The sequence below is a fragment of the Syzygium oleosum genome, unplaced genomic scaffold (genome assembly GCF_021117445.2).
Source record: "Syzygium oleosum isolate NSW1041296 unplaced genomic scaffold, Sole_v2.1 Sole_v2.10, whole genome shotgun sequence".
Lineage (NCBI taxonomy): Eukaryota > Viridiplantae > Streptophyta > Magnoliopsida > Myrtales > Myrtaceae > Syzygium > Syzygium oleosum.
Window position 1 is genome coordinate 11,041,902 of NW_026607494.1, and position 123,372 is coordinate 11,165,273.

At 41.7% G+C, this 123,372-nt stretch overlaps 10 protein-coding genes, 1 long non-coding RNA gene, 2 other non-coding genes and 1 pseudogene across 17 annotated transcripts; 8 read left to right on the plus strand and 6 right to left on the minus strand.

The window, feature by feature from the left end:
* Window positions 1-14,974: 14,974 nt before the first annotated feature.
* On the plus strand, window positions 14,975-47,415 carry LOC130134556 (probable terpene synthase 12). 2 transcript variants are annotated; one of them, XM_056315218.1, is made up of 7 exons: window positions 14,975-15,254; window positions 22,339-22,606; window positions 24,103-24,475; window positions 24,622-24,840; window positions 24,928-25,066; window positions 25,154-25,402; window positions 25,566-26,119. In XM_056315218.1, exons 1-7 carry the CDS (start codon window positions 15,054-15,056, stop codon window positions 25,857-25,859), a joined length of 1,743 nt encoding a protein of 580 aa, XP_056171193.1. In that variant the 5' UTR covers window positions 14,975-15,053; the 3' UTR covers window positions 25,860-26,119. The 2 variants fall into 2 exon arrangements, with proteins under 2 accessions (XP_056171193.1, XP_056171192.1); XM_056315217.1 differs by lacking the exon at window positions 25,566-26,119 and adding an exon at window positions 47,028-47,415 and having other exon boundaries at window positions 14,976-15,254.
* LOC115679907 (probable terpene synthase 12) lies at window positions 44,026-46,999 on the plus strand. Its single transcript, XM_030603631.2, has 6 exons — window positions 44,026-44,275; window positions 44,883-45,156; window positions 45,237-45,615; window positions 45,743-45,964; window positions 46,075-46,213; window positions 46,304-46,999. The coding sequence occupies exons 1-6, from the start codon at window positions 44,093-44,095 to the stop codon at window positions 46,673-46,675; spliced, it is 1,569 nt and encodes a 522-aa protein (XP_030459491.2). The 5' UTR covers window positions 44,026-44,092; the 3' UTR covers window positions 46,676-46,999.
* Window positions 47,416-50,635: 3,220 nt separating the features above from the next.
* Window positions 50,636-54,235, minus strand: LOC115679884 (BTB/POZ domain-containing protein At3g22104). 3 transcript variants are annotated; one of them, XM_056315044.1, is made up of 4 exons: window positions 54,217-54,235; window positions 53,734-54,112; window positions 51,576-52,685; window positions 50,636-51,350 (listed from the first exon to the last, which is right to left on the minus strand). In XM_056315044.1, the coding sequence occupies exons 2-4, from the start codon at window positions 53,794-53,796 to the stop codon at window positions 50,904-50,906; spliced, it is 1,620 nt and encodes a 539-aa protein (XP_056171019.1). In that variant the 5' UTR covers window positions 53,797-54,112; window positions 54,217-54,235; the 3' UTR covers window positions 50,636-50,903. The 3 variants fall into 3 exon arrangements, with proteins under 3 accessions (XP_056171019.1, XP_030459468.1, XP_030459469.1); XM_030603608.2 differs by lacking the exon at window positions 54,217-54,235 and having other exon boundaries at window positions 53,734-54,210; XM_030603609.2 differs by lacking the exons at window positions 53,734-54,112; window positions 54,217-54,235 and adding an exon at window positions 52,783-53,436.
* A 4,574-nt stretch (window positions 54,236-58,809) lies between these two features.
* Window positions 58,810-60,862, plus strand: LOC130139151 (uncharacterized). Of its 2 annotated transcripts, XR_008817373.1 has the most exons (3): window positions 58,811-59,153; window positions 59,570-59,755; window positions 60,400-60,862. It is a non-coding gene; the product is annotated as an uncharacterized LOC130139151 (long non-coding RNA). The 2 variants fall into 2 exon arrangements; XR_008817372.1 differs by lacking the exon at window positions 60,400-60,862 and having other exon boundaries at window positions 58,810-59,153; window positions 59,570-59,775.
* A 458-nt stretch (window positions 60,863-61,320) lies between these two features.
* Window positions 61,321-63,498, minus strand: LOC115679870 (scarecrow-like protein 32). Its single transcript, XM_030603584.2, has one exon. The coding sequence runs from the start codon at window positions 63,186-63,188 to the stop codon at window positions 61,863-61,865; it is 1,326 nt and encodes a 441-aa protein (XP_030459444.1). The 5' UTR covers window positions 63,189-63,498; the 3' UTR covers window positions 61,321-61,862.
* An 11,258-nt stretch (window positions 63,499-74,756) lies between these two features.
* On the plus strand, window positions 74,757-76,049 carry LOC115679906 (uncharacterized). The gene is made up of 2 exons (XM_056315426.1): window positions 74,757-75,227; window positions 75,746-76,049. The coding sequence occupies exons 1-2, from the start codon at window positions 74,841-74,843 to the stop codon at window positions 75,806-75,808; spliced, it is 450 nt and encodes a 149-aa protein (XP_056171401.1). The 5' UTR covers window positions 74,757-74,840; the 3' UTR covers window positions 75,809-76,049.
* Window positions 76,050-77,903: 1,854 nt separating this feature from the next.
* Window positions 77,904-80,294, minus strand: LOC115679905 (agamous-like MADS-box protein AGL66). The gene is made up of 10 exons (XM_030603629.2): window positions 79,879-80,294; window positions 79,720-79,773; window positions 79,622-79,640; window positions 79,430-79,491; window positions 79,262-79,268; window positions 79,106-79,167; window positions 78,897-78,996; window positions 78,766-78,819; window positions 78,367-78,434; window positions 77,904-78,145 (listed from the first exon to the last, which is right to left on the minus strand). The coding sequence occupies exons 1-10, from the start codon at window positions 80,193-80,195 to the stop codon at window positions 77,983-77,985; spliced, it is 906 nt and encodes a 301-aa protein (XP_030459489.2). The 5' UTR covers window positions 80,196-80,294; the 3' UTR covers window positions 77,904-77,982.
* Window positions 80,295-80,764: 470 nt separating this feature from the next.
* TRNAA-AGC (transfer RNA alanine (anticodon AGC)) lies at window positions 80,765-80,837 on the plus strand. The gene has a single exon. It is a non-coding gene; the product is annotated as a tRNA-Ala (tRNA).
* A 2,153-nt stretch (window positions 80,838-82,990) lies between these two features.
* On the plus strand, window positions 82,991-85,284 carry LOC115680044 (transcription factor ILR3-like). The gene is made up of 5 exons (XM_030603792.2): window positions 82,991-83,199; window positions 84,045-84,110; window positions 84,331-84,408; window positions 84,487-84,649; window positions 84,795-85,284. Exons 1-5 carry the CDS (start codon window positions 83,063-83,065, stop codon window positions 85,059-85,061), a joined length of 711 nt encoding a protein of 236 aa, XP_030459652.1. The 5' UTR covers window positions 82,991-83,062; the 3' UTR covers window positions 85,062-85,284.
* A 427-nt stretch (window positions 85,285-85,711) lies between these two features.
* On the minus strand, window positions 85,712-91,681 carry LOC115679904 (cysteine-rich receptor-like protein kinase 10). Its single transcript, XM_030603628.2, has 9 exons — window positions 90,883-91,681; window positions 90,661-90,795; window positions 90,349-90,485; window positions 90,058-90,268; window positions 89,583-89,820; window positions 89,254-89,395; window positions 88,843-89,157; window positions 86,323-86,494; window positions 85,712-86,211 (listed from the first exon to the last, which is right to left on the minus strand). The coding sequence occupies exons 1-9, from the start codon at window positions 91,679-91,681 to the stop codon at window positions 85,712-85,714; spliced, it is 2,649 nt and encodes an 882-aa protein (XP_030459488.2).
* A 2,327-nt stretch (window positions 91,682-94,008) lies between these two features.
* Window positions 94,009-97,342, minus strand: LOC115679903 (cysteine-rich receptor-like protein kinase 10; annotated as a pseudogene).
* A 939-nt stretch (window positions 97,343-98,281) lies between these two features.
* On the minus strand, window positions 98,282-101,326 carry LOC115679869 (uncharacterized). The gene is made up of 3 exons (XM_030603583.2): window positions 100,450-101,326; window positions 98,865-99,398; window positions 98,282-98,507 (listed from the first exon to the last, which is right to left on the minus strand). Exons 1-3 carry the CDS (start codon window positions 101,272-101,274, stop codon window positions 98,394-98,396), a joined length of 1,473 nt encoding a protein of 490 aa, XP_030459443.1. The 5' UTR covers window positions 101,275-101,326; the 3' UTR covers window positions 98,282-98,393.
* A 4,343-nt stretch (window positions 101,327-105,669) lies between these two features.
* LOC115680082 (small nucleolar RNA R11/Z151) lies at window positions 105,670-105,760 on the plus strand. Its single transcript, XR_004005595.1, has one exon. It is a non-coding gene; the product is annotated as a small nucleolar RNA R11/Z151 (small nucleolar RNA).
* Window positions 105,761-118,381: 12,621 nt separating this feature from the next.
* LOC115679871 (B-box domain protein 30-like) lies at window positions 118,382-119,271 on the plus strand. The gene has a single exon (XM_030603585.2). The coding sequence runs from the start codon at window positions 118,500-118,502 to the stop codon at window positions 118,881-118,883; it is 384 nt and encodes a 127-aa protein (XP_030459445.1). The 5' UTR covers window positions 118,382-118,499; the 3' UTR covers window positions 118,884-119,271.
* The last annotated feature ends 4,101 nt before the right edge of the window (window positions 119,272-123,372 follow it).

The following is a 123,372-nucleotide window of genomic DNA, read 5'->3' on the forward strand; positions in this document are numbered from 1 at the left end:
GTCAGTGCTCCAGATCATGTCACTTGAATTAGAGTGACTTTTTCCTTGCCCTAGTGTGGGGGATGATCACCGACTAGGTTCGTACGAAACAAAATCGCCGGCTCAATTGGGCTAGCAAGGGATATAAGTGTATGGGATAGATGAATAACTGCTCTTCATCATCCTAGGGCACTTAAATCATCGTGAGAGTTCATCTGCAATAATAACGCTAAAAGATTGATGCAAGTGAGAGCAAGAAAATTTCTATCCATTTTCCTCACCTTGTGCTGCTGACTTACCTCTAGTTGCCCAAGTGTGGGGTGATTCTTGACAAGAGTAACTTGAAAGGAAACTCCAAGTGTATGTGCTCAAAATGATTAAGTAAAGGATCACCGATAATATATGGGGCAGAGAAATGAACTGCCTCTCGTCATTTTGGCTATCGTACCTTATGCGAGAAATCCCTTTACTTTGCAAACATGGAGTCTTTTCACTCGTCTCGCCAGGGATCAGTACATGGGGATGTGTATGGACTAAAGATTGCTTCTCGTCATCCCGACACATCTCATTCAGCATACTCGAGCAGTTCAACACCATTCGTCAAATTGTCAAAATTTTCACATGGAGTTGATGAATTAAACATGTAAAATTACCGTGCAAAATTCCTTTCCAAAAGACATGCGATGCATTTGGGGGGAGGATTAAGCATCTAATCGCTATAAATGGTTTCCTCTTCCTTTGATTTTTTTCAACTCTTATGAAAAGAGTTTTAGAGAAAGAAAAACTTACCTGTGTTGCAGCGGCGGTAAGGCAAACCTGCAAGACAATAAGAGAGACCATATTAATGAATGGCTCTTTGAGGGACAGAAATTGAGAACGATATAACATTACTCTTCGTGTCTCCCTTCATTTAAGTTGACAACTCTTTGTACTTTCTCGGATGTCGACAGTTTCCTTCCTTCATTTTGTCTTCAAAGCTAGCAGAGTCTTTTCTTTTGCAACTCCTTCATGTTAATCTTGAAGCTCGAATGAAATTTTTTGTAGGCAAGGGTGCTCCCAATTAGGCTGTCCTATTCTCGATGCATGTTGTGTCAATGTGGCTCCGGCACATTGAGGAGTTTCTCGGGAGTCCTCTAATTCCTGCAAGGCATGTGCAATTGCTTGCATGGAGATCTTCACAGCAAAATTAATCTTGACTTCAAATGTCTTCGACTAATATGGGCGTCGTAATCCTTTTCGATAACTACCGTCGAGACTTCTATGATTTAGTATCGGCGTCATTTTGTCACATGTAAAGTCCTTTACAGCTGCTTGTGTTGGACCTTTACTCAAATCTGTCCTATATAAAGGGAAATGATGTCATTTCTACGCTAAAGTGGATGAACTTTAGGAACGAAATACACTTTTTTGATGGATTGGGGGGATTCCATGCCCCCTAGTCTATTTTCCCAATCAAGTGCTTCTTGCATTTTAAGGAAAAAACACATTAGTTGTTTGTACGGACTTGGGCTAGAACAAGGAACGAGATGCATCCTTTTAGTATTTTGCCGTGTTTCGTTCGAGAGGTCCCAACATTTGTGCTCTATCTGGCTTGTTAGTATATTAGAGTCTAGCATGATCCTTAGTTCGTCACCTGTAAAAGCAAAAAGGTGGAATGCCATTTCCAAAATTTGTTAAGGAATAAGACAGATCTTTTTCTTTCAAAAGGGGTGATCTCTTCTTGATTTGCCCCCGACTTTTTGTATAAAATGATGCTCCGCTCATCATAAAGTCAAGGAATATTCAGCACTCCCTCTGACTCTCTGGGGCGGGTGAGTTCAAAAAGATATTTCTTCCGGTAGAAATGACCGTAAAAAATAAATTACAAGGATGACCCCTTTTTTAGGGATTCATGTGAAAGGGTGAGAGGAGTTCTACTCAAGCGAGCTTGCACCCATTCTTTCACTGGTCCTTCGTCTATAACGCTGATGAAGAAATTTTCGAAAGTATCGTTCCAGTAGTCCAGCTCATCGCCTCTTCTTTTTACTGATGTCAGCATATCCATGCCATTCCATCCATCAGGGATGCTATTTTTGTCAGATAGTCCAAGGGCAGAGGCATGAATGCTAGGCATGGCTAGGAGGTCGTTCATGCCATAACACAGCCATGGGGCGCGAAAGATGAATGCCCCAACATTTAGTAGGTCTTGGACTTTGTTTTTTAAGGTGTTGCAATCATCTAGCGAGTGCCCGACTTCTCGCGAGTGATAATCACAAGACCTAGAGGGATCATAGTTGATGAAGTACTCGGGGATAGCATGTCTTGCCTCTCTCGTGATCATTTTCTTCCTTAGAAGGATAGGAAATATCATGTCCATGACTTGGGGGTTAGCGAGTATTGTCGTACATCGCCTTGCTACTGTAGTAATTGATCATCCTGCCATAAGCCTATTTCACTTCCCCCGACGCTCAGTGTTGTGAATTCCTCCTCCTAATCGACGATGGCCTGGGAGATGGTGGCCACTATATCGGTATAGTCAGCATACACAATCAGACCTGCTTTCGCCATCTTGGCAACTTTCTCCTTCATTAGGGCGAAGGGTGGTACCTCGTCTCTAGGATAGTATCTTACTCTCACCAATCAGTTATAAACGTCAGTGGTGTATACCTTCACATTCTTAATTCGACCAGCGTCGAAACCGAATATGGCATTGACTTCGCTCTTATGCTTTGGCAATGGGTTATTTTGGACATTTGACTTAGACATATGAAACGAGAATGCTTTAGTGTCCAGCAAATTCTGAACTCGGTGCTTGAGGGCATAGCAGTCATCCGTTAAATGTCTTATCTTGCCCATGTGATAATCGCATTTCTTGGACGGGTTGTAGTTCGAAAAGTTCTCCGGGTTGGGTCGCTTTGGCTCTACGGAGAGCAAATTCTTCTTGTGGAGTATGGTCAACACATGAGAAAGGGATCTTGGGAATGGAGTGAATTGCTTTTTATTAGATCGCCTTTGGGGGTGGCGGGCGGCTTGAGGCCGACTGCTGTCCACTGCTTATCTGAATTGGTGGGGAAGGACGAACTGCCAACATCCACATCTATCGGGGGTTCTTTCTCCTTCTTCGTGCCAAGTCTCTTGCTTGTGGAGGCGGGGTCCATGAACCACTCGTCGTGCCATCCTGTCTCAATTTGTTCACCTACTGGGACAAGTCGGTTAAGTGACTCAGCAGTGGCACCAATCAATCGATGTCTGTATTCATACGGAAGAGACTTAATAAATAGCTTCATTTGTTCATGGTCAGGAAGTTCTGGGGTGATCTAGGCGGCCAAATTCCTCTACCTAGTGGCATATTCTTTGAACGATTCACTCTTTTTTTTCTCAGTGCATTCGAGGTCGTCACGAAAAAATGTGACGTCTAGGTTGAATTGGCACTGCTTGGCAAATGCATTAGCGACATCATCCCAAGATTTGAAGGCATCTACATCTTTTGACATATACCATGTCAAAACTGGTCCTGTTAAGCTTGCTTGAAAGGTCTGAATCATGAGGGGTTCATTATTGACATACTGGATCATTTTCATATGATACATGTGCAAGTGGTGCCTAGGACATGATGTGCCATTATATTTTTCGAATTTTGGCATCTTAAACTTTTTTGGCACCTTGATCCTTTTGTACATAGACAAGTCAAGTGAAATAGAATGCTGTGGGCCCTGTAACCGTTTCAATATCTCCTCGACCCTCGTAAGGCATTTATCGTGTTCTGTCATCGGTGCACTTATAAGTTCAGCCTTTTTGATAACAAGTGAGAGTGGATCCTCTTCTAGCATGGGCATCTTATTGTTACTGGCCGTGGCTTGATCATTGCTAGTGGACGAATGCGATAGCACCACCTCGATTTGATGCAGGTACAAGAGTGAGTTTGCCTTTAATGGACTCCACCTGCTTTGTGAGATTTTGGATTACATTGAGGACCATCTTCATTTCGCTTTTCGTGTTAGTGAGACAGTTGAGCGTGCTTTTCTCGGCCATTTTTACCTACTACCTGTCAAGAAGTGGCAGTAAATGAGTATAAGACCTCATAAGGGATTAGTCTATGACTTAGTCTAACCCTGTATTTTCATACCCTATTACTTTCCCTTTCTTGCAAAAATAAAAGATGCAAATTTTTTTTCTTTTACATTATTTTTTTTACAACGGCGACCTTGGGGTTCGAACCTCGGTTGCTCCGGACCGTTCATTCCCCGGGAACCACCAGTCCGAGGCGTTGGTAGTGTTAATGGGGTGCGTCCTTTTTTTATTTATACACAAATTTTCTCCCTTTTTTGAAAACGACAAGAAATCTCATGGGAAAATAATGATTATAACGTGCTTATAAAAACAAGAGTATGAATTGGAAGTAAATATTCTGAAAATATTTTAGTGACTATTTCTTCCAACATGACCATGGTATTAAATCTACAACTAACCTAAACTAATCATGGATCGATTGGGACATACGAAAATAAATAAATTGCAAAATGCAGGAATAGAAAGCTTAGGGTCTGTTTAGTAACGTTTCTGTTTTTTTGTTTTTCTGTTGTTTTGTTCCCCGGAACAGAAAAAGAACAGAAATCCATTTAGTAAAAAAAATCTACATTTTTTTTTCTGGAACAAAAATGTAATCTTGGAATAGATTTGGAACAGAAACAAGAAGGAAAAAAAATCTACTTCTTTGTTTCTGGAACAAAAATAAGAAATAATTTTTTCTGGAATCCTCCAAAAACAAGAAACAATCCATCGGCTGTAACCCGCCCATCGCCGCCTCTCACCGTCCTTCGCCACCACCTACTACCCACCTTCCGCGGTCGCCCGCCGGCCGCCTCCCGCCTGCCGATGGCCTCTTGTTATTGACCACTGTCCTCCGCCGCTCGACGCTTGTCGCCACCGGCCATCAGCCGCCGTCCTCCAACGCTGGCCGCCGTGCTCCATCGCCCGACGCCGGCCGCCACCCGGTGTTAGCTGCCTCCCCTCGCCAACCACCCGACGCCGGCGGTCACCCATCACCGGTCGTTGTCCTCCGCCGCCGGCGGTCACCCACCACCGGCCGCCATCCTCCGCCGCCGGCCATTGTGCTCCACCGCCCGATGCCGGCCACCACCCGGCGCTGGTTGCCCTCGGCCGCCGGCTACCTCCCGCCCCTGGCCACTCGATGCTGCGCGATCACCCACCATCGGTCGCCATCCTACGCCACCGGCCGCCGTGCTCCATCAACCGACGCTGGCCACCCTCCGCCGCCAGCCACCTCCCGCCGCCGCCGCCCGCTGTCGTCGCCGCCGCCGGACGCCACCGTGCTCCGCCGCTGACCACCGTGCTCCACTGCCTCCCGCCATTCTCTGCCGCCGCCGACCACCTCCTTCGCCCCCCATCGCCACCCGCCGTCCTCCGCCGGTAGCCCAGAAGGGAGAAACTCATTCATGGAATAGAAATGGATCATTCGCACCCTAAACACGTTTTTATTCTTTTTCTATTCCTGGAATAGAAATTTTGTGCAGTTACTAAACGCTATTTTTTGCTTTAAAACTGTTCCAAGAAATAGAAATAGAAAAAACTATTTCTAATAAAAAATTATTTATGGGAACAGAAACGTTGCTATGTAGACCCTTACTTTACCGGAAACCATGGCAATCACAGAGATATGCGCATGAGAAGTGAGGTTCGATTTCTATCTAGACGGCTTTAACAAAGTGAAGCTAAAAGGATGTCTGACCGTCGTAGTCTCACGTTGGTGTCAGGTCTTTCTAACCTTGGCTCAGTCGAAAGGAATATCTTATAGTCACGCAGATAGCGACTAAAGATAGACACTTTACAATAGTCAGAAAGAAATTTCGGGGAAAAGAAAGGCAGCCTCTACGTTGCAGTCTTGCATTCGAGGTCGTATCTTTCTTAACACCATCCTAAAATGCTCTATCACGGCCCAAGTCCGATGGTATAGTTGTGTGTGCAACAGTGTAGTACTAAATCATTAAAGTATGCACAACAATTCATAAACAAACACCGCTTCAAACGTTCAAGAAATAAACATTCATTCCCAAACTCCGGACTTGCAAAACCAAGAGTTAACAAAAACTATGCTCCTTATAACTCCCAATTGCAAGAACATTTAATACCTTAATGTCGGGGTCATACATGGAATCCTTGCTGCCAAAACATGTTTTTGAATAGGGTAAAATTTCTGGCCTAAGTCCACTTAATAAAAAGCATGATAATTGTACTGGTCCCAGCGGAGTCACCAGCCTGTCGCGACCGACCTTTGATTTTTAACATAAAAGGGGGTTTCGCCTGGTACGCGCTAAGTTTGGGTCTAGACTTAACTTAGGCTATATCAAACCCATACCATATCACAACTTAGGGTTTAGGTTTTTAGCCTGTAAGTGGTTTTTATCAAGAAGTCGCCACTAATCAGTTTGAGGTGTGTCAATTAGACACTCAAGTAAAGTGATGGGAGAATCACCCTATTCTTACGAACTATAGATTAAATGAGTTTGGGGACTTGGTTACACTAGTTGGGTAACTAATGTCCTTTCGGTACCTTTTTACCCTGTTCATTTCAAAAAATATTTATCAGGCAATTTGGATTGATTTTAAGACCTTTCTCCTAGTATGCGAAGTGTTCAAGTGAGTGTACAATCATAAATAATTAGCAGTCAAACTAGATATGTAGCCTAGGGTTTTACCCCTAACTAAGGCGATAAATGACAGTTTATGCAATTATATTCTAATTAAAAACAACATGCATAATAATATTATAACAGTGGAAAAATAACATGCAAAATACTACTGCATAGCCCTATAGGATTATCCGATTTAAGCATAATCATTAATCAAATAATTCACGTAATTTAGAAAAATATTCAAAAATACTAATTTCTAAACTATTTTCTAATTTTAAAAGAAATAAAAAAGGATTTTTAAAAAAAATAATAATAATAATACTAATGATAAAAAATAAATAAATATATTAATATTATTTTTTTAAAAAAATATAATATTAAAAATAATATTTGGTCGGGTCGGGTCAGCGGACCCCTGGGTTAGGTCAAATCCGACCCAGATCAATGGATTCGACCTAAAGTGTTGACCCGGGTCAGATCTTTGGATCCGAAACGGGTCAGCGTTGACTTGGGTTGTGAATCGTGTAAAAGCACGAGGAGACGCTGGCTGAGCGAGATTTGACCTCTCGCCGGCCGACCCAGACCGGCTCCGACCTATAACCATCTCTAGGGACCACCACCAAGCCTTTTTAGCTGTCTAACTCGCCGACAGGCGACCAAAAACAACTCGACCTCACTGAGGCATTTCATCGAACACCTAGTGTGGACGGCGAAAACCGAGGGTTTTTTACCTACTCCGGGGCTCCGGCGTACTCCGGCGAGTTGTGCTTACCTTCGGCGACGACGTCTTGATTACGGGGAATGACGGTATGGGCCGGGATTTGCGCAAAACGGCCGGCGCGAGTCTCAGCCAAACCTTGCTAAAAACAGGGGAAAACAGGGCTTTGGTGAGATCAGGAAGACTCACCGGTCGGCACTGCTTCCGGGGTGGATCTCCGGTTGTCCGACTGGCAACGGCGGGGCTGCTGGTGTCCCTTAGTGACCTGCAAACTCTCTCGGCTCGCTCTTTTTTCTCTTGGTTACTCTCACAGATCTCTCTCTTTATACTCTGTTTTTGCTCCAAAAAGTCGACCCCTTTCTCTCTCTTCTCCGCCACTCATATAGCAGTCGCCGACCACTGCTCCGCCCCAAAAGTCATTGTCTTAATGGCCTTGCACCGGCCTAGCTTGCGACACGACTTTGGTGACCATGGTTGCGCAGTGGAGCGAAAAATCCGCACTTCCCAGGTGGCCGGTCGGGGTAGGGGAGAATAGAGGATAAGGAGGAGAGAGGGAGAGAGGCCGGGCTGGCGGAGGGGAAAGAAAGCGGGCTGGGCCGAGCCCAGCTTGCACGGAAGGAAAAGAAGAAAATGGAGTGGGTTGGGCCCACGGGGAGAAAAAAAGAGAGGGCCGGGTCGACCCGGCCCCGACCCGGCCCATTTCAAATTTTTTAATTTTTTTTTGTTAAAAGAGGAAAAATATATTCTAATATTGCAAAATGCACCTATGTCTATATGTAATGCAATTGAAACTGAATAATTTTTTGGGTTTAGAAATTAAGGACATTAACTCATAAATTTTGTGTAATTAATTTTGGGAAATTAAAAATAGGTGTTAACAATTATGTCTAAAGCGAAAGTAGAAATTGAGAAATTTGATAGGAGGAATTACTTTGGGTTATGGGACGTCAAGATGGAGGCGTTATTAATAACTCAAGATTTGGCTGAAGCATTGGAGGGCAATGATGAGTTGCCCGAAATAATGAAAGATGCCGAAATGGATGTGCTAATGAGAAAAGCAAGGAGTATAATCCTATTGAACTAGTCATATGAGGTGTTAATAGAAGTAGTCGAGGAGAAGGATGCCGCAACATTGTGATACCGCAATGTTGTGGGCAAAACTTCAAGTACTTTATGTAATGAAGGGCTTGAACAATCAATTGTACATGTTGAAGAGGATGTTTCACTTTAGATATATTGAAGGTACATCTATCAGATCCCACCTAAATGAGTTTAATAAACTCATGATGAATTTAAAGAACGTCAGTAAGATTTTAGATGATGAAGAACATGGCATGATATTGTTAGCTTCTTTACTAGAGTTATGGGAGCACTTTATTGATTCATTGTTACAGAGATGCACTACGATTACCTCAGAAGCGATAAAGTCTGCCTTGTTCTCTAAGGAGTGGCAGAGAAAGTTGCGAGATGACAGTCTAGCGTATAATGTAGCGCGGGGACTAGTGATTTAAGCTAGAGACCAGAATCGACGGTCCAGTAGCAATAGAGGTAAAAGCAAGTCACGCCATAGAAAGTCCAAGGGACGTGTGAAGTGCTTTCAGTGTCAAGAGGATGGGCACGGTAGAAGAGACTGTCCTAAGCTGAGAAACAAAGGTGATAGGAAGAATGTCATAAAAAGTGTGGCGAACGTTATCGAGGAGAGCACTAGTAATGCAGAGGTTGTCTCGTGTGTGACTACTAGTCGTTAGGAGATGAATGTGTGCTAGATTCGAGGTGTTCTTATTATACGACGCCTCATAAGAACTTGTTTACTACTTACCAAACTGTAGATGGTGGTAAAGTTCTGATAGGGAATAATGTAGCCTGCAAGGTTGTGGGGATGAGGGCAATTTGGTTTCAAATGCACGATGGGGTGGTGCGCACACAAACATATGTAAGGCATGTACCAAAGCTCAAGAAGAACCTTATTTATCTGGGGATACTCGATGACATCGGATGTAAGTACGCCGTTGATGGTGGAGTATTAAAAATCTCTTGAGGTGCTATGATAGTGATGAAAGGGGAGAAAGTGAATACTTTCTATCATAATCTCTTGAGGTGTCATGATAGTGATGAAAGGGGAGAAAGTGAATACTTTCTATCATCTACCGGTAGAGACCATGACCGAAGCTGTTGCAGTTTCATTAGGCGAGTCAGATTCTGACTTGACTCAATTATGGCATATGCGGTTATAGTGAGACGGTATGACGATGCTGAGTGAGAGGGGATTGTTAAAGGGTTAGAAGACATGGAAGCTTGACTTAAGTGAGCACCAGTACCAGATTAAATTTACTACAGCTATTTATTTAACCAGGCAATCGATTGAGTAAATTCATTTAGACGTTTGGGGCTTGTTTCCGATTCTTTCAAAAGGAGGTGCTCGATTTATACTGACATTTATTGACAACTATTCGAGAAATATATGTGTATACTTTCTAAAGCACAAATCTGATGTGTTCGATCATTTCAAGAAATTTAAGGCATTGATTGCGAAGTAGTTAAATAAACAAATCAAGTGCTTGAGAACCGATAATGGCATGGAGTTCTGTGGTAAAGATTTTACTGAGTTTTGCGAGAGAGAATGGATTGTGAGACAATGCATAGTATCGGTGACACCACAGCAAAATGGTGTAGCAGAACGGAAGAACAAAACTTTACTTGAGCGAGCTCGGTGCATGTTTTTACATGCAGAACTAGATAAGGAATTTTGGGCCCAAGCAATGAACATGGCATGTTACTTGATTAATCGATCTCTATCATCTGCTATTGAGTGGATGACTGTTGAGGAAGTATGGTTGGTGCAACCTATTAATCACTCCAGATTAAGAGTATTCGAATGTCGTGCTTATGCTCATGCGAGTGATGGTAAGCCTGAGCAGAGGGAGAAGAGTGCATAATTATGGGTTATGCACATGGGTGAAAGGCTACCAGTTGTGGTGAATTGATTCCAGATCACCCGATTTTCTAATAAGTAGAGATGTGATCTTTGACGAGACCATAATGCTTTAACAGAGGAGTTTTGAGACATTGCTAGCAGGGCAGACAGATTATGATGTTAGTAGTGAGGTGGAGTTTCAGGTGGAGACATCTGGGGTAACACAGATTGAGATTGTAGAAGAGACAACGATTCTTGAAGGAGATAACATAGCTTCAGACATGGGAGTTGGTGAAGGTACCAAAGAGCCAAAAGATTGTTGAAAGCAAATGTGTCTACAAACGGAAGGAAGGCATTCTCGGTGTCAAGGCAGGGAGATATAAAGCGAGACTTATTGCAAAATGTACGCACAACAGAAGGGCATTAACTATAATGAAGTGTTCTCTCTTGTGATAAGATATACTTCTATTCATGTATTAGTTATTACTTGCTTTAGTTGCTGCACAGGATCTCGAGCTAGAGTAGTTGGATGTGAAAACGACATTTCTTTACAGTGAGTTAGAGGAGCGGATTTACATGAGGCAGCTAGAGGGATTTGTTATTCCGAGTAAGGAAAATCATGTTTACTTGTTAAAGAAATCTTTGTATGGGTTGAAACAGTCTCATAGGTAGTGGTATAAGTGTTTTGATGCTTTCATGGCTATTCAGGACTATTCAAAAAGTCCTATGGATAGTTGTGTTTACTTTAGGAGATTGGAGAATGAGTGTTTCATTTATTTGTTATTATATGTTGATAATATGTTAATAGCAATTAAGAATATGTCTGATATTGATGTGATGAAAAACCAGTTGAGTGCTAAGTTTGAGATGAAAGATTTAGGTGATGGAACGAAAATATTGGGTATGGACATTTTACGTGATATGACAGCTCGAGTTTTACGTTTGTTTCAAAAGAAATATATTGAGAATATTCTAGCACGTTTTACTATGCAGTCAGCGAAATCTTTGGGTACACCTTTAGCGAAGCACTTGGACTTTCTGATAAGTTATCACCGCAGATTGAGAATGAGGAGGAGCATATGCCCCGTGTTTCTTATTTTAGTATAGTGGGTAGTATTATGTATGCTATGGTATGCACTAGATGTGACAATATGGGTCCGAAATCCATTTATTAACTCATTTTTAGTGGGCCTAGGTTGAATATGGTCACTTGAAATTTTGAAAACAGGTCACAATGGATTTGCAATATTAAAGCTTAAGTTTATATAGGCCGAATATGGGTTTGCAACAAACCCATATTTGACCCATATTTCGACCCATATAAGTTATTAACTTGTAGGATAAATAGCTTAAGTGAATCATCATAACATGTCATTTTAAAAAAAAATATTTTTTATTTTAAAAAAACATAGAATTTTTAATTATTTTTTCCTTTTTCCTTCTCCTTAGGCCGTCGCCGGCCACGGTGACGGCTGTAGGCGAGATCAAGCTTGTCCAGATCGACGAGCTTGAGCTTGTCTAGATCGGTGAGCTTTGAGCTCGCCAGAGGTCCATGAGCTTGAGCTCGTCCATATCGCAAGCTCGAGCTCGTTCAACGAGGCTCGAGCTCGTCGGAATCTGGTGAGCTCGAGCCTCGTCGAACGAGCTCGAGCTCGAAGTTGAAGCTCGCTTGTGGCTGGTTGTTGACCGTCGTCGTGTTCGGCGACTGGCCAAAGAAGAGTGAAAAAGAAAAAGAAAAAAAAGAAAAGAAAAGAAATTAAAATTTCTATTTTTAAAAATAACATAAAAATAAAAAATAAAAATAAAATAAAAGATATATAAAAATATAAAAAAACTAATTTTTTTAGATTATAAAAATTATCCACTAATTTTGGATGGCGTTGAAGTATTTTAGTAATATATATTTTAAAAAATTTATAAGAAAGAAGTTTTTTCTAAATTGGATTTAATTCTAAACTCTTTTATCAATATGAGTTGGGTCGAGTATAAGTTGGGTATGGGTTGGGTCAGGTTGGGTATGGGTCGCTAGATTTGCATTACATGAATATAGGTCAAAACGGGTTAAATGGTTGATATGAGTCAGACCATTTTCGATTTGACCCAAACTCAACTTGACCCACCCGTTTGACACCCCTAGTATGCATTAGGCTTGATATTTTGCAAGCTGTGAGCATAGTTAGCCGTTACATGAAGCGGCTTAGTTAAACTCATTAGGAAGCTGTGAAGTGGATCCTCATATATTTGAAGGGGACAACATGCGTTGGTATAGTGTACCAGTGGAACAGAAATGGCAGTGAGACCATTGGTTATGGATTCAGATCATGCTGGTGACTTGGATGAGTACAAGTCTTTAGCTGGGTATGTGTTTACGCTAGTAGATGGTGCAGTGAGTTAGAAGGCGTACTTACAGGACCGCGTTGCCTTGTCTTCAACTGAGGCAAAATACATGGCACTAACCTTTACAGAAAAGGAGGCGATATGGCTAAGGGGTATGCTCTCAGACTTTGGGCTAGATAAAAAAAGTGTTGATATACACTGTGATAACCAATGTGCAATATATCTGGCATATAATAAAGTTTATTACGAGTGAACAAAGCATATCGACATTAGGTACCATTTCATTCGAGATGTCTTAGCGAATGGTAAGGTGGTTGTAAAAAAGATCGCTATAGTGGAGAACCCAGCATACATGATGATTAAGCATGTTCTTTTGGCAAAGCTCAATGCTTGGGCACAATTGATGTCTATGGAGAGTAAGCGCTCGTCGGGGCACTGGGAGAGCAACATGGATGATGAGTACTATGACTTGGCTTTAAATGTTGAGCCAAGGTAGAAAATTGTTAAATTATGTATCGAGTTTGAGTTCGTGTACGAGACCCGACCTGATTAAAGGATTGAGCGGGTTCTTTTTCTTCTTAAGTTGTGACCGCACAAGAGAAAGAAATCAAATGGATAATGACACAAATGGTCTATGAACTTTGACTCAATGTGCAATGAGATACCCAAATTTTTTAATTTATTCAATGTGGTTCTCGAACTTTAACCTAAGGTATAAGGTGGCCCCTAAAATTTTAATTTATTCGATGTGATTCCTAGACTTTTGGTACATGTTCAGCTTAATCCTTGAACTATATAAAAATATTCAATGTAACATGTATCAAAAGTTCAGGGATCACATTGAACAAATTGAAAATTCAAGAATCATATTATATATTGAGCTAAAGTTCATGAATTATTTGTATTATTTTTCCAAACTAAAAGAATGAAGGGAAGGTCCTCTGCCACTACAAGATAAAGATGGGTGCCCACGTTTTCTATAATATTCGGGGGCTTAGCTAGGGTTTTAAGAAAGGATTAATACCACGAAAAACCCTAAACTGGTACACTTGTGACATATTTATCCAAAACTATTTTTTTGACCATAAAAAACCCCCAAACTGGTACACCTGTGACAATTTTACCCCAAACATACCACAAAAAATCCTAAACTGGTACACATGTGACAATTTTACCCCGAACTAATTTTTAATATTATTATTTTTATTTTTTTGAATTTTTTTGAATTTTTTATTTTTTCTTTTCTTTTCTTTTCTTTTTTTTTCTTCACCTTCAACCTCTGGCCGGTCGCCGGTCCGGCGACCGGCCAGAGGTTGAAGATGAAAAAAAAAGAAAAGAAAAGAATAAAAAATAAATAAAAATTCGAAAAAAATAAAAAATAATATTAAAATTTTAAGTCAGGGTAAAATTGTCACATATGTACCAGTTTGGGATTTTTTGTGGTAAGTTCAAGGTAAAATTGTCACAGGTGTACCAGTTTAGGATTTTTGGTGATCAAAAAAATAGTTCAGAGTAAAATTGTCACAGGTGTACCAGTTTGAGATTTTTTATGGTAAAAAAAATAATTTGGGGGTAAATGTGTTACAAATATACCAATTTAGGATTTTTCGTGATATTAACCCTTTAAGAAAAGATAACAAAGTACAATAGATATAGGTTTTCTTTTTGGCTCTAGCCTTAGGTTGTTCTTTTCCTTGAAGTGTGGCCGCCATGGGTTGTTGAAGGCAGCCGCCCAAGGACTCTAAGAAAGTAGCCGCACAGTAGGTTCTTTAGTCGTGGGATTCCATGAAGCAAGAGCAGCTACACGAAGAAAAAAAGAGAAAGAACGTCTAGACGTTCTTGTTTTTAAGCCGTACGTAGAGCTTTACTTTGGGCCTTAACACCTGGTGATTTGTGCCGTCAGTTTTATATGTTATTGAGTTGTTTTATTTGTAAACACTTTGAATTAGGATATAATTTAGGCGTAGAAAATACTCAAGTGTGTGATCGATTGTAATTCTAATTATCCGATTATAGTAAATCATTTGCTACTGGCTCTCCCCGTGAATGTAGATACCGATATTCAAACTGAATCACGTAAATCTTTGGTATTCTTTATTATTCATCATTTTATTTCTCTAGTGATTTCACATTGATTTAAATTGTAAGATCATGGTTAGCTTTTGGGTTATATTACAACACATGAGATCCGGCAAAAACACAAAGACACCACCGAGTGGACGAGAGACGAGCCCATCAACGTGTGATTGACCAAACATAGTAATGAAAAAACCAATAGGACGAGAGGATGTGGTCCGCCGTGATGACAACGACATCACTTGAAGTCGAGAATCCATCAGCATATTCCAACGTTGTGTCCTAGGAAATCCAAAAATTTGTATAAATATTGGACTGTTCTTCTTAACGAGGGCATGCACTGATCGCTAAGTTATTCACTTGATATATTATTGGCTCAGTTCAGTTCGAGCGATCAATGGCACTTCGTCTTTTGTTGGCACCTTATCTTACGAAGCTTTCCTCTCCGACGGCTAATGGTCGAGTCCATAGTTCAATGAGCAGGCAGGTCTTTGATAATCAAGGAGGACGGAGATCGGCCAATTATCAGCCAACTGTCTGGACTTACAATTACCTTCAGTCTCTTGTGGCCGATGAAGGTGGTCAATCTCGTCCAGCGGTAAATGACTGCACTCTAGCTATTTGTTCTCCATACATGACATTTATGCTAAAGTTCAAAGAAATAAAGACAATTTCTGCAATATGATTAATTTGATCTTAATTCTAATGTTTAGCTGGTTGGTTAAATGCTTGGTCCGAATACGGAGCATTCGGTATTCGAACTGCAATGTCTTCTGCCTAAAGTAACCTGGGATCCCACATCGGCCACCGGTGGGTGGAGCATTACCATATGTACGTGGATAGGGCATTTTAGTGCACCGGAAGGAATTAGTCTAATTGAAAATTCGACTATCATCATGTTCTCAATAAAACATAGATGAAATTTTGGAATTTGAGAGGACAATTATACTAGGACAAACTATCGATCAAACTCGGTTGTGTCCTACTTTTATGTTAGGAGGCACCACTGTAATAACTTGATGACCATGAAATTCGATTTAATGATCTCTACATCGTCATAGTTATTAATTCATGTCCCCTCATCGTCAAGATTTAACACTTTTATTAATGAGTTATATTTTCCTTAATCCATGGTTTCCTCTGATGTAGCTAGCAAGGATCACCTAGAGGGGGGTGAATAGGTGATCTAAAACAAGTTTCAATAATTTATGCGGAAACAAAATAAATCGCAGAAGAGTCTGAATAAAATTCAGATTCAAGATAGATTATATAGACTGTGCTCTTGATGTGCAGAATGTAAAGTAAGAGATAAGGGATAGAGAATCTGCACACAAGTTTATAGTGATTCGGCTTATAGCAAGCCTACGTCCACTCTCCCACGCTTACAGCCTACTGGCTGGATTCCACTAATCAAATCAATGAGAAGTTACAGCAAGTTGTGCTGCTTAAACCCAAGCACTTCTCCCCGAAGCTGGTGCTGCTTATACCAAGCCGATAGATCACACTATCTCACACCTAAGCACACACTTATAACACTGTCTACACCTCTCAAATGATTACACGTTTAAGCTCACGAAAGACAAGAGATTGAATCGGAGTATGCTCAAACTTTGGACTTGTTGATTCTTGATTTCGTTCTCTACCTTCTGCTCCTCGTTGATCTCCTTTTATACTCCTCCACTTCCAAACTAGCCGTTGGACAGTCTTCAGAGGATCATCTTCCAATATTCACCTTTGGACAGATTTGTATAAAATGGATTGAGTAGCCGTTGGTTGATAAAATCTGAATCCCGCTGATTCTGGTCGCCCATACAATCGAATCTTGGTTTCCATAAGTAGAGCTTTATCCGTTGTAATGTATACTTGTCGTAATGTTTGATTGTCAATCAATTATAGCCTTAGATTGAGACAATCAAAACTTTCCTTCGTGAAATCCATACCGATCACTAGCTGTTATGTTTCGTTCGAATTCAACGTCGAATAATTTTAGCGTCTGCGTCGAATAATTTCAGCGCCCGCGCCGAAGAATTTCTGCGTCCGAACTTTCTCGTTCGAGTCTGAACTTCTCGTTCTGAGTCTGAATCTCTTTTGCTTGAAGTTCTTTCACAATCTGAACACGAACTAGATCAAGATTGACATATGCTTTTCTTCCAAAAACAACTTCCTGAATCAAAATACTTCAAAGCATTTATCAGACTTACAAAACACTCATGGACAGTTTTGTCAACTTCAAAATCTATTGGGAATTTTCCTTAACAATCTCCCCCTTTTTGATGGTGACAAAACTTCCATGCAGATATATAGATTTTGAGATAATTTTGAAAAAAATGATCAAGCATATAATGTAGCAGATATTCAAGATATCATATATGATCAGAGTAATTTGATATGAGATTTTTTTATACTCAGTTTTTGAATAAGACAAGGAGTATGACAAAATATGAACCGTAAAAAAAAATCTAAATCACAGTCTGTCTCCTTTTCTTTGAATCCAATAATCTGCATATCAAACCAAATCATATCTGCATATTTCTCCCCCTTTTTGTCAGCATCACAAAAAGATATATGCATAAAATTCCTTAATGATTATGACAATATATGGAAGTATAATCACAACTCAATATTATGCATCAATTAAGTAGAATTAACCACTAAGCACATATGCATATTTACATTCTCTCCCCCTTTTTGTCATAAACAAAAAGTGATAGTAATGGAAAGGGTATCACGTAGAGAATATAAATTTAACTCATCTTCACATACTATCTTCAAAATATATTTGGCATGAAACACAACCTTCAAAAATATCATCTTTCGCGAACATAACATATATTAAATATAGCTCATGTTCTGAAGAATCAAATATCATATATATCAACGAACGCGTATGCACATAATAAATTTCACAATCTTTTTGTCATGAAAAAACGATAATATAAATAAGAGATTCGTTAATGACAAAAAGTAAGAGATACTAACCCGGATTGTGTAGAACTTAGCAAGTTCTAACATACATTACCTTTTCTTTCATAGTAATCAAGAGTGGGCAGAAATTAAATTGACTTTCATACTTGATTTACGCTCCCCCTCAATTTGATACCATTTTGAGATGATTCTCCCCCTTTCTTTTGCATTTTTCCACTTTTTGTTTTTCTCCCCCTGTCATCAAGACAGCTTTTGCAAATAACTTTCATTGCAGCTTGTGCACTTTGAACAAATTGTTGTTCCTCTATTTTCTTTGTAGCAGCAACATCCACCACATTTGTTTGTATTTTGAAATTCGAGAAAGAAATTTGTTTTCTTCCATCAAGCTCGTCTCGGATTCAAACTGCATAAACTCAACAAACTGAAGCAACTTATCCTTTCGTACGACGCAGTAAGCGTTTGCTCATCGTGTTTTGACATGCCTCCAATAATTTGTCAGAATTTTGCATAAAGGAGAAATTTTCGATCCTTCAGAAATGTTGCAGAATCTCCCCAATTGTGGGATCAAGCTTTCCAAACTTCACAAGGAAAGATTCTTTTACATCCTGCAAATACTTGTAAGAGAGATAATAATCTTTGCAAAATATAGAGAATGTCACGTACATACCTTTCTCCGATTTGCGGATCAAACATGCCAATTATAATAGTGCTTCCAAGAATATACCAAGTGTATCCAAAATATGCAATAATATCTTTCAAGATTGTATGAATTTTCGTTAAGCATGAATCTTAGATGCATAAAGATAATATGACATTAACGAATTTCGCAAAAGGAATGTAGATATTTTGATGTATTAAATTTATGCAATATCTGACACACATGGCAATAGAAATTACTGATTCATATCCCAATATGCATGTGCAGAATATACCTTTCCTTTTTAGAAAAGAATTCATCACTTGAGATCCTTCGTTGATTGCATCATGACTTGCGTAGGCTTGCATTCATGCTTCCTTTGTATAATTGTCTGCAATAAACTCATTTCCTTTCTAGTATCCTTGTATTTGGATCCTTTCTTTTTGTTAGACGCAAAATAGGAAACTTTCATAGAAGCCCAAGGATACTTTCCCAACTCATCTCAGTAGAGTATTTAAGGGAAATATGCATAATAAAACAATATCTCGCAAAAATAAATTCTTTCTTTGTAAGGCATGACAATATCGGAGAACACATAATGAGTCCATAAAAAAAATTTCATTTCTAATAAGATATCAAACAATCTCTTTTATAAAATTTCATCTAAAAAATCCATCAAAATAAACTTGACTTTTATTAGGACATTTCTAACACAACCAACGATGTAAAACACGCCATTTCAAGTCAAAATAAAGCAGAGCATGAAGATAAAATGTTAAGTCCAAAGAGAATTCATAGATATTTAAAGTACGTATCCAAAGCAAATTTAGAATTTGAAAAATATACCTTTACTTACCAAATTCTCTTTCCTTATTCCCTGCAAGAAAAGTAATATCATCTTTTCTTTGGTACCCAAATCTGCTTGGGTCCTTTTTGGTTAGAAGAAGCATCAAATCTCCAATTGATTGTCTTGGATTTCTTCCAATCAGTTGGACATTGTTGCTTATAGTGATCACTCGAGTTCGAGCAATTATAATATTGAAATCCAATAGGCTTGACAAATTGCTTACCAAAATGATTTCTATAATGCTGGATTGAAGGCCTGCGCTTTAATCTCTCCTTGACCTTTGGAAAGTCATTCTTGATCTTACTTTCATTTTCGAAACCGAGGCCGGATTTGTTGTAATAGGGGACTTGAATGGATAGAACATGCTCTAATGTCTTTGAGCCAAGAGAAATTTTTTTGCAAATCTTCGGAATTTCTTCCTTATAGGGATCAACTTCTTTTTGCAAAATATCCTTTTCTTCCTTGACAGAGGAATTCTCCTTTTCAAGCTCAATGATCCTTTTCTCATTCGTAATATTTTGTTGCTTCAATTTAGAGACTTCCTTTTTCAACTTGGAGATCTTCTTCAACGCATTCTCATGTTCCGTGCTTAACTCTTCAAAAAGATCATCATCATTGAGAATAGGATCTGAACAAATCACCTCATCTTCTTCGGATTCAATGTCCGCCATTAAGCATAGATTTCCCTGCTCAAGGATTTCATCATCGCTGGATTCAGACTCTTCATTGTCGTCTCTGTTCTTAAGATATTTTCTTTCTCCGGATTTCTTTGTTGGCTTCTTCTCTTTGGGGTTTCTTCTCTTTCTCAGAAGGTGTTGAAATCTTTTGATCAGCAACTTCATCTCCTCATCGTCGTCTTCTTCATCTCTTTCAAAATCTGTTTCATCAGAATCAATGTTAGATTTTAAGGCAATTAACTTCTTACCTTCTGGATCTTCTTCATGTATACGTTCTACTTCATATGACTGAAGAGTTCCAATCAGTTCATTCATTGATAGTGGCATGATCCTTTGAGTCTCTCGAAGTGAGGTTTTGATGTTGTCCCACTGCTTTGACAGTTCTCTCAAAAGTTTGTTGACTTTCATCGCATCTGAGACTGGTTGTCCTTGATATGCAAGACCGTTTACTATGTCAAGCAAATCGTCATACATATCGACAAGAATCGATTCTCCTGTCTTCATTCGAACGATTCATATTGTCCAAGCAATGATTGATCCGTGTTTCCTTCGCTCTATCTGTTCCTTCATATGTGGTGTAGAGGGTGTCCCAGATGTCCTTTGCTGATTCACAAGAAGCAATTTTCTTATACTCAACAGGTGATAAAGCACAATAAAATGAATAAATTGCTTTTGAATCTAAAGCTTCTCTTTTTGTTATCTCAGTTTGAGATAATGAAGGATCTGCTGATTTGCTTTCTTCTTGCTTCTCGTTTGAAGTAGATACGGAATGTTTTGGATTGATTCCTCTGATGACAACATCCCATTGCATGTGATCAATTGATTTGATGAATGCCTTCATCTTGTTTTTCCAGATGCTATATTCTTTGCCATCGAAATATGGTGGCCTGGAATTGCTTTGTCCTTCAATAAGACCTGGAGCACTCATGCTAGCCATATAGATCGTTAGCTCAGAAGTAAAACACTTCAATAAACGAGCAACCTGCTCTGATACCAATTGATGTAGCTAGCAAGGATCACCTAGAGGGGGGTGAATAGGTGATCTAAAACAAGTTTCAATAATTTATGCGGAAACAAAATAAATCGCAGAAGAGTCTGAATAAAATTCAGATTTAAGATAGATTATATAGACTGTGCTCTTGATGTGCAGAATGTAAAGTAAGAGATAAGGGATTAGAGAATCGCACACAAGTTTATAGTGGTTCGGCTTATAGCAAGCCTACGTCCACTCTCCCACGCTTACTGCCCTACCGGCTGGATTCCACTAATCAAATCAATGAGAAGTTACTGACAAGTTGTGCTTGCTTAAACCCAAGCACTTCTCCCCGAAGCTGGTGCTGCTTATACCAAGCCGATAGATCACACTATCTCACACCTAAGCACACACTTATAACACTGTCTACACCTCTCAAATGATTACACGTTTAAGCTCACGAAAGACAAGAGATTGAATCGGAGTATGCTCAGACTTTGGACTTGTTGATTCTTGATTTCGTTCTCTACCTTCTGCTCCTCGTTGATCTCCTTTTATACTCCTCCACTTCCAAACTAGCCGTTGGACAGTCTTCAGAGGATCATCTTCCAATATTCACCTTTGGACAGATTTGTATAAAATGGATTGAGTAGCCGTTGGTTGATAAAATCTGAATCCCGCTGATTCTGGTCGCCCATACAATCAGAATCTTGGTTTCCATAAGTAGAGCTTTATCCGTTGTAATGTATACTTGTCGTAATGTTTGATTGTCAATCAATTATAGCCTTAGATTGAGACAATCAAAACTTTCCTTCTGTGAAATCCATACCAGATCACTAGCTGTTATGTTTCGTTCTGAATTCTGCGTCTGAATAATTTTAGCGTCTGCGTCTGAATAATTTCAGCGCCTGCGTCTGAAGAATTTCTGCGTCTGAACTTTCTCGTTCTGAGTCTGAACTTCTCGTTCTGAGTCTGAATCTCTTTTGCTTGAAGTTCTTTCACAATCTGAACACGAACTAGATCAAGATTGACATATGCTTTTCTTCCAAAAACAACTTCCTGAATCAAAATACTTCAAAGCATTTATCAGACTTACAAAACACTCATGGACAGTTTTGTCAACTTCAAAATCTATTGGGAATTTTCCTTAACATCCTCTAATCATGTTTTTGATGGATGAATTGGAAGTTGTGGTCATCACCTGAACATGAATTTAACTAAACATAAATATGGTGATGTCCATGTTTGTATCCACAAATCTGAATACTGATTGGAGGATCCAAATAAAAAGGATGGAATAAGTTTTCTCCAAATAAGAACAGAGAAAGACACGCCCTATTAATTGTGATTTAGCAATATAAACCAAACAAAATCATCAGCATGCCATGAAAAGATGAAATCCACTATTTTCATGTCTCTTAATCTCTGTTGCACAAGTTCGGCACTATGTTTATCCTAGGCATGTGACACAAATGGGATCTTAAGATAGAAGACTTCCTCCTCTTTCTTTGAAGTATCAAAACTTTTATATGTGTGTGTGTGTTTTTGAAAAATTATGTTTCCTTCTTTGCTTTTTATTAGGGTTCAAATACTAAGTTTTGGATTTTACTGTTTTTAATGTAGGAGAAGCTACAGAGAGAAAAGGCACAAATGGTGGAAGAAGAAGTCAGGGGTGCTCTCCATGACGAAAATGCTGAGCCCATTACCATATTTGCTCTGGTTGATGACATTCGACGCTTAGGATTGGGACAACACTTTGAGGAAGACATTTTGCGAGCACTTCACAGATGTCTATCTCCGGATGTGGTCAATAAGAGCCTACAAAAGTCTCTGCATGGCACAGCACTCAGCTTTAGGATTCTTAGACAGCATGGCTTTCATGTTTCTCAAGGTAATTCATCCTAAATCTGATGATATAAAACGATTAGAAGATAATTCTCTAAAGTGGGATCAAGATGCTTTTTGCAACTTTTGTTGTATTTACTTTTGTATGTAAAGGTTCAAAATGATTATAAGAAATAGGGGAAAAGTATCAAAAAAGTTCTAAACCTATTATATTGATACCAATTTAGTCATAAACATTTCATTTGGACCAATTTAGGCTGTGTTCGTTTGCGGAAAAATATTTTTCCGGAAAATATTTTCCGCGTTTTCCGGTGTTCGGGGGCGGAAAATGTTTTCCGTGGGAAAACATTTTCCTTCCCCACCCCCAAATCCTTCATTGTTTTGAGGAAAATGATTTCCTCTTTTCACAAAGAGGAAATCATTTTCCCCCAAATTAAAGACAAAATTGCCCATAGGAGGGAAAATATTTTCCGTGGGAGAGGAAGTTGATCACCGGTCACCACCGTTGGCCGCCGGTCGCTGGCCGCCGCCAGTCGCCAGCCGCCGCCGGCCGCCCGTCGCAGCCGCCGCCGGCCGCCGCGGTCGCTCGCCGCAGCCGCGCCGCCGGTTGCCGGTGAAAAATATTTTCCGAAACTTTTTCATATTGGTCACCGAACACCGGAAAATTATGTTCCGGAAAAACATTTTCCAGGAAAATGACTTCCGGGAAAATATTTTCCAAAAGGAGAATATTTTCCGCCAAACGAACGGAGCCTTAGTCTTAAATCTTTTTACTTGCCAATTGAGTCCATCAGATCAATTTATGCAAGAAATCATTAATGTGGATGGTGCCAGTCCTACATGGCATGGCCGGCACTGACGTAGACTTTTTTTTATATAGTTTTTAAATTATTTTTTGAATTTTTTCCTTTTTTTTTTCCTGCTAGTGGCCAGTTGCAGGCCATCGGTAAGGGCTGGCCTTGCCTGGGCGAGGGTGAGCGCCGATGACGGCTCCCCTCACTAGATATGGCGAGGTTGACCCTCGCCTAGGCTAGGGCAAGGGGGCCTTTGCCTGAGCAAGGGTCGACCTTGTTGAGCCCTCGCCGGCGACTGGTAAAAGGAAAAAAGAAAGAAAACAAGAAAGGAAAAAATTATTGAATTTATAAAAAAATTTCGCGTCAGCACTAGCTATATCACGTTCGACGATCTAGGTCCACGTCAGCAATTTCCAGTCTAAATTGGCCGGATAGATTTAATTGGCAAAATGTGAAATGTTTGAGACTAAATTAGTCTAATTTATAACTGAATTGACACCAATACAATAGTTTTAAGGTTTTTTTGGTACTTTTTCCTAAGAAACAGATAATTATTTTGTAATCACTATGACACATTGAAGTATTATATGCCAAACACTTGCTGTAGTGACATTTAGAGCAACTCACAGCATAGGACCTCACCATATATTCACATGAATATATATTAGGGGAGAGATAACTCACTAAGGAACAACTCGATAGTATTTTTCTCTAATCAAACGTACTAATCTTGGTGACGATAAAACAGATGTGTTTAAGATTTTCATGGACGAAAGCGGCAATATTCTGAAGACCCTAGGGAATGATGTCCAAGGTATGCTGAGCTTACACGAAGCCTGCAATTTGGCCATCGAAGAAGAAGACATCTTGCACGAGGCTAAGACATTCGCCATTGGGCATCTCAAAAACCTTGATCACGACATCAACAAAGATCTTCAAGGCGAAGTGAACCATGAATTGGAATTGTCTCTGCACCGTAGAACGTCGTTGTTAGAAGCTCGACGGTTCATCGAAGCTTATAGCAGACGTAGATACACGAGTCATCGAATCCTCACATTTTCCGCGATGAACTTCAACACATTGCAATCAATCCTCCAAGGAGATCTCCAGGAAATGTCAAGGTTAGTATGCAAAATAACAAGGATAGATCCTATAATTGATGGTGGAATTGTTGGACTATAAGGTAATTAGACTTAAGAAAGCTTGACATGTATTCGAGAAAATAGCAATGCATACTCTTAACATTTTACTCTTGGAATTACTGCAGATGGTGGAATAATGTTGGCCTCGCAAACAAGTTGAACTTCGCGAGGGATAGACTAACGGAGTGCTTCTTTTTAGCGGTCGCAGTGGCAGACGAGCCTCCACTCAGTAATTGTCGGAAAGGGCTGACCAAAGTGAACACGCTAATCGTCATCCTCGACGATGTGTACGATATTTATGGCACATTGGACGAACTGGAGCTATTCACAGACGCTGTTCGCAGGTCCATCTCTCATCGATGTACTTGGAGATAATAATATTCACGCGTTTCATAAGTTTTAAGTTTCCATCTTATCATTTGTGGCTTCAGATGGGACATTAAAGCTGTGGAAGATCTTCCTGACTATATGAAGTTGTGCTTCTTAGCTCTCTACAACAACGTGAACGAAATGGCTTACGACACTCTCAAGGAGACTGGGAAAAATGCCATCCCGTATCTGACAAAAGCGGTACACGACTCGACATTGATTTCATCGACCATGTACGCATCTGTGTTCTACCTAATATGGAAATTTGGTGTTTCTATTGTTTCGTAGTGGTATGATTTGTGCAAAGCCTTCTTGCAAGAAGCAAAATGGAGTAACAACAAGATCACCCCAAGAGTTGAAGAGTACTTGAACAATGGGTGGATATCATCATCAGGGCACGTCATATTGACTCATGCCTACTTTTTATCAAGCCCAAGCATGAGAAAGGAGGAACTTGAATCACTAGAACATCACCATGACCTCTTGCGGTTGCCGTCCACGATTTTACGTCTTACCAATGATCTTGCTACCTCATCGGTACGCATTTCTTCAGCTCTCTCTAATCCAATTTTTTTTTGGCGACATTAACCTTATCCAAGCACATTTTTCTGTAGCAAAACAAGTGAAATTACCATCCACATATTCATAATGTTTTGAATAGCTTCTTTTAAAACAATTGGCAAAACTATGATCCTAACAGGCTGAGCTCGAGAGAGGAGAGATGACGAATTCAATCCGGTGTTACATGCAAGAGATGGGGGTCTCCAAGTCAGAGGCTCGCAAATACGTTATAAAACTGATTGACACAGTGTGGATGAAAATGAACAAATATCTACTCGATGACTCGCCCTTCAATCAATCTTTTGTGCGGATGGCCTTCAACCTTGCGCGGATGGCGCACTGTGTGTACCACGATGGAGATGCAATTGGGTCTCCTGACAATCAATCGAGGAGCCGTGTGCACTCATTGATAATCGATCCAATTTCTCTCTAGCCATATTTGGATGGCGGGATTTTGGCGTAAATTATTTTGCATAAAATCATTTCCTCCCTTCAGTGAAGGAAATGACACGTATGTACACTATAGCATATGAAAAAATAACTGGGTGGGACTGGATGTATCTGCTTTCGTTCATTTGAACCGTCGAGTCCGGTGAATCCATAAAATATAGTAGGTGGATCCCACGAGACTAAATGATCCGGAGGCACTATATGTAAGGATTACTCTATTGTCAGTTATGAATTTTATTTAATCCATCTAATTATGGTTGAACTTTTTTCGACAAACCTCAAAAGTTGATCTCTGTACCAAATGACGTTGTGTCTGTTGTACAAATGTTGGCATCAGTTGTCATACGCACTAGAAGATTGCTTATATATTTCAGGAAAGAAGATTCCAATGAAGAGAAGATCAGTTCTTTTTATAAATAATAAAAAATAAAAAATAAAATTCCCAGTTGTTGAGTGGTTAGTGGTGGTCGTAATTAATCGTAATAAAATGTCTATCTGCTAGTGAGAAGCTATATTTGGAGAACAATAATCATCTAAATAAAGGTAGAGTGAAGTCATTTTATGCCAGTTGAAATCTAACCAGCAATTTCCACAAAAAAAATAAATTAACCAGCAATATTTGTTAGTCTTTCTTCGAGTGGAATAGAGACTCGAGCCTGTCTCTTTTAATTTACATCTGCCATTTTCTGTCTTAAATCTGACAACCAAAAACAGGGCATGAAAATATGTGAAATTAAAATAGAAGCTTGTAATTTTTTTTTACACCAACTCTCCCCTAAAGTTTAAAGTTTTGAGAAAAGGGCACCGGCAGAAACTTATTCAATTTGGTTTCTTGAACTTCTTTTTTTTCTTTAAGGGTTGGGTGTCCCAAGGGTCCTACCTTGGACCATGGTGCCCCAACCCGTACCCTGAGCCAAGGACCAAACCTTAAGGTGCTTGGTCTAGCCTCCGTGATTCCAGTTTCAAGGACTGGAATCGCGAGTCTATGTCCATCCCGTGAGGTCAGTTTGGGAATTGATGTCCCTAGGCTGAGGCCGAGGCCGAGGCCGAAGTCTATGTTCGAGTGACAAGAGGCCTACGTCTCGGGTTCCAAACATTGAGGTCCCAAGTCCGACTTGGGGTTCTAGGTAAAGGGTCAAGGTTCCATGTCAAGACTTCGAGGCACCAAGTACAGATGTCAAGGTCTCAGATACCAAGTTACAAATAGTAGTGAGAATAATGTGATTGCTTAACCTTGATGCTTCAACCTGTGACTTATTTATAGGTCCCAAAAACATCTGGAAAAGATCCTATTAAATATACCATACAACTAATCTAGACACAAATTTTACCAAGTATAGATCCCACAATATGCTACAGTTTTTTTTTTTCTAATACTATACATAAAATATAATTTAAACATTCTACATAACAACATTTAAATGAAAAATGGCGTATTTCCAAAAAAACGACTAAACAAATGATTCATATGCTCCAGATAAAATTCCATTCTACGGTTGATAAATGATTGCTCGCTTCGTCAAATTACACTATACATCTTCAAAACAAATATTTAATAAATCAACTTCAGGTCTGTACAACACATGAAGCTCCAACTAGTTTGATAATAATGATTTACTGTCTCGCCATTATAAATTAGATTATTATTGCTATATGGATTTAGCACATTCATATTTGTTTATCTTGATCATTAAGTTACCATCAGGAGGAAGTCTAATAGAAGGGAGTGGTGGGGGATAGTTGGGCTTTGGAGAGGCTTGATAATTTAGGATTAATACCACCGAAAATTCCAAATTATTTCCATTGTGGCACAAATATCTCAAACTTTTTTTTGTCACTAAGAACCCTAAACTTGCCAATTGTGACATAAATACTCTGAACTTTTTTTTGTGTCATAAAAAACCCTGAACTTATATCAATGTAACAAATATATCTTGGTTGGAACTGTAATAAAGGGTATATATATGTCACATATGTATAAGTTTACGTTTTTTCGTGACACAAAAAAATGTGGGGTATTTGTATCACAGTGGCCAAGTTAGGGTTTTTGGTGACGCAAAAAAAAGTTAGGGGTGTTTGTGTCACAATGAGCACAATTTGAAGTTTTTGATGGTATTTGGCCAATAATTTAATAACAATAACTCATAATAAATTTTTCTAAAGGCACCTCATTATTTAAGTCGTGTGAACAAACGCATAAACATTTCTATAAGATCACAACCTAGTGATAATAAATAAATTTGACAAAAAAAGGACTTCTTAGCTGATTTTTTTAATGCATTATTTTACTTAATTATATATGTTTCCAAATACCACCAACTACAGTTGCACAAATAAGCAACAGTACCTTTTGATACTCTCCAACACTACACAGTCAGTTTCTCTTATCACAATAAAACTTTTCAAGCTATATATTGAGTCTTAATAAGAATTGCTTGACATATAATATCACTAAAGATTCTTAAACGTACGCGAAAATGGTCGAAATCTTTGAAGACTTAATAGAGGAAGAAGGGAGGTTCAAAGCTGAAGTTGCCGAGGCAGAGCATGGTGAAACACCGAGAGGTTCAAGCTAACTCGACAACTCTGTACAGCTAGAGACGTCATGGCACTACGGGGAAACTTGAGACAAAGCCATGGCTCGAACAAGATAGGGAAGAAGCTCTAGAGGACCCTGAAGACCCAACAAGCCAATGGCACCGCATTCCGGACTTTCGTTGCTCTCGGGCCCGTGCAAGTGACCATCATGGCGAAGCACTTGGACACGATATAAGTCTCTGGTTGGCAGGGCTCGTCGACCCACATGTTCACCAAAGAACTGGGGCCACACCTCTCTATCCCAATGACACCTTCCCGAGCAAGGTCGAACACCTTTTCTTTGCTCAACAGCACCATGACCGTAAGCAGGGAAAAAGTGCCAAAAAAGTCTTAAACCTTTTGCATTTGTGCCAATTTAGTCCTAAACCTTTTTTTTTGTGTCAATTCAGTCCTAAACCTTTTGCATTGGTGCCAATTTAGTCATAAACCTTTTTTTGGTGCCAATTCAGTCCTAAACCTTTTTGTCTTTGTGTCAATTCAGTCCTTCCGGCTAATTTTGGCTGGATTTTGCTGACGTGGACATTGGCCGATTATTGGCGCTGACGTGGACGACTTTTAATAATATTTTTTGAATATATTTTCTTTTTTTTTTCTCTCCCTCTTCCTCCAGCCGGTTGCCGGACCGGCCAAAGGCCAGAGGCCGGCGAGGTCCAAACCGGCGCCAGCTCGCCAGCCACTAGTGCGACCTCACCGGCCACTGGCGAGGCTCGCCCTCGCTAGTGACGGTGAAGGCGAGCCTTGCCATGGCTGGGTGAGGTAGACCTCGACAGCCCCTGGCGAGGCTGCACCTCGCCAGCGACGGCGAAGGCGAGCCTCGCCAGCGACGGCGAAGGCGAGCCTCGCCATGGCTGGGCGAGGTCGACCTCGCTAGCCCTTGGCAAGGCTGCACCTTGCCAGCGACGGCGAAGGCGAGCCTCGCCATGCCTGGGCGAGGTTGCACCTCGCCAGCGACGGTGAAGGCGAGCCTCGCCATGGTTGGGCGATGCTGCACCTCGTCGGATTTGGCGAGGTTCGCCTTCGCCGTCGCTGGCGAGGGCGAGCCTCGCCAGTGGTTGGCGAGGCACGACCTTGCCAGATCTAGCAAGGTCCAACCTCGCCCAGCCATAGCGAGGCTTGCCTTCGTGTCGCTGGCGAGGGTGAGCCTCGCCAGTGGCCGGTGAGGTCCTCTGGTCGGTCGCCGGTCCGGCGACCGGCTGGAGGAAGGAGGGAGGAAAAAAAAAGAAAAAGAAAAGAATAAAAGAATAAATAAAAATTCAAAAAATATTAAACTATTATTAAAAGTTGTCCACGTCAGCGCCGGTGACCGTCCGGCGTCCATGTTAGCAAAATTCGGCCAAAATTGGCCGGAAGGACTGAATTGGCACAAAGACAAAAAGGTTCATGATTGAATTGGCACCAATACAAAAGGTTTAGGACTGAATTGACACCAAAAAAAGGTTTATGACTAAATTGGCATAAATGCAAAAGGTTTAGGACTGAATTGGCATAAAAAAATGTTTAAGACTAAATTGGTACTAATGCAAAAGGTTTAGGATTTTTTTTACACTTTTCCCGCCCGTAAGCAGAGAGGCGCAGATGAGCATGAGTGAAAGAGGAGAGGGCAGCGCCCCATACGTCGACTATCTCAAGCTGTCCAAGCTTCTTATCCGAGTGCGGTGCAGCTGGTGTCCACCTTGAAGACCAATTATTGGCGATTATTGGCGCTGACGTGGACAACTTTTAATAATATTTTTTGAATATATTTTCTTTTTTTTTTTCTCTCCCTCTTCCTCCAGCCGGTTGCCGGACCGGCCAAAGGCCAGAGGGCGGCGAGGTCCAAACCGGCGCCAGCTCGCCAGCCACTAGTGCGACCTCGCCGGCCACTGGCGAGGCTCGCCCTCGCTAGTGACGGTGAAGGCGAGCCTCGCCATGGCTGGGTGAGGTAGACCTCGACAGCCCCTGGCGAGGCTGCACCTCGCCAGCGACGGCGAAGGCGAGCCTCGCCATGGCTGGGCGAGGTCGACCTCGCTAGCCCTTGGCAAGGCTGCACCTTGCCAGCGACGGCGAAGGCGAGCCTCGCCATGCCTGGGCGAGGTTGCACCTCGCCAGCGACGGTGAAGGCGAGCCTCGCCATGGTTGGGCGAGGCTGCACCTTGTCGGATTTGGCGAGGTTCGCCTTCGCCGTCGCTGGCGAGGGCGAGCCTCGCCAGTGGTCGGCGAGGGCGAGCCTCGCCAGTGGTTGGCGAGGCACGTCCTCGCCAGATCTAGCGAGGTCCAACCTCGCCCAGCCATAGCGAGGCTTGCCTTCGTGTCGCTGGCGAGGGCGAGCCTCGCCAGTGGCCGGTGAGGTCCTCTGGTCGGTCGCCGGTCCGGCGACCGGCTGGAGGAAGGAGGGAGGAAAAAAAAAGAATAAGAAAAGAATAAATAAAAATTCAAAAAATATTAAACTATTATTAAAAGTTGTCCACGTCAGCGCCGGTGACCGGCCGGCGTCCATGTCAGCAAAATTCGGTCAAAATTGGCCGGAAGGACTGAATTGGCACAAAGACAAAAAGGTTCAGGATTGAATTGGCACAAATGCAAAAGGTTTAGGACTGAATTAGTACCAAAAAAAGGTTTATGACTAAATTGGCATCAATGCAAAAGGTTTAGGACTGAATTGCATAAAAAAATGTTTAAGACTAAATTGGTACTAATGCAAAAGGTTTAGGATTTTTTTTACACTTTTCCCACCCGTAAGCAGAGAGGCGCAGATGAGCATGAGTGAAAGAGGAGAGGGCAGCGCCCCATACGTCGACTATCTCAAGCTGTCCAAGCTTCTTATCCGAGTGCGGTGTAGCTGGTGTCCACCTTGAAGACCAATCCTCGGTGACCAAGAAACGTGGTGACATGGCCTGTAAAGTGCTTGCTATGGTGAACGAACACCATAATCGGCTGGTACCTGCGAGGTTGCAGTTCGATGTTATGGGAGTGGAGATTGTCGTGGTCGCAAGAACTGATGTGATTGTAGCAAACTTGATCCAGACCAATGTGGACACAGATCAACGATCCATATTGAGTGCCACCAACCCGAGCCTCCCCGGGAAGACCTCGGACTCACTTTTGGCAAAGTCATTGCTCGAGTACTTGGCCCAAGTCTAGATTATTTGGACCTGGTGGCATGTGGAACCAGACAAACACCGATGTGTGCCTAATCAATACTGTAAGAGGAATATTACTCTTGATTTCGTTTATCTCTCAAGATTGTGCATTATCTTACTTGATTGATCCTGATTGATCGTAATTAATATTGGAATATTATGTTACTTTAAATAGCTATTCTGTAAAGCCAATAAATAAGCTAATGTACTCTTTATCATGGAACCCACAGGAATATAGAGAAATTCCACAATTCTCTTTTTCGCTTTATTCTAATTTCAATAGGGTGGCGCTATTTCCACTACCATATTAGCTAAGACACTCCTTTTTTCTAATAAACTTACAGAAATACCCTCCTCTCTCCCTCTCTCTTCAATTTATTGTTCTTCTTTTATCAGGCCAACCCATTTCTTTTTCTATCAAGCTAACCAACAAAACTGCCTTTTATTTCTATCATCTCTCTTATTTTATCAGTTTAACAATATAAATGTTAAATTCCACCCAACAAGATATTATCTTATCCTACATCCTATTATCATTTTGCCTAGAGAATGTTGTTACTTTTACTTTATGATTTCATATTTTTAATCACAAAAGTTACCTAGAATGTCAGAAATTTCTAGCTTTGATGGCTTATGAGCACACAATTAATTGCCTATTTTTTATCAAATGGTTTGAGGGAACTTTACTTCAAAGTTGGAAATTAAAATTCCATATAATCATCTAGCCGATTTTGACATTGTGGGTGCTTTTCCGAAATAAGTTCCTAGGGTTTTAAAGTTAAACATCGCTGGTTTGTGCTTTCTTATGAGATTTTTACGATTTATAAGAATTGCAAGATGAGTGTTGACAATTTATTTACACCTTCTTCACTTTCAAAGTCACATCAGATTTTTCATAACAGAGTTTTAAGCATATTTAAAACTTTTAATCCATTTGATATGAGATTGAGTTTATAATCGATATTAATTACTTTCTTCATTGTACGATTAGAAGAGCAAGAAGTTTCATTTTTTTTTTCCCTTTATGTGCCTATTTTTTGTTAATATTTAGTATGATCTACATATAAATATTTTTGACATTTGATCATGCTTCTAACAAATTAAACTTTTTCATATTTTGATCAAATTTTCTATTCCATTTTTGATAAAGATCGGCTAAATAGTTAAATTGAATTTTAATTTTCAACTTTGAAATATAGTTTCGCTCATACTATTTGATAAAAAAAAATGGGCAATTAATTGTGTGTTCATACGCTATCATAAATAGAAACATTTTGTGATTGAAGATATGAGACTATATATTAAAATTGACAATATTATCTAGGCAAAGTGATAACAAGATGCATGGTAAAACGATATTTTGTTGGGTGTAATGGAGTATTTGTATTGCGAAACTGACATGTGAGATGAGAGAAATAAATGTAGTTTTGTGGATTAGCCTAATAAAAGAAGAAACAATAAATTAAGGAGAGAGGGAGACAGGAGGCTATTTCTGTAAGTTTATTGGAAAAAAGGAGTGTATTAGCCAAAATAGGGTTGGAAATAGCGCCACCCTTTCAATATCACAATTATTCTAATTTACAAAGTGGCGGTCGTAGCTTGCTCACCGCTCTTGAGTGCTGTTTCGACACTTTCTATTGCTTGTTTCGAAAAATCAACTTAATCATTAAACTCACCAACCTCAGAAGTGCCAGATCCTGAAATTTCGCAGCGATCATCTGCCCATGCGCCCCCACGTGCCTCCCCCGAGCCGACGCCCTTAAGTGCTATTCCGATGCTTTTGGAGGCTTGTATTGGAAAATCAACACAACCATCAGCCCCTTCCTTTGACGAGTCGGATCTCGGAAACCACGCTGCCAATCGCCGCCACACATGCCTAAGATCTACTCGCCGCCATGCACTCCCACACGTTAGAAGCCTCAGCCACGTCAATGACACCATCCGTCGCATGCCAGCCTGAGTCATTGACGTTAGCGCCACATCATCAATCCATGTCAGCGGTTGACCATCCATTAAACCTTGACCGGTTTAGTTAGACCGGTCAAACCATTGACCGATCGGTCGACGGTTTCCCGCTTGATTCTTAATGTTTTCTGACCGATTCCGAAGGTTTTTCGATGTGTTGAGTCTATTTTTGACCTTATTTTTTGTTTATATTTATCCTGTAAATGCTGGTTTCTTCACATCTCTTCAAAATGATTTTCACTCGAAGCATGTAATGGATAAATTGGAAATCTCCCTACCCATTTAAACCATTTTGAACGGATCAAACTATATTTTATGGGCTTAAGAAATATCTAGTTTTTTAGAGGATGCAAACTTTGCCATTACGTCTCTAGTGATATTCATGCACCTGCTAAGATTACTAATGAAACTGAGAAGAAATTTGTTGAACTCTTGGAGGAGTGGGATAACAAGAATTATATTCCATCTATCAGAAATAGATATTCAGTTTGATTGCCTCAATATAGAAAAGGAAGCTTGAGATTTGCTTTGCTTGCCAACCTATATTGCACCTTAGATATTGCCCATTAGTATCAGTTGTTAGAGAATCTGCATCACATGTATCAGGAGACAGGCTAGGCTATTAATGAAATAGATTTGGAATAGAATAGTCTATTAATGAAATAAATTTGGAATAGAAATGAAAAGTAATTTTTTTTTACTTTTCTATTTCTAGAACACAAACAAAAATAACAAGTCTCTAATCGCCCGCTCTCACCACCCGTCGCCACCCCACCACCGCCGGCAGCTGGGAACAGAAATTTTGCATAATTATCAAATTCTACTTTTTGCTCACAAACTCGATTAGAAAAATTTTATCCAAAAATGGGACTGGAAAAGGGAATGGTTTTTATTCGCGCCAGACGAATTCACAATGTCTCAGATGCTAGCTCAAAGTGTTCAGAGGAAAACCGCGAACTCCAATCCACTTGGGATGAAACAATATGCAAAACGTGTCGGGTTTTCTCGATCCTTGGTAATGAAATCAATTTGCGCACAGCATCTCTCGATCCTTGGTGATGATCTTTCAATTATGACGAGAATGCTCTAGAGACTGCGTCTCTGTGTATCATGTGCTGCAGAATCTCCCATGAGTGCATGAAATTTGCAGCCACGGCTGTGCTTTCCTTCTCTTTGTTTTTTTTTACTTTCTCTGGGCGAATTTAATGCGGATTTGTGCCGACATTAGTCATCGTACGAGACACCGACCGGCGAAAGTAGTGATTTGCTACCCTATATTGCACCTTAGATATTGAACCTGTGTGACTTTCCCACATTGAGATTCGTTGCCGTGTCTTGAGGTTGTTATTTGCTCGACATATAATATCACTCAAGATGCTTTAAAGTATACGAAAATGGTCGAAATCTTTGAATATATTATGGAGGAAGAAGGTATTAATATATAATAAATATATATTACCCTAACTGTAATTAATCAATCCCTTTCCCAGAAGGTGGGGCGTTGCTTCTCCCGAAGAACAACGGATCATCAATAATATGTTCCGTGCAGATTCCCTCACTGTAGCTTGTAGGACAATAATGATGGTATAGAGACAACGTCTCCAAATAAAATCTTCGATCCTATGAACGACACAACTCCAGGCGTGCCAATTGCTTCCGACCACGTGTTCCGGTGAAAACATACCGACGAGTGGACGAGAGATGATCCCCAGCAACGTGTGATCGAGCAAACATAGACAAAAAGATTTGACGGGAGATGAGAATCCAGCAACGTGTGATCGAGCATACATAGAAAAACGATAGGACGAGAGGGTGTAATCCGACGTGATGACAGCGACAGTCGCTTGAAGTCGAGAATCTGTCAGCGTATTCCAACGTTGTGTCCTAGGAAATCAAAAAATTTATAGAAATATTGGACTGTCAACGTTAATGAGGGCATGCACTGTTCGCGCCTCATTTTCCAAAGCTTTCCTCTCCGACGGTAATGGTTGAGTCCATTGTTCAGTGAGTACGCAGGTCTCTGATACTTAAGGAGGACAGAGATTGGCCAATTATCAGCCAACTGTATGGACTTACAATTTACCTTCAGTCTCTTGTGGCCGACAAAGATAGTCAATCTCATCGCGCAGTAAAAACCCACACTCTAGCTATTTGTTCTCCGTATGAGACACTTATGCTAAAGTTAAAAGAAATAAAAACGATTTTCGCAATTTGGTTCGAACTTAACTCTAATGTTTAGATGAGTGGTTAAATGCTTGCTTCGAATACGAGGCATCCTGTATTCAAATTATAACGTCTTCCGCTCAAAGTAACCTTGGATCCTCCATCTGCCACTTGTGGGTGGAGCATTACCATAGGCACGTGGACAGAGCAGTTCAATGCATCAATGGGGAATTAGTCTAGTTGAATATTCGATTATCCTCACGTTCTCAATAAAACACATGGAATTTTGGAATTAGGGAGGACAACTATCCTAGGACAAACTATCGATCAAGCTCGGTTGTGCTATACCTTTATGTTAGGCATCACTCTAATAACTTGATGACTATGAAATTTGATTTAATGATCTTTCCATCGTCACAATTATTAATTCATGTGGTCTCATAATCAAGATTTACCACGTTTATTAATGGGTTATATTCTCCTCCATACCTACTTTCCTCTAATCATGTTTTTGATGGATGAATTGAAAGTTGTGGCCCTCACCAGAATATAGATTTATCTAAACATAAAAATAGTGACGTTCATGTTTGTATTAACCGACCTGTATACTGATTGGAGGAGGTTTTCTCCCCACAAGGATGGAGGAAGTTTTGTCCAAACAAGAATAGAGAAAGGCACGGTCATTCATTATTTGTGATTAGTTAGCAGTTTAAACCAAACTTAATCTACAACATGCCAAGAAAAGATGATCCTAGTCTCGCGTTACACAACACTGTTTCAATCTAAAAAGTCATAGATATCATAATCCCAAGCATGTGATATAAATGGGACCCTAAGATAGAAAATTTCCGTCTCTTCTCTTGAAGTATCCTTCTTTGCTTTTTCCTAGGGTTCAAAAACTAAGCTACGGACCTTACCCAAAAAAAAAAAACTAAGCTACGGATTTTACTTTTTCCTAATGTAGGTTGAGCTACAGAGAGAAAAGGCACAAATGTTGGAAGAAGAAGTCAGAGGTGCTCTTAATGATGAAAACTGCTGAACTCATAACCATATTTGCTCCGGGTTCATCTGATCTAGAGGACATTACCAAACACCGCATAGGATATCGGACTACCAAATGCAGAATAAGGATAGATGATGGAACCGATGTACTATAAGGTGATTAGACCTTAGAAAGCTTGACAAGTATGTGCGAAATTGTAATGCAACTCTAAAGTTTTACTCTTGAATTATTGTAGATGGTGGAAAAACGTTAGCCTCGAAAAATTTTGCGAGGGATAGACTAATGGACTGCTACTTTGGGGCAGCCGCAGTGGCAGACGAGCCTCCCGCCAGCAATTGTCGGAAAGGACTAACCAAAGTGAACACGCTGATCACTATCCTCGACGATGTGTGTCATGTTTATGGCACATTGGACGAACTGAAGCTATTCACAGACCCCATTTGCAGGTCCATCTCACATCGATTTACTTGGAAAAGTAATATCCATGCATTTTATACGTTGATGTTTAACGTTCTGATTTGTGTGGTTTCAGACGAGACATCAATGCTGTGGAAGATATTCCTGGCTGTTTGAAGTTGTGCTTCTTTGTTCTCTACAACAGCGGAATGAAATGTCTTCCGACACTCTGATGGAGACTGGGAAAATTGTCATCCCTTATCTAGCAAAGCGGTAAGCGAAAATTTGGTACTCAACATTGTATTAATTGACCACGTATAGGAATTTCCTACCTAATAAGGAAATTTGGTGTTTCTATTGTTTCGTAGTGGTATAATTCGTGCAAAGCCTTCTTGCAAGAAGCAATATGGAGTCACAACAAGATCACTTCAAGAGCTGAAGAGTAATTGAACAATGGGTGGATGTCAATATCAGGGCATGTCAGGTTGTTTCATGCCTACTTTTTATCAAGTCCAAGCATGAGAAAGGACACCAGATGATTCCGATAATCTCTTGTGGTTGCCGTTCGAGCTTCTTTTTGTCTTGCCAGTGATCTTGCTACATCGTCTGTACGCATTTTTTCGGCTCTCTTTAGTCCAATTTTTCTTGTTTCACAATTAACCTTACACAAGCGCTTCTTTTTGTAGCAAAACAAGTGAACTTAATGTTCACATATTCATAATCTTTTAAATAGCTTCTTATGAAACAATAGGCAAAACTATGATCCTAACAGGCTGAGCTAGAGAGGAGAGAGACAACGAATGTAATCCTATGTTACATGCAAGAAATGGGGTTCTCCGGGTCGACGGCTGGCGAGTACATAATAAAACTTATCGGCATGACGTGGAAGAGGTTGAACAAATATAAGGCGATGGCTTGACCTTCGATTGATCTATTGTGCGGATGGCTTGCAATCTTGCCCGAACGGCACATTGCGTGTATTGGGATGGAGATGCGCATGGTGTTCCTGACAATTGTTCCAGGAACTGTGCACACTCTTTGATAATCGATGGAAAAGTGTTAGAAAAGTCTTAAACCTATTGCATTGGTGTCAATTTAATCATAAACATTTTTTTTTGGCCAATTCGATCATAAACCTTTTATCTTTGTGCCAATTCAGTCTTTCTGGCTAATTTTGGCCGGATATTGCCGACATGGATGGCGGCCGGCCTACGTGGCACCGTCGGCGATGACGTTGACAACTTTTAATAATATTTTTATATTTTGCGATTTTTTTTTAAAAAAATTTCTTTTTATTTTTCTGCTTTTTTATTTCCCTATCTTCTTTCTCCAGCTAGTCGTCGGCTGGGGTCGCCGGACCGGCAAGCCTCGTCGGCCACTGGCCTCGCTGGCGACGGTGAAGGCGAGCCTCACCCAGCTATTGGCGAGGCTCGAGCCCTCGCCAGAGGCCGTGAGGTCACGGCTTTCGACCTCGCCAGATGGCCGTGAGGGCGGCCTCGCGCTGGGCTGGCAAGGCTCGCCCTCGCCAGCAATGGGTGAGACCTGACCTCGCCAGATCCCGCAAGCCTCGCCTTCGTCGTCGAGACCAGCTGGAGGAAGAAGAAAGGGAAAGAAAAAAAGAAAATTATTTTAAAAATAAATTGCAAAAATTGAAAATTTTTATTAAAAGTTGTCAACGTCATCGTCGGCAATGCCACATAGGCCGTTCGGCATCCACGTCAGCAATATCCGGCCAAAGTTAGCTATAAGGACTGAATTGGCACAAAAAACAAAAAGTTTATGACTGAATTGGCAAAAAAAAAAAGGTTTAGAGCTAAATTGACACCAATGCAATATGTTTATGATTTTTCTAACACTTTTCCTCGATAATCGAGCCCATTTCTCTTGAGCCATGTTTGGATAGAGGGATTTTGAACTAATTTAGTTGCAGAAAATAATTTCCTCTCTTCGGTGAAGGAAAATTTTACATACATGACAACATGGGAAAAAATTATTGGATGGACTGGATGTATGCATCCTAGTTCGTTTGAACTGTCGAGTATGGTGGATCCATATATAAAGTAGGTGGATCCCACAATACTAACTGATCTAGGGGCACTCAATGTACAGGTTACTCTAATGTCAGTATGCACTTTATTTAATCCATTTAATTATAGTTGAACATTTTTCGATAAATCTTAATTAAGGTTGATCTTTATACTAAATGACGCCGTGTCTGTTGCACAAATATTGGCATCAGTTGAGATGCGGACTAGAAGACTATTTTCGGGAGAGAAGATTCTAGGGAAAAGTACCAAAAAAGTCCTCAATTTATTACATTAGTACTAATTCAGTCCTAAATCTTTCAATTGGATCAACTTAGTCTAAAACATTTTCACATTAGTACCAATTCAGTTCACCTGGCCAATTCAGGCCAGAAATCACTGACATAGATGCCAATCGTCCTATGTAGCACGGCCGGCGCTGAAATGGATATTTATAATATTTATTTTTTAAAATAATTTTCCAATTTTTTTTTCCGATCTAGGCTAGGGTCGGCCGCAGGTGAGGGCGAGGGCTTGCTGGCCTTCGCCTAGTGGTCAGCGACCCTTTCCGGCCAAAATGAAGGAAAAGAAAGTAGGAAAGAAAGAAAAAATAATAAAAACAAAAAAAAAACAAAAAATTGTGAAAAAAATTCAAAAAAATATTAGAATATTATTAAAAATGTCCACGTCAGCGCCGACCGTGCTACATAGGACGACCGACATTCATGTCAACAATTTCCATACTAAATTGGCTGGATGGACTGAATTGGTACAAATGTGAAAATGTTTTGGATTCAATTTGTCAAATTGAAGAGTTTTGAACTGAATTGGTATCAATGCAATAGATTTAAGGCTTCTTTAGCAATAAGAAAGTCAATCCTTTTTTTTTTTAAAAAAAGAAGAAGAAACTTTGGTGGTCGCAATTAATGGCCGTAATTACTCATCAGTTAATGAGAAGCTATATATGAAATATAGTAATCGTCTAAATTTATGCTAGTCGAATTTCTTTTTGGTCGAAAATGCTAGTCCAAATTTAACGAGCAATACATGTTGTTAGTCTTTCTTTGAGTGCTGTAGAGGCACAAGCCTGTCTCTTCTGATTTATATCTGTCGGTCTTTACCTTAAATCTGACAACCTGAACAGAGGACAAAAACTGTGTGAAATTAAAACAGAAGTTTGTAATCTGGTAAGTCCTTAGTATAATTCATGCACATACTCGTGGCTTTCCATGAAATCTACATACTCGTGGCTTTCCATGAAATAAAAGATTTTTCTCCTGAAGTTCCAAAAGACCATCTATAGCTCTGAGATCGTCGTTCGCATGTTTCTCCCCAGGTGCATCAATCAAACACATCCGCTTAAAACGTGAATTTATCTCGCCAGAGGGCTTCTTCTGGCTTGCTTTCAACATCTTCAAAGTGATTTTCGTACTGCATGCTGCAGATGCGACGCTCTACCAAACCATACCAGATCGAAAATAAGAGAAAAGAGACCACAAACCAGCCTCGACAGTTCCTTTCTCTCTCTGCTTTCCCCATTATTGACGATAGATAGAGCACAAAGAGGCCAAGTCGAGGAGGGTCGGATGCTGAGGTCAGGAGTACAGGAACTATCAGAAAATGCTAAATACGTCCTGTTGCGGAAGTGTCGCGACCGACCTCCGGGTTTTAAAGATAGAGGAGTTTCGTCTGGTACGCGCTAAGTCTAGTTCTGGGACTTAATTCGGGCTCTCCTAAGCTCATACCATATCGTGACTTAGGTTTAGGTTTTTAACATGCAAGTAATTTTTATCTAGGAATCGCCATTAATCGGTTTAAGGTGAGTCGATTAGAAACTCAAGTAAGGTGATAGAAGAATCACTCTACTCTTATAAACCAGAGATTAAATAAGTTCGGGAACTTAATTACACTAGTTGGGTAACTACTGCCCTTTCGATTCGTTTTTACCCTGTTCATTTCAGAAAATATTTGTCAGGCAATTTGGATTGATTTTATGACCTATCTCCTAACATGTGAGGTAATCAACTGAGTGCACAACCATTAACGATTATCAGTTAAACTAGATATGCAGCTTAGGGTTCTAACCCTAACTAGGAAGACGACATTCAAAGTATGACAAATTATGCAATTATATTTTAATTAGAAATAATATGCATAATAATAATACAATAGCAGTAAAAATAACATGCAAACTATTACCATATAGCCCTCCAGGCTTATTTAATTTAAACATGATCATTAATAAAATAATTCACATAATTTAAAAAATTATTCAAAAAAATACTAATTTCTAAACTATTTTCTAATTTTAAAAGAAAAATAAAAAATTTATTATTTTTAATTTTTTTTTTAAAATAATATTTTTAAATAAAAATTTAAAAATACAATATTAGACCGGGTCGGTCAGAGGATCCGGGCCGGGCATAACCGACCCGGGTCAACAGACCCGACCCATATGCATTGACCTGGGTCGGATCTCCGGATTCGAACCGGGTCGGGGGTCAACCCAGGTCGTTGACTCGGGTCCTGGACAATCCGGATCCGACGACCCGACTCCCCTATGTTTTTTCTTTTTCCGCGGCTTCGCCCTAGCGTTTACGGCGTTTCACCTGCCACGCCGTACGCCGACGCCCTGCACCCGAGCCACCATCGCCTCGCCGCCGTGAACCGAACCCGGCGGCGCTCCTCCGCCCGTGTCGCCGCCGGCTCGACGAACACCATCGCCGGGCCCGACTTCTCTGCTCGGCGGACCCGCTTCCCCTGTTGTGAAGGGCCTCGACGGGGACGACCGAGACGAACGGCGTTGTCCGTCTGGGTCTGGCGGTGCACCCGCTTTGGCGCCGCCTTGGTGGCTCCCCAACTGTGTGTGACGGTGTCCGGACACCTCAACGCCGGCCAAAACAGACGGCAAAAAAAAAAACCGGATCTCTACTAGGCGTTTTGTCGAACATTTGGTGGGCGCAAGGCCTTCCGCGAGAAAGGGGAGCACGTCGGCCACGGCGGAGGCATGGCGGTCGCCGGAGGAGCTCCCTCGCGCTCTATCTCGCTCTATCTCACTCTCGGTCTCACGCTCGAGCTCTCTCCGTCGGCTCAACTCTCACGCTTTCGGTCTCTCCAAAACAGAGCACCCCCTCTGTTTTTTTTTTCCTACTGTGGCCGCCTCCGCCCTCTCTCTGTGTGTCGCTGCCCCCGGCTCGGCGGCGAGGATTGGTGACTGAGGCACGGTGGCCCCCCCAGAAGCTCCCTCTCTCTCCGCTCGTCCCCAAAAACCGCCCCGACTCCTTCCTTGCTCTCTTTTTTTCACCAGAACCGAATCCCCCCTCTCTCCCCTATTCTTCCTCGGCTTTTATGGCAGCAGGCTACCTGCTCTGCCTACTCTCCACCACTCAATTTCTGCTTCGCTCTGCTCCGCTAGCCTCTGCTTGTCCCCTTGACTTTCGGGGCTGATTTTCGCATGGTGGAGCGGCTTCCTTGCCGGCTATCCTGCGTCCAACGTGAAGGAGAGAGGAAAGGAGGAGAGAGGGAGGCTAGGCTGGGGAAAGAAGGAAGAAGAAAGGGCTGGGCCAGGCCTAGCGGGAAAAGAAAAAGAGAGGAAAAGAAGGGGGCTGGGCCAGGCCCAGCTAGGGGAAGGACTAGGAGGCCGGGTCGACCCGGCCCGGTTCTGCTCCATTTTTTTTAAAGAAGAAAAAAAGAAAAAGAAAAATACATTATAATAATGCAAATGTGTCTAATTTCTATATGCAATGCAATTAAATAAAAAGTGTTTTTTTGTTTTGGGAATTAAAGACATTAACCCCTAAATTTTATGTAATTTAATTGGGTAATTTGAAAAAATAGGTGTCAATAGGAAGCAAGAGATTAAATAATAAAATTGACAGAATAAGAAAAAAAATCGAATAGCAGATTTACGTGGTTCGGTTGTAGTGACCTACATCCATGGGGAGAGCAGCACGAAATTTCACTATAGATCAAGCGATGCAACGAAGATTATAACCACACTTGAGTCACTCAAACATTCTCGGTGTTTCTCAGGCCCCAATTACACTCAATAAGTCACGCAGTGTTTAGCCTCATAATTACTCACGAAATAATCTCTCAATCTCACGAAGGAATTATACACAAATTCTTATAACAAGAATTTAATTACTTGAACGCTAATTCTCTTGGATGTAATTCACGAACAAGAACCCACAAGAATAACTCATTCCAAACACTCGCTTAGAAAGAGCGCTTCAAGAATCTTCGCGTATTCATCTACAACGGCCACCGTGACTTCGGCACTTCAAGTCTACGTAAACAAGCATCCCCTTGCTTTATTATGTGCATATATATATTAGTCAATATATATTGCCCTTTGCCGAGTCCCACTAAATGTTGGACTTCTGTTATTTCCTTTATTGACACATGTTGAGTTAGAGAAGGAAACCAAGTCCACTTTCCTATTTTGTGGACCAACATTTATACGGAAATTGATTTCCGTAATCTACTGGAACTTTTGTTGAACTCAACAAATCAGCAACTTTGAAATCCAAATATCCACCTTCCTTTTTTGAAGTCTATTTTTCACTATCAAAATTCTAACATCGCTTTGCACTCCAAAATTGAACAGGAAATATAGATTTCCACGGTGGACATCCACATATGTTCAACTTTCAGATTTTCTTTTAATTTATCTTGGGTCGGATTTTATTCACAGACTCAAACTCGAGACATAATCTAACATGTACCTGTCCAGAAACTGCAACTTCACAGAGAACACTGTTTTCTTCGATGGGAGATGCCTTTTACCCCTCCTCCCATGTCACGGCATTCGTCATCAAGCGACCGAAAGAATCTCAGCACAGTTGAATACTATGATAGGTATGAGGTTGTATAAATGTCGGACTGTCTGCAGTCGAAGAAGGCAGTGCCTTCGATCGAGCACCGGCTTCTTCACTTACATGCGATAATGGCACTTCAACTTTTCTCTCTTCCTAATGTTTGCTCCAAGAAGATTCATGGTCAGGTCCTGTGTTCGGCAAGCACCAAAGTTGGTGTTTCTCAAGGAGGACGAAGACCGCCCCAGTATCAGCCGACTCTCTGGACTTACAATTACCTTCAGTCCCTGCCGACTCGTGACCAACGTCATGCGGTAATAAGCCACAGTTTGTTTGTTCTCCATCGAGATGATACCTCTAGACGAACGGAAAAAGAAGCTGAGACTATATTAGTTATTATACAAACATGAACATATCCCCTGAGCCAAGGACCAAACCTTAAGGTCTCTGGTCTAGCCCCCATGATTCCACTTTCAAGGATTGAAGTCCCGAGTTTGGGTTCGCCCCGTGAGGTCAATTCGGGAATCGATGTCCCTAAGCCGAGGTCTGTTTCCTAGAGACAAATCCCGGGGACCTCTTCTCGGTTTCTAAACGCTGAGGTCCCATGTCCGAATTGTAGTTCTAGGTCAAAGGTCGAGGTCCCATGTCCAGCTTTTGAGGTTCCGTCAAATTTATCTTTTTCCATTACTTCGATTGACAATGGTAGCGCCAAACAAGCTCAAAGCTTACTATTCATATAAGATAGTGGTGATGGATATGAGATATGTAAAATTTTGATTACACTGCACAAATATCCAATACTCATAATGTTTTCTTGAATTAATATCAACTATACAGACCGTGTAATTTTTGTAGCTTTTCTTTTACCTTTTCTTCGGCTCAAACTGAGTTATAAATTGTACAAATTGGTTCCTCACGCAGGTCAAGCAGCAAAATGAAAGAGTTCAAATGCTGGAACAAGAAGTGAGAAGCGCCATGAATGACGAAAATGCCGAATTCTCGACCGTACTCGCTCTTGTCGATGACATTCAACGACTAGGACTAAGCTTTCTCTTTGATGAAGACGTAATGAGAGCTCTTCACAGATACCACCATTCTCTGGATGAAGGTTGCATGAACAGAGACAAGAAGACCCTTCATGGGACAGCTCTCTGCTTTAGGATTCTAAGACAAAATGGTTTCGAAGTTTCTCAAGGTAATTTGACCATACTAAAGTTCTATCTAATAACCAAAATAGACCGCGACTGACTAATCTCGATGGGAAAAAACAAACAGATGTTTTCCGGATTTTTATGGACGAACAAGGAACGTTTATGGAGAGCCTCAGCCATGACGTTGAAGGGATGCTGAGTTTATATGAAGCTTCACATTTGGCCTTCGAAGAAGAAGATCTCTTGCGCGAGGCTAAGGCATTCGCCGTCAAGCATCTCAATCACTTTAACAGTACTGATGTCAGCAGAGATCTCAAATATTTTCGAGTGAATCATGGGTCGGGACTGCCCCTGCACCAGAGAATGCCATTGCTAGAAGCTCGACGGTCCATCAAAGCTTATGCCGCACGTAGAGACGCAGACCGTCGGCTGCTCGAACTGGCCATGTACAATTTCAACATGGTGCAATCTATCCTCCAAAGAGATCTTCAGGAGATGTCAAGGTCGGTGTGGAAACGCGGAAAAAAGTTTAGAGTTTGTCTTGCTAAATTCAATTGCTATCAGCCTTGATGGATATATTGCTGGCGAATTAGGGATCACTAATACTTGTCATACGTGAATCAATTGCAGATGGTGGAATGATGTTGTTAGCCTGGCAAACAAGTTGAGCTTCGCAAGAGATAGACTAATGGAATGCTTCTTTTGGACAGTCGGAATGGCTTATGAGCCTCAGTTTAGCAATCTCCGTAAAGGGCTAACAAAAGTGACCGCACTCGTGACCACCATCGATGATGTCTACGACGTTTATGGTGATCTGGATGAATTGGAGCTATTCACAGATGCTGTACACAGGTTCCTCAAGACTTTGCTTCTGATCAATTGTTCGGAAAAAAAAGCCAGTGAAACCATCGATTTCTTGAGTCTATGTGTTAAAACCTACTTTGATCAATGTGTGGTTTCAGATGGGATGTCGATGCCGTGTCGAATCTTCCGGGCTATATGAAGCTTTGCTTCCTAGCTCTCTACAACTCCGTGCATGAGATGGCTTACGACGTTCTCAAGCAGGATGGAGAAAATATCATCCCATGTCTAGCAAAGGCGGTACGTACTTCACGTCGACCATTATTAAACCCTTCGAAGTTTACGAATTCTCGACCATAACAAAAATGAATTTGAATGTGATGGATCTAGTGGAGTGACTTGTGCAAAGCCTTCATGCAAGAAGCGAAGTGGAAGCACAACAAGGTCACCCCGGCGTTCAAAGAATACATGAACAACGGTTGGATCTCAGTTTCAGGACTCGTCATATTGATTCATGCATTTTTTCTGTTGAGCCCGCACGTTAGAAAGGAGGAACTAGAATCGTTCGAGAGCTACAGCCACGACCTCCTAAAGTCGCCGTCGGTTATTTTCCGTCTCTGCAACGATCTCGGCACCTCGTCGGTAAGCATTCTCCTTCTCCTTCTTCTTCGCTCCCTAGAACTAGTGAGCTGTAAAAGGGCTGAGCATACAAGCACTGCAACTTTGGGTTGGGTGGATGATAATTGTGTATCGTATGATTGAAAGAGTACGATAATTCAGACTTACAATTTTGACCGAGGAACATCCAAATTAAAATAGACAAAAACAAGAAATTACTTCGAATCACTGGATCATCTTCATCAATACTTTGTGAAAGTGCTATAGATGTTTCCAGTTGCTGCTACTAACTAATACCAACCAGAACTTATCCAAAAACTTCATGCAAGAAGCAGTCTTTGAAAATTACTTGAAAAATCACAACCTGGTGCACTTCTCTTGCGATAGTTTTAGGACTTTGCGTGCACTTGTACTTTTAAGTAATTTCTTTGAAAACATCATCAAACTGTGATGCAAACTTTCTGTATATCTCGACATGTTCAACTATTTATCGTAGGCCGAGCTAGAGAGGGGAGAAATGGCGAATTCCATCGTATGCTACATGCAAGAAACCGGGGTGTCTGAGGATGTTGCTCGTGAGCACATTAAGGAACTGATCGACACGGCATGGAAGAAGATGAACAGATATCAAGTTGACGACTCTTTGTTTGGACAGTCATTCGTACGTCTGGCTTTCAACCTAGCCCGAATAGCTCACTATACATACCAGGACGGAGATGCACACGGCGCTCCGGATGACAGATCGAAGCACTGCATCCACTCATTATTGATCGATCCCATTTCTCTCGAGCTATGTCGAGATGGAGGGATAGCGAGGAAGAAGAATTCTACTAGTGTATGACAGAAATATTTCCTTCATTTTATGAGGAAATTAGAGGAATTAACGATGCTATATACCGGGAAGAAATCAAGATGAATTAGACAATTTAATTTATGACCCCATCTGCTATAAGGAATTAAGGTACTTTAAAGGTGTGTTTGTTTCAATGAAAAACTTTTCACTGAATTAATTTTCTGGACTTTCATGTATTTAGTTCGTTGAAAATGATTAGTCAACAAAAAGTAATTACGCTTAAACAAACTCATAGTCAAAAATAGGAAAATAAGTTCCTGTTAAATCGAGGAAATCATTTTCCCAAGCATAACAAGTCTCTGAGGCTGTGTTTCGTCGCCGGGATAAGGATTATGATATGATAGGATAGAATAAAGTAGGATATAAAATTTTTCGAATAGTAAAGTGGACATTTCTAATTCTATCAAGTGTTTGGTACAACTTGGGATAAGATGGAAATCCATGCCCTTCACCACTCTCATTTTCACGAGCTTCCATTTCGTCCTCTATGTCTCTCATTTGATCAATCATTCAACACACGTCCTTATATTGTTTGATGTAATTGCAATGTTGGGGTCGCTAGAGAACCCTAATCGCAATTAAAGGATGTTGATTTGAGGGATAAAAAATGAAGGACTTGGGGATTCTTTCCCAAATATGGTGATTTTTTCCTTTTGCTGGGTTTCATTCTCTGAAACTAGAACAACCAAGACACACGCGACCTTGAAGCTCTCAAAATTCCAATTCCAAATGATGCTCGCTCTCTCCTCCTTTCTCTCTTCACCTGCACATATTTCATTTCATCATCCCCACAAAAGTCAATCAGTCATCATCCTTCACCTTCTCTCACCACCACCCAACTCACCAGCACCACATCAAATGACCCTCGCTTGCGATTGGTGACGGTTGCCGGCCCTTGCCAGGCCGCAGCGGTCCTCACCAGAGGACCGCTGAGGGTTCCCAACCCTTGCCTAGGCCTGGTGGCCCTCACCGGCCTTTACCCAAGCCCTCAACCGTTTTTTTCTCTCATTTCACCACTAGTGAACGAAAGTGGAGTGCGGCGCTGGTTCCTAACTGTGGAGGACATATCCTATCCGGTTTAATCCCATCTCCTAGGTGGGAACTTTTTAATTTGGTCCATAACTGTACACATTGGAATTTTGTATTGCCCTAAACACTGGATAAAATAGAAATTATCCTATCCAGTATTGTATCCGGCCAACTAAACACAGCATTAACAAAGGTTCACTTCTTCAATACCCATTATCCTAAATGCGATTCAAACACTCAAAAACTTTCAGTCACACTTTTTTAGCATATTACTAAACAAATGAAAACTAATCAGTTTCCTTGAAGATGACTTTCACGGAAAGATATCATTTTCCTTTATCAAGAAATTTTACGCGAAACAAACACACTCTAAATCCGATTTTAAATTAAACCTTTCCCATTCCTGCACAATTTAAATTCAGTTCCAATTCATGACAGTTGTTTAGAAGATAGTAGCAAATTGGTAAGTCAAGCTATAGGCTCTCTGTCCCTCTCTCTCTCCACGATTCCATGCTTCAAAAGGAGAAATGGCATCAATTCAACGGTCAAACGATCTGTTGCTTCGACTCAAAGCTTCATTCATTTCCCAAAATTAAAATTCACAAACTCAATGAATTTTGTTTGTTAAATATTCTGATTATCTGGTGAAAGTTCAGATGTTTTCCTTAAAGTCATGCCTTTGTTCCACGATCCTGTGAAATACGAGACACCTCGGGGGCAGCTGGGACAGAAACAGGAGTAGCGTCTAAGGAAAGATCACACACTCTCCCGGCATTTCGCTTCTTAATTTAATAATTAATTATTTAATTACTAACCTAACTACTTGATAAACAGCAAGAACAGAGATCTAAGAGAAAGAGATAAAGTTGAGGGGACTTCATCAAGATTTGGAAGTTCATCATTCCATTATCTTCTCACCAATATTTAGTTGTGATATCGTTGCATACATGACCTTCTAAGAAAGTGTCGGTTTAATATCTGTCGTGCCGCGTGTATAATTACATAGCTGTAGACTGTAAATGCCAGGCCCGATCTGTACTGGCCGGGCCACATTCGCCTTGAGGCCCGGGCCGCCCGTGCTCACCCCCAGTTCATACCATCTTCCCCTGTGGGGTCTCCGATTTGCAATCTGGTTGGGACGAATATTCCTTTGTTTCTTTTGGAAGAACTGATCATGTGGACATTTAATTATCAGGCAAGACATCTCTCCCAAAACAAATGCTCGTTGAGGAACCCAAAGCGTAATTTGAACATTGTTAAATCGAGTTTTTTAATGGCTGAACCATCTCGCGTAAACCCATCTTGAAAGGTGATTAGCCGTGCCGTTTAAAATTAAGCTATTTGGATTTTAAATAGTATGAAAATGCAGAAATTCCATTATATTCTCGTTTAATCTTATTTCTTTATCTAGGAGATAGATAAATACATATTTTTAGGGGTTCTGCATCTCCCAAGAATTGAAGATGGTATTTAGTCAATGGTGTATCAGAGGGAACGCCAGATACACCACTGGCATGCAAGGCGATCTAGTAAAATATGGTCATCCAGTTAATCTTCTTTCTTCAGTACAGCAAGAAGAAAGAATCAAATATATTTTTTTTTTGGTGGAATATGAAGGTTTGGTATTCTTGGAAGTTGGGACTCAGACATGGTACCTACCTCCAATCAATGCCAAGTACTTATGTAATTAAATATATATATGTTACTATAGTTAGAAGTTTATACAAATAGCTACTGTCCAAAAGAGTGACTAAAAAAATATTGCTGATAGCAAATCTCACTCTCTCTGGGCAACCAGATGTGCCCTGTACATCTACTCAAATATTGTCATTCTGTTCTGGCAGGTCAACCACTGAGTTGTCTTCATTCCCCAGTGTTAATCTTTCTCGAAATTAAAACCTTTCCTATGTAATTAATCATGTGGTGGGTACAAATTGCAATGTTGTGAGCCATTGTTACTGTCACAGGACATGTACTAAGGTTCTTTCTCTTTGATTGGATGAGGAAATTAAGCATTGTTTAGTGATTATTCATGTAAAAAACTGGTCATAAGATATCAGTTGTGCCGTGATGCTCAGCAAGAGTTAGAGACAGCAAGTCAAGTTTCAAAGCCCTGTGGTTTGGTGCTCGGTTTTGTGAACTGTAAAGAGGACAAGCCAATTTGGCAATTATCAATTGTCATGTGTGAGAGTGACATGGAAAAGGACTTGACCCTGGAGACATGACACCAAGAACATGCATGTGTTAATATATTCCGTGCTTTTTGTCTGGAAAAGCGCAAGCTCTCGTTCCTCTTCCCTGTAGCTGTACAACCATGATCTGAATCTCTTGTAAAAGAAACAACTCACCATTGACCTCAAGCTCAATTTGCACAAAAAGAGAAGGTGGGCAAAACAAAAAAAGCAAGCATAAGGACACATTGCTCTTGCTATACAACCCTCACAAATATCTATGAAGACAGAAGATTCATAAGTTATTTGCCTAGTATTATCATGAGCATAGCCTCGGTAAAGATCTGCTTTTGTGGCTTGACGACACTCTCGATCTGAGTACCTTGGCCATTTGATTCTGCATTTTCCGGCAAAGTTTCTCTAATTCCGTCACCCTCGATTGCATCCCTTGCAATTGAGCCCTGAGCCTCACATTATCGGTTGAAAGTTCAAGGTCCCCTGCATAGAGTACTATCTGTTCGCCTGCCTCGTCTTTCTTGATGTTGTCACTGAAACTGCATGGTGAACTGGTGAAGGCACTAGAATTGCTGGACACTCGGATCAAGCTTTTGAGCTTGAATTGTTGAGAATTCACAGCTTGCGCGATGATCTTGGATGGGAACTTTGAATTCTCCGAAAGATGTTTGCAAGCTTCGGCTGAGAGCTTCCTATAATTCAAGGCACGGGACATCTTGATCTTTTCTTCTTCAGACAATCCTGCATGCACCTGATAGAAAGAGAAACCGAATTAAGTCCAAGAAAACCAAACATTTGAGCTAAAAATCGTATTTTATTGACGAAGTTTCAATCTTTAAATCAAGCTTCCAAAGGTCCCTGCTTGAGCATGAAATCTACCGAGGATACGGATAAATTAAGCTAACGTATGAGATCTTTAGGAAGGTTTTTTGATCAATATCCTTAATAGCAACAATGACGCAGCTGAATTGAGTACCTCTAGGTACATGTCCACAGCATGATACATGTCATCAAACGAGTCCCTTGCAGAATCGGGAAGGACCATAGCCAAAGCGAGGAACTTCGAAGGTTTCAAACATGGATCAGGCGCTACTTCAGCTACATACAGATCCATTAAGTTAGCCACTTTCTTCAACTGCACTTCAGGCACATCACAAGTTCCTTCCTTCAGAAATGCTTTCACTAGCCTCAGTACAACATTTGTGTCATACAAAGAGTTCGTCCCTTGAGGAGATGGAACGAGCAAATTGTCCAATGTCGCTTGATCCATCTGAGAGCCGATCATAATCTCTAACTTGTTTCGGCAACCTTTGCTTATGTTCAACCCCAGAGCAACTCTCAGAATCCCGAATAAGCTTTTGCAAGGGACGGAACTCAGCTCCAGACTACAGAGCAAATCGACGACCATTTCCATGATTTTGCACTTCTCGTGAGGCCCGGCATTATGGAACTTGGATTTCTGGTAAAAGAAGAGGAACTTGCTAATTGTACCATGTTCGACTTTTTGCTTAATCATGGACCTGACCATCATCTCAAGCAAACTCACATCCGTGATTAAGAGATCTTCAAACCACCACGTCGCTCGGGAGAAGCTGTTCTTCAAACTCTCCGTGCTCTTCGTGTCGCACGAAAACCGGACCCCGGAATAATCCGATGAAGAAGTCGACGGACTTGGACTCGGTTCACTTGCCAATGCTACTCTCAGAGTGATAGAATCCAAGCATCTTTCGAGTAGGCCAGATTTACTCGCCACTGGAAAAGAATTTTGGCACTGCCTGAGCGCAGCCATAAGTTCAGACCAGGTCCAATGTCTGATCTCTTCAAGAGATTTCTCTGTTTGTTCGATTAAGTTATCGTTTCCGGAGATAGAATTGCTCATCTCCATGAAATTCGCAGCACAACTCAAGAGGGTTGTATTGAGAGGAGTTATTTCGATCTTGCCATTATTGTAACAGAACCTGCACATGAGCTCAAAGCTCTCTGCTCCTCCTGGAAAGTCATTGAATATCACTTTCAGGTTCCTAGTAGAGCAGCTTGATTTGCTGAACAATTTGCCCAATCTTCCCGAATATGAAGAGATGATTTTCTGCAAAGATTCACACAAAAACCGAGTCAGCCCATCAAGAAAAAAAGTACCCCACTACAATTCCCAGACTATCAAAGTGAAGAATTGCAAGGAATACCAATTTCTTCAAGAAAAATTTGGCAGAGAACACACCAGGAAAAATAGGAATAAATCTATGAATTCAGACTTACAAAAATCTAGAAACTAGTTTTGGTAGAGAAACCTATCAATTACATTAAGTAACTCGCAATCACTCTCCTAATGAAGCCTTGGAGTAGTCAAATGCACAGAAGGATTTAATCTCCTGAGTTTAGCAAAACCAGGAAACTTACAGTAAGAGGAAAAAAACAAAACAAAACAGAAAGAGCAGATTCTCTCAACAAATTTCTTGCCACAGAGAGGTGAGAGGTCGTTATTAGGCATTAAATTTGCATTGTAAAAAAAAAAGTAAAAATAACAAACGAGCAACGATCGGTATCGGCAGCACAGCCCAGCAAAGAAGGGTGAGAACAGTAATAAATGGCCAGGAAAGCAACACTTTTGACACGCCACCACAAAAAAGGGGACTTGAAATTGGATAGAAGCAAAGGAAGGGGATGTGCATTTAAGGCCTGTAACGACTCCAATAAATTACACAGCCGAAACAGAACATAAAGCCACGAGCTTTTTCAATGTGAACTGTGTGTGCATACAACCCAGAATAGGTGCATGAAAGAAAGGGTCTTGTTCCTATGACCCACATTCAGCCAACATAGTTGCAACTTGCAGATTTTAATGGTGGACGGTTCCGTCAAAAACTGCAATTTCGATGACAAGGGTGAGTTTTGGTTGAGAAAAATTTGCGGGAGGAAGAAGGAAAGTAAAAGCTGCTAAATTTGAATGCAAAAACCCATTGAAAAACTACAACCCCATCAAAGAACGAAACTTTGGAACTGCAAAACTGAAATTACGAAACAAAGAAACATAGCTCACAGTGGGCAATCGATAGCCATTGGAAAATACCGAGGTTAAGAGGAAAAAGATTGCATTTTTTTGGGGGGAGAATGAAGCTCGGTTGCAGAAGAATCACCTTGTTCACAATAAAAGTCTCTTCGCCATTGACGTCCACTTGAAGATCGCAGAAAGCTTCCATGACCCGAGTAAATAAAACCCCGGACTCTCGGGCAACGAAACAAAAATTCAAAAGGGGGCAGAAAGATTAGCCAACAAACTGAGACAGAGATGTAAGGGGGGAAGAAACTGAGAAGTGGGGAACAAGAAACAAGGCCATATTCGGAGATGGGGAAAGAAGACAAACAGAGAAAAAACCGGCGACTGGGTTTCTTTCTTTTGTCGATGGCGTTTCGAAGCAAATGGGCTTTTGTCGTGTAGGGACACAGTACTAGTAAGTGGTCGATTGGTGCAGAAGCAAAGTATGGTCTCTCTCTCTCTCCCTCTCTCTGGTGTTCCTGTGCAGTGTAGAGAAGGAGAGTCTGAGAGAGAATAGAGAATGTGAAGAGGCAACAAGGGGAGTAAAGACACAGGAGAAGAATATAATAGTGTCAATGTCTACCCCAGTGAGAGAGAGAGAGAGAGAGAGAGAGAGAGAGAGAGAGACTGTGTAAGAGAGAGGGAGAGAGCGAAGTGACCTAGTTAACAGTGTCTGGCTTGCCTGCAAATTTATTGTATAATGCCTCAAGAAAACGGAAGAAATACAGCACAGAGAAGTTATTATCATTATGATCAGCTATTAGAAGCAAAATGGAAGATGGGGATTTTGTCTTTTCATTTTTTTTTTTCCTTTTCTGAGACGATTCCAAGCTTACAACTCACACAAGGTTCTTGCTTCTTCTGATCACATTCCCCATCTTCACACCTCTGCAGCTCTGTAGTCGCGCATTAACCACCACCGTCCTTAATCTGCTTTGACTCTGCGCAACATATCAGAGCCTGCTCAACTCAACAGTTCCTCTCTTTTCTCTTGCAATTAAAGTAAGTTTTTTTCTCTCCTTTTTCCCTTGTGATGTGCTCCTTAAAAGTGCACATTTTCTTCATCTTCTTTTCTTTGCACTGCAGTGCCTCTGATATAATATTTGCATAGAAATGCAAAGATGGCCCCGCTTGGACTTTAATGGAGGAGGAAAATAGGATGGTGACTTGGGGTCAACTTTCCAACGAGTCCGCAGATTGGGCCCGGCTGAAGATCTGGCTCTCGTTGGTTTCTTGGCTTCTTTACTTTCTCCTCTTTAGAACCAAATCATGATGATCTTTCATCGAATTCGAGTGTCTGGGGGGGCGCTAGTTGAAGATCGACTAATCGGTTTTTTATCGTAACAACCCCGTCTCCTCGGCGGGTCACGTCATTAGAAAGTCGCGCCGTTGCCGCGTGACCTTTCGGAGGACAACACGTGAGAACAAATTTACCGCGTGGTTCATTCGCCTAATGAATTGTGTTTTTTAGTTCCCTCCAAAACCAGGGTTTTTCACGGGATTTGGCCTTTGGCGGGAAAGTTAATTTAAATGGTCAAATGGTGCATGCTTGTTTTTGTTTATTTAATGCGCATAATCATGATGTTACCATTTATTTATATGAATGGAGATATGTTAGCCCATCTAGACATTTGAGAGTGATGTACTAACATAACTCCACAGTTGAATTGACCAAATTGGACATACTCTTTAGGTCTACCTCTACACAAACACAACAATATTGTCAACACTAGGTTTTAACCTAATTTAGTGGGGGAGAAGAGCATAGTGAAGTTTTTACTTTTTACCCTTTTTTAGATTGCGCAATGAATTTCTCCAAAGGATAGACACTTCTAGTACGAGCTATAATGCAAGGACCCTATGCAAGATTTTCTTCTTCTTTTCTTAAGGGGGGTGACAAGGAAATCTATCTCAAATAAGAAAAAATCAAATCCTATTCTACTTCATCAGGCATGATGCAAACCAAGACTCGAGCTAGTGCCTCAGTTGATATGGCGGGGAGCCGAATCTTCTGTCGTGCACCCAAGCATGTTTGACATTTGACAAGGGAGACATCCCAAACAACGTGGACTTTTGTCTTCCATTTCCAAAGCTCGCAACGTTCTAGAGAAAGATCATTCGATGCATCGATGTTCAAGTTATGATAATGTATTTGAATTATTATATTGCGAAACATTATAATTAATGGACATCCACTTCAAAAACTATTTTACAGTCTCATAAAATGTTTTGCATTTTTAATTGATAGATCACGTGGATGGTCTCAGCAGGCATCATCACGTGATGGTCGTCTATCTCCCAATCGGATGACACCTTTTCAATTTTCGTTCAATTATTTAATTGGCAACCTAATTTTTTTTTTTTGGGTCCTTTCAAGATTTACCCACCAAAAAAGCAGACCAGAGCAACTCTATAATTACCAATTTCTGCAGAATTTACTCATGATGCAAAAAAAAAAAACAGGGCAGAGTAAATATAGGCTACTTTTACCTCCTGAGAAAGTACAATTAGAAAAGAAATAAAAGTACAATTAGAAACGCTGCTTTTTGTAGCCGTCGGATCAAAGTCCCATCATGCATCAAATCCCCCCACGGTGGGATCCACAAAAAAGGTCGGTCCAAGCAGCGGTCTTGGCCGTCAGATCTGAAGGGGGCGGGTGAACCTGATGAGATTACCACCTACACCATTATGATTAGGACATCATTTATTGACCTTTTCCCGAGGGGCAACATGATGTCCCCTCAAAACTTCATGGTCCTTTCTCTCTTTTTCCCTTCGCCCCCCCGCCCCCCCCCCCCACCAAAGCTCCGCGTTCGACATCCTGCCATGGTCAATGCACCATCAATCATTAGCCAATCATCTCCTCTGTCGTCCATAAGCATCATTGATCGAGAAATACGTATGCGTATTCTTGTTTATGTTACAAATTGCCATAAATACAGAAAGACGGCGATAATACATGGCTTGGCGAAATAATAGCTCGAGAGAATCGTGACAGATAGCTGGATGCGTATTAGAGGCACGAAAAAACACATTGCTCGTGGTACGGCTCATACTGACACGGTCGGTTGATTTATCGCACGTTGAGTCCGCTTAAGCTCGAATGGGAGTTATTGATGCGATGCACACGATCATTTTCTAAAAATTTTGTCGCTTTTCAATTTCATATGATTTAAGAAGTGCTTCGATACGAATCCCGAGACGGCGCCATTATATGTTCGGTGGGGGCACTTCAAGATTTTTTCTCCTAACATGCATTCTTTTAATGAAAATCGAGTCTTGTTCTCACATGTTTAATTTTGTCCCCGGCTAAACAATTTATACATTGATTTTGATTTTAAGATCTCTCATGGATCATGGAATATATCGCCAAGTTACAGCAAAAAAAAATAAAAATCCAAGTACAACAAAAACAGGAAGAATAATCATAGTACTATCTTAAAAAGTGAATTGTATTTACCAAATGTAATGTGGTTATGCTTCAAAGGTTTTTTTTTTTGTGTCGAATGCTTCGAAGTTAAAAAAAAAAAAAACATATGCGATAAAATTTTGTAAAAAGACTAGACCATTTCAACTTATTTCACATAGATAGATATTCTAGGACACATGAAAAGTTATCCAATCATATAGGTATGAAAATTGCAGATGGGTATTGATGAGGAAATTTTAATCCTCTTGATGGCCATGTGTAGAGTAGATGTGGTTAAAACTTATACGATACGTGAATTGGTGGTCACTTGGAGTGGGTGTAACGAGTAATCTCAAACTTGATATTTCCTCTATATGATGATCGTGTTAAAGGTCCAAATGAACGTCAAATTTCCGATTAAACACTCTAAATGAAATATGTATTTTTGCCACCACCATCGAAAATTCCTAGCTTTGTCCCTGCGAAGAGTAACATGGTGGTTTGATCGACATTGATTAAGCCAATTATGGCAAAAAGAATCTCATTAACTTAATTAGACCACATGATCACGAGAATCTCATCAAGAAGTAGCTAGTCTCTAGAATTTACATGCATTCTCTACTAGCAATCCAGCTCAAAGTAGGGAAAAAAAAATTGGATTGCACGTCAAATCATGGGTCCCGTACCATATCTCAATATTTGTAGGAGCGTGCCTTCTACGCCCTTTTTGGTTATTTTTATAGATTGTTAAATCTAGGTATGATCCTCCAACCAAAGTTATGTCATCGACAGAAGATATAATACTAGGTTAATTTTCGAATTTAAATTTGTGGGATCCTCGATGTCACCTTTTGCCTAGGCAAATCGATCGAGCAGAATCTGTAATGGATGGAAAATTACAAGGAAAAAGGATTGCTGATGTTTAACTCTTGTTTCTCTCGGATTGAGATTCAAAATTCATCTTTATTCACAACGCTAATTTGAATTATTAAAAGGAATCTCTTTCACATCGCTGGTTTGTGGATTTAATGTTATCCTAATGTGCATGCACCCATCCTAAATTTATAAACAGGCTTTCCATGAAAATTCTCTAAAACGAGAAGAGCTGAATTTCTCATCTTATCAATCCCAATCAGTCAGTCACTCTACCAGCGAATTCTCATAATCTCATTCGCCATTCTTCTACATTGGACTTGTACAGGGTGTCGAAATAAACCCCACGTCAGTTTTCCATACAATTCTTACAGGCCTTGTATATATGCACGAGCTCGTGCGTACATCTCCTCACGGCTTCACAACCCTTGATTCCACCCTGTGCACAAAGACAAGGTGACTGCGGAGTGTTAACCACACAGATCTCGGAGGTTTTACGTATTGCTTCTCGATTTTTATGGAATTAAAAAGAAGACATAGAATATATTCGCATGCTTCTTGAAGCTTACATTACTCTGCTCATCTTATTAACCTAGGACCATATTTCAACTTGGTCATTTGTCGAGTATTACTTCCATCGGGTGTGGATCAACTTAAAATAACGTTAACTTGGCGGGTTTAGACACGAGGAGGCAAGAAATGGGGCTTGGTCCTAAAAGGAAACCAATTTTTTGTGGAAATTAATGGAGGACATGTGTTGATGATGTGATGGGGGCATGCAAGTGGCAGGCAATTCATGTGGTATCCATGAATAAAGGAAAGAGACTCCCATCCTGCAAGATCGCATTCAAAAGCATGCAAAAAAAATGGTCGTTCTTGCTTCAGCATCTTCACGTGATACCTTAAAACTAAATCCCCAAATCTGTATTCATAGAGACATTGCCCCCATCTTGCCGCAATGTGATCTGCTGACTCCCTGAACTTTTGAATTCGATTCCAACTTTTGTGGGGAGAGAGAGAGAGAGTCATGTACCAAGCGGGCCTTATTGGTGAAGTGCCAAACTGGGCCTGGTTCAGCCCTTTATTGCTAATGAATTCTACCTCAATTCAAGAGATTCAATGCTCGCTTTCCAGGAATCATCCTTGCCAGGAGCAAACTATGAGATTTGTCTTTAGCTACTCTTCACACAGCAGAAGATGGACGTTGATACTTAGCAGTTCGATCCTCATGTCCAGCGGTATGACCCATTAGTTCTTCGATACTTGATTTGGCTAGTTCTTTCTGTTTTTTTCCATGCATCATGAATAATTGACATTTTTACTATGATAAACTTCCATTAGAAATCTGCTCTGCATATTCTTATGAATTTTTTTAAGATGTCTGAAAAGTGATTTATCTGCCATCAGAGGTGAAAGAAAAGGATTATTTGGGATAGTTTTAGCCTTCATATAACAAGTCGCCGCTGTAAGTTCTCTTCTTAATGATAGAGACATATATGGTCACAGGATCTTGACCTTCGTGGCTTGTTAGGAGCTTTGATGCTAAGTTTGTCGCGAACAGTGGCCAAAAGAGTCTGGTTTCAGTGACAATTAATCATTTTAGCCACAACTAATTTTTGGCAGTAGAAGCTTTAGTAACAACTCTTTTTGGCAGCAAGAGAGCTGATTCCCAGTGGTGCGAATGGGGAGCAATTTTCGCATCTCGCTAAAGCGTATGACACCGACAGATTATGTAGATTTCACAAGGGGCTTGCACAAGTTTTGTTTGTGCTATATTGCTTATAATATAGTCTCGTTATTGCATAATAACATCGGAAGGCAGAAGACCTTTCCGATACTAGTAAAATCGCTTCCTTCTCACCTTCCATTTGAAGGGTCGTATCGAGAACCGAAACAGAACGATCACGCAGAAAACAGAGAAAATAGACGATGCACGAATTTACCCAGGTTCACCCTCGATTAGGGCTACGTCCCGCAAAGAGATTTCACTATGTTTTTTTTCGGTTTGACCACTCAACTCGTTACAATGATCGAAAAACGAGCAAAATATATATATGCCCCAAACGGGCCCAAAACCTAAACCTATATGAAATCTCTTAATATCGCACCATACGGTCGCCCAAACCCGTTGAGGCGCGGGCGCCGCCCCGAGCCCCGCCCGCTCACCGGCGGCGGGCTGGCCGCCATGACCGGCAATGGAACCCGTGCCGGGGCGCCCCGAACCCCCTGCCCGGCTGACCGGCAGGAGCACTGCAGTGGGCGCGCGCCCGAACCCCGCATTCCGCGACGCATAGGTCACATGTCGTCGGACAACACTTCAGTTTCCCTAAGCTCACGTGGGCGTACCTGGTGTGAGAAACAAGGGTCCCCGAAGTATTCGCCAACTCCAACACCATTTTGGTGGTATAACCTTTGGCTAAGTTCAAAAGCTTTAATAGAAAACTGAAATTTAACGTTCTTGTCTTTGCTGTCTATGATGCGAAGTGAATGCGACTGTTCTATAACAAAAGGTCGTGGTCCTCATTCCTGATCTGTATCGCCAGAAAACTGGAGTAAGTTTGAACCGGAAGCATTCAACGGGCAAAAGATGAAGTTTCAATTCAAACGTTAACGTTCTGGGAAAATGACATGAGTTCATGTCTATACCCTCCATGTGCCAAAGGTTCAAATTGTTACCCTGTCCAAATGATAAAGTTGTTTTTCGACTTCTAAAACTCGTTCAAAAGTCAAGAGGAAAAAGGAAAAAAAGAAAGAAAGAAGATTCTCCATCTATTGCTGTCCAAAGCAGGAATCATGTCAAAAACTTGTTATCTCATATGTAATATGGAGGAGATTTAGTGAGGCGCTATTCCACACCTTATTATGTAAAACACGTCATTTTTCTATGTTAAATGACCAAGTTACAACTCTTCGATCACAAGATTTGATTCAATATTTCTAATTAACATTACCCCCTCTCTCAATCAAAGTAATCTCGATATCTTTATCTTTTAATACCATATTTATGCCCATGGGCCCTTCGATGGAGAGTGCAAGAGGCTTCTGGCTCAACATAGCCCATTGCCCATGCGAAGCAAATCAAATTGCGAATTGGGTTGTTAAAACTCACCGGAAAGGGATCGTCCCCTCTAATCGGCTGTCTAAGTCCCCAACCTCTATGGGATTTATTATGCTTATAATATTGTTATCAATGTTGACCTCATACTATCTTTGACCAAATGAAATTAACTTTCTTTTCGACCGAAAGAAAAATACCATATTCATGTGTCCAAGACGTAGTAGTCTTCTAGGACTGGATGGCTTTCAGTAATCTGAAGCAGTAGTCTTCTAATATGTGTCCAAGATGTCGCGAAAGAGCAGCAAATATAATGAGAATACAGTAAACTTGCTTGTATCATGAGTGGGTAGCTAGAAAACATATTCTATAGAAATATTCTGCACAGGAGTCTTCAAATCTAAAACTATGTTCCAAGAGATTTTGTCCATTGTACAGAGACAAAACAACGCATCTCTCTCTCTCTCTCTCTCTCTTCACTTTCATGTGAATCACACTTTAAGGAGAGCTCGAACACAGCGAGAGCGGCACGATCTTATTCTCAAAACTCTGTTGCCGTTTTCCTCCTTCTGTCCAAACGCCCTTTTTGTGCAGCATTTTTGTTTTTGACAAACATGAAAAGCACGAAGCGCCATTTTGTCTCTACATGCACCTCATGGACCACCGAGGAAAGAACAGCCATCATGTGGCAGTTCGTACAAGCCACCTATATGGCCATCTTAAGATAAGGCTCGAGTTTCACATGAGACGAAATTCTTGTCCAGAGCGATCCCAAAGAGTTGTCTTGTCTCCGTTCCACGGACTGCGTCGGTTGATTCAGGCGCTTGCACACAGTCCGACTGATCAGCTCGGGTCTTGTGCAAGGAATGACTCCGCATTGACTCCCCCCATTTCAATTCTCGTATCCGTTGCCGGGGACCCAAGCCGTGGCGAAGACCGAGTTGTGCCCTTTCCAAGTGAGCACCAACGTATCCTCTTCTCTCTTCATCCCCCAGCCACTGGCATGCTCATCGAGCAAGGACTTGACCTCGCTTATGGTCCCTTCGCAGAAGGGCAGGCTCAAGAACCCGGCATTCTTCATCCTTTGCACTAATTTACTGCCCGACTCTAACCTCTCTACCCTTTGGAACCCTTCGAATCCCATGATGTTCTCGATCTTATGGCCGATGTCCGATTCGTACTCCAGCCTCTGGCAACTATCCTTGGGCAAGAAAGTCTCCAACGCGTCGAACGGGATCCACAAATAATTGAAGCAAGTTGTGATTCTTGAGGCCAGACTTGGCTCACTCAAATCAACATCCTCATCAACCACAACCACTATATTAGGGTCAAGCCCTTTTATGATGTCCAAGAAAACATCTCTCAAAGAGGCATCTTGATAATCACCCCCATTTGGCTCATCACACAAGTATCTTACCCAATTTTGGCAATTGATGACCAAAGCCTCATCATCCGCGAGATTCAGATCTAACGAGCTCAATTGACTCAGGACTGATTCGAAATGAAAAGTATTAGCCGATTCAGATGCATTGGGTGAGTCATCCAACACGATGAATTCGAATGGCACATCCTTAAACTTCGCAAAATTACCTAAACGAAGACCAATCTCCTCGCTTGGTACATTAAGCAGGGGAGGGACCGGTGGCCCACAAGACGGCACCGTGATCTTTAGCGATGGAGGGCCTTCGGGCCTCTTAGCCAAGGCGTCAATGAGCGTAGGCCACTGCATACAATGAGTGATGCTAAAATCTAAGATGTGAACCCTCGAATGCCCTTGAATCGCCCTATAGATCGCGCTGTTGGACGCGCAAAATCCGAACCTATGCCAAGGGATGAGATCGACGTACACTGCTAGCTCGGTCACGCTCATCAATCTCCTCTCAACAATCCCGTTGCCGTTGAAATTGACAGCCGTCGGGCATAACCTAGACGCTCTAGAGATCAAGGCTTTCAAGAACCACGAAGTAAGTCTTTGATTAGGGTCACCTGTGGAAGAAGCCACGTTGTTGAGAACCCACATGACCTGTTGGGCCAAAGTGACGTCATTCCGCTCGAGCGCGCTCGCGCAGTGAAGCAGTAGCTTCTCTATACATGCCGCGTCCAGGGTTCCGAGGCACCCTTTGAGCGCGCCGGAAAGCGAACTCTGCTGGGTGTTGAAGAGATTGAGGTTTTGCAGATAAATCGACGCCGTCGTGTTTCCCCGCAATTCAGCTTTCATTATGAACCGAAATGAAGCTTTCTCGTCGAGAAGATAATTAGGATTTTGCTGCCGTAACGTGCATGGAAGCTTAGATGGCGAAGGGAAGGTGTGTATCAGAAGTTTCCATTTTCTTTCTGGTCCATGCGAGTTGATTTGTTTGACACGGGTCGGGCGGGTATTGGAGGAGTGGATTGAAGAGCTAGGGGATTATCTGGTTGTGGGAGATGTTGAGTTGAGTGGGGTTCAGGATTTGGAGGGGATTGAAGAGCTAGGGTTTTTATCTGGTTGTGAGAGATGTTGAGTTAAGTGGTGTTCAAGATTTGCCTATACTTGAGCTATATATATATAGAGGAAGGCGAGAGAGAGAGAGAGAGAGAGCTCCTAGTTGTGTAATGATATGTTAAGATATTAAGAACCCATTACATGTGAAGTAGCTCAAGATCCCATTTAGCACCGCATCATTCTCAGTCTAACTTTTGTCACCTCTACTATATATGTATAAATTACTAATTTCTTTCAGCAATCATTCATATATCCCTCGCCATTTTTCAATGATTGAAGGATCCAATTTGATAACAATTAACGTAAGGCTATATCATAGGACTTGAGAAGTGAATCAAACGGGGAACGACAGTTGAGAAAAATAATGGGTATTTTGCTTAGGGTCGTTGGGATTATAGGGAAGCAATAACGGGCAATGTTTCGTGAAGTGGACATCACTATTGTTTGGTCAGTTCATTACGAAGTGAGGGTATAGTATATTAAACTAGTTATGCATGACTTCTTCTGTTGAATAAAGCTCACAAAACTCTGGACAAAGCCACACACACACCCCTTGTGGCAAAGCTACATGCATGATTAATAAACTAACATATGTTCAATATGTACTTTCTTTCGACTCGATTTGATTGGTAGGCCTATACACTAAGAACTAGTCTTTCCCAACTATCTATGTTAATCACATGTTTGTCGACTTTTACCCTAGATACTCTCCCTCCGAATATGTATTCATCGTCTTGCTTTGGCAGATTGCTCATTATTTCTCTCCCACTTCATATTCTCGGCTGCACCAACTTCCTCTTGAAAGAGAGGTAAAGAGTAGGTTAACTAAGCTGTCTCAGCCGGCCAAATTCTTGTCGAGCTCGAGACCCTGGACTGCCCATCAAGACAAGGCAATCGTTAGTATTATAATCTTAAGAATAAAATCAAATGGATTCTGGCATCGAGCTTAGCGATTGATGGTTACCCTCCATTGCCATCCTTCCACACGATACATGATACGCATGAGGGGTTCAGATTGGCCGCTTGCGCCATGTCCAGCCACCACGTAGGACAAACTTGATCGACTTTTTGTCAAAAGGACCTGAAGGAGGACGGATTGGGAATTTTTTTATACTTTAAAAATCGTCACTCCATGTATTGGTTAAAGGGACATATAATGGTGGAAGAGTTTTGCACATATATACTATCTGCGAACCGCAATCCGTGTCCTTTTTGAGCTTTTGTTCATATCTGTAGCCTTGCCTTTTGGCCATAGGTAGGTACCTGTTAGGAAATGTTCTAAAGGAGTAAATGTTTTAAGGATCGAGATATTCTAAAGTTGTCATCCTCTTAAGTTGGGTAAAGTTGCCCTTATGATCTAAACACATAACAATAAATAAATTAAACAGTTAAGATTGGTCATGCTTTTTTTTCCCTTTCTTTTGCCTTTTTCTTTCCCTTATTGCTCTTGGTTCCATCTGTTCACTATGCACAATGCTGAACCCCCTAGTCAAACACCAAGCCAATCTCAATCACCGGCCACGATCACATCTCCACTGCCTCTAACACCGGCTCAACCCCGCCGCCCCCACCATGGGTCTATCTCCAAGCAACCACTGCTGCAACTCCCTCGGCCTTTCTCTCTTTATAAGTAATGGGTCGCGGGTGGCGCTAGGCTCACACACTAGATCAGATGTCACTCGAGACTGCACTGTGATGACATAGGGGTCCCTAACCCCCAAAACCTCCTTTGTCCTCGTCAAGGATAGGGGAGGGGAGATCGAGGCCTTGAACTAGGTCAATGCCAAAGGTTGGATAGCAGACACCTAAATGAAATAGATCTTTGCTTATCAAATGTTATGAGGAGTTACACAAAACAAAAATAATAGGAATTTTCTCGATTTAAGAGAGAAGTAGCATCGGATTTTGTTAATGAGTGCTTCAAGGGCACTTCTTAAACATCCATATGAAGAAACTTTGTCGTTTTCAAAACCCTGTTTTTGTTATTTCACGCACAATCAATCTATTGAAAATGAAAAAACTTTTGCCGGATGTACACCTCGAGAGCACTCTTTAATAAGATTCTGATATCATAGCAACCCTCCTAAAATCAAAGAGTTCAATACTACCTAATTCCCTAACCACCCAAAACTGTTGTCCCCTTGAATAGAGACTAAAAAAGGCTGAATTTAAGACCAAAGTCCAAACACACTCTCCCATTAGATAAAGCCTAAAAAAATGCTGAATCTGAAATCAAATCTAAATCGTACTCTCTCTCTCTCTCTCTCTCTCTCTCTCTCTCTCTCTCTCTCTCTCTCTCTCTCTCACCTGCGCTTAAAAGTCGAAATTATCCACAATTACGTGAAAGGATGGTCTGGGGCTGGTATCCCCTGGGCCACATCATCATTTGGCTTTGGCTTGCAAATACTTGATTTTTCAAAAAAATTAACATAAATTATTCTCCCAAGTTGAGGTACTGGATAAAAAAAGTTTCAGCAGAAATTTTTTTTATCGAGTACTTTCATTAATGTGTTATTGATTTTTGTGTTATTGTTCTACTTTCATTAGTGTGTTATCTTCTGCATATATACATGTGATGAGTTTGCATGTCAAGGAAGATGTTTAGTGCTAAACAAAATTACAAGCATACAAAATTAATTGGTGAGAGATTAGCATCTATTTGGTATAAGTGATTGTGTTGTAGTTGTATTGCGTTGTGAATGTATTAAGAAGTAATGTAACTTATATGTTTGGTAATACATGTTGTAAAACTACAATACCCCGACACCATATGAGGTAGCTCCCTAAAAGCTGATATAAACTATTGTAGTTTTGCAGATGCTACATTAGGGACGATTTTCGGCCAAGCTAAAGCTCGGCTTAGCGGGAGAAGAGGCAAAAAAAACTCGACCTAGGCTTCCTGCCTAGTGTTGGTGGCACCATCACACCGCCAAGATCTAGGCGGCACCCCTCTAGATCTGAAGATTTGTAGACCTTGCCTCATTGATATCGACACGCGCGATCACACACACAGATGTTGTTTTATCCTCATGGGTGTTGGGTGGTCTCGGCATAGTCAGAAGTCGTCGTCGATGGTGGTGACTCTGTTCCATTTATACACCATATTTGCGTCCATCTTTTATACGAGACTCGTAATTCAGTTTAGTAAAACATGGTTGGAGGACGTTGCACGATAGGTTCATAACTTTTTTGGCAATTATTATATAAGAGGCCATTCAACTTTGTGCCATATATTAACAGACCCATCTTCCATAATAAGTTATCTGGTACACGGAACTCCTTTTAACAAACACCTTCACATCTGCAACTTCAATAAAATGGCAAAAATATTTTGACAGAGATACTTTCCGTAAGGAACGAAAACTATCGATTCGTTGGCTTGGACTTCTGAAAAATTAAAAGAGAATTATGAAGAGTTCATACGCAAATCTACACGTCAATATGAAAATTTTATGTACGTCGCAAGTTTTGCAGAAGTGAAAGCATGTTATTATCTCTCGTGCTTGGCATGCAAAAGAGAAATAGAACAAAAAATGCTAAAAAAGATGGCGCTTAGAGCCATGATTTGAACCGTCGTCGTCTAGGAAGCTAGGGTTTCGGGCTCATAGCGGACATCTTTCGATGAATTTGTTCACTGTGACAAAGCTGCAGATGGGAGTGATCCAACGCAAGACATGTCTCCATCACTCTATCAATGGCGATCCAACGAGATCTTTCGATTTGGATGACTCGTTCCTTCTGTAGGTATAAAAGAAAGCTTTAAGTTGTTTTCCGCAGGCCAACTTTGTCTACTTAAATCATTGAACAAATTTTGGCAGCAAACGTGCACCTCTTCTCAAACGTCTTGAATGTAAAATCGCACTGCGGACAAGACCGAAAAGGAATTACATGACATGAGTATTTGGCCAAAGAGAAGTACAATAGTGCCACCTTCAGGAACTTATATACTCTTACCGATAAATTTCGCCAGGGTTTTTCTTCTGAATTTTAAATTATCGTCGCGGATCACTGTTAATGAGAACGTGTAAAATGTAACATGCAAAATCTCTCGAAACTCGTCTGTGCTTACTATTCGAGTTTACCATCATCCGAAGAAAATCCCCTCTACTGGTGAACGTCGAAATTTGAGTTGACGGCGACAAATTAAGAAAATTTTGCGAATCTTCACTTAAGAGAGGGAAATATAGAAATTTCACATGAAATTTCAAAATTCACAACACACGTATGGTTGATGAAAATCAGTGTGGCCATCGCCACTCCAACCCCATTTAGGTCTAAGAAAAGGGCCGAACTATGCGATTTTCCCCCTTATTAGTTTCTTTTTCTTTTCCCATGACGGGAAAATTCACAAGAAGTAAATTCGTGGTCCTTGAAATACCCATTAATCTGCTGGGTCCGAGTCAAAACTCAGGTGGACAACCCGAATGAAAAATTCTCCATGAAAAACAGAAGAAACATATACTTGTCCATTCCTAGCCATTGATTAAGCCATTACCAGGGTTTTTGTTATTCTCTTTCTTGCTAATTAAATACACATACGTGCCCGAAAGGACAACAAGCAATTACCTTAAGCGCAAAAGATTGTATTAGATGACCATTGCTTGTTGAGTCCAACTGCAAATCGATAGAAAGTATCACAAAATTCACAAAGAAACAAGAAAACAAAAGGAGGGAAAGATAGAGACCCACAACGTTTGAACTCTTCTCTCTATTTGTTTGCTGCTAATGCAAAAGGGTCATTTCTAATGAACTAATTCAGAATAATTGGCCAATCAATATACCACTCGAATCTGGAGAATATGACAGCACCTCGAGACCAGCTTGACGTATCTAGCCAACCCAGTTGAAGATGTCATAAAGGATAAAGCATAGTGATCTTCACCAGAAACTTGATCATGAGCCCCCCTTTTGGACTATTTCGAGCTCTCTAGTGATCTTCATTTTCTGGCAACCTTAAAGAAAAAGAAAAAAACAAGGGAAGAGGACGACGTATTTGTCTCATCGACCAATGAAATATCCAGAGAATATGACAAGGTTTGCACGAGGAGGAGGGGGAAACACTCCCACCGGAGGAATATCGAGTTTCGCAAGCTTCCATGGAGAGGATCAATTGGTCGTGCCCGATTAAATTTGAGTAAGTCAATGGCTTTAACTTGGCATTTTTGTATTTTGTGCTTTTCTAGTAGACAAAGCAATTGGAAAGAGATCATGGAGGGTCCAAATCAGTACTGGGGAGTTGGGATTACTTTGCACCCTATGCACTTTTTTTCTTAATTTTGAATAGATCATTCAGCATGGGGTTGTTGATTGGTTCGTTTGGATCGACTCAAGAGAGATTTTCGAATCGTATAAGTGCGAAGAAAAGTGAAATTAATTATTTCGAAACTTCGAAATGGAATCGGGTTTCATTTTTTTTTATCTGGTATCATGATAGTATATTTTCCTTTTTGTGTGTTTATTAATTAGGAAAGAGTGAGAAATGCACATATCTGCACGCACTAGAGAGCCCGACGCGAGCCTATTTGGGCAACCGGAATAGCAAACCCCTCTCGATGATACCATAAAGGGCACCATGCTCGTTATGTGATGTTCGATTTTGGCTATAACTACTCCGCACCATCCATAATTCAAAGATTCGAGGTTAATAAGCCCAGCCCAACTAAGATACTACCTCTCAAGAAATCTCTCCACACAAAATATATCGCAACTATGCAACGCAACGCGAACTGCTCAGAGGTGAGAATCGAACTCGTAACTCGAAAAGGACAGGTGACTTCTTTATCGCTCGGCCAACCACCGTTGTGGTTTAATTCAACCTAGCTTTATAGCATAAACAGATTTCGACGGGCATAGCATGACGAAATGATGGGCTTTACCTCTGGATGAGTTGGGCTTTCAATGTGAGCCCATCAATTTGGGCTCTTGTGCTGGCGAAAAGAGAATGTGGACTAGACAGGCCGAGAAAGTGATATCCTTTACAAGCCCAGACCCATTTCAATTGTGCTTTCTTTTCTGTTAACTAAGCAATCCGGACAAGAGAGTGTAAGCACTGCTTCATTATGGTTTAATCAGACTTGATGTGAGGGTTTTTGGGGGCAAGAATGGTGGTCCATTTAGGGTTGGCTCAATGGTTATGTTTTATCCTCACAATCCCAAGCAAGACATGGCATAATGAAAGTTCGTGTTGGTTAAGTATAGCTCTGTGGTAATTACAGCCATAAATTTACAACACGAGATATGTGAACCTCTGATCTTACTAATCCGTGCATATGCCAATATGCCCGTCAAGAATATTTAAACCTTGTTGTTGATGACTTTCTAGGGCGTTCCAACATTCTAAATTCAAATGTTGCCAACAAGAATTTGCACCATTTAGTCAACAACCACAAACTTTTTATCTGGACGGGAGTTTGTAACAGCGGTTCAGGGCTCGTTTAGACTTCTTATAAACTGGGGAAAGCCCACTTGAGGTTGATTTTAGTCACAATACCCATGATTATCATACATTTTTAGGTAATTTTTTTTTCTTATTTTCGTTTCATTTTATGAATTTTCGAATCATTTTCAATTGTCACTTTCAATTAGAGTTACCTATGGGTTTCTCTCGGTATAAACATGCTTGTTGTTCTAGAGAGGACAGCTTTTGAGGATTTATTGGAAATTACTTCGAGAGATGATGTTTTCTGACATTAAATTTGTTCTTAATACTATGTCGAGTCTAGGGAAAACGCCCTTTATCAAGCTCCAAGTCAGTTTGCCTGGCTCTCTTATGGACGAGGACCTCAAAAGCTCGACCTCCTCTCATAACAACTTCCCTGATATGACCTTTGCTTGCCCGCAAATTATTGGTTCGATTATTTTCACCGCGCCAACTACTCATTCCATTGATCCGATAATAACCATATACTGATCGCTTTCTATAGGTCACGAGACATTAACATGTATCAAATAAATTACCCATGTAAAATCTAACAAGTCATTTTCCCAATTTCAACTCGTTCCTGCCAATGCGCTGATTACAGCACTTGAAGTAGTGACTGAGAACATGAAAGGTCAAGTGGAATAGGGATAAGATAATATAGCCTTAGAGGAGGGCTTGTCCTTGATGTCACCCAACTTTGGCAATTGACTCTCGTTTTATACTTTCCCAAGTGGCAAATTGAAAGCTTTTGGGGAGACGTATTCGAAGGTTCAAAGGTTGATGGAACGCAGAGTCTTGGGAAGAGCTTATATATAGGGGAATATGCTAAAAAGATGGTAGTGGTTAGACCATCAAGCCCCATACTTTTGGATTCCTATACTTTATATTTTGCGTATTAAAATCCTCTCTATACAGTGGCACAGTAAACACCCATCTGGAAAAATTATCAAAAAAAAGTCACAAATCTATTGTACGACGATCAATTCAGTCTTAAATTTTTCAATTTGGCTCGTATAATTCTAAACCTTTAGATAATTTGCCAATATAATCCATCTAGTCAGTTCTAATTGAAAATTGCCAACGTGAACAGCAGCTATCTCACGTGGCACGGTCGGCACTGACGTGGACAGTTTTTGAACAAAATTTCAACATTTCTGATTTTTTTTTTAAAAAAATTATTTGATATTTGTTCTTCTTCTTTTTTCACTGTGGGGCGACTCACCGGCATTGGACGAGGGCTCACAGGCCACCGCTCAGATCTGGCAGGTGTCGCGATGCCTAGATCCGGCGAGGGCATCCCGGCCCTCTCCTAGCCATCGCCGAGGCCACGGACCGGCCGAAGGAAATAAGACTTGATAATCAAATACTAAAGCTATCCCTATTTCACCATTTTTATATAGTAAAACTTTCATAATCATCTTTCGCTTTGACAATCCACATTAGCACAAGCCTAAAGAAACATCGCCAGCATCAGAGGAGACATTAATCTCTTTTCTACTAAAGAGACTTAGCAAATGTATATCTTTGTGGCTTCATCTGTGCGTCATGCCCTGGCCCTCATGCTTCCTATTAAAGCCTCGTGGCCCCAAGGCACACCCCATGAAAGTGACCAAACAATGGAGAAATCTCGTAACCTCCTCCATCCTTCATCACGGAACTCCACCAATCCCCCACGACCACTCGAGCATTTTCTCGAAGGAAAAAAAAAAAGAATCCGACCGCCCCCGACAACCACCGTCTCGCCCACGTCGGACATTTGGACAGAGGGGAAGGGTATCGTTCCGTCACGACATCGATGCCTAGCGAGAATTTTCTCGACAAAGATTGGAGCCACACAAAGCTTAGCCAAATAAAGGCAGACATTGGAGTGCACATTGGCGATTCAAAGGGAAGAGACCAGAGGGGGGTACGAGGCATGATTCCGAGGGCAACGTTCTGTGGTGGAGAGGCATCGGCATTTCCCTCCTCAGTGGGTCATGTGCTCCAACGAGCACTTTTTTTGGTGCGTCTTGTAAAAAGATCTAGACAGTCCTTGATTGGTGTCACTGCATTAGACCCAACAATAAGTGGTGATTTGAAAGTTTAAGGAATCGGTTGTGACCGACGGATTGGAGCCACGGGTGAGAGGTGGGGTTCGATAAGTAAATAAAGTCCTAAAACTTATCACGAAAGTGTAATTGAGTCTTAAAATTTTCGAAAAAGGGTAATCAATCAAGTCCTAAAACTTATCATGAAAGTGCAATCGAGTCCTAAATTTATCACGAAAGTGCAATCAATCGGATCCTAAAACTTTAAAAAAGTGCAATCAATGAAAAAAGTTGATTGGATCAATTTGACAAGTTTTAGTTTTTTTTTTTTTTTGTATTTTTTGAAAGTTTCATGACTCGATTGCACCTTCGTGACAAGTTTTAAGACTTAATTGTACTTTTTGATAGTTGTAAGACTCAATTGCACTTTCGTGACAAATCTTAAGACTTTCAATGCGCTTATCCAACCAAAGAATCAGTTCTAAACCTATTGCATGGATGCAATTCTGTTCCAAACTTTTCAAGTCGGAGTTTTCCGGAGAAAATTGGACGCAATTACCACATTGAAATTTCGCGCGAGGATTTAGAATCGAGTAGGCAAACTTGAAAAGTTTGGATCAGAACTGGCATCCGCACGATGATTTTAGGGCCGATCGGGTAATTTCCCCGGATGTATGCGATTCATGGATCCGAGTCTCGGCAAAAATTATTATCTCGACGGACTTTTTTAGCTCCTGTAATGACACGATTATCAGGGACGAGGAAGCTATCGCGGCTCGATGGGATTGGTCGAGTTTCTCAATTACATACGTTGGAGTGCGAGCGCACATGAAAAGAACGACTTCGTCCCAAACGTGTTATACAGGGGAATGGCAGGCGCTACGTCACGACTTGATGATGCTTTACTCGTGCAGTTGACTCTACCCAAGCCATCGACGCTCATGTGTACGAACGTTTCTTTTTTTTCTTAATTGGGACAGCAAATTATTTTCCTCCTTTTTTTTTTTTTATTATTTCTCTTTGCTTTCTTTAGTCAACATTTTGTTCTACTTGCTTGGTTGGGACGGTTGACATCCACTTTTTTATTAATCTAGCGCATGGAACACGAAGGGATCAAACTATACATGTGGTGTACCATATGTTTATTATAGTCATCAAGGGAATTGGGTGATTGAGTCGATGACTAACCCCGGATTAACCGGACTAATTTGCCAGCTAATGTTCATCGCCTTTATGTTATGACATGCCATCGAATCCTTAGGCTATTCATTTAGACTTGTATAGGCAAAAGCTGCAATTTGACTTTATCGATCATGTACTTAAATTTTCGTAGATCACTAGACATCTCTCGAATCTAGGGATAAGATCATCACTCAATAGATCTTAAACCTGTTGGATGGTTGTCAAGTTGGTCCCGGACTTTCTAATTTTGCCAATTGATAAGTGCACTGGAAGTCCTAAAATTTATCATGAAAGTGTAATTGAGTCCTAAAACTTTCAAGAAGTGTAATCAAGTCCCAAAACTTATCACGAAAGTGAAATCGAGTCCTAAAATTTTCGAAAATCGCAATTAACGGAAGGACTATATTGGACCAATTTGACAAATTTTAGGACTTGATTGCACTTTTTGAAAGTTTTAGGATTCAATCACACTCTCACAACAAGTTTTAGGACTTGATTACACTTTTTGAAAGTGTTAGGATTCAATTGCATTTTCATAACAAGTTTTATGACTTTTGATGCACTTATTCATTTTGCCAATATAGTCTTCAACCTTTTCACGAAATTTCAATGTAGTACTTCCGTCCAAATTCTGTCGGAAACCGTCGACATATATAGCGGTCCAGTCGTCTCTGACCGTCCTACGTGACACATCGCCATGTCAGCGATTTCCGGCGAGACTTGGCCTAAAGGACTACATTGGGATTTCGCGCAAAAGTTGAGAGCTGAATTGACAAAATTAAAATATTTAGAATTGAATCGGCATCCATATAATAGGTTTGGGATTGATCGGATACTGTTGCCCCTCGATCCTAAGTTGGTGTCGACATCTCGACAACGACTGCTCATAAAACTTGGAAGGACTTGTCATTGGTAGCTTGATCTAGACAATTTGAGATTCGAGAAACGAAGAACGTCAAATCCCGATCAATATTAGAGCCCACAGATTTGGTAAGTCCACTTTCAAGTATGTTGATTCCGATGGGCTCTACGATCTATCTAATGGATAGCCGGAAAAAAAAGAGAGAGCATTCGTTTTCAAAAGCAACGCTAGAAAAGCCATCGTTGTCTTGTCGCTTGAATCATTTACAAAGCGTCCCCAATGAAATTACCATCCATCGACAAAATAGAAAATTGCCATTTTAGACCCTTTTCTTCTTTTGTGTGGAGACCTTGATCTAATTGATCGCGACTTCCGCCTCCAAGGGACGCTTCGCCCCGCGAGAGCAAAAGCCCGCGACGCTTCGACATCAAAAAATTCGAATCCTTCCTTTTCCCGTAACGACATATTCGAGAACAATCAAATTTCGGGCTAACAGTTCATCCGGGCAGTGTCTTGACTACGAACGATATCTATTCATTCGAATTATTCGAATCTTTAATGACGGAAACGACTTCGCTGATCTTGCAAATGACAATTTTACAACGTACGACGTGGAATTTGTGGGCGAGGCAAAAACATGTCGATTACGTGAAAATTGTGTTTCGTTCGTGGGTCAACGGCTTGAATCGAGGAATCGGAGTTTTGTACTCTAGGATAAGGACAAAAACGCACCTGCAAATTCACGAAGCCAGCGTGGCAAACGCGCCACGTCAGCAGACGTATCTCCCTCTATAAATAGCGACGAACACTGTCTCTCTCTCCGACTTGTTTCCCCTGCGATCCGAAGAACACACACCCCTTTCGAATCCAACTCCGAAGCGCTTCGAATCCTTCCGATGAAGTTCTTCTCGGACCTGCGCGCGTGCTACCGCTCCGGCGCCGGCGGCGACGGCGACGGCGACGCCGACCCCGGTCCGATGCTGCGGGAGGAAGCGCGCCCCCCGCTCTCGTACGGGGGCGGGGGCGGTTTGGACGGGCGGAGGCGCAGGTCGACCGGCGGCGGGAGGAGGCTGACGAGGGGCGACGCGGGGAGCGCACTGGCGCCCGGCGCTCTCGGCCATCTCGGAGGACAGCGACGTCGCCGCCGCCGCAGCCGCCGCCCGGGCGGCAGAGGCGAAGAGCAGGGGGCGCGGCGCGAACGCCGCCGTCAAGAGGCCGCCGCCCCCGAAGGGCGGGTCGGCGGCGAAGAGAGCTCAGAGCTTCGGCGACAGAGAAGACTACCGGTAAACGGTTTTCTCGCGGCCTTGTCGTCCTTTATCTGTTCCTCCGGTTTCGTTCCGGATAGGCGTTCCCTGTTTGGTTGGCCCTTCTTTTTCTGCCCTGTTTTTGCGGTTTAGAAAATTAAGGATTGCTTGCTCTGTTTCAGTAGCACACCTAAGTTTCACACCATATAAATAAGACGTTTGTTTACCAAGTCAATCTTATCTTAATGTACAAAATACTACTCCCAAATTACATAAGGTTGCACTTGTACCTTTCTCCTTGGCTAATAAATCGGAGCCTTGGAAGATGAATCGATTCTTATGTTTAGTGCACCGGTAAGAGCGGGTCGTCTCATAAAATTTTGGATCTTGAATAGGGAGGGATGTGTTGCGAGTAACAATGACCGGAATGGGGTCATGACTTACTAGGCACTATGTGTTCAATAGAATCTTCTCCGGTCCTTTGGAATCATGTTTCCGTCGCTACTTGAGCAACTTTTGGATTATCTGCTAAACGAGAAGCGCTCCGTCTTTTGCAGGCCGAACCCGTTATCGATGTTCATGCCAGCATTCTCGCCGACGCCGTTCATGATCTGAGATGAGACCGGCGTTTGCGCTACACATCTCCTCGGTTTCTTCTTTTTTTTCCTTCTTCTTTATGGGGTTAATTGGTCACCCAAAAGCTGTAAATTTGAGTGGTGGATGGATTAGCGCAGAGGAGCTGTAAATAGATAGAGGTCTCTTTCAAAGTACTGTTCAATTAGAGATGTGGGGCATTGATTGTGTTTACGAGTTGCTTCCATTTCCTCTTTCTAAGGAGTGCAAGAATGAGCTTTGATCATATGCATTATTGTCTCTTTTTGTCTTCTTTTCCCCCACAAGCATTAATCAAAGGTGCATGATGGTGACGACTCTTTGAGGTAACGTGGACGGCTTCCTTGCAGTTGTCCAAAGGAGAAAAGAAACTTGACGGAGCTTACTTAACATTAGTAGCTTGACCACAAAGTGTGTAAACTTTACTTAAGTGACTTTATCCCTTCAAGAATCAGGCCCTTTCCAGGAAGACTTGATTGAATTTAAGGCGTTTGTATTGCGAAATGCCCAGTCGTCACATGAGATGAAAACAATAGCGCTTACACATAGAAAAAGGGGAAAAATATTACCGTGCTTATTTTGACACCGATACTCTAAATTTTTTTGTGTTGCCAGAACCTCAAATTTGTACCGGTGCGACAGAAATAACAAGAACTATATATACCTACTAGTTGGGTAAAATCAAACATCAAATTGAAAAGAAGAATTAATAAATTAAAAGGATGGTGGGCGAAAAACAAATCAAGATAGCATGTTTGCACTTCAAAATATAAAATAACTGAGAAAATAAATAAATTAAAAAAAAGAATCGTCGTCTTGGCAACTGATGAGCCGTTGTTTCTGTTGGATCGTCGCTGTGGCTAAACTGTCGCTAAGCCATTATCGTGGTCAACTTGTCACCGAGTCATCACCTCCAATTTTGGAACTTCTCTCTCTGTCCGTGCATTTCGCAATCTAGCGCAACTTGGTCACGAGCTTGAGCCTTTTCAAATAGTGCTTAAGTGCTAACTTACTGTGAGGTTGCCAACGGTGGTGGCCACCATCAGTGGCCGCCGCGTTGCTCTATCTACCCCGCTCACGCTCTCTCTCTCTCTCTCCGAACCATTTCTCTATCTTTTTTTTTTCTTCCCTTTTTCAATTTCTTCTTTTAATAGTGAAATAGAAATGAGTTCGAAATTGATATGCTCCCAACCGTTAAGACCCATATGAAGTTAGGCACTTATCATTTAGACTCATCCGAACCCGTTCTTAAAATTTTAGGCAATCTATTTATCACCTGACCCGTTAAATACCGGTTAAACAAAAGGGTTTTGGTCCATTTTGTCATTTCTACTCGAGGAAATTAGTCGAGTGATTTGCGAGTCCTAGAACTCAACATCTTTAAAAAGAAAAAAAGGTGTTTCATCTGCTCCCTCCAAACCATTTGTTAGTGATGCTTAAAGTTTGCCACCAAAACATTCATGTTTTTGCGACAGCAAGCATCACAGAAAAGCTCAGCCCACTTTGCAATTTCTTGTTGGGCCTAGGCCCATTTCGATATAACGCAGGTGCTCCCGGCCCATTTCGTGTCCAGGAGCAGATAAATGAAACCCCTCCGAGCTGGCTCAAGATCTCATCTCAGGACGTGAGTGGAAACCTCTGTTCATTTGTGTGAATTGAAGCTTTGATTTTGCGGTTTTTGTGTGAGACGTGGGGGCGAGCATGGCTCTAGGGTAGAACCGGAAACTACTCCCACCGGTCCGGTTCTAGGTTCTAGGGAGAGATGGTCCGGTTCCCAATTCCATTTCTAAGGACCTGCCGGTTCCCAGTTCAGTTCCCGATTCCCCTGAGACGAACGTCCATTGGTGTGATTGATTCTATTATTGTAGGGTGAGGAAGACGTCTGCAAGAAGACCAAGAAGCTTATTATTTGGTCCGAAAGTCGCTTCTCTAGTTTGTTTGTGATTCGTAGTTGAATGTATTATGCTTTGAGAGAATCAAATTGAGGCAGATCTGAAATGGTCTTCTTGCAGTTTGTAAGTTCTAAATGCTGAAGTTGGGTGACTTTAGGTTTAGGCACAGTGTTGTCACTCGGAGCTGTAGAAGAAGCCAATCCAACACATCCATCATCAAATCCTTGACCGGGAAAATGTTTTCATTGAACTCGAGAACGACCGAGGCCGATAGACTTAATCGACTTTATTTAGCATTCGGTACCCTTTCCTCGATTTCCTTGGAGAGCAAACTGAAGGTTCGGTCCTCGAGTCGAGGCACCCTTTGAAATGTTCCACTCAGCTTGCGGCTTCAAGTGGCCAATGCTCATGTGCTGTGCCGCTTCACCTCGATGCTCGTCATCGGAACGGTCCCTGCATAAAACGGGAGTGAGATCCGATGTCTTCCCGACAAGCCATTGATTGGATTATGCATGAATTTGCAGTCATCTAGCGTGAGAAGGAGTCACTAATCTGTCTGAAGTGCTAAAGGCGAAAATGGTATAGCTGATTGAGTACGTGATGAGAGGAAAATGCAAGTGCACAGACGGATTCCTAATCAAAGAATGCCCGCGGAATCACTCATAGAGCAATACCTCTTCTGGATAGAATATGCAGAATTGTTAGTTGCCCGATTTGAATCCCAGACTGATGCAGCTGGTACCTGGAAACAAGAAAACACCAGAATGGCTTTTAGAGGAGGAGAAGAAAAAGGAACTCAATAAGAAAGATAATGAATCGGTGTTATTGGTGTAGTCAAGTTCTTCTGGTTACTCTCGTCAGAGTAAGCTATCGCGGGAATGGGCTGGCATTCCTTATCATGAACTTTCCTCCATTTTCAGACTTCAATTCGGGAAGATACGAGCGAGAGTATAGTCATTAATTAGAACACCCTCTGATAACTGGTCGCAACATATTCAATCAAGACATGACGCAAGATTTCGACTAAGTTGTGCCCGATCAGTGTTTAGCAGGGTATACTTATTTTATGATACCTCAAAACTGGCAGATTCTTGAGGCAGAAGCTCGTTCATTGACAATTTTGCTTGCTGGTAGACAAACAATCCCTGTTATTTCCAAGTCCAGCACACATGTAAGAAAGAACGCGACCAATGAATAAACTCACTTTCAGATGTTGTATACGCCTGATAGCATCGTTAAGGAACCTTATGTGCACTTCAGCTTCTCGAACCGATCTTATTTCTTCCAGCTCTGGATGGTAAGATCTATTTCAACATGCATCACAGCAAAGTGGATCAAATACATTCAATCACATTCAGACCAAATTATTCAATTGACTCTACAAGTTTCAGGACATAAGTAAACTTCATAAACCTGATATTTTCCTGTGCTTCAGCTTGTTGCCGATTAAGCACTTTGAGTTCTTCCTCGAGAGCCTGCGAAAAATATTAAAATCGAAGTCAATAATCTTTTGATTGATTGGCAGGTCAGCTTCAGCCAAGAGTAGCGATCTTAGATCAATTGATTTACCTGCATTCTGAAGGCAGTTGGACCGTCACCGATGAGTTCATCATATAATCAAATGAAGGAGAAACAATTCATTAGGTATAAAGCAGTAAAAGATGATGAGAATGAACTGAGTTTTCCCACTCTCTGTTCTTGTTTTCTGTTCTCAGGAGGGAGTATCTTTAGACTTACTTCGTCATGGCTTCGAGCATTTGTGCTTCACACTTCACATGTTTGAGGCCTTGACGCAAAACCTGTAAACACGAATCGTGACCCAGCACTAGAGAAATTGAACTCCATGGCCATTGTTTAATCTAAACTCATACTAACCAATGCAAGTAATGAAGCTAAAATACAGTTTCTGAAGAGAGAACTTTTACTCACCTCTTGGTTTTCGACCGACCTGCGATGCAAGATAATTATCGTGAGGAAAACATCAAATTTAGATTGATCGGAAAAGATAGAGAAGAGATCAAACATACCCTCCTCGCAACACATCGGGCAGGTTGAGATATCGTAGAAAGACATTCTCGACACTGTGAGAAAGATCTTGTTTTGATAAATTATGATGAACAAGGAAACCAAGGATGATAAGATAAAGAGAAGAATTCACCAAATGAAAGAACTTTATATTAATGGACCTGCTGCTGCCGGCACAGCTAGTCATTCGACCATTCGGAGAAAACATTATCAGGCCGACATCCGTGCCACACAACCCTGATAACTCGGCGACCTTCTTGACAATCCCATCCTTGCGCTTCCTATAGGTTACTAGCTGACCGGCAGGGTTATCGATCCTCTTCACCGTCAACTTCTTACGGCCCATGGCGACGCGAGAAGGAGACGAAAGGAATGGGAATCGATAAGGAAAAGATTTGGCTGTGGCTAAGTAAGAGTCCAGTGGAGGGATTATATAAGCCAACAACAGATGAGAGGATGCATTAACTCTCCAGGCCATGCAAAGTGCGAGTCATGCTCTGTTAGCCAATTGTCAAGCTTCCATCTTTAGGCCAGTTCAGTCAACGCTCTTGGAAGGAAATTGAGGGCATCCATTCATTGCATGATTAAATTGCCAAAAAACTGAACCTCAAGCATCAGTAAACATAATAGCATCTTACTCACTGTACAGTACAGACCCCAAATGGCACCGGGGGCAAACCTGGGGCTGGTCCAAGAGGAGGGACAAAAAAGGCAAAACATTGAAGTGGTTAAAGACAAACCTTCCGAAAACCGTCCTTCAGCGTCTCCTGGACCGAAACCGATACTAATCGTAGAAGCACCAAACCCGCTCGTCCGTCCGTCAAAATGAGCAACGCCCATCGGTGGATTTAGCATCGCGAGTTTTGTGGCTGGAAAAACTAATACGAATTTCCGCAGGGGAAGAGCATGCGGCAGGGTGTCATTAAACGTCAACAAGCATTCCAAAATAGTGCAATTGAATCGTTTATCGTTTTCGCTACGTGAGAAGTTGCCAAATCCGTTTTTTAATATATATATAATAATAAACAAGGGAAGAAGGTACAAAAAGGGGATGTAGCTCAGATGGTAGAGCGCTCGCTTAGCATGCGAGAGGTACGGGGATCGATACCCCGCATCTCCATCTTTGTTAAACACTTTTTTTTATTTGTGGGAAAATGACACAAATAGTCCTGAACTTTGACTCAATATGCAATTTAGTCCATAAACTTTTAATTTGTTCAATGTAGTTCCTGAACTTTAACCCAATGTTCAATATGATCCCTAAATTTTTAATTTGTTCAATGTGGTTCCTGAACTTTTGGTATATGTTCAATATAGTCCCTGAACTTTATAAAAATGATCAATGTAGTCCTTCCATCAATTCAAGTTCAGGGACTATATTGTATATTTTCATATAATTCAGGGACTAAATTGAACATTTACTAAAAGTTCAGGGACCAAGTTGAACAAATTAAAAGTTTAGGGATCAAACTACAAATTGAGCCAAAGTTCAGGAACTGTTTGTGTTATTATCTTTTTATTTATCTATTTGTCTTCTCTCTGCTTTTTCACGATAATAAATATAATCCTTTGTTGACCTATATCGAACTGTTTGGATATAGAAACATCAATAAGGAGGACTAAAGTGAGTGCTGTTACAGATTCATTATTTATTTTGTTCTCTGGATTAGCTGAATTATTCATATTCTATGACCCGATTTCGTTTGAGTTAGAAAAAAAATTAATGGGCTGTCAGCTTATTTTTCCACATTTAAAATTCACAATGTTACATCATGCGAGTTTCATAACGCAATTTAAGGGCCATGGTAAATCAACTCCCATGGATCCGATGCACCTTCAAAAATTTTCATACATTAAAAGAGGACAAAAATCTCACGCCAGACTCTCACGATCTGCGAAACATCATAGACTCTCGATGTCTTAATCTTCCAAAATCTAATCCCCATCTTTTTTCTGTGGTGGCGATGAAGCGACACGAATCTGCGAGAAACGAAGGACTAATTGCAAATCGTCAATTTGGCCCATCGTTCATATAAGTGATGTATGGAGACTAAGGTGTTATCATGGTGGGCACTTATAATAATTTCATCTTATTGAAATCTTTTTATTAGTGCAAAGCACGGTTGACATGACATTGCCATCCAACCTTTTATTTTATGCATATAGTTTTGAGCGTCGCGTGAGATGGGACGTTGATGCGATTGTTTTTTTCGAATCGGGTCTCCTCCTTTGCGTCACTAATTATTTATCTCGCTCAACATAACATTATGTTCATAATAAATGTCTTGCGTCACGAAAAGCAGCGTCTTTGGAAATGATTTCTTTTTATTTATTTTTTCCTTTCATTTCGATTTATTTTGGTTTTTTGCACTGTGATTGTTAATCGATTTTAGAGAATTTAGTCTAAGTTGAGGTTCGAATCAATTATTTCGTGCACATAAACTTCAACAGATGAGGCACAACTTATTCTTTTTTCGAGGTAAGAGAAGCTCAACTCATTTTATCACTCCAAAAGGGGAAAAGAATTAGGTATTTAAAAGCTCGTGTCATCGAAAGAACGGTTGGTGTACGACCCGTTTTCGTAGCACCGAAAAGGTAAATACGATTACCCATGAATGTTGATAGTAGACAGTAGAAAATGAAAGAATAACACGTTCAAGCTCCGACCGTGAGCCGTGCCATCGATGGTGGGCACAATATATTTACGCGACAGCAACATCATACATGATTAAAAAGTATTAGCGACCTCAACCCTATTATTGGACATACGGAGACAAAAGGCATGATATACAATCCGATAACCCGGCATGAGCTCGTCCATCGACGAGACGAGCAGAGAAGAAGACGACGACGACGGCGATTAGGTACGAGCTCTCCGTCCATTATGAGCCATGCTGCAGGCAACGAGGGCAACATAGAGAGACGGCGAGGGCGACGACCGGAGGCATGGCTCGGCATGGGTCGGTGGTTCGCCGGCGACGATGACGGAGGCGGGCGGTGGCGGGCCCGTCTGCATCTCGAGGTGTGGCGCGGCCCGTGTAAAAAGCACACGCGTGCGCATCCTACGCACGAGGCAGCAGGCTGGTGTATACTCGGGAGCAGCGAATCTTGAAAACCCTTTTGGCGAGCGCGCAGAAAAACGTCGCTTGCGGGTGACGCTCGGTCTGCCGTCACTGCCCCCACCTCTCTCTTCCTCCTCTCTCTCTCCCTCTCCTTTTCCATTTCCTCTGTTTTCAGAGACTTCACGCCATACAATTCCATTTCGAGCTCCTACTTTCCAAGTTCAACGCTTCTTCTTCTTCTGCTTCTGGGTCTGAAGGCTTCCCCACGACCGTGCTGAACCCGATGGAGATCGACCCTTGTGACAACTCCAACTGGCTCGTCGATTACGGGCTCGTGGATGTTTCGGCTGGGGACGTCCTTCCCTCTCCCGGGTTCGCCTGGTCCTCTCCGTCCTTCGACGTCTCCTCCTCCAATGCCAGGTGGGTTCTCTTCCTCTTCCCCGTTTCTATCTCCGTTTCTCTTGTTTGAGCCGAGCGAGCCGGCGTGACCGGAGAATCTTCGGAGCTCGAAGAATGTTTGGACTCTGTTCCGAGGTTTTTCAGTAGTCTATGGCCTCTGGACGGTGGAGACTTGTAAAAGCAGTTGGTTTTGGCATGTTTTGACCCGCCTCCTTGCTTGCAGAAGCAAGAAAGTGATAGTTTTTGTTGGCTGCTTTGGTTTTGTGGCAAATTTGTTTACCCACGAAGTCACTAGGAAGGGCCGAAGGAGCGTTTATTGAGAATGATAGTTTGGTTGACTGGGAATAATGGGCCTATATATATGTTTTATGTGAGAGAGATTCAAATCAAGATGATTCTTCGGGATTAGATTTGAGGATCTTGTTTACTCCGGCACGAGATGAGTTTAACAATTAGACGCGTATCATCAACAGATTGGGAAGTACCTGCGATGGCAAAGTTGCCATGCTTTGGGGAAACGGGATTCTTAGTAGTTATTTGTTAGAACTTCCTATGATGCTGTCGGCTTTGATGAGATGAGGTAGATGTTAGAGCTCTTATTGGCTGATAGCTATAGCGTGGCCGTGTTGGGTCGATGAGCCCTGAACTAATACCAGAACCTCAATCTGCCGTAATGGTCTCATATTCATCGGTATCCTGGACGGGTTGAAGGGAATTCCTTATTGTTGATTTGAGCTAAGATAGACCTTATGGTACTCCCTCTAGCTATAAGCAAGCAGTGGATAGTGGAACTCTCGATCGGCTCTTTATTTCTCTGTCCCCCTTTATCCTTCTTGACGTCTGGTTTCTTGTTGTACTGCTTCCAGCATAGAGGTCAACCGTGCATCTACTAGGGATTCAGGGAACCTCAAGGGCATGAGCTGTCGCAAAAGGTATGGGTTTTCCTGGCAACCGAAAGAATGTTGGTTTGCATAATTCTCAGTCAACTAGCAGTCTCATATTACTCGTGATTTTTCATTCCTTTACCACAGTGTATTTCCTCCACAGCTTAATCAAGAGTGATATAGCTCCTATAATATTCAAATAATTATTTGGTGAGAATGGGTTCATATCTTGTGCAAGAGACTAAAACTTATGCTAATGCTTCTGTAGACTGAAATCTGAAGCATGCCTCGCATCTGGTTCCAAAGCATGCCGGGAGAAACTTCGAAGGGATAGGCTAAATGAAAGGCATGTTGTTCTTCCATTCCTCTCTCTCTGTAATTTTTCTACCTAGCGGCTCTCACATCAAGTTGGCTCAATTTCAAGGTTCCTAGAATTGGGTTCTATCTTGGAGCCTCGAAGGCCACCCAAGACGGACAAGTCTGCCCTTTTGAGTGATGCTGTTCGCATGGTTACCCAGCTGCGTAATGAAGCGCAGAAACTCAAGGAGTCGAATGAGGAATTGCAAGAGAAAATAAAAGAATTAAAGGTGAGGTTGGTTAGTGCACTCTGTATTTTGCTGATCAGGCAGGGATGACCGCTTTCTTACATACTCTTCGTGTGTATTACAAAAAATTCTTTTAAAGAAGTCAAGATAGCAATAGCGCACTGATCATTGTACTTTACATACCTAGGCTGAGAAGAATGAATTTCGCGATGAGAAACAGAGGCTAAAGTCAGATAAAGAGAAATTGGAGCAACAGCTGAAAGCCATGAGCTTTCATCCAGTTTTTCCACCTCATCCATCTGCACTGTCGACACCTTTTGCTGCTCAAGAGCGAGCAGGTGGCAACAAGTTGATGCCTTATATCGGTTTCCCTGGCATGGCAATGTGGCAATTTATGCCGCCTGCTGCAGTTGACACGTCGCAGGATCACGTACTCCGTCCTCCTGTTGCTTAATCAGCAGACACAAATCATCTGGTAGTCTGTCTTACTAGGATTCGTGTGCTAATGTTTGTGTTGTTTCTTCGACCTTCTACATTGGATTTCCACAAAGTGGAAAAACTTGATGAGGTGGATGATCTAATTTGCGGACCGATATCACCATTGTTTCTCATCCATTGTAGTATAGACGTACTGTTGCCATGTAAAATGCAATAAGACAGAACTTCTTGTTTGAAAACTTCTAGTTCGTAGTCTTGGTCGGTCAGATTGAATTCTACTGAAACTGTTCGAAATTGTTCTCATTATAGCTTTTTTATCTCTCGACTCTTGCATGGAGCAAATGAATGTTCTTACCAGCACTTCACAAAAAGGGCTAAGATACCGCCTCTACATTTCTAGGGGCAAGAGATTCTTTGTTCGGTGTGGCTGTGCTTGTGCCTCGATTCATAATATGCACACCACAAACCTAGTCAGCATGCTGTTTGCAGTTCTCTGAACTAATACGGTCCTCTTCTCGAATAAAATCTTGAAAGAGCTTGTCCAATTGCTAACAGCATAGACTCATTAATCTCAAAGAATTTGCTTGCCAACAGTACATCGAAGCACGGAAAGATAAAAATCACAGAACAGTGCACCACACAAGTCTCCATGGTCAACATGTAGCTTTAAGATGCTTTTTGGGCAATAAGTAACACGCTGAAAAAGCTCAAGCCCACAGCTAGAGTGCTGGGAAAACTGCCCTCTGTAGCTGACGAAGTCACCGATTCCGCTGAAACATGGCTCGGGGGAGTGATGAAAACCTCGGGTGACGATGCAGGAATTGATTCTGATGGAGACGTCATCAACGGCGAAGATGCTTCTGGAGCTGAAGGCAAAACAGGACCAACCACTGTAGCAGGTAATGGAGCTGAGACAGGTCCTAGAGTAGGCAAAGTGGCAGGAGATTGTGATGTGGTTGATGAAGCCGTCAGCGTGTTAATTTGGAGCTTCATTCCAGCTGCACAATGTCCGGGTGAACTGCAAATGAAGTATTTTTTCCCAGGAGATGTGAGAGGGATGACTGTGGAACCACTTGTGTAAGTTTGGATAGGACTAGTCACTTGGCAGGAGTCATAGTCTCCCTTGGTAACTTCGGTTACGTCATGGCCAGGTGAGTATTGAAAAACTGGAAACAGCAGCAAGTTGATTGAATTATTTGATAATATAAACGCTTGGATGATCTTATGTCAATACAACGTTGAATGATATCAAGACGTGTGAAACGGATGCAACTTACTCAGATTATCTCCTACTAAGAATGTCTGAGATGATGCCCAAGTAGTCTGATCAGTGTTCATGTCCCAACCGCCGTTTAGACCTCCAACCACGTAATTAGTTGCCGTGGCTTCAACAAGCACAGTGGCAAACAGGAGTGACATTAGAAAGGTTCTCGGCATGCCCATCTTGAACTGCAAGAAGAGCGAAATAGCGAAGCAGCTGAAGCGAACTGATTAGGACAGAAGGTGGAAGAATGTTGCGAGTTGGTTTCAGTTCGACTTAGCAACTCATCTATATATAGAAAGGAGAAGGGATCTTTCGAGTGGTCTGATGGAATAGAAGATACTACACCACTGTATCTCAGCATGTTGGAGTTGGTTCGAGGATCATGCAGAGACGGGCTTTTACCAAATAAATATCTTCATACTTTCTCCATATTGATCAATCTTTAAGTTCAATTTTGTTTTGTTCTTTTACTCGTTTAAGGTGTCACAAGGCTGCGTGGCCGATCTTCGCAAATAATATTTCTCAGAAATTCCGATAGCTTAAATTCAAAGAAAATTTTTTAGGGTTCTTGCGGGTTAAGTTCAGTGCCCATATTCTGAAATTGCTAGTGTCGGTAACTCTAATCTAGCCGAATAAAAATGTAAAGCAATCGAGAACAAAGTAAGGAGTAGTTCATGGGATCCATGTGAAGTAGGAGTTCTGTCTGGGGAAGTATACCTAATCCTGCTTCTAACCCACCGTTTTGGTATCAAAACGAAACATTCTAAAGCTACCAAAGGAGGAGGCACAGCAACGGATATCATAAAAAGAGTAGTAGGTTTTGTCGTTGATTGACTTATTTTTATGATGGCAGCTGTTGCAAAAGTTGGCACCTGCTCTTGTTCAAGTCCATGGCTTTATTGATTCCGCGAACATACCATGGTTACTGTTTGTTTCGTGAAAAACGACTTATTCGGAAAATATTTTCTTAAAAATAATAGCCTGTATTGTTTGAAATAATTAGTCAATGTAAATATTATCATTATCGACAATAATTTAACTCTCCAAGTTCGAGATCAACTTGATGAAGTCTTCTTGTGGTCAACCTCATTTCGGCTCAACTCCATGGCCAAGAACTATTTTTCCCCCCTATAATTAAACTTAAAGCTCAGATTGAACTCGAGTAGTTAAAGCACAAAAATCTTGAGAAGTATACAATGCATTGGTTTCTAACATTTGTGTTCACGAAATATATTCAGAATGTACAAATTCAATTAATTGATTGTGATATCAAGCAACCCCTATCTAGTATAAGCAAGTTGGAACTTGACTAAATTTGATGTCCGAGCAACGTCAACTTAGGCGACTAGCTCGCATTATTTGTACCCTTTGTTCCGGTGCAAGCGGGGAAATTATCCAATCAGTTATAGACATATTGCACGGATGTCAATTCAGTCCTAAACTTTCCACTTTTGCCAATGTAGCCTTGAATCTTTGCATGAAATTCCAATATAGTCATTCCAGCCAATTTTTGCCGGAGATCTCTGACGTGTCAGCGTGTCACGTTAGCGTTCTTCGGCGAAAATTAATTAAAAGGATTATATTGAAATTTCGTACAAAGATTTAGGATTAAATTGGCAAAATTGTAAAGTTTAATACTGAATTGACATTCGTACGATAGGCTTAGAATTGATTAGGTGATTTTCGCTGTCCAAGCCCATGCTGGACAACTTGGTAAACACATTTCACATGTCTGAAATAATAACTTGGTGGCGTCAACACTCTTTCTGCGGTTTCCACTTCTTATATCATTGGCTTCATTCGTTTCTCTATATTTTGAGTTCTGACAGCTTTCCGTTTATCCGTAGTAGTAAATCTTCAGATGCATCGTCAAACCCTCTCAGAGCTCGAATAACTGAGCCAGCTCGTACGATTGAGGAAACTGACTACATGTTGCAAGAGGTTATATTAAACTGGATTTCGTAAACCCGAGCACCTGAAAAATACATCAAAGAAAGAGTGGCCGGAGAGCATTTATGGCGGAACGAGGAAGAGGGTGTCGGAGTTCTGATTAGAAATTTTATACTAGAAGAGTTAGAAGCAGTCGCTGCAGCGGATGTAAGTACTTTGATTGTGCTAGATTATGAATGTGAAAAGTCAATGGCTCCCTCTCAACATTTCACAATAGTAGACAAACTTCTGATAATCCCTTCTTGGCCTGCCATCATTTTATAGTAAGAAGCAAACGAAATCATCTGATCAAACAATTTGAAATTTATTTAGTAAGACAATGACCATATGACCTTCTTAGAAGGTAGCACTGTTGCTAGTCAATCGCACTGTACGCGAATCAGTAACTGGTTGGTTTTCGAAACCAGTATTATTCTAGTCAAGCATGGCTTAGAGTAGCTAGGCAAATCCAAAAGAACCAAAGAGGGAAAAAAAAAAAAGAATAGAAGGAGAATTTAACATTAATGGTCAACAAAGCCTTGCATTTGGCACTAGGGTTCTACTTCTTTGATCCCTACCGTGGATAAAATTCACTAATTGTAACCTCATTTACAGATCCTTGCACAGATGAAGTTTTGAACTGATCACTTGAAGATGAATTGGAATTTCCCTTGGCTGAGCCTGGTTCCTGTTTCTCCATGGGGACATAAAAGGCTGGTCTTGCAGGCGCTGGAGAAGAGATTGTGTAACTGCTGAGCATCATGATCACCTCGGACATCGAAGGTCTATCGGCAGGACCATCTTGAACGCACATCAAGCCAATCTGGATGCACTTCAGGACTTCGTACCTCGGGAACTGATCGCCTGCGGTGGGATCTAGGAGCTCTAAAGCCGTTCCATTTGCCCAATGTTGCCATGCCTGCGACAAGTTGAACATGCAAATACAATTTCCACGCCCACATACTAATGCAATATTGCATTTTCAAGAAAGAAGGCAATGATGTGAAACACATACATGGCTTTGAAGATTAGCTGGATTAAGGGAACTTGAGTTCTTTCGACCTGTTACGATCTCCAGCACCAGGACACCAAAGCTATAGACATCGGATTTAGTGGAGAAGTGTCCGTGCTGAACGTATTCTGGAGCCATGTATCCACTTCTCGCCACAAACAAAGAGCATAGAAATCATTCCAGTGAGTTATGTGAAGGCCGGATAACAATCACTTCCATGATCTTACGCATTACCAACTAGAACTTCTTGTGCTTGTGCATGCGTGCAGAGTTGTGCCATTATACTCGTGTGTTGAAATTGATCGGTAATCATAACAGAACTCATGACTTACTATGTTCCTGCAATTCGCATTGTATTGCCTTGAGTCTGACTTCCAAAGAATAACTTGGCCAAACCGAAATCGGCGATTTTGGGGTTCATGTTCTCATCTAAGAGTATGTTGCTGGCTTTCAAGTCTCGATGAATGATCCTCAGCTGAGAATCCTCATGCAGATAAAGTAGGCCGCGTGCAATTCCAACTATGATTCTGTAACGTCTCTCCCATTCCAAGCTAAACCTTTTGATCTGATCTGCATCCGCATCCAAACACAAACCGAGAACAATGTCACTTGAAATGAGAGGACAGTGCATATGAAGTTGCTTTTGTATCCCCTGAAGGTGATCATAAGGAACAATAAAACTCTGACGCCTAGGTGATATGGGGCATTTCAAGACATAGTGAAGATGAAGTCAGCATAAAAATTATGATGCTCGATCACATAGTAAGCTTTCACACTCAACGAATTTATGTCAAAACGGTTTATTACCAAATAGGATTTTGTCCAAGCTCCCATTGGGCAAGAACTCATAGACGAGAAGTTTTTCATCTTCTTCCAAGCAGAAGCCTAACAACCTCACGAGATTCCGATGCAGCAACTTGGCAACCAGCAAGACTTCTGTTTTTAGCTCTTCTAGCCCTTGCGCTGAGCTACTCGATAGCCTTTTCACTGCTATTTCTTGTCCATCAGACAATCTCCCCTAATATTTTTCTCGTATTGAGTCAATTCATGTGCAGAAAACTAAGATTATAAATTGGTTGAGCATCAGCTGATGAGTACCTTGTAAACAGAACCAAAACCACCCTCTCCGAGCTTATATTCCTCGGAGAAGTCTCTTGTTGCTTCCTTCAGCTTCCTTAAACTGATTACAAGTGATTCGTTGCTTCTAATGCTCTTGTCAGGATTGTGATCACCCTCTGATTCACAACAAAGTGGAGATATGTTCTCAGATAGCTTTATAAGGATATTTGACAGAGAACTACTGCAGTTTTACATCTTCATGACTTGCATGCAATAAATCGAAGAGAGGCATCAAGATTCTTAATTCGATGTAGCATCAATAACTTGAAAGCTAAAGAATATGACCATTACCAAGTACTTTTTTGGGGGCCTTTCGCCAAAAGCAGTAACTGCAGGTTATCATCAGTACTACTGCTGCAGCAGCTACAGGAACGGCCACAAGAATGATGGTTCTTTTCTTCTTGCTTGCTACATGGTAAAATACACCTGCATGATGTCTTAAATTACCAATAAAGAACTGAAGTGAGCACTGACTAATTATTCAGTGCAAGAGAAAATAAAAGTTGCCATTACCGCTACTCGAGGGACTTATAGAATTAGTAGTTGAACTAGGCGGGGATGGCGCTGGTGTAGGTGAATATGTCAAAGAGAATGGATACATCTCATACCGGAGATCACAACTCAGAGATGACATCCTACAACCTTCGCTTGCGTTGCACACTATTGACAGGGAAGCAATGACATCTTGCAAGCACTTCAAGCAGCTGCTCACTTCCAAAGTAGGTGTGCACTGCACCATAGCATAAATTGTTTTGGAATCCATATAAGCAGAGCTCTGGTTTACCAATCTAGAAGGACTCAATATGGCTGAGGATGAAAGGTTTAACATTAAGTTCCCCAAAGCACTCTGAAAAAGAGCGGGTTGGCTTGCGTTTGCACGATTAGTTATGTAAATTATTAAAGCACTGTCAGCAGTTGAGAAGAAGCTATGATTTGAATATTTAAGCGAACAATCAATGGACAAGATGGAAGCTTCTTTCTGGTTGGGACAAAGTTGGCGGATCGCCCTGACTGAGGTTTCTGCACAGGTTTGGCATTCTTCCTTAGTAACATAAGCTCTGCACTGCAATAGGCCATACACTGTGTTAGGATCCTGACCGAAACTGCTGGTGGCGAAGCCGTTTAATGGAGCATTGGCAAATAGAGAAGCCAGAGTAAGATTCAAATTGACTGGAAAGATGCTTCCGGAAGTGAAGTTGATTCCAGAATTGCAAGAGGGAAAACTTTGATTCTGGCATTTTTTAAAATAGAACACTTGAAAAAGACATAAAAGAAAGATTAACTGAAGAGAATCCATTGTGATGTTCTGCATTATAGAGACAGAAGGAGGGAGTTTAAACATTGAAAGTATTTAAAAGCACCAAGAGAGTTTGAAGGAGTTGCCACGGCAGGTATAACAGGCTAATGGGTTGGAAGTATGGGATAATGCCTCACTCCTCATATTTCACAATAAATAGAAACTTCTGATACACCTCTTTCAGCCTTCGGTCATTTTAAATTTGATAAGCAAACAAAATGATCTGATCAAGCAATCTGAACAAGTTGAAATTTTTTCAACATGACAACAACAAATTCCTTAAAGTAATGTAGGGTGACTATTGTCAATCACGTTATACGTGAGACTGACTACCACATTTTCTAAACCAGAATTCCACTGAATGTTAGTAAAATGCGTTTTTCTAGTGAATGAATCAACAATATGATAATTCAACTTTCAAGGAAGACCAGCATAACAGGTCCCAGTCAATCACGTTATACGTGAGATTGACTACCACATTTTCTAAACCAGAATTCCACTGAATGTTAGTAAAACGCGTTTTTCTAGTGAATGAATCAACAATATGATAATTCAACTTTCAAGGAAGACCAGCATAACAGGTCCCAGTCATTTTCACTGTAAAGTACAAAATTGCAGCAAAGAGTCCCGATATAATGCTGTTTGGCCGGCCGAATTTTCTATTTGTTTAGTCACATTTCTCCAGTAACTTGATTAGCTTCAACATGTAATGATGAATAGTCTTTATCAAAGAAGCATCAATTTGACCATCTAATAATTTTTTTAATTTCCCTGAAAGCTACCATAGCCCAATATATTGCACCTCGTATCCTGGTGCATTGCTATGCAATTATTAGGTATGGGGTGATCTCCCGAAAAGCAGTATGTTGTAGCTTAAAAACCTAAACGAACAAGAAAGTCTAGGCATTGGGACATGTTCAGCGAACGAAGCAAGTTTTTAGTTGCACGAGCGAAGATTAAGTCAAGGTTTGGCGACTCAAACAGGGTCAGAGTTGGATGAAATTGTCTTATAATTTTCCAAGTAGCAGAGATTGAAAAAGAAAGGTATAATCAAAGATTTTATGTTTGCGCCTTAGAAAATATATATGTAAGGATATCAATATCTCCAGCGGCTCGTCAAACCAAACTCGATTTTATCCTAACCAGTATTCTTGATTGGATTCACAATTGGCAGTCGTATGTTAGACTGTACGAGGCATAGTTATGTGCTTGCCATGGATGATGTATTAGTGGTTCTGAATGATAAATAGATGCTTATGATGATCCTATTGAGATGAAAGGAAGGCATGAGTGAATCAAGCTGTCGTGTATTGGACAATAAACGCTTAGATAACTATATCACTACTTGCCCTGGTTACATAAAGATAACAGATCTAATAGATAGCAGATGTTAGCCGGAAAGAGAGATAAAGTTGCCGGCCAGAAAAGTAAGAATTTCTGCAGGAAAGCGTGGTGCTGAACTCTGAAAATAGTACGTTTAACATACATGTGTAGGTGCAGAACAGGTGCAACATGTATTCAGTATGATTCTGTCATGGAGTATTAGACTGTGTTCAATTACACAAATACCAAATCATCCAGTGCAACAGCTGACAAAAGAAAGACAAAATATATAGTTCACTTGCAAGGTGCATGAAAATCGATTCTCCTCTCCAGATCCCTAGAGTTTGCCCTATATAAACAAAGATAGACTAGAGTAAGAATTTCTGAGAGTCCCAGTGGCTCACGTGACCAAACTCAGATTGTATCTTAGTTGGTGTTCTTGATGGATTCATGACTAGTGTTTATATGTTAGAACATACAGGGGATGGTGTTGTGCTTGTAGTGAATCCACAAGGATAAATAGAATATTCCAGCCACTAGTGGTCCTTCTGAGATTAAAGAAACGATCAGATGAAGCTAGTTATCTTGCATCAGACCGATCAAATTAAGATAACTTAATCACCACTTGCCCAGGTCCACATAGAACAGCTAACAAATCCAATAGATGGCAGATACCCAAGGCTTGTTTAGTCTGGAAATGCTGCTGTGTTTGCCGGAAAAAGAGAGTTTCTTGCCAAAAAGGCAAGAGTATCTGCAGGAAAGCTGTGGCACTGTTCTAGAAATTCAGTACATTTAACATACATAAATAGGTGAGAACAGGTGGAATTTCATAATTTTGGGTGAGGTTTTATTATGGAGCATTAGAATGTAGAGCAATCACACAACCACCAGATTGACCAGTGTAATGGCCGACAAAAGAAAGACATAGTATGTAGTCAGTCTCCCTGGATAAATAATTGATTCTCCTGCACATTTACTGGTGGCGACGTAGATGCCTTTTCCAGCAACCAAAAGTTATGCTCTTAAGCCTTAAAAAATAGGAAGTTGTAGGCTTTACGGAAAAAGAGAAGGTGAACGACTATTTCTAAAATCTACCCTGTCGCTGCTTTGCACTATGCACTTCGCTCCCCATACTGGATGCAATTAGCTAATTGCAAAATCATTCAGGAACCCTTGTACTGATGTACCCGTTTTAGATGCACCACCACCTTCCTTTGCTGACACTGGACTAGGATTCCTTCAAGGGTCGTTATAGGCTGGTCTTGTGAGAGCAGGAGGTGTGGCGTTGTAATTACTGAGCTTCATGATCACCTCAGACATTGAAGGTCTATCAGCAACACGCTCTTGAACACAAAGCAATCCGATCTTGATGCATTTCAGGACTTCATCTCTTGGCCAATTGTTGCCCAAGGTCGGATCTAATATCTTTGATGTTGTGCCATTGTTCCAATGATACCATGCCTGCGACACATTGAACAGATTAAATGCACAGAAATGTCAAAAAACTCTCGGATCCGGAAAGTGAGGAGTGCTGTATGTGTTTACATGATTTGGAAGATTTATTGCATTGCTGAAACTCGAGTTTTTTCGACCAGTCAGAATCTCCAGCACTAAAACGCCAAAGCTATAGACGTCAGACTTTGGGGAGAAATGTCCTTTTTGAACGTATTCCGGTGCCATATATCCACTTCATTCCATTGATAGATGATACGATAAACAAGTAATCAGTTTGAGTGACGTGAAGATAAGATCACAATTTTGCAATAACAATAGACATGCAACAATTGACTGGAAATGGATGTCACAAAGTCTTCAATGAACATCAGCTCTGACAACATTAACAAGAACTGGGAAAGGAATATGAAATTATAGAACGCATTTGTAATATTAATGTCTCGCAATCTGATCAAAGTTGCTGGTCTCTGTCGCTTGAATATCTAAAGAATTGATGATAATCAAACATGGAGTCTCGACTTACTATGTCCCCACAATCCGAACTGTATTTCCATGAGCCTTGCTTCCAGAGGATAACTTTGCCAAACCAAAATCAGAGATTTTGGGATTCATATCCTTATCCAACAAAATATTGCTTGCTTTCAGATCACGATGGACAACCCTTAGCTGAGAATCTTCATGGAGATAGACCAGGCCTCGAGCAATTCCAACAATTATTTTGTACCGTCCCTCCCATTCTAAATTAAACCGTTTGCAATGATCTGCATCAAGCGCTTGCTAATAATTATGAGCGTGAAAAAACAGGACTCAAATTGGTAGCTTAAATGGAGAACGGAAGATTCTTCTGCATTGGCCTTCATACATGAATATGCATAAGCGAAAGAACAGTAACCTTCCATGATATAGGACTCTCATTGAAAGGATTCTTACCGAACAAAACTTTGTCCAAGCTACCATTAGGCATAAATTCGTAGACGAGAAGTTTCTCCCCTTCTTCCAAGCAGAAGCCTAGCAACCTCACAAGGTTTCGATGCAGCACTTTGGCAACCACCAAAATTTCTGTTTTCAGCTCTTCTAAACCTTGCTTCGAGGAACTTGATAGCCTTTTAACAGCTACTTCTTGTCCATCAGGCAATCTACCCTGAAAGTCGCATTCCGATGGCGCCAATTAGAATGAACAGAATGAATACTCATTAGCTAGGCGGAGAGTAAGGAGTACCTTGTAAACAGAACCAAAACCGCCTTGTCCAAGCTTATGGTCATTATTAAAGTTGTCCGTTGCAGCCCTAAGTGTTCTTAAACTGATGAAAAGCGATGCGATGCTTTCACTGCTACCATCATAATCATGACCACTATCTGAAGCACAACAAGCTTAAATATTTGGATGAAGTTAGAACTGACTATCTCTACAGGAGGCTTGGAATGGACAAAATCCCAGAAAAATTTAAACTTGTTATGCCATTTTGAGTGATTTACAGTTCTAAGAATGTATTGATTACCAAGCAAGATTGTCGAATATCTTCTCCAAATGAAGTAACTGAAGAGTATGGATATGACTGCCACTGCAGCAGCACCAGGAATGACCACAGCAATGATGATTGTTTTACTGTCACTTCCTGCATGATCGAGCATATCATTTTGAAGTGGTTGATCAGGCATTCACAAATCTTTTTGAAAGAAATTTGGTCACAGTTATCAAAGAATACATTGATTTCAGTAATATACGAATTGGTAGAGATCTCTGAAGAGCAAATGCTGATACGGCAGAAGGACATGAAATTCATACATGTACTTTTTTAGAAGAATCCTACTTACAACCCTAATTTGTTGCATAAACCTATTTTTCTTAGACCACATTCGATAAACGTGCAATGTTGTGAAGCTTCGTAACCTGAAACAAGTTCCAACACCTCATTGGACAAGCACACCGCTTTGCTTACATTTTTAGTGGGAAATTTGATGAGTACTTCATGCCTAGATAGTTGAAATGCTGTTCAAGAAATATGACTGTGACTCCCCAAATAGGAAAAGAAAGATAATCATGGCGAGATGCATTCCTTAGAGCAATTTGCTGCAAGTGGCTATTATTATGTCTAGGAGAATATTCCACTCACCATGACGGCTTCTCGAAGGCGACGGAGGTGGATGAGGAGTAGGCTGTCTTGGTGATGGGAAATAATACAGAGGAATTGGATATATCTCATATTTGAGACTGCAACTGAGAGCTAACATCCTAAGACCCTGTTTGCCAGGACATGAGGCTGGGATGCAACCAGCAAGGTCTTGCAAGCATGCAGAGCAGCCGCTGTCCTCTAAGGTAACAATGCACTGTGCCATAGCATATATGCTGTTTTCATTGTAAGATGAGTTCCCAAGTGCCATTCTAGAAGGACTTGCTCCAGCCATGGATGAGACGTTATTCAGTAGTTTCTGCAGAACACTGTTAAAAAGAGGGTCGCTCATGTTACAAGCACTACACAGCAGCAATCTTAGACTACTATCTACGGTTGAGAAGAAGCGCCAATATGAATACTGCAACGAACAAGCTTCGTACACGGCGAAAGCTTCCTTTTGGTTGGGACAGATTTGGCGGATTTGATGGGCTGCGGTATCAGCACAAGTTTGACACATTCCCTGGTTCATATAAGCTCTACACTCTATTAGGCCATATACCACATCATGGTCTTTGCCAGTAGTAGCAGTAACAAAGCCACTTACAGAAGCATTTGCGGCAAGTGAAACGAGAGTATGAATCAAATTGAGCTCAAAAGCGCTCACCGGAGCGAAAGTATATGCAGTATTGCAAGAGAAGATGGGTTCAACCTGAGCTTTACTAGAAACAAAAAACTCAACAAGGAACAAAACAAAGAGAAGGGCACATACTTCACTTTTCTCCATTAGAAGACTAGAAGGGGGTATGAACTTGGTTAAGGGACAAAAGCTGCTAAACAACCATAACAGTAAAACCAGTAGGCACGGCGATCCTAAATATGCAGTATATCTGGACAGAAGCTCTTGATAGCATTCCTTGGTCGTCTTTGGTAGATTTTTTATTGAGAGAATTTGTGTTCTCATCCGACAATTTTGAACAAGCTGAGCTGTTGAACAATCTTCATCTACTAGAAATACATTACAGTTACCTACCAATCACTATGCTGGTCATCAATGGCTAGACACTGGAACAAGGTATTTTTTGGATGTTTCGGTAAAACAAGCTTCCACGTAATTACGGTGGAGGGACACTGCGAGATAGCAACCTCACACGACACCACCTTCATTTCCATGAAAAAGTGGCTAGCTTGCTTGAGAGTTTTTGTACTCATATTCCTGTTTGGCCGGCCTCATTTTTAAAGTCGGTTTCTCATATTGATCCAAAGACTTACTTGAGTCAATTATATAACAAAGCCCCCCACCCGAGAATGACAGAGTTGGCCGTTATCCAGTTTTACAACTTGTTTTAAATATTCAAGAAAGCTAGATTATGCTTAAAGTAACGTGTCTATCGTGGAGAATGTAATTAGATTTGGTTTTCCCAGATCCCATCTAGCAAGATATGGATTAACTAGGGCCCAATCAGACTAAAGATCAGTTTGTACCATATAAGTTTCTGCGAGAGGCCAGTGACGTCAAACTTGCCTGGAAGATTCGTTGGTCAACATGTAGTGTACTTGGATGAATGACCAGGTCACAGATTGCCAATTCATATATATAATTTTCATGTTTTGCCTCCCATACCGTGTCGGTTTGATGAGAACAGTACTAGGAACTTATTTTGCAGAAAGAGCCCGGAACTTCGGTAATGTTTCTGTTTATGCATTTATTAATACGACACAAATATGGTTGGTAATCTTCAGTATGGTTGTATTATGGATTGAGGGAAAGTATGTACACTGTAGTAATACAATCAGCTCGTAAAATTAGCCGAAGAAAAAGAACGGTGTATCCTATTCTACTGACGCATGAAGATCGATTCTTCTTCTCCGCACTCCCTGATGGCAATCTCCATCACTTCGCCAATGGAGGAAGGCAAAACGTCGCAGCAGTGCCGTCTGGGAGCCCGCAACTGAGAAGTGAAAAGGAACAAAGTGTCAGTGTTCTAGTGCCATTCATGAGGGGTGTCATTGAGCTCGATTGAGCATGATACTCAACAACTGAGCTCGACCTGATATAAGTCTTCTACAAGTTCGAGTTTGACTAGGACACAAGTCGGGATTAACAGAGCACATTCGAAGCCGAGCTCGAGCTCTTGCCATTGAACTTGAACTCGACATTATACTAGAACTCGTAACGGAGCTCGAATCGCTTGCAAGTAATTCGACACACATTTGAATATGACCCACCTACTTAAATAATCGTTTACCATCCATGAGATCACTTTTATAACTAGAGCAATTTTGATGTCATTGCTAAGAGAAGGTACCTGTTTGATATCCTGATCGAGTTTGCTAGAGTAGACCCTCACTTCGTCGAGCTTCCTCGGCGAAGCCATGTCGGTCGAGCAGTTGCCATCGTCGTGTTTCCTGTAAGCGCTCTTGATCCAAGCCTTCGTCGAAGCCACGCCGCTCATGAAGAACACGGCGGGCCGCTGACACGGGTCGGGCTCCACCTCCCTGGTGTTGAACCCGTAGGACCTCGCGAGCACGCTCCCCTTCTTCCACTGCCGGAACGTCTCCCGCACGCGGACCGCCTCGGTCAGCGGCAGGTGGCGGGGGAAGACCTGGACCGCGTAGCCCCACGAGACCGAGACGGTCCACGAGAGCGACGGGTCGTAGCAGACCGACTGCTGGAGGAGCCGCTGGGAGTCCGCTTGGGCAGCCCAGAAGAGGTGCCGCAGGGCCTCGGGTCGGGTCATGTTGGGGAAGATCGGGTCGGTGTAGTCGATGTGGTGGAGGGATGACAGTGGGGCGAGCGGGTGCGCCGCGAGGATTCCGAACGTGTTGCCCCGGACGTCGAACTGTATATAACCAATTGTTTTTAGAAAAATATTTTCCAAATCATGCTTTTTTCCACGAAACAAATGGAGTCTAAATATCAAATGATTTACTATATCATTTAAATTTTTTTCGACCGAAAAAAACAATTAAATATTTAATGGAAATAATGCTAGAATTGTTGGGATCGATACACTAAATTTATTTAAAAAGTGACATGCCAGATTCTTATCTTGATTTAGTAACTGATCTAGTATGTTTTAAATAATAAAAAATCTCATTTTAACGAATAAATTCTGAGCCGATGAAATATCCCACTAACTTCATAAATCGTGTAAGTCGCGAGTTTAGGAAATTCTTTGCTACATTTATCGCGTTTTCTTTGTGTTTTATTTTGTAAACATAGCTATGTTTTTTTGACATGGATATATTATACCACCACCATTGCACATATTATACACTGCCGGAAAGCAGAACACTAAGAGAAATTGATGAAGATGAAATAAAAATAATGGAAAAAAATTTCTGAAAAGATGACCAACCAACAATGCACATATTACACATTGCCGAAAAGGAAAACACTAAGAGAAATTGACGAAGATGAAATAAAAATTATGGAAAAAATTGTGAAAAGATCACTTCGCAAAGTTGGTAATTAAGTAGCGGGCTGAAGTAGTGTTTGGATTGTTACTATAGTTTTTGAACGTGTGGAAGGTGTCATGGTAAATTCGTGGTAAAAACCAAGTTATGATAGTGGACCTTGCAAAGTACGCTTTTCAGCTCAAGTGTCGTTCTTAACACGGGCAATTGATAAAATTCAATCACCTAATCTAATAGACAAAAACCAACTTTGAAATCAATAGCTAGAGTTAGATAATTAGATTAGGTAATTGGTTTACGTTATCTTTATGTAATTTCAAATAGATATTTAACTCCTCATCGACTCGTCGGATCAACATTATCATTTTGAAATTGAATCAGATCGATGAATATTTCATTGCAAAATGAAATGTTTGATTCACTATATCAAAATGTAGACTAAATTGAATCTAACCGAGCCATGATGATACATACCTGATGAAACCCGGGTTCGTGCGTCAGCCCGACACCAAGCTCGGTCAAGCAGGCGTAGACCCTCGAGTCGCTCCCGTAAGCATGTGCGTACCGCTCCATGCACCCGTCGAACCCCTTGGCCAGCACCTGGGCCAGCGGGTAGCTGATGGCGAACCCGGCCCCGCCGAACGCCATCCCGAACGAGAACACCCGGTTCTGCTCGTACACCTCCGAGTTGCTCCCGATGTAGTACCACAGCCCGTCGTCGTACTTGGACAGCGTCTTCACCAGGTTATCGGGGAAGAACACCGTGTCGTCGTCCCCGAACACGAACCACCTCACGCCGGTCAAATTCATCGCCACCGTCTCCACCACGACGCGGGCCACGCGGATGGCGGAGCGTAGGCCGTTACGGTTGGTGTAGCGGAACCCGGAAGTGTCCTTGGAGACGACGATAGGAGGGAGGGGGAGGAGGCGGCGAGTGTCATTGCCGGCGGTGGGGGGGACGGGGGCGTCGACAAAGACGAAGCCGCGGGTGAGGCCGGGCCGCCACCATTGCGCGATGTAATGCCGGCGGCGGGGGAAGGAGTTCTTGTCGGAGGCGATGCCGAAGACGAGGTGGTTGAGAGAGAGAGGAGGAGGACAGGTCGAGGCAGCGGGATCACCGGGTCGCGACGCGGCCGAGAGGGAGCGCACATAGGATTGGGGATGGTGGTGGCTGCTGCTGAAGAGGAGAGAGAGGAGGAGGTAGAGGATGTAGAGGGAGGAGGGGATGAGGATGAGGTTGATGAGGCGAGAGGGGGAGAGAAAATGCTTGGTGGGTATCTTCAGGAGTTGCATTTGCATGGTTTAAACTAGGGTTCTCGTCTCGCAAATTTAAGGACGAAGACGACGATGACGACGATGACGACGAACGACGACGAAGCCAAAGGAGGAGGAGAGGAAGAAGAAGAAGAAGAAGAAGACGAAGACGAAGACGTGGAGTGATGACGAGAAAGCGAGAGTCTTGGAGAGTTATAAGTACGGCAAAATCTTATTGATGGAGGGCGCAATTGGCGGCGAGAGAGACACGAACTTAAGAAAGGAGTTAAAAAAAGCGATGGGTATGGAGTTAGATGACCAAAGAACGGGGAAGGAAGGAAGGAAGGAAGGAAGGAAGGCAGGCAGGGCAGGATGACTAATCTAATACCAAGAAAAAAGCTCGTGGGGCTTCGGCCAATCTGGCCATTGCAGGTGGAGATGTGCAGAATGTGAACAAGTTAGATGGCCAACGGTGTTGAAAATTTCGGAATCTCTTCCTTTTGTCATTTGCGTGTGGAAGTTTTCACTGACCAACGTCTTCGAATTCACATCTCGAGTCCCTAACTAAATATAAAAATTTAATCATCGTACATCGCTTTTGTTTGGAGCGCAACGTGTGACACCTTCGTCCAGGGAAATCGCCAATAGGGAATCCAAATCCAAGCTAATTAAGATGTGAGTTTTTTCTAACACAATTCACATGTGTATCTCGACAGCTTTATTGCAACAGGAGTCTATAAATTGTTTTTCGATACGCGCCCAATGGGGCAATTCCCTCTTTAAGTCTAAACAAACAGCAGGACACCCGATGTCTCGGCGTGGCAAAAGCTTTGATGGGTCTCATTTGATCCTCCATTGTTTTATCTTTTCTTGTTACCCGAGGTTTGAACTTTCCCATGCGGTACGAGGGACTTTTGTCATCGAGCGGGGCCAAAGCGCGCAGACAGAGAGAACGATGATGGAGGAGGAAAAGAAAGCCAGACAGGCGGAGGTGGTTTTGTTTTTCCTGGTTTTGTACCGAATTTTTTTGTCAGCTTTTCAAGTCTTTTGATGTTGGAGTGGTCGATAAGGAAAAAACAAGGAGAGAGACAGAGAGGGAGACCGGAACTTGTTAACCTCAAGTTAGCAAATTAGCCGTACACGTGGCCTTTGTAGTTGGACCAACTCTCAAGCCATCGCACGCTGATCGCATCTGCCACCAGCCTCTACTTTCGTGTCTTTGCGGGCTAGGGCCGACCTTAATTTTTAGGAAAAGATCTCCAACTATATTTACCGGGATACATATATCATAAATTTTTTCTTGTAGCATAAAAAAATCTCAAATTTATACATATTTGATGCATATACCTTCCGTCAGGGTTCCGTTGAATAATTTTGTAGCCAAAAAAACGTTGTTTTTATTCCTGTCAATAATGTTTGCTTTGCTGGCGTCCATGTAGGAAGATTTTTTAATGGTTCTCATTGACAAAACTTAGACAGAGGTTAAATGTATGATACAGGTACAAGTTTGAGATTTTTTTTGTCACAGCACATAAAAAAAAGAAGGCCTGGTGAGCATAGTTTAGGATTTTTGGTGACTTTTGTCCCATTTTCTAATAGTTTTCTTACTAATATAATGAATTCCATAAAAGAAAATTAATTTCACTTTGTTGGTTATGGATTTTAATTGGGTTGGCATCGAAGGACAAAAGTAGTTGATTTACTCGCAAGATTAAGACGTTTTAGTGAACGAGTTCTTAGTATGATTTCTTGTTCGTGCGTTAATTTTAGTGGGATGACTACTAGAAATGGACAAAAGAACCCATTGACAAACCATAAAATTGTAATTTTGAACTTCTTTGATCAAAGAGTACCGTAACTCTCCATAGCAAATGAGCAATGTTGGTCAGATTACGATGCGAATGATCAACGTCGCCGTACTTTTAGAATATTCGTATGTGCGAGTTCCGTCACTAATTCATGATTGGTTTTCACGTGAAATTATTCGCGCTGAACGGTGGATTTTTGAAAAGCTATCTTCCGCTTGTTTGATTGCTCGGTTCCATTGAATCGTCGAGTTTCATCTGCCAAGAGATTTCTGAAAATAGGTCAGATGAAATCTTGGATTTCTCAAATGTGATTGACAATCTTTCAAGAAGCAATGCTAACTTTTAGAATGTGTTGGTGGTAATTCTTATTTCTCCAAGTGTCTAACCTTTTGAACATGCTGATATAAACCACGGATTCGTAAGGTCGCCCCTTTGGCCAACATCAAATTCGAGGGCTGGTCGTATATGTTTTTCTGCGATGCTTTTTCACGTTGCAGCGGCCCTTTTATTGGCACGACAGAACCGTCTCTATCAAGATGTCTTTCTTTGAAGGACGAGAATATCATCATGAGGCAAAAAAAAAAAAAAAGTTAATATCACGAAAAACCCTAAATTGGTACATCTATGATAAATTTACCCCAAACTATTTTTTTGACCACAAAAAACCCCAAACTGGTACACCTGTGATAATTTTACCCCGAACTATTTTTTTGACCACCAAAAACCTCAAACTGGTATACCTGCGACAATTTTACCCCGACCTAATTTTTTAATTTTTTCTTTTCTTTTCTTTTTCCTTTCCTTTTCGTTTTTTTTTTCCTTCATCTTCTTTATCTTCAACTTATGGCCGGTCGCCGGCCGGCGACCGGCCGTAGATCTGGGCCGTGGAGGTCGGCCCTCGCCGGGCCGCCGGGCGAGGCCAACCTCGCCAAGAACCGGGCGAGATTGGCCTTGCCCACCCCTGGCGAGGGGTCGTCCTCGCCGTCGCTGGCGAGGCTCGACCCCCGCCGGCTGCTGGCGAGGCCGACCTCGCCGTCGCTCAGAAATCAAATCAATGGCGAGCACAACAGATCAGAACGCCATAAAAGGCGGGGATTTGGCGTACCGTCTTGGATCGACAGGGCTTCTCGCAGGAGCTGCAGACGAGATTGAGGACGGCCTCGATGGACTCGGAGAAGTTGGAGTGAGAGGTGAGCTCGGCGTGCCCTTGAGCTTCCTCCACGAACTTCAAGAGGGCGCCGCAGTCGCCGCACTTGAGAGAGACGTCGGTCATGGCTCCGGCCCTCCAATCGGAGAAGGGAAAATCGAGAGAGAAACGCTTCGTGCTTGGAGCAATGCGGCTTCGCGATCACCGGACGGAACGGTTGGGATTTCGCCGTCGCTGGCGAGGACGACCCCTTGCCAACAACTGGCGAGGTCGAACCTCATCGGCAACTGGCGAGGTTGAACTTATGGCCGGTTGTTGGACCGGCGACCGGCCATAGGTTGAAGATAAAGAAGATAAAGGAAAAAAAAAAAGGAAAGGAAAAAGGAAAGAAAAGAAAAAGTAAAAAAAAAATCAAAAATATTAAAAAATTATGTCGGGGTAAAATTGTCGCAGGTGTACCAGTTTGGGGTTTTTGGTGGTCAAAAAAATAGTTTGGGGTAAATTTGTCACAGGTATACCAGTTTGGGATTTTTTGTGGTCAAAAAAATAGTTTGGGGTAAATTTGTCACAAGTGTACCAGTTTAGGGTTTTTCGTGGTATTAACCCAAAAAAAAGACCCTTGATTAAAGGAAATGGAAGCTTTCGAAATATGTAGCCTGGGATTTAAAATTTAGTGATAAGTGTATTAAAAGTACTAAAACTTATCGCGAAAGTATAATCGAGTCCTAAAATTTTCAAAAAATATAATTAAGTCCTAAAACTTGTTAAATTGATTTAATCAAGTCATTCTGTTGATTACACTTTTAGAAAATTTTAGGACTCGTTTGCACTTTCGTGACAAGTTTTAAGACTTAATTGCACCTTTTGAAAGTTATAGAACTCAATTGCACTTTTGTGATAAATTTTAGGACTTGATTGCATTTTTTGAAAGTTTTAGGACTCGATTGCACTTTCGTAACAAGTTTTAAGAATTTTGATGTACTTATCCCTAAAATTTAGAAAAGAAGGAAAAAGAAAAAAAGCCATCTCATCTCATGTTACATTGCGTTGAGCAGGTGAGGCATACATACTCCACTATTGAATCAGTGAAAGAATAGAAGGATTTATAATCAGACAAGATGGCAAAGAGCTATTTCATATTGGTTGAGCAGGTGAGGTATAAGTTCACCTACTATTGAAGAGTAACATTATCACATATAAAGTTCCCATCCACCACAAAACGTGGAAAACGACCAAAAAAAAAATGAACAGAAATTTTAAAATCATTTGATTTCCGCGAAACAAACGCATGTTAAATCTTTTGGCGTGAGTGCAATGACGATGCAACGGTATGTGGGCTAGAGTTTATGATACCTGATGGCTTTCGCTCCCAAGGAGTTGAAGATTAACCCTGCCACTCTCCATGACATACTCAAATCGATTCCTCCATTATTGCATTTTGGCGTAGGTCATGTTCTGTTGTGACTTTGCTTCTGGTATTGAGATGGGCTTGTGATGTTAAATCAAATATTATCTTAGCAGATTTCAGCGAGACTTATTATCATCGATGATCTGATTGTTACTCATACTGAAGCCCTTGCATTCTTGAAGTATCAATTTTTCAACAGCAATTTCTTCAAAGTCTTTTCATTGGAAAACAAGATTGATTCGTTTCTTTTGGGTGGGATAGAGAAGCAGTGATGAGGTGAAGGCACTCGCAGAGGGTGTTGATGGGGGCAGTGAATCCCTGCACGAGTTCATTCTTTCAATAAACGACTTCTCATTCCGCTGAGCAACGATAATACTTCGTCTCTTTTTTCCCTCTTTATTTGAGTTCAATTATTGGGTTTGAAGATTTAACAGAAAAGAAGAAGAAGAAGAAGAGGAGATTTTGTGTTTTCAGTGCCACTTGATCTTGGAAATTCAAATTACAGATCTTTGAATTTCATTGTCCGTTCTTCGACCAAAAAATAAAATAAAATAAATCTTGTTGTCCTTTCTCCTGTTCTTGTTCCTGAAAGGCCGGGGACATTCTAGCTATTAGTGTAGGTTGGAGTAGTTTGCTCACAAATCTTGTTTCTATATCTATAATCTTGTTAAGAATTTTGCCATGATTTGGAACAGAATGGTTCTACTATACCGCCCCAAGGATGGTGACAAGCTACAATTGCAAGCGGAAGTTCCCATTTGAGATAAACAATAGTCAAAGCAAGTTCACAAAAAGAAATTCAATGATCACTTGAGATGGCACAATCAAAGGGGTGCTAATGTTTATAAAACTCAGCGAGATGTCTCGAATCATGCAGTGGCTAATCTTCTAGTTGCAGGCTTTATGGATCAATTAAAAGGTTGGTGGGATAATTACTTAACAGACGAACAGAAGATTCTAATATTAAATGCATATAGAATAGAATATGGTCAACGTATGGCGGATGAAAATGGACAAATCATTCGAGATGCTGTTAGCACACTTATTTTCTCTATATCACAACATTTCATAGGAGACCCTTCACACATAAGATGAAATGTAAGCTCTTAGGAAGATTTAGGGAATATAAAGATATTTTCTTCCAAAGAAAAATTTGTTAGACCAAACTGTAATCAACCCTTTTCGAAAGAAAAATTCTTAGCATGTTTAGCTCTTATAATAGGAAATCAAGTCTGAGATAAAATCAGAGAAGAATATGACAGTCAAATCCCGTATCACTTACTTTCTTATGGAGAATTAGTTTCATACATTTATAAACAGGGAACACAAATGTGTATTCAATCAAATTACAATGGCAAATTAAAAAAAAAAACAATCACTCACCTATAAAGATTTAGGCCACTTATGCCCGATATGATCCCTCATACACAAAGCCATCAAAACCAAGATGTAAAGGAACTTGTCCTCCAAAAACTGATAGAAAGAAAACAAGAAATCCTAGAAGGACCAAATCACAGCATGATAAACCTAGAAAAAACCATAGAAAAAAAAATTAACAAATATATTAAATGTTACACATGTGGGAAACAAGGACATATCTCAAAATATTGTAGAATAAACAAAAATAAATAAATGAAGATGAACAAACTCTTTATCAACTAAATGACATCATGACAACAACAGATGAGAACAATTCTTCTGAAGACTTTCTTGAAGAAGATGGCCTTGAAATAAACGAAATCTTTTTTTTTTTGGACGAAAATACGCTTAACTTTTCATTAGACACTAGAAATTGACTCACATGAGTTTCCACAATCATAACATAAGAGAGACCAAAGGGTACGGGGAGGTTTAGAAAACCAATTTGGAGTTAAGGAATGAGTACGCTGGGCCTTCGCCATCCAATCCGCGGCCTGGTTGGAGTTTCTGGGACAATGGGCTAAAAATACCTCTTTTAGTTGGGCCATCAATTTTCGGCAGTCTTCAACCACTGAACTCACGGTCCACGGGCTCTCTTCTTGGCCCGAGATCCACCTCACGCACGCTTGGCTGTCTGACTCCACTTCCACGCGCAGATCAGAGAAGTCACTGTGCAGATCACTTTCCCTTTCCTTTTGACTTCGAAGCTTCAACAGAAAGGAGAGTCCGTCGCGTAGAGCAAGGGTTTCCGCCACGCTAGCTGATGGAGCTCTAAAAGACCTCGTGAACCCAGAAATTAGGAGTCCATCTTGGTTCCGGAGGACTCCCGCAGCCGCAGCCTCTCGTGTTTCGCTGCACCAAGCCGCATCGATGTTCAGCTTGAGGTTCCCCTTCGCCGGCGGAGACCAACGATCTACTAAGGCTTTCAACTGTTGTGTTCCTACCTTTTTGTTTGTGTTCCACCTCTCAAACACTTTATAGTCACTGATTGCTTCTTCCACTATGTTCCATGGGTTCGGTTTGCGCTGCTGGAATACCAAGGCGTTTCATGCCTTCTAGATCAACCAGATTATGCCGGCCACTATCGCCGACGAGGGAAGGTCTTCCGAGGAGGAGAGGGTGTCACACGGCGAGGGAGGGTCTTTCGACAGGTAATCCGCAAGCCACTTGTCCATTCTGGAAATTTTGGTAGCTGAGGTGTCTAGATTTAACCGAGAGCCTAACCAAACGTTTCTTGTCCAGTCGCAAAGGAGGAGCAGGTGTTCGGGGGTCTCCGGGACTCGGCGGCAGATCGGGCAGAGGGGATCAGGTGCCATCTTTCTTCTATACAGATTTTCTTTTGTCGGTAGAGCATTTGTGCATATGCTCCATAAGAAATGACGAACCTCGGGGTAGACTGGGATTTGCCATATTTTAGTCCATAAGTTCCTGGGAGGCTGATATGATGGTGATGCTTGATTCATCTGTTGTTGTGAAATTTGGGAGCATAACCGATTGTAGCCACTTTTAACCGAGTAGACTCCTTTTGTGTTCCCTGTCCACACCAAAGTATCCTCCGAAGGGTTTGTGCTTAGTGGGATTATCAGTAGTTCTTGCACCACATCTTCCTCGTAAATTTCCTTTATCAAGTGTGATTTCCATTCATGAGTCTCCTGGTTAATCAGTTCTGCTACGAATTTTGGTGCCTCCTGGTTCAAGGGGCCAATAATTTTGCCAGAAGGGAGCCACCTGTCCTCTTTAATTTTTATCTTTTTGCCGTCACCTACTTTCCATCTAGCATCTGCTTCAATTACATCTCTGCCCATTAATAGACTCTGCCACCCCCAGGATGGGCGATGGCCCTTGTTTGCTTGCCAAAACTCACCACGGGGAAAATAGACTCCCTTCAGTACTTGACTCCAAAGGGCATTCGGTGCTTGTATTAGTCGCCAGGCCTGTTTTCCCAGCATTGCCTTATTAAAAACAATTAGGTCCTTAAAGCCTAAGCCACCCGCGTCTTTCCTGATTTTCAGAAGTTCCCATTTTCTCCAATGGATACCTACTTTTCTGCACTTTGCTTCCACCAGAAGGAGGAAATCTTCTGCTCAATCGCTCGACAAATCGAGATAGGAATCTTAAAAATGGACATTGCGTACTGTGGCAAAGCTTGAATGACAGTTTTAATTAGGATCTCCTTCCCTGCTTTGGTAATCAGCTTTTCGTTCCACTCCTCTAGCTTCATATTGACTCTTGCTAATATCCAGGCAAACATTTGTTTCTTTGACTGCCCCCAATCTGATGGAATGCCTAGATACTTACCGGTTTTGTCAATAATAGGAACTCGTAGCTGCTCCGCCATATTCCTCTTCAGTAACTCAGGGCATCCATTGCTAAAGAAGATACCTGACTTGTTTAAATTGATAGCCTGGCCCGAAGCATAGCAATATTGGTTCAAAATACTTGCCAAATTCTGACATTCGCGGACTGATCCATTCAAGAAAAAAATTGCGTCGTCCGCAAATAATAGATGTGATAACATGGGACACCACCTATTCAGCTTTATACCTCTGATGCTACCCTCCTCAATTGCTTTGTTCATTAGAGACGATAAGGCATTGGCCAGAATAATAAACAAGTACGGCGATAGTGGATCCCCTTGCCTTATGCCTCGGGACGGCTGGAAGTCCTGTAGGGATTCCCCATTAACTCGGACGCTAAAAGAGACCGTAGATATGCATTCCCTGATTAACTGAACCCATCTGTTACTGAAGCCCATTTTCAGCATACTAGCACACAGGAAATCCCACTCAACTCTATCATAAGCTTTCTGCATGTCCAGCTTGAGTATTGCTTGGAACTTTCTTTCCCTTTTCCTAGTACGCAACTGGTGGAGTACTTCCTGAACTACTAATATGTTGTCTTGAATTTGCCTTCCACTCACGAATGCACTTTGTTCAGTGGAAATAAGTTCAGAAAGCCAAGGTTTTAGACGGTTGGCCATGACTTTAGAAATGATTTTGTAACTGAAATTACATAAGCTGATTGGCCTATATTGAGTAATGCACTCAGGGTTCGCCACCTTAGGAATAAGGGTTATAGAAGTATGATTTAGGGTGGGGTCGAGCACACCTGAGGTGAAGAAATTATCCACCAAACAGTAGACATCATGCTGTATACTCTCCCAGATATGCTGATAGAATTGGCCATTCAATCCATCCGGTCCGGGGGCCTTGGTTGCACCCATTTGGAACACAGCTTTTTTCACTTCTTCAATCGACACTTTTCTCATTAAGGCCTCGTTCATCCCCTCTTTTGGAGTGTATGGGCATTGATCAATTACTGGTTGGAAATTTCTGTGTCCTGTTGACTCATATAAATCCTGATAAAATGATTGGATATGTGACTTGAGCTCTGAACGATCCCTGATCCATCTATTCTCCCCCATTTTCAGCATAGAGATTCTATTTTTTTGTCTTTTTTGAATCGTGGTGGCGTGGAAGTATTTGGTATTTCTATCTCCCCACTTTAACCAGCTAATTCGTGACCTCATACTCCAATACATCTCTTCTTGCCTCCATAGTCTCTCAATTTGCTCCTTGATTTGTTGAATGGCCACTTTTTCCCTTCCCCCATCCGTACTGTTTGTCAGGTTCGTTAATCTCCTCATCAAGCATTGTATTTGTTTATGTGCATTTGAGAATCTCCTCCTACTCCACCTAGTCAAGGCTTCAACCACTTTTTATGGACTTACTCACAAAATCTGCATTATCGTTTGCCTAGTCATGCCATGCCTCCTCCACAATGTCTCTACATTCTGGTTCATCTAGCCAATAAGCCTCAAACCGGAAATCATTTTTCCTCTTTTCCTTGGGTGGGGCTAGGGATAGTAAGATTGGGCTATGGTCGGAGCCAATGGCCGGTAGCGCATAAGCTTCCGCCTCATGGAATAATACCCTCCATTCCATGTTGCATACGACCCTATCTAGTCTTTTCCTTACCAATTCCTCACCGTCTCTATTATTTGCCCACGTATAAGCGCACCCTTTACTCTCTACATCCATGAGTTCGCAATTATTTAACATATCCCAGAAGGCCACCAATCTATAATAATCGTCCTCTCTTTTACCTACCTTTTCCCACTGATACCGTATCTCATTAAAGTCACCCATGCATATCCAAGGGAGTCTGTTTTCATGGTGAATATATCTCAGCTTTCGCCATAGGAGGAGCCTTTCCTGAAAGTTAGTTGGTGCATAGAGAAAAGATACATGCATCCTCTTTCCACTACTAAGATCCCTGCATATTAAATCTACCAGATTGTCCGAGCTGTCCACCGCCTCCATCGTCACCTCCTCATCCCATATAGCTGCTAAACCTCCAGCCAAACCTCTTGGGTCTACTATAACAGAATTCTGAAACTGGAGTCTATTTCTAACTCCCTCCACTCGTGCTCTGTTATTTTTCGTTTCCATTAAAAATATTACGTTGGGTCTTTCTTGAGCCACTAAGGCTCTCAAGTGCTGGAATGTCAGGGTAGAACCCAGACCCTGACAATTCCAGCTCATAATCTTCATATATCCTCCGGTGGCTTATTAGGGCTAGCCACCAGAGCCCACTCCTTTGAGCCATCCTCAATTGAAATATGGATCTCATGAAGCTGTGTAGCATCTACATTGTGGATATTACCCCCTTTAGAAGTGTACGGTTCGTACCTTTTCGACTTCTTCGATGCTGGGGTTGATGGTCTTCCTTTCCTTTCAATAATTCTCGACATTCTGTTTGGGAGGCGCCTCCATTCTTGGAGTATCTGAGGGTAAGAATGGGGTGCTTTGATTCCTCTTTCTTCGAGTTTCCCTGACCACTATCTCTTTTCCTTTACTCTTCAGTCTAGCGTTGTCCTCTTGTTGAAGTTCCATTGTTCTCAAACCATTAGGTTCTTTCACTGCAGTGGGCAGCACACCCTCCATCACACCATCCTGGTCTGGGGTTTCCGGAATAAGTTCCTCTTCGTCTGATTCCATAAACTCTTCTTCGTGGAACAATTTCCAAAAAGGGCTAGCCTCACATGCTTCTGCTCTTAACCAGTAGCCATAATTTCCTTCACTAACTTCTCTTGTTTCAGCTTCTTTATAAGATATTTCCTCGCAATTAGTGGTAAAGTGCCCCATCTTCCCACAAGAGTAACAAAAATGGGGAAGACGTTCATACTTGAAATCAACCCAATATTGGTCGTCTTCAAAGTTCACCACAATTCCTGAAGTGAGAGATTGTGCCAAATCTAGAAGAACTCTAGCTTTCCCCACCTTGCACAGACCCCCTTCTTTCGCTTCCATCTTTATCTCTATGACTTTCCCGATCTTAGAGGCCACCTCTTGCAAAGAGTTTTCAGTTATCCTTGCTACCGGCATTCCATGAACTTGTACCCAGAAGGCACAATGCGTGAAAACATGGCGGTGGATTGGTATTTTGGGGTTTAGTTGCACGAGGATGAGTAAGTTGCTTGAGAAGGACCATGGGCTACCGTCCAAAACCCTCTTCTTGTCGCTCTCCGATCTGAATGTAAACGTGAACAGACCTTGTTGCTGTTGGTCTACTACCACGTTGTCCGTTTTCCAAGCTTTTTACATAGTAGTTAGGAAGGCCTGAAAATTAACATTGGGCCTAGAGTGGAGTTTGCCCAGTAAAGTCAAATTACAAGCCTCCAATTTCTCCTCAGGAATTTCCTCGAACACATTGACTACAGAGTTCTTCGTCCACATTTTCCCCATTCGATTACAGAGGGCTGCTAGTCTGCGTTCTTTTAACCTTTCCTTTTCCATTCTACTCACTTCGTTGTTTCTACACAGGTATGTGAAACCTTGAGAAGACAATGCCGTATGCTTACCAAGAGGGATGACAGTTTCCACTTTCAGATTGATCGCCAGTTACCATTTCAACCTATTGTTCCTGCAGACAGGGCTTGTGTAGAACTTTCTGCAATAGACGAGTAGCATTGATTCACAGCAATAAACTTGAAGGATGAAGGGAACTCAGGAGCCAATGGATTAAGAGGAAGTAGGGTTTAACGAGGAAGGGTTAGATTTTGTGATTTGGGCCATGGAATGGGTGAAATGGATATGGTAACTAGGACTCCAGAAGTGATTATGGTGTTGCGGCTGTCCATGGGTTTGGTAGGGATTGATGGTTACATTGTGGGGATTTAGGGGTAATCGATGGTTCTTGTGGTAATGGAAGAAGATTTTCTATGAACTGAAGATTGGCGATTGTGTGAGTATGCAATGGAAGCAAAGCTGCCTATGGGTTTCACGGGAGTAAGGTTGGCTGTTAGGGTTTGGCTATCACCATGGATAGAGCGAGCTCTCACTGGGGAGAGGGAAGACTCTCACTGGCGAGAGAGACTGCCAAATAAACGAAATCGAAACTTCTTCTAATCAGAAGCTGATGATCCCTCTTCAAATAAACCAATACCTGAGATAAATATGTTAACAAAAAAGAAGAATTTCTTTTTAATACTGTTGATAGAATATCAGATCTCGTAGTCAAGCAAGAATACTAAGATAGACTCCAATTCTCCATGAAAATTTATCCTAAAACCAGCATTTCCTATAACTTAAAAGATATTCTTAACAGAAACAAGAAAATTCAATCAGGCCTTATTAACTTTAATGACCTCAACAATGAAATCAACGAGCAAAGATTAGAAATTCAAGCTCTCAAATCGACCCAAATAGAAATGCAAAAGAAAATTTCAGATATTAAATTAACAATCATGAAAGGAAAAGAAAAGGAAGAAGACCAACAGAATGAGACAATCACTTCTTATCCAAATTTCTTGATGATCTTATCAGAAATCACTTCTAGAAAATGGATAATAGATATAACAATGGGCATGGTTTAGTTTCTTGGTGGCTTTTGCCCTATTCTGTAATAGTAATCTTATGAATATAATGAATTCCATAAAAGAAAATTAATTTCTCTTTGGTGGTTATGGATTTTAATTGGGTTGTCGTCGAAGGACAAAAACAGTTGGATTTATTCGCAAGATTAGGCCGTTTTAGTGAACAAGTTCTTGGTATGATTTCTTGTTCTTGCCTTAACTGTAGCGAGATGACTACTAGAAATGGATAGCACGAAAGAATCGGTTGACACGCCATGAAAGTGTAGTTTTGAACTTCTTTGATCAAAGAGTAGCTTCACTCTATATAGCAAATGAGCAATGTTTGTCAGATTTATTGCAATGCAAATGATCAACGTCGTTATACTATAAGAATATTCACATGTGCGATTTTCATCACTGATTCATGATTGGTTTTTACGAGAAGTTATTCGTGCTGAATGGTGGATTTTTGAAGAAGTTATCTTCGCTTGTCTAATTGCTCGGTTCCATCAAATCGACGATTTTCATCTGCCAATAAAATTTTGATAATATGTCAGACGAAGTCTTGGATTTCTCAAACTTGACAATTTTTCAAGAAGTAATGCTAATATTTAGAATTAGAAAAGATTGAAAAAATAGCCATCTCATACTACATTGGTTGAGCAAGTTGTGTAGCTATAGAGTTCCTATCTACCCCAAAAGATGGAAAAGGAAAAAAAAAACTCAACAGAAATTTAAAATCTTCAAATTTGAACACGTCAGCCGACTACTGTAGAAACTCCTTGCACCTTAATAGATATAGGGCCTGTTTGGTTCAGCTTTCAAATGCTACTTTGGGGGTCTAAAGTCCCTTGAGTGAATGCAAAATTATTTGGTAAATTTTTTAGCCAGCTTTGTGGAGATTCAATTGTATCTCCAAAGCTTTCCAAGGACCTTTGGCTGAAGGGAGCTCATGAGGAGCCTTGGCAAGTTGCATTTTCGGAATGCAATCGGTACTGTTCATCATCACTGTTCATCGTCTTCCCGAGCGGCTAGTCCGTCGGCCGGCGACCACCGCCTGAGGGCTAGCGCCCCAACGACCGCCGCCTGAGGTCGCGTGACCTCAGGCCGCCTCACCGGAGGTTAGGCGAGGCTGGCCGGCGACCAGATATGGCCGACGGTGGTGGTCGGCGGTGGTGGTCGGTGGCCAGCTTTTTTTTTTTTTAATATCAGCAAAAGTCTTTTATAAATAATTTTTACCAAACGGTATTTAGGCCAAAGTTGCATTCAAATGTGATTTTAAAATACACATTACCAAACACTACTTGCATTTCGGAAAACCCTTTTAGCTCAAAGGTCTTTGTATTTTGCCAAATGAATTTCCTAAAAGCTGAACCAAACAGGCCCATATAATATGCAGTTTAGGATTTAAAATTCAAAAAGTTAGAAGAAAAAATCTATTTCATATCACATTGGTTAGGCCAAGGGTAATCGGTCCAAGGTGGGCAGTTTTCAGGCTAGGAACCAAAGCAATTGACCCTAGAACCGGCCCGAAACTAAACTGATCGGTTCCCAAAATTCTTTTATCCGAGGACCTGTTCAGTTCGGTTTCTTAGGTTGAACCGGCACGGTTGCTCTTCCTTATTAACTACCGGTCAAGTCAACACGACATTGCGGGCCACGACAGGTCGACACCGACAATTGCCCAAACAATCTACTTTGGGCTCGATGGATCGACCGGTCCGTCGAGCCCACACTCAGGCCCAACAACGTGAACAGGTCCAAAAAGGACCCGGCCCGTATCCACCCCGTGGGGACCGTCTCCCTTTCGTCCCCATACAATGTTTTTGCAACGCGGTCCTCCCCACGTCCGTCGTGTTGCGCGGCAGCTGCGGATATTCAATGTTCGCGTCCGATCGCGTCCGAGCGGGAACGTCCCTGTCTGTCTCGCGCGCGCGCGTTCGGCCAAAGGAAGCGACACGGCAGTGTCGAGGTTCTCTCCGCTCGACACGTTCCAAGCTCTTCGTGGATCGATCGTGTGCCTTTAGTGATCGAGACGCAATCCGTACCCTACGATCAACAGCTATGCACCTCCTTCCCCATCACAAGTTTCTTCTGCAGCCGTGGCCCACCCCGGAAAGCCTAGCCTCTCCCGTTTGCAAACACCATCAATGCAAAATCGCCTCATTATGCTATGCTGCCCCCCCCCCCCCTCTCTACCTTACCTTTTTTTTCCTTATATATTTCGATTTTTTTTCTTCTTTCTGGGGCAATAATGTTGCATGTTGTTGCTCCAATCTAGAAATTAACGAGTGGTCGTGGTTGGCTTTTGCCCTTAGGGGTGAGGTGATATTTCTGTTAGTAGTAGTAGGATTGGATGGTGCAATAAGTGGCTTGGGCCTCTAGAGCGTCTCTTCTCCACCATACAAGTGGACCGCTTCATGGACGCGAGGGCAATAATAATAAGTGGACCAGGAGATCTTTCCCACTCAGAGCAGTCCACGTATCAATATGCATGGAATTGAGGGCATCGAGTCATGACCCATGTTAAGTCATGCGCGGGAAAAATGGAATAGAATCGAAGAAAGTTGGAAGTGAAATTGGGGTCAAATCAAATTTCTTAGTTCTCCTTTCTCAACCCTTCATGAGCTCTTCTTTGTCCCATGGTTTGGCTTGACAACAACCCTTTCGTTTTGGAGGGGGGTTGGTGGGGTACCACTTTGGGGGTGGCTTTAATTTGGGGCCATACAATCTCTTCTCTACTTTGGGAACCCAATTGACTTGGTAACCACTCAAATAAGGGGAGAGGGGGAGAGGGAAAGATCATCATGGCTCACGATGGACCTCCCAAGAATCACTCCAAAGCTTGGAAGCTTAATTAGTCTTTGATCATGTTGCAATTCGAAAGCCCTTTTGTGCTTTTGTCAAAGTTGGTGTATCAACAACCACATCTTATGCTCAAAGGGCTAACATAGATTATCATTAACAAGAGGTGTGCTACAATGTTCCACTAACTCTCCATCTATAAGAATATACTTCACGGCGATTAATTTCTTCATTGCAAAATAGTCAAAATCTATTGTAGTTTACACAAAAAAAAATAATCAAGTTGGACAAGCATGTACGGTCATGTGAGTAATATGTGAAAATTATTATGCATGTGACATATTATCGACGACCGTAGAGATTGACATTTGTTGGTCGACATCGGTACACATCTATTATGCATATTCAGTTGTTGATATACAACAATGAACAACTAGTAACTATTGATGTAGGTACTAACGATGGGCGAATTGCAGAATGCTGATGAAGAACATAAGAATAGAGCCACTAGTTAAGACAGAGCAATTAGGATGGTAGAGGCATCGATAGAAGTCTACTTGAAGAGCGTCGAAGCGCGATCACAAAATTCAAAATCAGCAAAGTGGTTGAAATCGAGGAGAAATGGATTTACGGATAACTTTAAAACAAGTTCGTGGGAGAGGCAACAACCATCGAAAATAAGATTATGGGGCATTTTACATGCAGCATATCAAAAAGCAACCGTTTGAAAGCGGAACCGTAATATCATGAGAGCGTGGGCGTTGGATTTTCAGGAAACATGGAAGCAATCAATGGAAACCACTAAAGGAAATGTAACCACTAGAAACTGTCGGAAAGTAGTTTTCCTGGGATCATTATAAATACCATCGATCGTCTACTAGAAAGCCTCCGGTACAAATCAAACAAATTTACTATATTTTAGTACTTTACTATCCTACATTGCACTTTATTTTCATAGCTATAGCTTTCTGATTCGCGTCGTCGATTAAATTTCGGCGTGTAATCTCTATCCCAGGTGTTGTGTCGTCGGTTAAATTCTTTTATGTTCTCAAGTTGTGTCGTTGATTAAATTCCGGCATAGTTTATTTACTTTTGGTTACTTTCTCAAGCCTGTATATTTCCCAGTGCGTCATCGATTGAGTTCTGGCACAATTTGTGTTTGTACAGTCCCGTTCCGTATAAGACCGTCGATTCTCTCGTTCACCCGGACATTTCCCGTCCGAAGTTGGTATGGAACCCTAATCTCCTTTAATTAAAAATCGGAGAATGACTCTCGGGTGAAATATTTTTCGCCCCGAGAGAAATTCCGACCTAACAATTGCATACTTTGAGAACTTTATTCCTAGCTTGACTAATGACAGAAATAATTGAGCATCGTCCTCAAAAGTCAGCTTAAGGACTCCTCTTGAGATTGAGCTGCTTCGACACGTAACTCACCAGCGCCGCTCTCTTCTCCATCACAAGTTTGAATCGCGACTGGGGACCGGACTCGTCAGTAATAACTCGACAAGAAATCAGGGAAAGCCTATGAGGTGGCGGAGTTGGAGACCAGGAAGTGTGAACCTGAAGGAAGAGATCGCAGGACAGCGACCACTCCTTGTCATGGAGCGGAGGGCGTTCCCGTCATTTCGGCCCCAGGAATTCCTGGACGAAGCCCCCCCATCAACTTTATCCCACCACATGATCCCGGAAGGAGCACCGTATATACCCTCGCAGTTTCACCCTCACCTCCTCCAATTCCATTCAAATCTTTTCGTATAACCGTCCAAGCAGTTCTCTGCAGCTCACCCTCCTTCCATCTCTCTCGAAAAGCTTCCGAAGTTCGAGATGTGCAGAGGCATTGGAAGAGAGAACAGCAGCCCTGGCGGGTCGTTCCTCAAAGAAGAGTCTCCGTGTAAACCGCCACCCAACAAGGCCTCGGTCGCGTGCGAGCTGTGCGGATCGAGGGCGTGCCTGTATTGCCAGGCCGACGACGCCTACCTGTGCCGGCAGTGCGACCGGTGGGTTCACGAGGCCAACTTCTTGGCCCAGAGGCACATCCGGTGCTTGCTCTGCAACACCTGCCAGAGGCTCACCCAGAGATACGTCCTCGGGCCGTCGACGGTGGTGGTGCTCCCCAGCATGGTCGAGAACTGGGCGGATCAGAGAGATTCGAGCGATGCTCAGGACAAGTCCTCGGGGAACATCAGGAGGCCTTTCCTGTTCCTCTGAGCGCTCTCCTTTTCTTCACTCTCTTTCTTTTTGTTTTTGATAACCCCTTTCGCTATTCTTTCAAGAATTTTCTGGGGAAGAAGTTAGGAGGAGCATGATGATATGTTTTCCCCTCTTTTCTTTTGAATCTTGCTTGGAATGGAGGATTTAGTATGGGTTTTGAAGCGTCATATGTTCTAGCTTGAGGATACTGGGAATGATGATCACACAAAGTAGGAGGGACTAGGAAGAGAGAACATTACTGTAGAAACTCGTGTAATTTAAGGATGTTTGTGGCCACGTTTCACCCCCTGGTGCTGTCTTGAACTTGACTAGAGTCGATCTGATGTGATGGTGATGGTGATGGTGGGCTATGCTTTATTTGCAAAAGATTGTTCGTTTCCTGCAAGTGCAAATGGGGCTTCTCTTTCTCCTACGAATGAGGTTTGAAAGTGCTTTGGTGTTCCTAATGACCTGGGATCATGTCATCCTTGTTGGTAACAAAATACAAGTCGAGCAATGTTAAGGCTTAATCATGCCTCAAGGTATGTGACTAGATTCTATTTGAACATTCACATCATGTGTTGTACGACGATGTCAAGAATGTGAGATTAATTTAGTGCGCAATAGAGGTCCAAATTTGCATGATTTTATACATATGATAGCACCTAGGTTACATATGTAGAGTTTCGTGTTTGTAATAAGCGACCTACAGAAAAATCATTCGTCTTTTGAGTTTGGTGATGTCATTAGTTATGTGTAATCAATCGATGAGCTATTTGGTAAATAAAGAGGTAGGTGTCGTCTTGAGCCGAGGGCTTTAGGGATTCCCGTTTGTCACTAGACCGCACGAGAGGCCTCTTTGGGATTTACATGACCTAAACTTCACAATCTTGTAAGGCTGATCGTTTTGGAACCAGCAAGTAGATTATGCACATTGACTGCTCGAGAACGAGCGTCTTTGGACGAGCTTTTGTCGGTTGTCGTATATGTTCACTTGGTAATGCCTCCAGGAATATCATAAGGTTATGTTTTTTTTTTTTTTTGGTAAGGTCCAGAAGGTTATGTTGTTATATATATTAGCAAACATTTTTTGTGTTATATGCAGGGAAAATACTAAAAGTGTACTTCACTTATGACCTGCTAGCCACTTACATCGAAAAGACCAAATTACCTATCTTTTACAAACTCATTTTAGCATCTTGCTCGGGGCTCGGGAGATTGAGGCTTTTTTAGATGATTTTGTATGAATTTTAAGTGGGAGTGAGAATAGGGGATTTGGGGATAAGCACTTCAGAAAAGAAAAATGGAATTTCGAATAGGGACATAAAGACAATTGATGCGGAAGCACAAAACGATCTCCAAAGATAAAACTCGGGTACATAAATCGATATTTTCGGATCGCTACACTCGCGTCTTCTCATGAAATTGCCTCGATGAACTCGGACTCGGGTGCCCGAATAGTGACTCATCGGGCACGAGACAAGATACTGCTACAATTGATGGAGATCCTCGTGGACCATGGGTTGTTTCTCGAGTCACTTGGCCCATGAAGTCAGAACATTATGGGCCTAGCCCAGAATCAACGCCTGGACTTTTGGGCCTACCAAGGCAGCATTTCCTTCTGTCATATTGGCATGTAATTAATTAGCTACTAATCGTCGTTATTTTTTCCCCACATCTTTAATGAAATTCTCTATTGACCAAGTCACGTGACATGGGGCCCCGCGCGTTTCGATGAACAATTTCTGCTGTTCGATCGCTAAAACACGCGTCGGCAGCAGCTCGAGGCAAATTCCATGCGCGCGTTCTTTCGAAAGCAAGGACAATTAAGCACGGCACGAGCATCTGATTGCATTTTTTCTTTTTTTTTTTGGTATACGTGTGGTAGAAAAGCCACCTCTTTTGATTATTCCCAATTTGGTGGTCCTAGCAGTTTGGCATAGATCTATGTTGTCATGCGCCTAACTTCATCGAGGTTGACAATTGAAGGGCATCTTTAATAATGACTCACACAGTTCCTAGAGCGTGAAATCCACAATCGAATTTTCGGTCTTGGAAGCAAAGATAGTTTATTCTGCCAGGCATTTTGGGTGGTATTGGTAGGTTTGACGTCGATGCATCACCATTGCTAGTTTGGTAAATAATGTTGTATAGGCGGATGCGACGTTTTCTCAGTCTGGCGGTCGGGTGATGTTCCAATTAACTATGAGACATGCTTTTTTTAATTCGTGCAGAGAAAAGGGTCCAAACTCGATGGCTAGATCGGAAGTGATCATCGAGATTTTCAATTGTAATCCACGAAATAAGACTAAGACGGCGTCAACATTGGAGGTACATGCTAAACGTTAGAAAAAGTGCGATGTGAAACGTTTGTTGCCAAACAAGTTACGCTTTCTCTTGAAATATCGTCACACATCGCTTGACAACGTGTCTTGTATACTTTTTATATTCATGTGATCTCTCTCTATTTATCAGATTAAGTTTTTGAGCTGAATATTCTAATGCGATATCGGAGCTAATGCCATCAATTTCGCTTATTTGTGTCCATCCTTCATAAGTCATTTTCCACGCGTCGCTGCTAATTCGATCTGCCCATTTCTCGTGATGTTGAATTATTTGTCCTGCACACCTATCAAATTAAGTTTTCGAAATGGACATTCGATGGATGAATCGTTTTTTGTAAAAATGGACATGCCTTTGTGATCCAACCATCGCGTTCGTTAGGCCGACATGATTAGCGCCAACACCACTGGTTGGTAATCACTCTTTTTTGACGTTGCTCAAAAGATCCATTGTCAATTGTCATCAACAGCAGGTTCAACACCCCCATCATCACCCTAAATTCTTTTAGAAGAAAAATCCTTTCCATGTACCTGCCAAACTTGCTTGGACTAGTTTATACACACATTATTCCCATTTTCTTCATTTTTTTCCCTGGAAAAGTAGTTAAAAGCTCCTACGAGAGCCTCCGTGGCCTGTTTCCATCCTGTGAGGCGGGCTCTATGGATGTGTTCCGTATTTTAACGTGCCGGTGTCCGCATGCTTCGCATCCCCCAGGTTCCCTCGAATCTTTATTTTTCCCAAAGAGAGGGAATACCCTTTAGAAGTTTTACATCCTGAGGATCCCGAGATCCGAACGAAGCCTGAGATGGAGCCTTTAAATGACTTGCTTAAGTCGTTTAAATGCCAAACTTGCTTGGACTAGTTTATACACGCATTATTCCCTACGAGCAATTTTCTTCATTTTTCCCTCGAAAAGTAGCTAAAAATTAATCCGAGTATTTTTTGAAGTTCACATTTTACCTATTACTAGTGTCATTTAAAAAAAAGGAAAAATATAAAAAAAAATATATACATTTTCTTCTACCCAATGACTGCTTACATATATTACATCTATTTTTGAAACTACTGAATATACACAAGTTTTATCTTTCGAAAACTACTTTGCACCTTCACATTAATTATACTTTTGTCCTTATATACGAAAGGTGTCCAAATTCTGGATTCTCTCACCCCTAAGCATGATGTTAAAATAAGCTTGCAAAGATGGAGAATTTGTTCTTTTCAATGTGGGCGTTTTTTCTTAAAGGCGCGTGAACGTTGCACTTGCAAATAAAATGGGGAAAATTTCAATTAAGGACCCCAAGTGGGGCCTTTTTTTCAAAAGAGGACTCCAAGTGGATTTAGTGTCAAATAAGGACCCGAAGTGCCCAAAAAGTCTCAAATAAGGGCCTAGGTCGCGGGGCGGCCAAAATGCTTGCCGGCCGGCAAGAATGTTACTATTCCGGCACTGGAACAGTAACTTTTTAATTTTTTTTTCTTTTCCTTTTTTTTTTCTTCTCTTCCTCCGCCGGCCATAGCCGGGGCCGGCAGAGGTCGTTGGCCTCGGGCGAGGCCGCCCTCGCCGGCGTCGGGCGAGGCGCCCTCGCCGGTTCTTACGGCGAGGTCGAGCCTCGCCCGGCACGGGGCCGAGCCCTCGCTAGATACGGGCGAGGCTCGACCTCGCCAAGCCCAGCAGTCGAGGTCGAGCCCGGCCGGTTCCGGGCGAGGGTTCGACCTCGCCCGGCAACGACGAGGTCGAGCTCGGCCGGTTCGGCGAGGGCTCGACCTCGCCGGCGTCGGGCGAGGCCGGCCTTGCTTGCAAAGGTGAGACCGGCCTCGCCTGACGTCGGCGAGGTTGAGCCTCGCCAGTGGCCGGCGGGGCCGAGCCCACGCCAGATCTGGCGAGGCTCGACCTCGCCCAACGGCGAGGTCGAGCCTCGCCAGTTGTCGGCAAGGTCGAGCCTCGGCAGCGGCCAGCGAGGTCGAGCCCTCGCCGGCAACTGGCGAGGCCGACCTCGCCCAGCCCAGGCGAGGGCGGCCTTGCCTGAGGCCGGCGACCTCCGCCGGCCCCGGCTTTGGCCGGCGGAGGAAGAGAAGAAAAAAAAAAGAAAAGGAAAAGGAAAAGAAAAAAAAACAGAAAAGGAAAAACATAAAGGAAAAAATAATAAAAAAAATTAAAAAGTTA

Coding starts and splice junctions, on each gene's coding strand:
- LOC115679884 (XM_056315044.1), bottom strand. CDS start 53,796: ATGGAAGCTTTCTGCGATCTTCAAGTGGACGTCAATGGCGAAGAGACT. Junction 52,686..53,733: donor AGACTTTTATTGTGAACAAG/GTGATTCTTCTG, acceptor GAATCTTTGCAG/AAAATCATCTCTTCATATTC. Junction 51,351..51,575: donor CTGTGGACATGTACCTAGAG/GTACTCAATTCA, acceptor TCTTTCTATCAG/GTGCATGCAGGATTGTCTGA.
- LOC115679904 (XM_030603628.2), bottom strand. CDS start 91,681: ATGCAGAACATCACAATGGATTCTCTTCAGTTAATCTTTCTTTTATGT. Junction 90,269..90,348: donor GTTTTGGTTCTGTTTACAAG/GTACTCATCAGC, acceptor GAAAAATATTAG/GGGAGATTGTCTGATGGACA. Junction 86,212..86,322: donor CTTAGTAGGAGATAATCTGA/GTAAGTTGCATC, acceptor TGCTGTTTCCAG/TTTTTCAATACTCACCTGGC.
- LOC115679906 (XM_056315426.1), top strand. CDS start 74,841: ATGAAGTTCTTCTCGGACCTGCGCGCGTGCTACCGCTCCGGCGCCGGC. Junction 75,228..75,745: donor GGCGACAGAGAAGACTACCG/GTAAACGGTTTT, acceptor CGTCTTTTGCAG/GCCGAACCCGTTATCGATGT.
- LOC115679871 (XM_030603585.2), top strand. CDS start 118,500: ATGTGCAGAGGCATTGGAAGAGAGAACAGCAGCCCTGGCGGGTCGTTC.
- LOC115680044 (XM_030603792.2), top strand. CDS start 83,063: ATGGAGATCGACCCTTGTGACAACTCCAACTGGCTCGTCGATTACGGG. Junction 83,200..84,044: donor GTCTCCTCCTCCAATGCCAG/GTGGGTTCTCTT, acceptor TACTGCTTCCAG/CATAGAGGTCAACCGTGCAT. Junction 84,111..84,330: donor GGCATGAGCTGTCGCAAAAG/GTATGGGTTTTC, acceptor ATGCTTCTGTAG/ACTGAAATCTGAAGCATGCC.
- LOC115679869 (XM_030603583.2), bottom strand. CDS start 101,274: ATGCAAATGCAACTCCTGAAGATACCCACCAAGCATTTTCTCTCCCCC. Junction 99,399..100,449: donor ACGAACCCGGGTTTCATCAG/GTATGTATCATC, acceptor GGTTATATACAG/TTCGACGTCCGGGGCAACAC. Junction 98,508..98,864: donor TCGATCAGGATATCAAACAG/GTACCTTCTCTT, acceptor TTCACTTCTCAG/TTGCGGGCTCCCAGACGGCA.
- LOC130134556 (XM_056315217.1), top strand. CDS start 15,054: ATGGCACTTCGTCTTTTGTTGGCACCTTATCTTACGAAGCTTTCCTCT. Junction 24,476..24,621: donor GATCTCCAGGAAATGTCAAG/GTTAGTATGCAA, acceptor GAATTACTGCAG/ATGGTGGAATAATGTTGGCC. Junction 25,403..47,027: donor ATGATCTTGCTACCTCATCG/GTACGCATTTCT, acceptor TATTTATCGTAG/GCCGAGCTAGAGAGGGGAGA.
- LOC115679870 (XM_030603584.2), bottom strand. CDS start 63,188: ATGAAAGCTGAATTGCGGGGAAACACGACGGCGTCGATTTATCTGCAA.
- LOC115679905 (XM_030603629.2), bottom strand. CDS start 80,195: ATGGCCTGGAGAGTTAATGCATCCTCTCATCTGTTGTTGGCTTATATA. Junction 79,774..79,878: donor AGCTGTGCCGGCAGCAGCAG/GTCCATTAATAT, acceptor TCTTTCTCACAG/TGTCGAGAATGTCTTTCTAC. Junction 78,435..78,765: donor AAGAATCTGCCAGTTTTGAG/GTATCATAAAAT, acceptor TCTTGTTTCCAG/GTACCAGCTGCATCAGTCTG.
- LOC115679907 (XM_030603631.2), top strand. CDS start 44,093: ATGGCACTTCAACTTTTCTCTCTTCCTAATGTTTGCTCCAAGAAGATT. Junction 44,276..44,882: donor CTCGTGACCAACGTCATGCG/GTAATAAGCCAC, acceptor TTCCTCACGCAG/GTCAAGCAGCAAAATGAAAG. Junction 46,214..46,303: donor TCCCATGTCTAGCAAAGGCG/GTACGTACTTCA, acceptor TGATGGATCTAG/TGGAGTGACTTGTGCAAAGC.